At 39.1% G+C, this 115606-nt stretch overlaps 1 protein-coding gene across 1 annotated transcript; it reads right to left on the bottom strand.

Annotated features, from left to right (window-relative positions):
- Window positions 1-13485: 13485 nt before the first annotated feature.
- Window positions 13486-114859, bottom strand: thrb (thyroid hormone receptor beta). The gene is made up of 9 exons (XM_063010388.1): window positions 114725-114859; window positions 68681-68796; window positions 39479-39543; window positions 25054-25154; window positions 22051-22198; window positions 21690-21895; window positions 18209-18355; window positions 17027-17285; window positions 13486-15861 (listed from the first exon to the last, which is right to left on the bottom strand). The coding sequence occupies exons 3-9, from the start codon at window positions 39495-39497 to the stop codon at window positions 15620-15622; spliced, it is 1122 nt and encodes a 373-aa protein (XP_062866458.1). The 5' UTR covers window positions 39498-39543; window positions 68681-68796; window positions 114725-114859; the 3' UTR covers window positions 13486-15619.
- Between the last annotated feature and the right edge of the window lie 747 nt (window positions 114860-115606).

Raw genomic sequence — 115606 nt, 5'->3', positions numbered from 1 at the left:
CAGGTTTGGTTAATGCAGTGATAGCTCAGTGGTTAAGGTACTGGACTTGCAATAAAAGGGTTGCCAGTTTAAGCCCCACCACCACCAGGTTGCCACTGATGGGCTCCTGAGCAAGACCTTTAACCCTCAATTGATCAAAATCCTGTTCAGTCATAACTGTAAGTCGCTTTGGATAAAAGCCTCTGCTAAATGCCAAAAATGTAAATGTAAATGTAAATGAAGAACTCCAGTGGCCTGTACAGAGCCCTGACCCCATTAAACACCTTTGGAATGAATTAAAATGCCATCTGCAGGATAGGCCTTCTTGTCAAGCATTAGTGTCAGACCTTACAAATACTCTTTTGACCGAATAGGAAGAAACCTTCACAGACTCACTTTAAAATCTTGTGTAAAGCCTTCGCCAACTAAAAGAGGCTTTTAAAGCAAGTCCAGATAAATTGACATTTTCTTTGTGAAAACATACCTTCAGTGATTGTGGCCAAAGAGTTCAATTTTTACTTCATCGTTTGTAATGTCTGGTTTATTTAAATGTTGTTTTGCATACTTCAGACATTGACGTGGTAATCTGTGGCTTTCTTTGGTCAGGTCAGGTGAACGCTGTGGAGGTAATACAGTCAGGGGAATTGGAAACGACTAGATTGCAAGTAAAAAACGTGTTTAAATTATATTGTAGGATTTTCTACAAAACAACTTGCTGTTTTTTGACGTGGGGTAATTGCAGAAATGCACAGTGAAGTTATGAAGGGACTTTTGTGCATTTATAAAGAGAGATTTTTTTTTTATAAACAGCGAATTATGTTTTAAATATTAAGTGACAAATATACACTACAAAAACATTCAAATCCCCAAACTGTCATGTCATTTATAAACTTTATGAATGTTGTAACAGCAGCTTTTCTTTCTGTTGGGATTATAGACATTTACTGCAATTGCTATGTCTTACCAGACGATAGCAGTAGTGCCTTGTTTTTGACCCTGACCAGGCTAAAGCAGTAGTGGAAATAAACTGAAGAGAAAGTAATTAAGTTACCAGTGTCAGTTAGGGCCTTAAAAGTATTAATTTCTTACTTTTTTATAACACAGATGGTTGCCACAGCCTGGGGTTAATGTCAATTTGTAACTTATTTTCTTAGTAAAGACCAAAACAAAGACTTCTAGACTACTGTCTACTAAATATTTAGATGTTTATAAGTATCAAGAAATTTAAATACTTAAAAAGTACATCAGTATTTTGTTTCATGCTCTACCACTGATTTATCCTGGTCAAGGTTGCAGTGGATCCAGTTCCCCTGAATCACTAGACGCAGTGCAGTAACACTCCGTGCCCCTCAGACATAGCTAATCATGCCTGTATGTAGAAAGATCAGCTGGCTGACAGCACCACTTTGGATTTAAATCCTGAATACCAGCAGTAGTGGCCTAGCATAATTAGTACCGTTTTAACTCTCTGCTAAACAATAGCACATTTTAAGACTTTGGCACTTGACTGTACAGTTATAAGAGGACAGTGGTAAAGATATCAACTAAGGTATCACTTCTTTCTATTTTAGAGCACAAGTGACACACCTCATGTTACTGTCTGTGTGGTGTTTAGAATACTCTTCTCTGGTCTTTGAGTTTTCAGTAGGTGCATTGGCTGCACTAAATTCTACCAAATGTGTATAATACCCAATATATATGCTCAAATAATCAATTTAATTAATGCACTTCTTTCTGAGTGGGGTCGTGGTTAGTGAGGATCAACATCATGAGCCTGGAAACACTGGGTGCACATCCAAACATGGCATGGACACTTATCCCATCTCAGTAATGTATTATACAGCTGAAAATGTGTCTTAAAGTGTATGTTTAGCATGGATGAAAATTCTTATGCACTAGTAAACTCAAATTAGACATAATATAATTCCTAGTATGCTGGGTGCTGGGACATGAGTTCAAACTGGTTACTGTGTGATAAGTTTGGCATGTTCTCCTGATCTTCACGTCATTAAATTTTTTCTCACTTTGGTTTTCCTCCACCTTACCATAAGCATAAACACGTTCTTTCCATGTCTGCTTCATGGGTTTTGTTTGGGTATTTCAATTTCCTTGGAATGTGTTGGAATGTGAATCGGTTAGTCTAAATGACCCCTAGGTGTGAGGGAGTAAATGAGGGGAGCGAGTGTGTGAGTGATGATTTGTGGTAAATGGCTCTTTGTCCATTGTGTATTTCTGGCTTGTATCCAGTGACCCATCGCGTCCCCGACCACTATGGAGCGATTATGGAACATTAATAAGAGATGAATGAAGCACAACTTTGAGACGATTCCAAAAGGAATTTTGCAGTTCGCTGTTTGAGCATTGGGAGTCGACTCTGAAGTTCCGGTGTCGATTCAACACACTAATCTAGATTCGACTCACGTCTGTTACAAACGACTGGAGTAAGTCAAGTTTTATTGTTGCCTCCTTAAAAACTAGAAACAGTGGTAAACTCGACGTGTTTTACTTGTGTGGAAAGCAGAGAAAACAATATAAAGTGTTAAATTAAAACAAAACCTAGTTTACCGTAATTTAACAGCGACATTGCATTAATAATGTAACGGGTATCATCTGAAGGAGTTAACTGACAAGTTTAGCATGTTAGCACACCACAAAACGGCCTTACCTGGCTTTACCTTAATAAAGGCCTTACCTGGCTTTACCTTAATAAAGGCCTTACCTGGCTTTACCTTAATAAAGACCTTACCTGGCTTTACCTTAATAAAGACCTTACCTGGCTTTACCTTAATAAAGACCTTACCTGGCTTTACCTTAATAAAGACCTTACCTGGCTTTACCTTAATAAAAACCTTACCTGGCTTTACCTTAATAAAGACCTTACCTGGCTTTACCTTAATAAAGACCTTACCTGGCTTTACCTTAATAAAAACCTTACCTGGCTTTACCTTAATAAAGACCTTACCTGGCTTTACCTTAATAAAGACCTTACCTGGCTTTACCTTAATAAAGACCTTACCTGGCTTTACCTTAATAAAGACCTTACCTGGCTTTACCTTAATAAAGACCTTACCTGGCTTTACCTTAATAAAGACCTTACCTGGCTTTACCTTAATAAAGACCTTACCTGGCTTTACCTTAATAAAGACCTTACCTGGCTTTACATAAATACAGTTTTGCTACATATTTATTGATTAATGTCACTGAAAATTGCTTTGCTGTAATATCTTTTATTTATGTGGAAATTAATACATTTAAATGAAATTAGTGCAGCAAATTAATTAAACTAGTAAAAGTAATGCATGGATATTTTTGACCCAGGAAGTTTAAAGAAAACAGTAAAACTGAGTAAGAATTTTATCAAAATGTTTAGACAGTAGTACATAAATTATTAGTCAAACAAAATAAACTGTTTTGCCATGACAAATGTTCATTACAAGTGTATGTATTTTTTTTAACTTCAATTTATTATTATGGGGCGGCACAGTGGCTCGGTGGGTAGCACTGTCGCCTCACAGCAAGAAGGTCCTGGGTTCGATCCCCAGGCGGGGCGGTCCGGGTCCTTTCTGTGCGGAGTGTGCATGTTCTCCCCGTGTCTGCGTGGGTTTCCTCCGGGAGCTCCGGTTTTCTTCCACAGTTCAAAAACATGCAGTCAGGTTAATTGGAGATATCGAATTGCCCCATAGGTGAATGAGTGTGTGTGTATATGTGTGTGTGTGTGTGTGTGTGTGTCTGCCCTGCGATGGACTGGCACCCCGTCCAGGGTGTTACCGTGTGCCTTGCGCCCATTGAAAAGCTGGGATAGGCTCCAGCACCCCCGTGACCCTGATTGGATAAGTGGTTAAGTAAGTGAGAGTGAATTTATTATTATTTTTTTTTTTTTTACTTCTGTAGCTGTAGATATAACCCATGGCACTAGGTACGTGATTTGTTTTCTCTCTGTAGAATCACTGCAAGACAATAAAGATTTATAACCAGAACATCTTCCCACCATTACCATGGTGAGTCTTTTAAAGTCGTAAATTAAATGCATTATTCCCAACATTCCACGTGTTTGGGCACTTGGGTGGCGCAGGGTAAATTGCTTAGCCCACTGTCGCTGGGATTCAGGGTTTGAATCACCAGCTGTGCTGTCAGCTGCTCGGGTGTCAATATGCAACCACCATTCTTCACACGCACCATGATTTTCCACATTCTTTCTAGGCATGTTTTCCTCAAGGAGAAATAATGCCCAAACAAATGATGCTAGCTCTGAAAAATCTGACTTATCTGAGAGGATTATACATCTGCCACCCATGTCATGTTTATTGTTAATCCAGACACAGCTAGTGGACTAACAATGCTAGTGTTGATTTACAGCTACATGATATGATGCCATTTATGTAACTTTGGAATTGATTTACACTGATGAAGGATAACTTATCAGGATAACGTATATAAAGCTGTACATTGGAAAAAAAAAAACAGGCAACACACTTCATTTTTCAAAGCCATCTTTATTTCCAAAACCAGTTTAGTTTAAACGCACATCATTGCTGCCATTCTCATTATCTCTATGATTCTTTCTTCCTTTCTTTCTTTTTTAACATTCACCATCTCAAATATCAGATCCAGGATAATGTTCTTTATTGCAGCCTTTTAAGGGTATAAAAAATACAGCACACTTTAAATTTATTCCAGGCTTCACTCACTGTCTTACAGCAGCCTTATGCAACACAACAATTTTGTTTAAAACAAATCTTACCTTTTACATTGCACCCACAAAATCTCTTCTTGCACAGTCAAGCTCATCGGCTGTAACTAGATGGCATGTGTACCATAAACCTAAGAGTCTAAAGGTTTGTGAGGAAACAAACAATACATAATATAAGATTACATAAGATGTTACCCTGGCCACTGATTTACAAAAGAAAACACCTAAAATACTCATTTAGCTGAATCCCAACAGTGGAATTCAATCCTGCTTAAAGGTGACATTGTTTTTTTAATATGCACACATTTAGCCAAAAGTATGTGCATACTTACCCTGATTATTGAGGTCAGGTGTTTCACTCACTCCCATTGCTGATAGGTATATAAAGTTGGCTATTTCAGCTTAATTATATGCTTCTAACTTGACTGTGTCAGTGTGAACAAAGCAGGGTTCAAGATATGATTTGGTGAATTTGGTGCAAAGGAACACCAGTGACCTGCAGTCTTGAACTCTACTCCAGTGAATGACTTTGAGATGAACTGGAACGTTGATTGCAAGCCTAACCATCATGGTCAAAATCTGGCACCTGGCATTACATATGAATGGGAACGATGCAAAATTTATTTGGAAAGCTTTCCCACTAAAGGAGAGGATGTTACAGAAGCACATGATCTTATTAGTGGGTTTGAGATGGGATGTCTAACAATCTCATGCTCAGGTGTCCACATACTTTTGGCCATGTGATGTTTATGTATTAAACATGTATTAAACGTTTTTTAAATATGTAAATGATAACACCCATGTAAAGTTATCAAATACCTACAGTGTATCGCCACTCGTTCCTTAACTTACAAACTGGTTGTGGCATAGAATGAAAAAAACCCACAAAACAGTGATTTTGAAGAAATGCTTCATATCAGACAAGCAGGTGTTTTTAAGTAATGGGCTTTTCATTTCAGCACATCTATTGTGTTTAAATCAAAACTTTGACAAGAACATTTAACAGGCATTCAAATGTGAACTTGTTTTTGTATTGAACTGATGGATCATACTGGAATTTGAACAGTAATCATGTTCTAATCATGACTTGTTATTGATCATGATTATTTTTTACAGATAATATAGACTTTTATTATATAAATCCTTATCATTGTGTTCTTATATGTGTCTCTTGTGTTGGGGTAAAGGCCTAACTGGGTCATGAGCAAGACCAACGAAAATGTTATCCCATTTTCGCTCCTTACAGTTTTCTCCATTATAATACCCACTGTTTTATCTGGCTGTCCAGCTTTTTCTATGATTGACAAGACTTGACTTTGACTGCCTATTTCTACACCGGGATCATTGTCCTGCAGTATAACCCAATTACACCTTGGCTTCAGCTCACAGCCAGAAAATCTTACATGAGCACCCAGAATGTTCTTTCTAAACAGAAAGTGTTATTTCTTCAGTAAAGGCAGGTCGTTCAGGTCCTAACACAACAAATCACTAGATGTATTACACTACCACCATCGGGTTTGGCTTTTAATTTAATATTGTAGTTCAAAGCCAGACAGACGTTTGAATTTTGATTAATTTGCCCATCAAAATGATCCCAAAAGATCTGAGAATAATCCAGGTATTTTTGTAAACATGACACTTTTTTTATAAATACAAATTTGGCATCGTATCTGATCTTAGCTGAAGCTAGAAACATAAACAGTTTTAGATGTTTTTCTAGGAATCTTTGTAATTCCCTGTATTAATAGGCTTTTTTTATGTCAATAGAGGAGCTTATCATTTTGCTGTTCATTTTGGCAAAATGTGTCGCTCAACTCTACTAGACTCTGATAGCATCATGTATGCCAGAATCATATGAGACTTTTATGTATTACTGTAGGGTATTTAGTTTAACTGTTTTTTTTTTTTTACTCTTTTAACTATTTAAATATGAGCTCCTGTACTCCAGTCTCTAGTTCTGAAATGAGTTAATTTAATGTAATGTAATGTACTATATAAAAAATTCCCCTTTAATTTGGTTAATACTGATGTCATTGACAAGATCTGTGTAAGAAGTATCAACAGTTTAAAAACCTGTGATGGAAGTATACACCATTGATAAGTACACTGTAGATGATATGTTTTCTGTCTGATTTTGGAGTGCATAAGCTTAGAACAACATTAAAAAGAAATGTAATTTAGAGGACGTGATGTGTAAGGGTTCTCATCACTAGTAACAAAAAATGTGTAGTAATTCTAAAATTGTTTAGATATTAATATAGGGGAAAAAATCTAAAAGACAACCAATTTAAAGTTTGCATCTAGCAGAATCCTGAATCCAGAACATCTGGTCATTATTCCATGATTTAAAGCTCATGAATAATTGGACAAAACAATGAAAATCAGAAACAAGTCCTTCTCTGAAGGGCTAACAAAATCTAAAACAAAGGATTTGAAGTGGTCCTGACTTCAACCCTTTTGACATGTATTTGCTGCTAAAGGTGCCACAGCCTCATATAAAGTTTAGGGAGTCGAATACTTTTTACATGGGTGAAAATAAATGAACATTTCCCTTTTTCCATGGCCTTTTCTTCGTCCAGCATAGTGCCTCGGTGCACAAACTGAAGTTCGTTGAGGCATGATATGAACACAGAGCCCTGACAGAAACTTTTAAGATGGAATTCAAAGTCTTGTGGAAAGCCTGTTATGCTCATGGTCTCGGAACAGAAAACACACTCATGGTAGTGTGTCCACATACTTTTGTCTGTTTAATGTAGCAACAACAAAAACTATAAAGAAAAAATATAATTCTCTATTTAATATATAGATTTAAATCAGTTATTAATAGCAGATACTCTATTGTTTGGTTTTTGTGATTTTTATTTAGGGGTGCTTTAAATAAAGTGTTGGAAATGTACTAAATGACAATGTTTAGTAAGTTAGCTTATGAACCTGTTAACCTAGCTTCATTGCACACCCACACATCAAACACAATTTGTTAGCTAAGCAATAAGACACAGGACAAACAGAATTTATTTTGATATATTTAAGGCTGCATCTTAGGTTTGTTTAACAACCATATACGTAGGCAAGGCCTGTACACTTCTAGTAAGTGCTTAGCATTTTGCGGCATACATTAATCGTGTTAACCTTGTGTATTTACCACATACGTTGCTGTGACAAAAGTATTTGGCCTTCACCAGGTTTCCTCTGTTTTTGCTCATTTGTTACAAATGTAAATGGTAATAATGATTTCGGTGAAATTTTAGTAGGCCGACCACTCCTGGGAGGGCTCACCACTGTGAGGGTAGCACGTTGGCTTGGTGGGTAGCACTGTCGCCTCACAGTAAGAAGGTCCTGGGTTCGATCCCCAGGCAGGGCGGTCCGGATTCTCTCTGTGCGCAGTTTGCATGTCCTCCCCGTGTCTGCGTGTCCCGGTTTACTCCCACAGTCCAAAAACACGCAGACACTGAATTGCCCTATGGATGTGTGTGTGTGTGGGCCTTCCAATGGACTGGCGCCCCGTCCAGGGTGTTACTGTGTGCCTTGCGCCCATTGAAAAGCTGGGATAGGCTCCAGCACCCTCCCCGTGGCCCTAATTGGATAAGGGGTTAAGAAAGTAAGTGGTTAGATTGAGTCCCAGAGCCTTAGCAATGACTTGGATTTGTAATATTAAAAGTAGTTTAATGATTATATATATATACAGGGTGGGGCATAAAGATCTCCCACATTTGGAGTGGGCACCGTGTGGGCTGTAGTGGCAGTAGAGAGGCGGGACAGGTTTTATTCGGTAGGCTAGGCTCTACCATTTTGTTGAAATGTTGGAGAACTTTCTGCGCCCGAAACTGGATGACTTGGATACAGAACATGTATGGTTTCAGCAGGATGGGGCCACAGCTCACACAGCACGACGTTCGCTTGGAGTGTTGAGGGAAATGTTTCCTGGGCATTTGATCTCTTTAAGGGGAGACGTGGGGTGGCCGGCAAGGTCACCAGATTTAAGCCCTTGTGACTTTTTCCTTTGGGGATACCTAAAGGAAAAGGTTTTCCGACATCGTCCTCGAACTCTTGAGGATTTGAAGGAACGGATCCGAGAGGAAATCGACGCAATACCACCTGAGATGACACGGAGAGTCTTGGAGAACTTCCGGGAACGACTCCATCAATGTATTGCCAACAACGGCCGCCATTTGTCTGATATAATTTTTAAAACCCATTAAAACAAAAAGCATTTTTTTTCTAGATAGTTGGGTTCTTTTGGTAGATTCATTCAAAATGTGGGAGATCTTTATGCCCCACCCTGTATATACTGTATATATATATATACAGTGTATCACAAAAGTGAGTACACCCCTCACATTTCTGCAAATTTTTCATTATATCTTTTCATGGGACAACACTATAGACATGACACTTGGATATAACTTAGAGTAGTCAGTGTACAGCTTGTATAGCAGTGTAGATTTACTGTCTTCTGAAAATAACTCAACACACAGCCATTAATGTCTAAATAGCTGGCAACATAAGTGAGTACACCCCACAGTGAACATGTCCAAATTGTGCCAAAATGTGTCGTTGTCCCTCCCTGGTGTCATGTGTCAAGGTCCCAGGTGTAAATGGGGAGCAGGGCTGTTAAATTTGGTGTTTTGGGTACAATTCTCTCATACTGGCCACTGGATATTCAACATGGCACCTCATGGCAAAGAACTCTCTGAGGATGTGAGAAATAGAATTGTTGCTCTCCACAAAGATGGCCTGGGCTATAAGAAGATTGCTAACACCCTGAAACTGAGCTACAGCATGGTGGCCAAGGTCATACAGCGGTTTTCCAGGACAGGTTCCACTCGGAACAGGCTTCGCCAGGTTCGACCAAAGAAGTTGAGTCCACGTGTTCGGCGTCATATCCAGAGGTTGGCTTTAAAAAATAGACACATGAGTGCTGCCAGCATTGCTGCAGAGGTTGAAGACGTGGGAGGTCAGCCTGTCAGTGCTCAGACCATACGCCGCACACTGTTTGCTGAAGACAAGCAGTCCAAGAACATGGATTACTGGAATGCCCTGTGGTCTGACGAGACCAAGATAAACTTGTTTGGCTCAGATGGTGTCCAGCATGTGTGGCGGCACCCTGGTGAGAAGTACCAAGACAACTGTATCTTGCCTACAGTCAAGCATGGTGGTGGTAGCATCATGGTCTTGGGCTGCATGAGTGTTGCTGGCACTGGGGAGCTGCAGTTCATTGAGGGAAACATGAATTCCAACATGTACTGTGACATTCTGAAACAGAGCATGATCCCCTCCCTTCGAAAACTGGGCCTCATGGCAGTTTTCCAACAGGATAACGACCCCAAACACAACCTCCAAGATGACAACTGCCTTGCTGAGGAAGCTGAAGGTAAAGGTGATGGACTAAACCCAATTGAGCACCTGTGGCGCATCCTCAAGTGGAAGGTGGAGGAGTTCAAGGTGTCTAACATCCACCAGCTCCGTGATGTCATCATGGAGGAGTGGAAGAGGATTCCAGTAGCAACCTGTGCAGCTCTGGTGAATTCCATGCCCAGGAGGGTTAAGGCAGTGCTGGATAATAATGGTGGTCACACAAAATATTGACACTTTGGGCACAATTTGGACATGTTCACTGTGGGGTGTACTCACTTATGTTGCCAGCCATTTAGACATTAATGGCTGTGTGTTGAGTTATTTTCAGAAGACAGTAAATCTACACTGCTATACAAGTTGTACACTGACTACTCTAAGTTATATCCAAGTTTTATGTCTATAGTGTTGTCCCATGAAAAGATATAATAAAATATTTGCAGAGATGTGAGGGGTGTACTCACTTTTGTGATACACTGTATATATATATATATATATATATATATATATATATATATTAGGGCTGTCGAAGTTAACGCGATAATAACGCATTAACGCAATCTCAATTTAACGCGATTATAAAAATTAGTGCCGTTAACGCAAATTCTAGTTCATGTTGAGACTTGACTGGTAGAACAAACGTTTTAATGTCGGACTTGCCACCGTTTTTTATTTGCGGTTTGTTAACATAATGTTACCGAGCGTCGTAGTGTCGTAGTAATGCACTTGCATAATAAAGAAGCTGCCAGTCCTCCATTCACGTAACGCTAGGACGGACATTTAAAAATCCTCCTTTTGGAGTGAACTGGTTTCATTTTTGATCAATATTATTTACCATTGGCTCAGGTACATGTCGAAACAAATGCTTTGTATTTCATTGGTTTAACAGCCTCATTTGACTCCTTATAGAGCTACCACTGGCCAATCGGAGAAGGTCCGCCCTCTAAATGCTAGTCTGTGATTGGGTGGTTGAATTTCGCCCGCCCTCTCTGTTTTGTAAACACCGCGCTACCTGAGTCAATCACTCAGCTCTCATGATCAGGAACGCGGTGAAAATGCCAAAAAGTAAACTTTTGAGGCAGCGATGAACGGACCTAAATATGAAAAGACACAACATTTAGTGAGTAAAACAGTCATTTGTTATATAATTCTTGCTTAAATTGGTCAAAAACTGTTATATGGGTTCTGGATTCATTCTGTGTGTTGCAGTAGCATGTCCCCCTGTTCCTAATAAGATGTCCGGCTTTTTGGGGTGTAATGAATTTTTTTTGTTACTATGAATCTGGCCACCCTAGTCTAAACACACTCAGTTCGTGTAGAAACGTCCATTAAACCACTGGATAGTATTACTGCCTAGTATGTGAGTGAATAAAACTCCCTTACAGTTTTCTCTTGTCCCAGCAGTTTTTAACATAAGTACATTTAGCATAAAATGTGTTCACCATTGTAATTGTAACATTTCACTTAAAAATCCTTGTTTTCTATAACAGATTTTTTTAAATGCGATTAATCGCGATTAACTATATGAAATTCTGAGATTAATCGCGATGAAAAATTTTAATCGTTTGACAGCCCTAATATATATATATATATATATACAGTATATACAGTCCCTGACAGAAGTTCTGTCGCTTATCCATGTTGTGGAAACAAAAGCTTATAACCTGACTTTAAATTCATCCATTGGTTTTAGAAATGACTCATATGAAAGCTGAAACCCTCCCAAATGAGGTTTAATTTACGAAAATAAATTTGCTTCACTGCAGAAATATTGATCATTTAATGAACACAGAAAGGTCAGATTTTGGCAAGACAAAAGTTTTGTCGCCTTGTCATATAATGCACCCAATCCTAGTTTACAGCCTAACCTGTGCTCACTAATTGATCGGTTAATTAGTGAGTGTGTATAAAAAGAACCCCAGCACCCCAGACCTTCACTTGAACTGCAACTTCACCTCTGACAACATGCCAAAAATCCACCCTGCGACCAAAGCCTTGATTATCAAGAGGCTGAAGACCAGATCCACTGCAGAGGTGGCTGGCACCTTTAATGTGTCTCAGCGTCAAGTACAAAGAATTAAAAAAAGATTTGAAGAGACTGGAGATGTTTTTGACAAGCCCAGGTCCGGCAGACCCCGCAAGACAACTGCTAAGGAGGAACGTTTGTTGGTTAGAAAATACAAAGCCAGCCCCTCTTCCACTGCAGCAGAGCTCCACCAGGCCTGGTCACCTCAAGTCCCTGTGTCAACTAGAACAGTTTGTAGGATTCTGTCTCGAAATGGCCTCCATGGTCGAATCAGTGCCCAGAAGCCAGCACTAAACAAAAGGCAATTAAAAAACCGTGTGGCATTTGCCAAGGCCCACAGCCTGCTAAACGGATGGACGCTGGAAAAGTGGCAGAAGGTGGATTTCTCAGATGAATCTTCAGTTGAATTACACCACAGCCGCCGCAAATACTGCAGGAGACCTACTGGAGCCCGTATGGATCCAAGATTCACCCAGAAAACTGTTAAGTTTGGTGGTGGAAAGATCATGGTCTGGGGTTACATTCAGTATGGGGGTGTGCGAAACATTTGCAAGGTGGAAGGCAATATCAATAGCCTAAAATATCAAGAAGTATTAGCTACCTCTTACATTCCCAACCATAAAAGGGGTAAAATTTTGCAGCAGGATGGTGTTCCATCTCATACATCCATCTCTACATCAAAGTTCCTCAAGGCGAAGAAGATCAAGGTGCTCCAGGACTGGCCAGCCCAGTCACCAGACATGAACATCATTGAGCATGTTTGGGGTAGGATGAAAGAGGAAGCTTGGAAGACAAAACCAAAGAATCTTGATGAACTCTGGGAGGCATGTAAGACTGCATTCTTTGCTATTTCTGATGACTTCATCAATAAATTGTATGAATCATTGTCGAACCGCATGGATGCAGTCCTTAAAGCTCATGGAAGTCACACAAAATATTAAATATGGCTCTAATAGCACCACAACTTCATTCACCAATGTTATGAAACATATCTTTGTATTTGAAGTAAATTATTTGTTTGATTTTCACATTACTTTCTGTGGGCGACAAAACTTTTGTCTTGCCAAAATCTGACCTTTCTGTGTTCATTAAATGATCAATATTTCTGCAGTGAAGCAAATTTATTTTCGTAAATTAAACCTCATTTGGGAGGGTTTCAGCTTTCATATGAGTCATTTCTAAAACCAATGGATGAATTTAAAGTCAGGTTATAAGCTTTTGTTTCCACAACATGAATAAGCGACAGAACTTCTGTCAGGGACTGTATATATATATATATATATATATATATACAGTATATATACTGTATATGCCAGAATAGAAGAAATTTCACTTTTTTGGAATGGCAAAAAGTAACAGTGAGAAAAATACATGTGTGACTCTTTGAGGTATTTATATGTTGTAACAGAAATTACGTATTGACAGTACATGATTTTGTCAGTTTGAGTAAAGACCTTTATTTCACTGTTTGTAAAAATGGCAAATGTTCATTATCAGCAAACAAACATCTGTAAAAACACCTGCAGTCTGAAAATATACAACTTTTATACTGTAAAATAAACGTTCTCTTTCTGTAGTGTTTCTTTTAAAGCTTCTCACTGTAACTCAGTAAATGGATCACCTCCTTCTGCACATTCAACCGCGGACGTCTTTTGGGCTCTGCATTCAGACTGAAAGGCTGTCACATTCTGCATACGACCATGCTAATTAGTATGTCAAAATGGTCACTACCTGTGGTGTCATGCAGTTTTGACATACTATTTAGAACTAGGGATGGACGCAACCTGAGAGTTTAATACCTGACCTGAAAGGAACAGCTTGATCAGACATGGTAATGTAAATAACTCAATATCATGTGCTAACGAGCACACTTGTAATGTTAGAAACATTAGCATTTTCTGACGAAACTATTCCCTGAATGCACACCGTTTTTACTTTCTTTTTACACCCTGATTGTCTGTGCATTAACTCTGAGTCTGTGCTTTATGTACTGTGTGTGTATGTTGTCATAAATAAGCCAGATCACTGAGACAAACCCTATTGCTCATGAAAGGCATGACAATGTACAGAGAAAATTGAGATTGAGGCAAAGTGTTGCAGTTGTGGGTTTCTATACAAAATGACTAGCTATCATTATTTCTTAATGAACAGTAGAGGTATGTGATGTAAAAAAAACAAAAAACTTTGCATTCATAAAACATGATGACTGAGGATGAAGTCGGAGGGGAAAAAAACACAAACAAAAAAATTGAAAGTCTCTCGTTGACATATCCTGCATTTCAGAGATCACTCACTACTCCTGGTGTGTGTGTGTGTGTGTGTGTGTGTGTGTGTTTGTAAGTGTGAATTGATCACCGGAATTCTGAGGTCAACCGACAGAGGTAAAACAGGCAAACTCATAGCACCATCAAGCCCAAGCGGAGGCGTCACCTTTGTCTAACTTGCAAAACATTACACGTTACATGACAAGAGTTCCTATGAGGTAAGGGGGATAGTCACAGACGGTCCAGCAGACTAAATGATAAACATGACACGGAACATGACAGAGTTCCTATGAGGTACGAGGAATAGTCACAGATGGTTCAGCAGACTAAATGATACGAGGACAGATGGATAGAAAGAGACAACATCGGATTTGGCACCTATAAGCGGCAACGTTCAGGAAAAGCTGAAAGGAAGCTCCTGCCTGCTTTGACCATTTGAAGTTCTGCAATGTGGGAGAGAATACATACATATTTAATCAAATATATTATTTATTATAATATTACAGACTTTGTTTTATGTGCCACAGTGTTTAGGAACTCATAAGCCACAAATAAAAATTGGCAGATGAACTAGGCCAGATCCTTGGAACATTAAGCACTGCACATGTAGGTGCATTTGAAAGAAGAACACATGCTGCATCCCAAAGTAAATGCAAGCTTAATATACAGCTTGCAAAATTTGTACACGCCAGTGGAAGTAACCAACATAAAAACAAAAATATGCGGTTAGGGATGAAGCCAGTGTTTTTAGGCATGAAACTGATTTACTGTCACATTGTGGCACATGACTAAAAAAATAAACCTGAGACGATGTTTAAAATGCTAATAAATTTAGAACGATTTTTAGTTTCATTGTACGATAAGCTTAACGGTGTTGACCTTTCTTGTGAGTTCTTGTAACCATGTTAAAGACTGTATGTTTTTTAAAGTTCCCGTCAGTGTGGTGCAGGACTGTTCTGCTTTAAATCGAATGTTGCATGATTTAAATGCATTGATCTCACAACTGGACGAGTGATGGGCTAGCGCCAAGCAACTAGATATAATCAGCAGAAAACTGTACAACAAACACATCTAACTGAGAAAGAGTACAGGACGAGAAAGCGAAGCGGTGGAAAGAAGTAAAAATTACTATTCACATGTACCCGCATCGTAAGAGGAATGGTCTGTCTAGAAACGAGAGCTACTTCTAAATCCATGGAATGCAACAGCACTCAGTAGTGAGCAACAATGAAATTCATGTCCAAAGAGGTGTGGAGAAACGACAATGCCAAGAGGAAACGGGGTCAGGTGGTGATGTGTGGGTCTTTGTCAGTCCTCAAACACCTCGAGGAAGAGAGGGGGAAACAGCTCGTTGGGACATTCCACTTTCATGTGCAGAAACCGACTAGCGTGGCACGCGCCGATCATGCGCAGGTCCGTCACCTTCATTAGAAGCTTGGGCCAGAAGTGAGCCAATTTGTGCTTGCGGTAGTTGATGTAGTGCTCAAAGGCCAGCAGGAACTCCTCCTGATAGCGTTCGATTCTGTCTATGCTTGATAAACCTGGTCTGTCTGTAAAACATATAAGGAAAATATACATTTATACATTTACCAAGCAAGCTAACATGGCCTCAGATTAATGCACTTGCATGTTCGTTTTACCGTTTTGCTCTAAAGCATGGTTATTCATACACTATATGATCAAAAGTATGTGGACACCTAACCATAAGCTTGTTGGACATCCATTTTTGTGGGCAGTTGAACAATGTTGCCACCCCTTTTCTCAGATTTAGAGTGTGTCTGTGTGAATTTGTGCCTATTTAGTCAAATGAGATGAGACCGTGAGAAGATTTGACTCACATTTAACATTTCCATTTCCACATACTTTTGGATGTACGATGTATTAAACTACTATGTATTGGGCACAAGGGGTCAATAAATGGATGCAAATATATTTACTTCTACTTTTAAATCTGATAAAACCTGATTCATGACTTTAAAGTGCTTATCTGATCGTTTATTGAGTATTAAAAGTTGATTCTGTACCTTAACCCTTTGATGCACAACCTGGGTCAAAAGTGACCCAACTGAGTTTTTATTTTCTATATCTTTCGTCATTCAAGCTTCCATGAATTTTTCAATTAACTTGTTTTTGATCATCACAAATCCTTATTTCAGTTTTATATTTTTTGCTTTTTTAATAAAAATCATTTTTGTATCACTACCCTTCTAATGCACAACATGGGTCAAAAATGACCCTTATGTATTTACTACGGAATTTGACAGAAACTACTGACATTTGTAAGTGTTTGTAGTCAAAAACATATTTACTGATCTTTTGAAAGACAACCAAAGATTAGGCTCTTGAATCTTGAATATGTCCAATACTATTTGTTGGCTAGCTGTTTACATATTCTAGTATAGATAGCTTTTATTAGCTAAGACAGCAAATACATGAATAACTGACAAATGTGCATATGAAAATATTCTTGAATGGATGAATATGGGTCATTTTTGACCCATGTTGTGCATTAGAAGGGGTTTGCTTAGCTTGTGAATCAAAGGGTTAAAGCACTTTAAAATGAGCTTTCTCAGTTGATAATAGGTAATTGAGTGTAATAATTTCCATTGAAGCACATGATTAGATGTCTCTCAGCTGTTAGACTAGCTAGCTACATGTTTTAACTCCAGTAGGAACTCAGTGTTTCAGTGTTACTGTGCTTAAATTGGTCTTTACCTGAAGAGAGCAGAATGACCGCTTGTAGAAGTGCCACTTCCGAGTCGTCCAAGTTAAAAGAGGACAGTGAGACACCAAGGTCGAAGATGGCATCCGAAACCACACCTAAACCACCGTTTTTTAGCTGGCCACGCGTCACTGCCATTTCTCCGTTCAGTGTTAGCGTCTCACTCTCAGCATCGTAGCGCACGGCGGCACGTAAAGACATGATCTCCATACAGCAGCCCTTGAGCAGGATGATCTGATCCTCACATGGCAGCTGAAACACAAGATCAGCACATTGTAATTCCAAATACTTTGTAAGGGTTTGTTTGTCTACAAAAGCAGCTACAATTTAGCAGCTAAATTTTTTTTCTCCAACAATCAAAGAACTAATTTAACAAGTTAACCGCTTCTTTATTTTGTGCTTGCTTTGTCTTAATTAGGGTCATAGTATGTCTTAACTTTCCCTTGCAAACATCTCGGACAGGGCAGAACAGAACCCAGCTTGTTACGTCTGGGCATGTGAGAGCTCAGTTTGTGAAGCTTTTTCACCATTTACTACTGTTTAGAATTTGCTTTAAGTGGGCTTAGCTGCAGAACACTACGAAAGCAGTCTTCAAAAGAGTAACATAATTGGTCCAGAGTTTGATGTGACTTGCTATATTAAGTCTTACACTGGCGGGGATGAAGAAGCTGCGATCAGTGGACAGATAGATGATGGATGGAGTGAATGGACATCTAACACAAATAATGATAGATGATGTTTGATAAAACAGGATGACTTTTGAAGTATATGGATTCAAACGGGATCTGTGTCAATGGGCAGCGGTAGCTCAGTTGTTAAGGTACTAAACTAGTAATCAGAAGGTTGCTGGTTCAAGTCTCACATCTGCCAATTTGCCACTGTTGGACCTTTTACCCCCCATTGCTTGAGTTGTATAAGGTCGCAATTCTAAGTCACTTTGTAAAAAAGTAACTGCTAAATGTTGTCATTTGTTTGGGCATCTATCCTCTTTTCTTTTATTGTAGTTATTTCCAGTCCCCTTGTACAGTTATTCTGCCAGTCGTACCACCCACAGTGGTTTGTAAGGTCTGACACTAGTATTGAAGAAGGACTAATTTGCAGACAACATTTCATTTCATCCCACATATGTTTAATGAGGTTGAGTTCAGAAAAACCAAATGCTGTAGCTGACTTACCTCACAGAACATAGGCAGTTTTTTGGCAAAGTCCACCACTCTTGTAATGGCGGGGGTGATGATTTTTGTAAACTGACTGAAGGCTTCAATGTCCACTTTGCTCCCCTCTGGCGTGTTGACGATCGTGCCTTGACCAATGTCTTCAGCCTAAAAATGACAGTAAATGGGAGGAGCGCGGTGCTTAGCAGTGGCATGATTGGCACCTAACGCTCCTTTCCCTTTAAACATTTATCAAACGGAAGCTACGACACATCCAATCCTCACTCCCTTTTAAATAATGTAGAAAAAGGACAAGGAATCACGGCAAAAAAGGTGCAAAAATATTTACAAATAATTAAGAGTGCAGACGTTTAAGGTGCTGTTGTTATTCAGAGGAAAAGAGTGAGTAGAAGTGTGAAATGACAGAACGACTGAGGAAGCAGGAGAAGAGCCGTTTCCTTTAGATATTTTTTCTGCAAGCAATGTCTTTGACTAGGGTTATTCACTGAAATAGTGACTTTTTTTCTTCTGACCAGAAATAATGTGATGTGAAAGATGAAGAATGAAAGGGGCCGGTTTCAATAAAGAGCAGACTGGAGTGCTGAGTACAGTGCAAACACGCAGGCTTCGCCCTCTTTTTCAGGTTTAATTGCTCTATATAGCTATTTTTATTGTACACAACGTACGTCTAAAGACCAGGTCACACCAGAAACTTGCTGTGTTGCTTTGTTAGGTGGCGTGGTCAGCCTTAAATTGGGATATTTTAGCTGGAAATGGTCCACCAATGTGTTTCGTAAAACAGTAAAGTTTGTCCAACTTACAGTTAGCTAGCTAGACTAATGGCAATAATAAAAACAACCTTAAAATACATTTACACATTTTATCTTATCTAATTCAGACTCATGAATAATTGCAAACCTTGTTGTTACTTTTTTATTAAATAAACCGTTGTCAGGTTGGATAATTGCATTTTATCTCAAACAACACAATGCAATAGTAAGTGCACCCAGCATTTTGCATCAGTTGTGTAAAGCATTGTTCTATTCAGTTGTCTAAGTATTCATTTAAACACATTTCTGGATCAAATGTAACCACATTTGACAAATTTCTCCAATTTTCTTTGCACCGGAAGTTTTAGTTGCAAAGTCTAAACCTGGTGTGACCAGGGCCTTAATACAGCGTGCAGCACTAAACAAACATGTCAATCCATCCACAAAAAGTAGCTGACATTTCATAGCCTAGTTTTGGGGTAGAAAAATAAAAATAAAACAACTCGAATGAATTTGGTCTGCTGGTTCTTACCTTGGTTTTCTTTACCCCCACTGCACTCTGGTCAGAGGTATAGAATAAATTACAAGTTATTTCATTAAGGAGCATTGCTTCCTCGACCTGTTGGGCAATCAACAGGGATCGTGAAGTTTCAATGAAGAACCCGAGTCAAGCCAACTAAAAGAAAAACAAGTTGAAACTGAAGACAGATGAGAGTGCAGACAGAAACAGAGTGACATCAAGAGACTGTGTGGTGTTTCCATGCAGTCTGGGCAGCAAAATCAAATTTATTATGGCCGGATGATAATGACATACATGTTTCATACATTTGCTATTTATTTTAGCCTAATTTGTTCAAAAGGTGCAATATAGTGCACCACCACAGGCTTTGTGGGTCTCTGTGGTGCCACCAGCCTGACAAATGTCCATGTCTTGGAAAGGAAATCACCACCCTGCTGCTGCCACAATGGCTGCTGCTTTCTGGTTAAGGTTCCAGTACAAGTGGTGCAGAAATACAAAGAGAATAACTGGTTCTACCAGTATTATGTAGACAAAACAAAATAAGGCAACCAATCAAATTGAGCAAGACAGATCTCAAGATTGATACCATCTTAAGGGAACAGAACACATCTTGGAGCTCAGTTAATTTCCATCAAAAAGAAGTAGTGATGGGTAAAACCTCAGGCCAAACCCGGCTGACCTGACCTAACTGAATGATGCCTTTACTACTTAGACACTAGTTTTCGCAAAAAAAATACTACTTTTTAGTTGATCTAATAATGCTGAAATAAATGCCAGGTGACATCATTTCCATTTTCATGTTTCGTGGTAGCATCATTATCTTAAGCACTACAGGAAGATTCTTTAAAAAATCCTGTACATCTTCTGCCAAATGTCATTTTTCAGCCTGACAGTGACTCAAAGCACTTGGCCAAAGCAACAATAGAAGGAGAAGATGGAAAATTGATTTTCTTTAATGGCATTCCTAGATCTTTGTTCTATTGAACATCTGTGGTGAGACCAAAACATTGCTGTACACCAGCTTTTTAACTGAGATCGCAGAACTTAAATTTTGTATCCGGAAATAGATCAGCATGGTTCCGGTAAATTTTTAAATGACCAAAAAGAAGCTTAGTATTAATCGAGTACTGAAAAAAACAATACATACTATATGAATTACTGAGAGAATAAGTGTCTGACCAAAAAGTTTGGATGAATACGTTTTCAGGGTATTTTATGTAATTTTAATGGCCATGGTATTCATGAGTAAACCTGGCATGGAAACCCACAGCAAGTCCTGAGACAGACACCAGTTTGTTGTTAGATTTTTAAAGAAACAGCAAAAGCGGTTGGTTTTGCAGACGGAAAACATGAGGACAAAAGCACAGACACAATTTAAGACAAAAAGAAAAGAGCACTTTAGTAGACTGATTTGAGAGGAGGCATTAAGGAACAGACTGAATAAAAGGAATGAAAGAAGATAAAGATGCTTTTTTAAAGTTAGTGCTGCAGCCTTTAAGAAACGCTGGGTCTCAATCTCCAGCTAACACTTCCCCTTTTTCACATGATACAAAACACATGAACATGTTAACACGGTACTTCACTAAGTTGGCATGAGGAAAACAGGTGGGAATTGTATAGAAATATAGAAATAAAAACTGGGAACGTTCTAAGTAGTTAATAAGATCTGTAAAGCAGGGTAAGTGGGGACCTCGCAAGTAGGGCCTGGGAATGAGAGAGGTATGGGTTAGGGTTAGGCAAAATGAAACTTGAAATTATGGACTTGAGAATTGGGAACTGACATGTGGGAAGAAAGTTTTAGGTGAGGACTCACAAATGGAAGTACTTCACAATGTGAAGTAGGATTTGGGAACTGAGGAACTTGAAAGTAAAATAAGGAGGGTAACTGGAGACTGAACTTTAGGATTTCTGAATGAGAAAAAGTGGAACTGGCTAGGGGGACTATAAATATGTGATTAGCAAGTAATAAATGGGAAGGAATTATAAAAGGGAAATATAAGTAAAGAAATGGTGGGTAAAGTGGTAAACGGTAGAAAATGGGAACTGGATAACTGGACAGTAATGACTGAGAAGGGAAAACTTTCCCCAACTTTTTTCATTTTCCTAACCTTGAACTGGAGCTGAGAGATTGGGAATATACAAATGTGATACAACAACAACCACTTGTTTCTGTGACTATGTTTCTGCTTTTGGGAAGAGGTGACAATCTCACCAGGAATTTGCGTTTCTGTTTCCAGTGGTTGCCCTGGGCATTGGTGGCCATGTGGGCCTCAGTGACGATGCGGATCAGCTCCCATTCCTCCTGCGAGGGCTCGGGTCGTTCCCACACCATCTTCTGCAGATCTCCACGTTTCCGCCGCTCGCGGTTATCCTCTATCAGCTTTCGTTTGGCCATACGCTTGCTGTCGTCCAGCACCACTGCAAGAAAAGAAAGGTGAGTCCATTGACAAATGAGACAACGAAAAATTGTTAATAGCTAAGCAGGACAAAGGTGAACAAAAACAAAAACTCAAATGATCACTTCTGTGTTGAAAGAAACCATAATGTAATATCAAACACCCTCAATTACTCACAGTCGGTCGCCATTCCGACTGCAATGCATTTCTTGAAGCGACATTCCTGGCACTGGTTCCGCGTGACTTTGTCGATGACACATTTCCCCTCGTATTTACATGCATACGTTGGGTTCAGGTTCTTCTGGATTGTGCGTCTGAAAAAGCCCTGGTAAAAAAGTGAACAGGGAAAATATCTGACCTATTCTTCTGCATACTGATCTCTGATAATTAAGTGTCAGGATTAACAGTGTGATCAGAGAAAGGTTTCCAACCACCAGCCAGTTTAAAAGCATTATGTATGTCATCATAGTAAAACAGACCAGCAAACACCAGCATTATTTTACTATTGATAGATTAGCAACTATGTACATACCAACAAACACCTACATTATTGTACTATTAATATACAGGGTGGGCCATTTATATGGATACACCTAAATAAAATGGGAATGGTTGGTGATATTAACTTCCTGTTTGTGGCACATTAGTATATGGGAGGGGGAAAACTTTTCAAGATGGGTGGTGACCATGGCGGCCATTTTGAAGTCGGCCATTTTGGATCCAACTTTAGTTTTTTCAATGGGAAGAGGGTCATGTGGCACATCAAACTTATCGAGAATTTCACAAGAAAAACAATGGTGTGCTTGGTTTTAACGTAACTTTATTCTTTCATGAGTTTTTTAAAAGTTTCTGACCACTTATAAAATGTGTTCAAAGTGCTGCCCATTGTGTTGGATTGTCAATGCAACCCTCTTCTCCCACTCTTCACACACTGATAGCAACACCGCAGAAGAAATGCTAGCACAGGCTTCCAGTATCCGTAGTTTCAGGTGCTGCACATCTCGTATCTTCACAGGATAGACAATTGCCTTCAGATGACCCCAAAGATAAAAGTCTAAGGGGGTCAGATCGGGAGACCTTGGGGGCCATTCAACTGGCCCACGACGACCAATCCACTTTCCAGGAAACTGTTCATCTAGGAATGCTCGGACCTGACACCCATAATGTGGTGGTGCACCATGTTCGACTGATGCCACTCTCCAGTGACATGCGGCGAGTGCTACGCTGTGGGCTCTTGCTGAATGAAGCTAGGACAGCCACTGATGTTTCTTCATTAGTGACAGTTTTCATGCGTCCACATTTTGGCAAATCCAACACTGAACCAGTTTCACGAAACTTGGCAAGCAGTTTGCTAACTGTAGCATGGGAGATGGGTGGTCTCGTAGGGTGTCTTGCATTGAAATCTGCTGCAATGACCCGGGTACTGCGTTCACCAGACATCAACACAATTTCTATCCGCTCCTCACGTGTTAACCTCTGCGACATGTCAATGGCTGTAAACAAAGAGAAGCTTGTAAATAACTCATGAAAGAATAAAGTTACGTTAAAACCAAGTACACCATTGTTTTTCTTGTGAAATTCTCAATAAGTTTGATGTGTCACATGACCCTCTTCCCATTGAAAAAACTAAAGTTGGATCAAAAATGGCCGACTTCAAAATGGCCGCCATGGTCACCACCCATCTTGAAAAGTTTTCCCCCTCCCATATACTAATGTGCCACAAACAGGAAGTTAATATCACCAACCATTCCCATTTTATTTAGGTGTATCCATATAAATGGCCCACCCTGTATTACAATTCAATTTTTAACTAATGATTTATTAGCATATATGTCTATAGAAACACCTACATTATAGTATTATTAATATAATACCACTCATGTCAATAACAGCAAACACCTGAACTATTTTGTTATTCATTTATTAGCATAAATGTATACAGTAATCCCTCGCTATATCGTGCTTCGACTTTTGCGGCTTCACTCTATCGCGGATTTTATTTGCAAGCATTTTTTTTCTGTTAAAGCCGCACGTGATTGGTCAAGATGCGTAGTGGCGTGCACAGACAGCGTGCACACGAACAGGAGAGAGAACTCGATAAAGTTCTGCAGACAAGGGGGGGGGGGTGTTCGAAAAGCTAGCTCTCTCTCTACATAGACGCATTTTACGTCATCCTGTGCACGCTCCCGATAAGGAGGCTGTTCAAACATGGCAGACGGTGCGGACAAACGAATGGAGTTCTTTTCAAACGTAAATAAAATATTACTGATTTTTAACTTGTATAAACTTGTACCGAGTGTTTTTATTTGCAAGTTCGGGCTTGTCAGGAAATGTAACCTTTATCGTTACATGAAGGGAAATGTTATATTGACGTTAGCATGCTGTGCTACCTCAATCCATTGGTTTTAATGACAAGATGCTAAAGCCGATGGAATCGGGTTATAAAAATAACCCTATAAACACATGGTTTTTACTTCGCGGATTTTCACCTTTCCAGAGGGTTCTGGAACGCAACCCCCGCGATCGAGGAGGGATTACTGTATAACAAACACCTACAATATGGTATCATTAATATATTGTCATCCATGTCAATAACAGCAAACACTACTGATTTAAAAGCATCTATATCCATACCAACACACACCTACATTATTGTACTATTAATGTATTACCATTCATGAAAATAACAGCAAACACCTACATCTTTTTTACTAATGATTTAAAAGCAACTATGTCCATACAAACAAACAACTAGGTTATTATACTATTTATACATTTATGTCTAACAGCAAACACTTGCATTATTATACTGTTAATATATTACCATCCATGTCAACAACGGCAAACACCTACAGTATTTTACTATTGATATATTCTTAATTGTGTCTGTACCAGCAAACAAATTATTTTACTATTTCTATATTAGCATTTATGTCTACAACAACAAACACCCATTTCATTTCATTTAAATGATTGTTTAAGTAATTATATTACTAAGGAATGGTACACGAGAAGTATCAGCACAAATTACAGCAACATCCGCATTACAGCACAAATAGGATTTAGAAAGCACTGCATTTTGATTTTATTAGCATTTTTAATACTGTCTAAGACTGGAAAACCAATGTATATTATTTATACTTACAATGTATAACACATACATGCAGTACAGTGTCTTACCTTGCAGCCTTCACAGGTTATGCAGCGGTAATGATATCCTGTCGCTTTGTCTCCACATACTACACAAAGTTCGTCCTTGTCCAGGTAACTTGGTATGTACCCTGAAACACATGAGAAAGATACCGAATTCTAATTAGTAATACTTGTAAGAGGTTTTAACAAGCAGACAAATTAGGAAACATAAAAAAGTCAAGTGGTCACTGATAATACAAAAACATGTAACATAAAAATCAGGTTTTATTGGCAAGACGAGATCTTTAAAACTGCTTGCTGTGTTTTATTTCAATAAAAAAAGTCCAGCTGCAAGCTAAGTTAACTCCCCAAAGCTCATGCTGCTGTTAGACGTGAGACTCGGCTACAATATTGATCAAAATGGTTTGGAATCAATAGGAAGCCAGAAGGTCACTGTCCAGTAGGTTTAGGCCATCTGCTCCTGTGTCTGTACAATACATAAGAAAAAAATGAATAAAGTGTATTAAAAATTGTTTACTGGATTATCACTAATTTAGTAGCTAGATGACAAAAAGACCAAATACATGTATTCAGATATTTTGAATAATGTTTTTGTACCAGTCTAATAGCAGGTCTGACTTAAAAAAAAAAAAAAACCTAAGTGAGTGTATGTGTACTTATACATACATTACAGTTTTGAGATAGATAATATGTCTATTGTTAGTATGTTAGAATGAGCACTAAGCATTGCTTCTTCAAAACCGAAGATGTCCATGAATGTTTATTATTAGTTTGGGTGCATGTTAAGTTTGAGCTTAGTTGTATGATAATTGTCCTTAAAAGATTTTCATTTAAAAGATTTAAAACAATTTTATCACCGGTATACATTTATTTATCGACAGATTTTTCCATGTGTTCATTTTCCAACTTCAAATAAATGATTAGAAATGAGCTATACCAAAAATAAATACATTAATTAAAGGGAAAAGACAGTAAAAAGTGGAGGCAGACGATGTTAATTTGTATAAATAATAGCATCCAAGTTAGTGTCTTGAAAAGTGAGTTACCCTTCCAGGCTAAAGTGTAATTACAGAACCATTATACTAATATCATAAAATAAAAACCTCTGAAGATTTATAGGTTTATAAATGGATTTTAAGTATAATATAAAATGTAGCATATAGACCTTTTATGTCTAAAATGTTAAATTAAGCAAATAAATAAAAGCTGTGCACTACAGTTTAAGTTGGTAAACCGTTTAGAAGCCAACAAAGCATGAAATGAAATGTTTAATCTTTTGCATAAATCTGAACTGCATGATCCAACTAACTACATTTCATGCAAAACCAGAAAATTCTTCCCATTAAATGATTTGTCATTTAATTATAGTGATTTAAATATGCAAAATTACAAGCCGATACACAAATACAGCGATAAACATGAGAACGAAATGTGCACTTATTAGGTAAATGATCATTTTCAGTATTTAAATTTAATTGAAATGACTTAGGTAAGTGTAACAATGTGAACTGATAAATAAATCTATTTACTACTACTGCACTGTTAATAGTGTGCTAATGTTACACAATAATTGCATTGCAAGAATACCTTATATCCTTCTGTAAAAACTACAACTAGATGTCAGCATTGTTGACAAAAACAGTCCAGTTTTACTTCCATAAAACATATTACCAAATACTTAAATCAGGACATACTGTAACCACCTATCATTTCAATGTAGTGTTATGTCATGTAACATATAAGACATTAAATGTACACTTTTCAAACAGATACCTAAATCATTAAGTATCATTAAGTAATTCAGACATCACATTTAGAATTTTTTGACATCTCCAAACCCACTACTACACACTATCCTGTCTATCTAGCTGCACCATCTAGCATCCTCAGTACCTTTCTTATTTGGCACCTGCATCCACTGAATCTGAGAAAAGTCCGGCCTGCTGTCAGAGAAGTACTCGTTCTGGTTGTAGTGGCCCAGCGGCACCTCCATGCTGCAGAACTCACTCTTAAATGGCAAGTTGTTGCCTGTATAGGTGCCTGGGTAAGCACAAGGGTACGGCTGGCTGGGTGGCCAGGCCTGCTCCATGCACGGTGGGTGATGATGTAGTGGCTGAGGCTCGCAGTGACCGAAAGTGGGTCCATCATTACCATACATGCAGTACTCTCCTCCACCTTGCACAGTGTAAACTCCTGCCGTGCCATGCGGCATTTCGTACATGTCTTGCATGCAGTAATTCATCACTACACTCTATTAAGACACAACGACCATAAGAAAAAAAGACGAATGCGTTTAAACTTTTGTCACTTGTCTAATGAATGACCATGGTTTGCTATGAACGTCACAAGCAAACGTCACAGGCAATATTTTGATAGTGCATTGTTTACGTGCACTGTATCACAAGAAATTTAACAAAATCTTCAGCGATCATTAAAAAAGTTCAGGAATTAAAACAAAATACAGGAAATGCATTTAAATTTTACGATATCAGCAGAAACTAAGATGTGAGGTCAATGGTATGAAAGATTCCAAGAGGACACCGAGCTTTTTATATGGGGAAAGCCAAAATGGAACACCCACCCCACCTGCCCCTTGCCCTGCCATGTTGGTTGGAAGATTTATGACTATGCGTTCTTCTAAGCTGACTCCTCAAATCCTAAAGTAGATCTCCCTCAGATTAACATCAGACATGATGTTCCTGACCAGAATCTTCTAAACGTGTTCTGCTGCCGTACTTACCACATTCACGCACGCTCATGGTACTTCTTAATATGGCGATACAAAATCAATATCACAACTAAAACACAACTTTTGTGTCAATGATGATAACTGCAACTGACAAGCTCCTCAGAGGTTTAGAAGACTTACAGTCAAACCCATCACAAGCTGAAGCCATCACCAGCCAGAAGAGTATTGATTTCCATTACGAATCACTTCATGATCTCATGTGATGATAATGTGCTAAACCCTCTTGATATTACTCGAGATAATCCCAATGTAATGTACTACCGCACATTAATCCACCTACTTTACAAAAAGATGGTCATGTGGTCACTCAAAAAATTCCCCCAAAAAAATCCTAATCTGGTTACAGCTAATTCAATACTTTATTATTAGTGCATTAATATAAAGGAAGCCGAGTACAAACCACTAATCATTTTGTACCCAGTGACCAGATGCAGGATGTTTTAAATTTAAATCCATACACTTTATTTTATGGATTTGTTTCTAAGCATCACCACAATTTGATCACAGACACCCACAGACAATTCCTTGGACTTCATGGCTTGGTTTTTGTTCTAATGAAGTGTAAATGCTGGGTGTTATAGATCTAGTTGTGTTCCTTTCCAAACCATGTCCAGTCAATTCAAATTGCAGCAGGTGGAGTTTTAGACACAATTTAAGAATAATTCAAGCAAAGAGTATGAGCCAGACCACAATCTAGAGTGTTTGTTTGTTTGTTTATTAGGATTTTAACGTCATGTTTTACACTTTGGTTACATTCATGACAGAAACGGTAGTTACTCTTTACACAAGATTCATCAGTTCACAAGGTTATATCCAACACAGTCATGGACAATTTTGTATCTACAGTTCACCTCCCTTGCACGTCTTTGGACTGTGGGAGGAAACCGGGGCACCCGGAGGAAACCCACACAGATACGGTGAGAACATGCAAACTCCACACAGAAAGGACCCGGACCGCCCCACCTGGGGATTGAACCCAGAATCTTCTTGCTGTGAGGCGACAGTGCTACCCACTTAGCCACTGTGCCGCCCAATCTAGAGTGTCATAGTAAAGGGTCTGAATACTTTTTGAATAAGAGATTTGAGTTTTGATTTTTAATTTTGGAAAAACCCTAAAAATATGTTTTTACTTTGTCGTGGGTGATTAAGTGTAAATTATAGAGTAGGTAAAAATGACAATTATATCCTTTCAAAATCTAATCCACCACACAATAATCAAAAGTCTGAGTACTTTCTATACACCGGATTCTGAAATACTCAGAACCTTTGACATTTTACACACTTTATTGTGTTGTATTACAGTAATATAAGGTCTAATTTCAAGTTTTAAACTTAATCTATTTTTTATATTGGTTGAGAAAAAAAAATCAGCCACTAAAAGACCTTAAGGATATATTTGAGGAATATATTGTCAGGTCTTGTATCCCACATACATGCTTAACAAACATTATTTCAGTGAGCAGGATCTTAGTTAACAAAATACTAAACATATAAAGGCTTTAAAACAGCAACTGATTTGACAGTACTCAATAATATCTGACAAAATTGTATTATCGTAGCTCATGGCAAAAACAAATAAAATAAAATAGTAGAAGACATGACAGAAAATGGTACTCCGGGAGCAGACAGCGACAGATAAGACAATTAAGCGATCAGCATGGAACAGCTGTTAATAGCAGGGGCCTCTGAGGCAAATCTGCTCTCAACCGCAGGCTGATCACTGTTTAACTTTTTGATGAGGTGATGTCCTCACACGGCGGATTATTTTTCAGTGGTATTTGCTTAAGTCCTAAAGTAGCCAGACTGATAAACAACTCCAGACAGGCAGTGATACCACACAACAATCTTTATTCCCTCATCAGTCATTTATATCAAATAAACCTGGATTAACATATAAAAACAGATACATCACTGTCATTGCCAAGCATTTAATAAAATAGGTAGCAATTCTGCTGCTGTAACTAATAAACATTTAGCTAAAAGTATGTGGACACTCTTTTTAATTATTAAGTTTGGGTGTTTCACCCACACTGTTTTAGAATAACAGAATGACAGTGTTCTTGTGCACGGAGCTGGGTCAATAAACGAATGGTTTGATAAGTTTGATGTAAAGTGGTCTATATGGAGCCCTGACCTCAAACCCAATAAATTGGAACTTTGATTGTGAGCCTGGCCATCTTGTCAGATACAGTTGCCTGTCCTCACACATGCTTTTTAAAATAAAACAGATATCCACAAGCTCCCACAGACTAAATAAAAACTGATATAGACACAATCTATATCATAACATATTAATTATCATAGTTTTGAATAAAGATGTCCAACAAGCTCATAATCATGTGTCCAAATTATTAGGGATATATAGTGTAGCAGGTACAATTACTTTATCAGCTAAATTCCAAGGTAGGAAGTGGTTAAAATTATTAATTGCAGTGTACGTCGTATCATAGCATGATGACACTGCTGCACTGCATCATTAAAGAAGATGCATTTATTGTATATGTGTTGCCACAGCTTTTTGTTCTTGTTAAACTTTACAAATAAACAGTAACAGTGCATTAAATTATCTGTTCCTTGTAAAGGATGTTAACTAATTTTTACTCAGAAAATGAACAAAACATGAAATTAGACCATGTTGGCATATGACTCTAGTATAAATGTAGTATTTAAATCATAAACTACATTTGTTTAAACCTTGCGGAATAACACTGACATTACCTGACATGACCATCTGGTGAACAGATCATAACAGATAATGTCCTGTATGTCATAATGTACTATTTCTAACTCATATGTTGTGACAGTTATACCAACACACAATGGCATAAGCTTATCTCACATGTTAGAAATCAGTATCAGTGAGCCATAATGAAACTCTACTATATTCATTTATGATGCTGCCACAGGCTTGGCAGTGACATATTATAGAATGTATTATCTTCTATAAGAACTAAGTGAGATTTGTGATGCCAATGTTATGGCAGTTGTGTGTTGGTGGTTCAATAGCATCAAAAATTACAGCAGCTATCATGACTACTGGAAACTCACAACAAAATTATACCAATGCAATGCCATGTCAATGCCATATTTATTGGTTCCATACTAACAAATAATCTACTTACAGTAGAAGGTTTAAAATGGAACTGTAATTTTTCATTGTCATGTTGTTCCATTTTGCTGCCCTATGACATGAGGTTCAAGTACAGGGTTACCCAAAAAATCTAGAGCATGTACTAGAAATGACAAATAATGCACCAAAACATGCAGGAGGCTTACCTGTGTTTCACAATTAACATCAAAAATAAATAACTACAGTCCTTCTACTATATTAACAAAAGCTTCTATCACAATCATATTTCCTTCCAAATCTTTGTCCTCTTCATATTTCACTTCATATTTATTCATTCACTGATGTCTGTCAGTGTTCGATCCTTTTCTCCTACCATCTTTTAGCCATATTTCCCTAAAGCACTAAACTTATCTTCCTGTGATCAAGCAGTGAACATGAAAGATTCTCCCTCAGTTTAATAGTGGACCTACAAGTGAGCTTTCCCACCCATTTATTCCCTCTGTAATTGATCACTTAAGGTCTCAGGGGTTCATCGCTGGTCATGTACAGTTTTCAGATAGCGGGCCCTGGAGCAGCAGGGATAGGGCCTGGGCTGACATGGCTTTCTGAGCCAGATGTCCCCCAGCGACATGGCATTACCTGAAAAACACATGCTGCTCGGGCCACCTTCTGACTGAAGGCCTCGGGTGAGCAGACAAAACGCTTGCTTGTCCCTGAAAGTCCGTAAAAACCTCGTCCAGTCATAATCAGCACTAAGGTCAGGGCTTACACACAGACAACTGCACAAGTGTCGATTCTATCAATGCAGCAGAGCTGAAATAAGCTTTACATATTGATCTGGTCAGTGTAGCAGCAGGTGATGATCAATAGGATTTCACACTAATTTATGAAATAATATGTTCTAACAACATATAACAAACAAAATGACTTAGTTCTGTCTTAAATGGTCTACTAAGTCTTAATTTATGTCTTATCTTAACTTTTTGAAAAAGTATTTTAAGACAGTAAATATGTGGCAATTTATCATCATAACAATGTGTTCAACCAGTGTTAGATTTATTAATGAACAGTAAACAGTAAAAAGAATCATTAACAAGCGTTGAAATAGATTTACTGAGACAGGACCCGGTAGCTTTCGAATCACACCCTGAAAAACCCTTCACCAAGACAAACAGCGTCTTCCATCTTTACCACTGATGCCACATGTAAGATTCTGTAAGTTTACTTTTGGGCCCAGTGGGTTTACAAAAGCACTTCTATTCCCAAACATACTCCTGATAAAACCAGTACTAACAATGAACAGGGTTTATTTTGTTTTCTGCACTGGGGGTGAAACAGACCAGACTGTCGATGAATCAGAGCTTAATTTGGATTACACATCATTTACTGGTTACACACCAGTGATGCAATAACAGACTTGGGACGATGTAGAAACAACAAGTACAAGATTTGTTCTGGTGGGTTAAACTAGTGAAGGTGTATTTTGTACGGCAATACTGAATTGTTTAATTTGACTATATTTCATAAATATAAGCAAATTTTAAAATTAATGCCTGCAACATCCACAAAAAGTTGGGACAGGGGCAAAATAAGAGTGTAAAATGTATAGAATATCATTTTTAAACATTTCACAATTAACAGCTGAGTTGGTAACAGGTACCAGTATTATGATTGGATATAAAAGCACTAACAATTTTAGTTAAATATCTCCACAATTACTTTACAGCTTCTTACTATATGACATATATTGCTATTCCATATTATTTATTTATTTATTAGGATTTTAACGTCATGTTTTACACACTTTGGTTACAAAGTTTAATGTCAAACACAGTCATGGACAATTTTGTATCTCCAATTTACCTCACTTGCACGTCTTTGGACTGTGGGAGGAAACTGGAGCTCCCAGAGGAAACCCACACAGACACAGGGAGAACATGCCCAGGACCTTCTTGCTGTAAGGAGAATATGCCCAGGACCTTCTTGCTGTAAGGTGACAGTGCTACCCAGTGAGCCACCGTGCTGCCCTTTATTCCATATTAAGAACACTGTCATGACAGTAAAGTGTGCTCCTAATAAAACACTAATTAATAAGTGTTTTAAATCTGATTTATAGTTATAATCACTGAAATTAACTCCTATGACCATTGATCTGCCATGCCAGGTTTATGACATTCTTATGTCAGTGTTATGTCAGATAGTATCTACTGAAATTACACACATTTAGACACATTTATCAGACAATCAAATCAGAAGTGTAATATTTAAAATTTGGGAAGAATCTAAACAAACAAGCTGCTCAAGCATTAAAAGGCCCCAAGTTAAAGAGACATGTTTACACAAGCATACACTGAATCTTTGCCATCAGAAATAATATAAAATATTATATAATTACTCTATAATATAAATATAGTCTGAAAATCCATGTACAAATTCGGAGCTGTAATGTTTTTATCCTTTGGGGCATATCATCCTAATGCAAAAAGTAGAGATCATGCAGTCACCAGTTTATTTTTTATTAACACTGTTGACTACTCTCAAGGTCCATAAATGATTTATTGCTACTTTCAGGGGTTCATTATAAAATGTATTTATTATTATTATTATTATTTATGGTCTGATTAAGAAGTATTTAATCTTGTTTACGCAAGTTCCAGATTGAATAGATTGACAGTTTTCTTTTGGCGCCCTCCACAGGTGAAGTACTTCTCTACAGTAAAGCTTTAAAAGGAAAATCATTTTTCATCTATTAATATGCATAATGCTTTCCAGACCTGAGCATGGCTGTCCACAGACAACAATTTATAAATTACTTCTCTTTGCATGCTGATTACTTATTTGATTTTTTTTTTTGCAGTGCTCAGTTGCCTTGACAGTAAATCCTGCCCTCATGAAATAATTCATCTTATTTCCAGTAATGCTTGCACATCCAGTGAGTGAGTGAGAAACAATGTGAGTTCATCTTTTGTTCAGCTGTGTTACAGGAATATCTGTTAGAAATATCTTGAACTCATTTATTTAATCTCTTTCTCTCTCTCTCTTTGTTTGATCCAACACTGATTGTAAGACTTTCGAATAAAAACTACAAGCCCTTTCATATTGTTTATAAAAACACAATTACTAAAGGATGTTACTGCTGTAATAGAGCTTTTAAAGCAAATGCCTACAGTTGTGGTTTGAGGTTTGTGCGACCCTACAAGGATATGCATCCCCAGACCAACACAGACCTGTGTCCAAACTGGTCATGCTGGATGATATTACAGGCAGCATAACGTTCACCACGGCGTCTCGAGACTCTTTTACATCAGTGTTAACCTGCCAGTGCCAGAATGCAATAAAACTTCACGATGCTTCAGGACACTGAGCCCACATGCCACCCTCATGGAGTCTGTTTCTGACAGTTTGGTTAAAAATATGCACACCAGTAGCCCACTAGAGGTCATTCTGAAGGGCAGGGCTCTGTCAGTGCTCCTCCTGTTCCTGTTTGTACAAAGGGGCAGGCAAATACTGGCCCTGCTGCTGGGCCGATGGCCCTGTCCAGATATGTGTTCTGAAATTTCCTTTATGATCCTGAGACAGTGCTGGGAGAAACAGCAAACCTTTTTGTAATGGAACGTATAGATGTGCCATCCGGTTTGTGTGCTGAGATTGGGCTGTTCCTGTATTTGGCTACATTTGTCTGTCTCCTAATTTATACCACTCACCGTAGTATGATGCTGCCACCACTGAGGTTCCTCACCATACATAGTGCTTTCTGTTTTGTCTAATAAATTCAGATTCAACTATACCATAGAATCATTTACATGCTCTTTAACATACTACAAGTTGGCTGTCGTGGGCTGTTTACTCAACAGTGGCTTCCAACTTGTCACGCAGGCAATAAAGGCCTGATTTATGGAGTGTCTCAGAGATTGTTGTCCATCCTGCAGGTTTTTCCATCTTTGCACATCCCTTCTGGAGCTCTTACAGAGTAAACATTGGGTACTTCATCTCTCTCTTCATCTGTCATCTCTCTGTGCCAAGCTTCTTTCATTTCAGAATTATCAATTTGATCACAGAGAACCGTAGACAGGTCCTTAGACTTGTTTTTGTCTTGACAGTAAAGTGTAAATTGTCGGCCTTTATGGAGACAGGTATTCAGCAAACAGGATGTAGCTGAGCACAATTTGGAGTACCAGAGTAAACAGTCTAAATACTTTAGTAAATAATGTATTTTAGCTTTTTTGAATAACTTTAAATATGTGTTTTTAATTTGTCGTTATGGGTGATTAAGTGTAGACTGATTGGTAAAATGGCCATTGTATCCATTCAAAATCAAATCCACAGCAAATCTAGGGGGTTGAATACTTCCTGTATTTACTTCCTGTACTTGTACTTCCCTATTATCCACTGTATAATACGAGGGATCTTCAAAAAGTTTCCACACTTTTATATTGTGGTTGGAAGCAGTGAGGGTGGGAGGAGTAGTAATTGGTCGTGTCTGAGAGAGCTTATTGTCTGGATTTAGAGCCATCTGATTTCCACCTTTTTGGACGCGCAAAGAAGCTTTAAGGGAAAGAAGATTATTATGTGATGATGTGAAAGCAGCAGTGCATCAGTGGCTACACGCTCAACCAAAAACAGTTTTTGCTGATGGCATTAAAAAGTTGGTACAGCGCATCGAAAGGTGACTAGGTAGAAATGTGATGTCATTTGTTTTTGAAATTCTTAATAAAATAATAAATGAGTTTTTAAAAAAAGTGTGGAAACTTTTTGAAGATACCTCATATTAATGCCCATAATTTTGGAACTAAATGTCCAACAGCCTCATGGTCAGGTGTTGTACATATGTTTGGCAGTATGGTGTATATTAAGACCATCTAACTTAATTAATGTGCTAAGGGTATTGACATTAATAAATGCTTAATAAAGTCCCTGAATCAACAGCAATATAAAACTTTTATCCGATAAACCTTGCTGTAGCTTTTCGTCAAATAAATGTAACCACAACTTAAAGAAATGATAAACAATATATAATTTTAACAGAAGAATAAGATGCTTACACTTAAATTTGTTGTAGGACAAGCCGTCACCCTTATCTGAGATAAAAATACATGTTTCTGGCTCTTTCCGAAATGACACTTTATTTATCATTCTTAAACCATCAACTAGAAAACTATAGAAAACACAGTTGCTATAGAGAGAGAGAGAGAGCGAAGATGAAAAATCGATTTCCAAAAAGGTAGGAAAGAAAAAGAATGTATTCTGTATGATCTTGTGTTTTCAGTGATGTGTGCACCAGTCTGCTTGCTCTGAAGCTAATATAAAGATACTTTTACATTACATTGCAGAAACTGACAGCAGCCCGAGGGAGGAAAAGAACGTTGTTTGTACATCAAAGCGTTAGAAAAAAATGCAGGAAGGTCAAAGAAATGCCGGAAAGAACCAGCTGTAATTCCTGTGTTCATCACTGAGATCATCACTAAGTTCTTCTCCACTCTTTTGTAAATCATGTGCACAGAACCCACAGGTCCGTGTACCTTTGGTTATTCATTTTTCACTTCAAAAACCAAAACTGAAAAACAAGAAAACGAGCCGTTCAAGATCAAAAATCAAATAACAAACAAGCAGAAATTTAAAAATAGGTCGTATTTAAATTTTCCGAAATCTTTTTTTATCAGTTCAACCGGAAATAAACGTGCAAGTGCGCGCATGCACTGACGTGTATATTTGCTTCATTTAGACAGTGTAAATCAAGCCCAAGTGTTGAGAAGACAGAGAAAAACTGTCACGCCGCATCCCCTGTTCTGACTTTTGTGTCTGCCGTACGTTTTCCCTGTTTTTGTAATTCACACAAGAACTATTTTTCCTAAATAAAAGGGCTATTATAAGAAAAAGAATGCTCACCGTCATCACAAAATTTACATTATTATTTTTTTTACCATATAGAACTCAATTCTGTAATACAGGCATAACTAATCGTACATGTGACTGTGTAACTATTACAACATTTAATGCATTTTAATCATCGTTCTTCTTCATGCACTATTTAGACGCTCCCTTAGTTTATTATCGCAAATGAACCTCTCATTTAAGAAATAGCTTTAACTAAAACTTAACCAAATAACTTTTTGAAATATATGTGATTGTTGTTGCTCCTTATTTATTGCAAAGTTAGTTCGTGCAATTTTATTCATTTTTGGATGTTTATTGGCCGAGAACAAGAAATACTAAATATAAAAATAAATAAATGACGTCTCGGACGTCAGGCGATCATCAAGTATTAAACTAACATGACCACGGTGGTGTACAACGTCCAGTACAGAAATCGCTTCCCCATAATGTTTGTTTTTTGCAGATAGAGCAAAGATATGCACGTCAAATATATAAACACAAGTCAGAACAACAGGGGACACGTTGTCACTTTATTATTACTTTTTCAACACTTGTACTTGATTTACACTCTCTATACAGTGGGGCCAAAAAGTATTTAGTCAGCCACTGATTGTGCAAGTTCTCCTACTTAGAAAGATGAGAGAGGTCTGTAATTTTCATCATAGGTACACTTCAACTATGAGAGACAAAATGAGAAAAAATATTTGGTCAATAACAAAAGTTCATCTCAATACTTTGTAACATAACCTTTGTTGGCAATGACAGAGGTCAAACGTTTCCTGTAAGTCTTCACCAGGTTTGCACACACTGTAGCTGGTATTTTGGCCCATTCCTCCATGCAGATCTCCTCTGTTTTGGGGCTGTTGCTGGGCAACACGGACTGCACAAATTTTCTATGGGGTTGAGGTCTGGAGACTGGCTAGGCCACTCCAGGACCTTGAAATGCTTTTTACGGAGCCACTCCTTCGTTGCCCGAGCGGTGTGTTTGGGATCATTGTCATGCTGGAAGACCCAGCCATGTTCCATCTTCAATGCTCTCACTGATGGAAGCAGGTTTTGGCTTAAAATCTCACGATACATGGCCCTGTTCATTCTTCTCTTAACACGGATCAGTCGTCCTGTCCCCTTTGCAGAAAAACAGCCCCAAAGCATGATGTTTCCACCCCCATGCTTCACAGTAGGTATGGTGTTCTTGGGTTCTTCTTCTTCCTCCAAACACGATAAGTTGAGTTTTTACCAAAAAGTTCAATTTTGGTTTCATCTGACCACATGATATTCTCCCAATCCTCTTCTGGATCATTCATATGCTCTCTGACAAACTTCAGACGGGCCTGGACATGTACTGGCTTAAGCAGGGGGACACGCCTGGCACTGCAGGATTTGAGTCCCTCTCGGCGTAGTGTGTTACTGATGGTAGCCTTTGTTACTTTGGTCCCAGCTCTCTGCAGGTCATTCATCAGGGCCCTCTGTGTAGTTCTGGGATTTTTGCTCACCGTTCTCATGATCATTTTGACCCCACGGGATGAGATCTTGACCCCAAGGGAGATTATCAATGGTCTTGTAGGTCTTCCATTTTCTTACAATTGCTCCTACAGTTGATTTATTCACACCAACCTGCTTGCCTATTGTAGATTCACTCTTCCCAGCCTGGTGCAGGTCTACAATTTTCTTCCTGGTGTCCTTTGACAGCTCTTTGGTCTTGGCCATGGTTGAGTTTGGAGTCTGACTGTTTGAGGCTGTGGACAGGTGTCTTTTATACAGATAACAAGGTCAAACAGGTGCCATTAATACAGGTAACGAGTGGAGGACAGAAAAGCTTCTTAAAGAAGAAGTTAAAGGTCTGTGAGAGCCAGAAATCTTGCTTGTTTGTTATTGACCAAATACTTATTTTCCACCATAATTTATGAATAAATTCTTTAAAAATCCTACAATGTGATTTCCTGGATTTTTTTTTCTCATTTTGTCTCTCATAGTTGAAGTGTACCTATGATGAAATTACAGACCTCTCTCATCTTTCTAAGTAGGAGAACTTGCACAATCAGTGGCTGACTAAATACTTTTTGACCCCACTGTACGCATGAAATATACGCATGTCAGCGCATGCACACGCTTACGCGTTTATTTCCAGTTGAACTGATAGAAAATGTTGATTTTGGAAAATTAAAATACGAGCCGTTTTTCAATTTCTGCTTGTTTGTTATTTGATTTTTGATCTTGAAACAAAAAACGCCCCGTTTTCCGTTTTTCAATATTGTTTTCTGAAACGAAAAACGAATAATGGCCCGTTTTCTTGTTTTTCAACCTTGGGATTTGAAGTGAAAAACTAAAGACCAGAGGTACACGGATCTCCACACCACAATTCACACCACTATTACTTTATGAAAATACTTACTATCTTTTTGTTTCTTTAACTTTTGCAGTACTTCAGGAGAGGACACAGTAAACTAGGCTGTTGTTTTAGATGAGGGAAGGGTGCATTACAGGGCTGAGGTTGAGTCACAGTTCACTGCTGCTTTTGTGTATGAATATACAGTTTACAAATTTGCATCCCTACATTTGTTTGAGTGGAAAAGGGCAAATGTAAATTTGACAACTTATACTTTATGACCCAGTGTGTGAGCTAAGCCTTCGTGTCCAACATCACTATGACACCTCACAAATGCAAGTGCAAGTAAATTCTAACAGAAAATAAATGTTGTTTGTTCGCTGACAGGGCCATAAACATTAAAGCTGGGTCGTGAACTGATTAAAAGGCTCACCTGACATACTGCTGGGCATCAGGGCCTAAACATCATTCTCACGTTGTTCACAGTCTCTTCGATATCTGGGACACAAAAAACAAGGTATGATTACAAACAAACAGTAAACGAATGAAATGACTTACAGTTTGGGTCAAAAGTGTACATAAACTATACTTTTCTGTCCATCTGTTTCTCTACATACTTTGTTAGCCCCCTTTCATGCTGTTTTTAAATGGTCAGGACCCCCACAGAGCAGGTATTATTTAGGTGGTGGATCATTCTCAGCACTGCAGTGACACTGACATGATGGTGGTGTGTTAGTGTGTGTTGTGCTGGTATGAGTGGATAAGACAGCAGCGCTGCTGGAGTTTTTAAACACCTCACTGTCACTGCTGGACTGAGAATAGTCCACCAACCTAAAATATTCAGCCAACAGCGACCCGTGGGCAGTGTCCTTTGACCTCTGATGAAGGTCTAGAAGATGACCAACTCAAACAGCAGCAATAGATGAGCAATCGTCTCTGACTTTACATCTACAAGGTGGACCAACTAGGTAGGAGTGTCTAAAAAAGTGGACAGTGAGTGGACACAGTATTTAAAAACTCCAGCAGCACTGCTGTGTCTGATCCACTCATACCAGCACAACACACACTAACACACCACCACCATGTCAATGTCACTGTAGTGCTGAGAATGATCCACCACCCAAATAATACCTGCTCTGTGGGGGTCCTGACCATTGAAGAACAGCATGAAAGGGGGCTAACAAAGCATGCAGAGAAACAGATGGACTACAGTCAGTAATTGTAGAACTACAAAGTGCTTCTATATGGTAAGTGGAGCTGATAAAATGGACAGTGTGTGTAGAAACAAGGAGGTGGTTTTAATGTTATGGCTGATCAGTGTATAGGCCATCTATTACTGTGTGTTTTTTCAGTTCTCATGTCCAGTATACAATTTGTATGTATAGCTTACAATCTACGGCTGTGTCTCAATCCACACCATGATGTACCAAATACATGAACAATTAGTACAGATCCATTGGTGGCGGAACTATTTAAACTATTTACTATGTAGTATGTGGTTTGTAATAGGGGAAATAAACTGCCCTCAAACACTGCAGCAACACACATTTTGAATTTATGAAAGCCACAAATGCTCATAGAAATGCAGCCTGATCGTGAACATTTCAGATTAAGTTAAGCAATTTGTTATAAATTTTCATTGTAAAAGTGAAGCAGCATATTACAGTACAGCCATGGGGTTTGGAGGGTCGGTTGTAGGAGGGCGAGTGTCATTTTTGTCTGTCATGTTCAACTTGCCTGGGATGCTGGCCAGCAAGTGTATTTCAGTCAGGACATAAACGTGCACATACACACACAAAGTGAAATTGAGCAATGAGAATATAATTTTGTTTCTCCATAAACCATTACAAACCACATAAATATCCATTTTTCAGCCCAAACTAAACCAGACGGAGAATCTGGGTGGCTGCTGTACCCCTCATAAATCAAATTTCTACACCTAACCATTAAAAATGAACCACGTTTTTACTATTAAATTAAAGTGTACAGAATACTTTAATAGATTTATTTTCTCTTATACTCTTACAAAAACACCACTGAGGATAAAAAGAGCAGAGGAAGATGGAAAATACACAGTAAGAGACTGAACGCTGGCAAAATGAAGGACATGAGGGAATATAGTGAAATAGGAAAATTATTTTTCTTCCTTTTTCTTCCATATTCATCATTATTTATTCATCAGTAACTGCTTTATACATTTAGGATTGCCATGGGTCCTGTGCCAGCCCCGAAACACTAGGTGAAAAATTAACACACAGCCTTGACAAAGTTCCAGTCTATTACAGGAAACCAAACACTTGCTCACAAAGGCAATCTGAAGTAGCCGATTCACCTTCTGCATTTCTGAATGGGAGGAAACCCAGCTGGACATGCCTTAATGATCAAAGACAAGGTTTCCGAAACCCTTGTGCACCCTAATTACCTGCTATATTACTGAGAGAATAATAATAACAATTATTTAAATATCATACTCATTCATTTATCTTCGCAGTGCTGTCTAAGGGGTTAAAGGCCTCAGCATTTAATATTAGTTTTTGGCCTTGCACTTTACACACACAGATTTATCCTGGTTCTTAATCTTTTAATGATGCTATGGACTGGAGATGGTGAAATTTCTAAGTACTTTGCTGAACTGCTGAACTATTTGCGCTTGCAGATCAATTCTTGCTCTAAAATGATCTAGACGTTTGGTGATGTTCCTTTTAAACCCATTTTTCCCCTAATTTTCTCCCTAATCTTGTCGTATCCAATTACCCTGATTGCATTAAGTATCCTCTGTACCCATACAACCCTCCACTGCTGACTGAGAAGCGCCGCAACTGACACACGCCCCCTCCGACACGTGTGCTGTACCGACTGCATCTTTTCACCTGCATGAGACGAGTTCATATGCAGAGCAGTTTTGTGTACGGAGAGCCACACCCTGTCCACATTATTCATCGACTATAACGCTGCTTTATCTACTTCAGCTTCTTTCAGTACATATACGATAAACGTTATCTCAGTAATAACACACATCAGCTTTCATGTGACTCATTACGTTGTATAACTCATTCTGTGTTCATTCGTAGTATTTTCTCTGAGCTCTGAATACAATCTAATCCAATTCCAGTGTCAACAACACGCCTGTTTGAAAATGCCTACTGTCAGGAATGTAAGCTTGGAATGATATCATACAAAACCAAAACAGGGCCAAAGAAATGCAATATAGCATGTACAGTGGTGTTAAAAAAAATAGCAGTCCAACACCATTAACCTGATGAATCACTGTTTTTAGTAGAAGTGATATTTCTACATAGCAAATAATTTACTTGAAAGTATAGTAGAGTAATGAAAACAAAACAAACCCAACAATTAGGACATGCATGCCGCTCATTCTGAGTAATCGAAGCATTGATTGAAAGGGGCTTGTTCAAAATAATAGCAGTGAGGAGTTCAGATGGTGAAGTCATGCATTCTGCAGAAGAATTGGTGTCAATTTTGGCCCTTATTTAAGGTAGGAGGGGGGCAAATGTTGCACAGGTTGGTCATAGCACATTTCCTTCTGAAATACTGGGGAAAATGAGTTGTTCCAGACATTGTTCTGATGAACAGCGTACTTTGATTAAAAAGTTGACTGTAGATGGAAAAAACATACAGAGAAGTTCAGCAAATTATAAGCTGCTCAGCTAAAATGATCTCAAATGCCTTGAAGTGACAACCAAAACCTGAAAGACGCAGAAGGAAGCGTGGAACTACTGTTCAAAAGGATCAAAGAATAGCCAAAATGGCAAATACTCAGCCAATGATCATCTCCAGAAAGATCAAGGAACATCTGAAGTTACTAGTGAGTACAGAAGATGATTAAGTGAAGCCAATTTACCAGCAAGAACTCCTTGCAAAGTCCCGTTGTTAAGAAAAAGACGTGTCCTGAATGGGTTCAAATTTGCCAAGGAACACATTGACTGGTCCAAAGAGAAATGGCTCAACATTTTGTGCACTGGTGAAAGCAAAATTGTTCTTTTTGGGTCCAGTGGCCGTAGACAGTATGTCAGATGACCCCCGAGCACTGAATTCAAGCCAAAGTTCACTGTGAAGACAGTAAAGCATGGTGGTACAAAATGATGATATGGGGATGTTTCTCATACCATGGTGCCCTATGTCGAAGAAGAAATGTCCTTAAAATGGGTGTTTCAACATGACAGTGACCCAAAACATCTTGATTACAGACAAACAAGATTGAGGTAATAGAGTGGCCAGCCCAATCCCCTGACCTCAATCTCATAGAGAACTTGTGGGCTGATATCTGAAATGCGTTCTTTTGAGGCAAAACCCAAAATTGCAGAAGAACTGTGGAATGTCGTCTAATCATCCTGGACTGGAATACCTGTTCAGAGGTGCCAGAAGTTGGTCGACTCCATGCAACACAGATCTTGGAAACAATTGTTATGCCACTAAATATTAGTTCAGTAATTTAAAGTAAAGTGAAACCTCAAACATTTTTTTCAGTTTATAGATAAATTTTTTGAGTTTTTAAAGAAAAATGCTGGCACTGCTATTATTTTGAACAGCCTAATATTCACTTTTCTTAATTTTCTGTAAAGGATTAACACAAACTGGCTAAATTTTGTTAATGTTTTGATTTAGAATTGAAAGTGTAGTATTTTCAGTGCATTTGCATTTATGGAAATAAAAGTTATTATAATGATTTTGTGCTTTATTCTCTTTTTTAAAATCACTGCTATTTTTTTGAACACTACTGTACACACGCACCCAGACAAAATAAATAGGAATATCTGCACACACAGATATCAAACAGTTATTTTGTATCATTGTTCATTCAGACACTTATATATGTCATGACATTTATACTTAATAAATGCATCTTCTTGTCATACAGGAAAAAAATCATTGCAGTGCTTAGAATGATCCACCACCCAAATAATACCTGCTCTGAAGTGGTCCTGGGAGAGTCCTGACCATTGAAGAACAGCATATAAAACAGCATGTAGAAACAGATAGACTTCAGACAGTAATTGTAGAACTACAAAGTGCTTCTATATGGGAAGTGGAGCTGATAAAATGGATTTTAATGTTATGGCTGATCAGTGTATATACTATCTACTATACAGTAGAAGAATTTTACAAAATGAACAGCAATAGACCGGTATTCAAGTGAAAACAGTACAATGAAAATATATTTACAGTTTCAACAAATTACATTTACAGTTTTTTATAATGACATACTTGATCTAAATTTGATGGCTGAAACATGTTTCGAAAAAATTGGGACACTGGCATGATTACCGCTATGTGTGTCACCCTAGTTTTAGAATGTTCTGTAACCATTTGGGAACTGAAAACACCCCATACCAGGACAGACGCTGTCTTTTAAACTTTGTGTTGGTATTGGACAGGACGGTGTTTTTCCTCTTTGGCCTGAGGAACACAACGCCCATTGTTTTTCAAAAGCAATTTAAAAGATAAACTTGTCAGATTACAGCACGTTGCCAGTTTGTGTCAGTCTCAAATGAGCCTGAGGTGTTGGCACTTAACGTGCGCTTGTAGATGCAGAGCAAACTGTGTTCCTTATAACAAACGTTCTCTGAAGCAGTCCCAACCCTGTGTGGTTACATTCAGTTCAGAAGTAAAATGCTATCAGAAGGATTTAAGGTCATGGGCATTTAATGTTAATTTTCAGTTTTGAACCTTTACACACAATGATTTTACTGGTTCTCTAGATTTTTAATAATGTTATGGACTGTAGACATAAAAAAATCCTTAAATTGTGCATTAAAAAAGTGTGCATTAAAAAATTTTGTTCTTAAACTATGTGCTCACAAAATAACCCTCAACTCATCCTTGCTCATAAACAACTGAGCCTTTCATTTATTCTCCTTTATACACTGTATTATGATGGCATTACCTGTTATCTATTTAGGTGTGAACAGTACCTAATCAGGTGTTTTTGATCATTACACAAACCTTCCAGTGTTATTTTGCCCTGTCCCAACTTTTATGGAATGTGTTGCAGGCATCAAGTTATGAATTAGCTTACTTACTGCTTTCCTTCTCCGATTTCCAACTCCCACATCAACTTTTTTTTTTAATTTGCATTTGCATTTTACATACCGTCCCAACTGTTTTTGGAACTGGGGTGATAATTTTCAGGGCAAATTAATACAAAAAATTACATGGGCAAAAGTATGTGGACATGAGACCATGGACTTGTTAGACATTCTGTTCCAAAACCATGTTCATTAATAAGGAGTTAGATTTTTTTGTTTGAGCCGCTTTCGCTCTTCTGAATAGATGTTTTACAATATTTTGGAGTGTATATGTGGGAATTTGTGCCCATTCAGTCAAAAGAGCATTTGTAAGGCCTGGATTGTAATCGATGTTCTAGTTTATCCTAAATGGTTTAGTATGGGTAAAGTTGCTCCACACCAGACACCAGAGAAATGAAAACCATGTCTTTGCACCCAGGTGGCGCAGCGAGATATTCCGCTAGCACACCAGCACAGAGTTTCTGAACTCCTTGGTTCGAAACTCGGTGTTGACACCGGTCGGCTGGGCGCCATCTAGCGGGCATAATTGGCAGTGCCTGCAGCAGATACTAATTGGACACCGTATCTGCAGGGTGTAGTTTAAATCTGACCACTTATTTAACGTGTTTTGCTTTTCTATGCTTTTCTGTGTGTGTGTGTGTGTGTGTGTGTGTGTGTGTGAGTGTGTGTGTGTGTGTGTGTATGTGTGTTTATGTTCACTTGTGCACCCTGAGGCTTAAGCTTTGTGTCCTTGTGGAGCACACGGACATGTTGCTCTTTTTTCCCAGAAGAACCAGCAGGACCAACTTAAAATGATGCTGGACTAAATTTATTCATAAATAAACAAACAGCAGCGAGAGATCAGGGTTCAGTGCGTCAGCTGACGGCGTTATGAGACAGCTGCACGTACAGTCTATCTAACGGAACTGGAATGTTCTCAGCGGCAGAGAACCTGAGCTGAGATAGTCTGCATTCCAGGCTGCATGGGAGAAGTGAACCATCTATCTGCTGTAGCGGTCGTTACTGACATGTACTGTTTGGGGTGGCTCAACAAGGGAGCTGTGAGTGTAACAAAGAAAATAATCTATTCTCCAAAAGGCCAGACTTTCTTCCTCCCAATTTAAGGAGACCTCGGTGGTGTCCAAGAAGGGTGTATATTCGCCTGACACACACTCCCTCCAACACATCCACCAATCCTTTCTTATTTACCCATACTTTGGTGGATTTGCTTGTGAGGTCAGCTTCGCGTACAGAGAGCCCGCGTACTGCACCCCTCCACTTTCTGTACAGCCGCCCTGGACAACTAAGGTCAGCATTACACAGCGTTGATAACCCCATCCCTAAGTCCAGTTTTTCCCACCCAGCAGACTGGAAGCCAAAAATGTATGCAGCATTCTAAGAATAGCCCTTTTTTTTTAAGGAAAAATAGTTCTTGTGTGAATGGGCAGGGAAAAAGTATGGCAGACACAAAAGTCAGAACAAAGTCTTCTCAACATGCCTTGTGCTTAATTTACACTGAAGCAAATAATATACACATCAGAGCATGCACACGCTTGTATGTTTATTTTTGGGTTGAACTGATAAAAAATGTTGATTTCGGAAAACTAAAATACGAGCCGTTTTTCAATTTCTGCTTGTTTGTTATTTGATTTTTGATCTTAAAACGAAAAACAAACAACGCCCCATTTTCCCATTTTTCAATATTGTGTTTTGAACCGAATAATGCCCCGTTTTCTTGTTTTTCAACTTTGGGATTTGAAGTGAAAAACGAATGACCAAAGGTACACGGACCTGACAAGGTACCTAATTAATTGTGCTCACCACCCTGGTAAAAACAAATCCAAAACTATTCTATTAATTCCAAGGACTTCTGCTGGTATGCATGGAGCAGAGCTAAAAGCAAACAGTGTTTATCTATAGATAACAAACCACAACATTATTACCTCTGATAAAGAACCGTTCATTATGACAGCTAGACGTTGGCTGATAGCGTGTTGTAGATATAGTAAAGCCTCCTCTGGTTCTATTTACATTTAAATGAATCTTCATTCCTTACTATTTCCTCATTTAAACCATATGTAGTACAGGTCATTTCCCTGCTCTAACCTTCTATTCTGTCAGTATAGAAGGCAAAACAAAATGTTTGACCAATCACAGTTCTTTATGCCTGGCATTTGAAGCAGATTACACAGAACGGTCCACACACATGTCCAAATGTGCCAAATTTAGTCCAGAAAAAATGTGCAATGTAAAAACAACCTAATTGGGTTAAATTATTCTGTAATCCTACCATAAGATGTACCCACTGGCAAACCTAGAACTTAAGATATTAAAAGTGTGCTTATAATAAAAGTCATTTTGGGCTTATTTCCCATCCTAGCTGCACTAGCTTAAGACGTAAAACAAGTGTTACTGTGTACAACATGATTCTTCTATTATTCAGCAGTTTACCTTAGAGATGACCCAGAGCAAGCTACAGGCTAAAACACTACAGACCACGGAACACCACTACAGACCCCTCAGCTTCCATTATTCAGCTAGCAGACACAGGCAGGTCATGTATTATGAATTAACATGATCAGAAATGGTGAGAAAACACTTGAGGGCATTTCTTTCTTGTAGAACTGTAAGGGAAGGGTAGGAGGAATCAAACGAGCAGAGGAGTAAAGGAGTAAAGATGATAAGAGTGCCCGAGTCAGAACGTGGGAATCCCTGTGGGAGGCAGTTCAGATTGATGGCCTGTAAAAAGGATACAAGGCCAGGTGAGAAATCTAATCTGAGCCGAGACGGCGCAACACACACTCACACTTTGCTCTCATTCTCTTAAGTGCTGCTGGCTTGCCGTTTAGCCCTGTCCTCTTTTTTTTCAAAGCAAAAGCAAAAAGCATGACTGTGACCTTTTATTTTTGAATCACACTCATTTTCCCAGCAAAGACCAAAAGAGAACTTCTTAAATAAACCTTGTCTGATCACAGAGCTGAGAGGCTGCAGAGAAACAGTTGAAGTATAGTGCGTTCCTCCTTGTGTGTTAGAACTCCATGTAGGAGTCTGATACTGGCCAGTAAAAAGAAGACCCTGATGACTTTAGACCACATAGATAGTTAGATAGATAGATTTTGCCCATTCAGTCAAAAGTGCATTTGTATGGCTGGCCACTGATCAAGAAAGTCTCAACTGATGTTCCAATTCATTTCAACTACATTTCGTTGCCTTGTACCTGTACTGAGCAATGACAATAAAGTTGAATCCATCCATCCATCCATCCATCCAAAGGGCAGTTGTAGCCTAGCAGTTAAGGTACTCGCTTAGTAATCAGAAGGTTGCCAGTTCAAGCCCCACCACTGCCCGGTTGCCACTGTTAGGCCCTTGAGCAAGGCCCTTAACCCTCAATTGCTTAGAAAATATACTGTCACAGTACTGTAAGTCACTTTGGATAAAAGTGTCTAAAAATTCAATCATTAGAAAGGATGTCCCAATACTTTTGATCATATAGTCTACCTTAGAGCGCAACAAAAAACAACGATGAAGGTGCAAAAAAGCACAATGGCAGTAGAGAGTAAATAAAGTGAGCAAGACTACCAAAGCTACTGATAAACCAAAGTGAATGTTGGGTGTCACTTCCTATGAAATTGTGGAAGTGAAAGTATCTTGTGCATACAACACTGCACTGATGCACTGACAGCTGTGTGAGTTTTTCCGTTGTGTCTGTTCAATTAAGTAAATTAATCCATGTACATATTTAGTTCATTGCCAACCCACACATTTTATTTTATTTATGCATTTTCTCCCATTTTCTCCCAATTTAGCGTAGTCAGTTTGTCTTCTGCTGCTGGGGGATCCCTGATTGCAGTTGAGGTGGGTATATTGCTGCTCACTCCTGCTCCGACCTGCATGCAGCCCTTAGCGGAACATTTTTTCACCTATGCACTCTGCACAGGCGCCTCTCTGCCAATCAGGGTCCTTACACAGCGTCTTAAGACCCCACCCATATAGTCCAGTCATCCCGCCCTAGCAGAACCATGTCTGCCCACTAGATGGCGCCCAGCCGACCGGCGGCAAAGCCGAGTTCCGAACCGAGGAGTTCAGAATCTCGGCACTGGTGTGCTAGCGTAATATCCCACTGCGCCACCGAGCACCTTAACCCACACATTTTAAACACTGTAATGCCTTTGACCTATACTGACCAATCCTAGCCCATGAACCAAAAAATGCTTGTAGCATTATTATGATCAAATCCTAGAAAATTGGTTTTATTTATAATAAATAAATAAATAAATAAAACGGGCAATTGGAAAGGAGGACGAATACTTTTCTAAAGAATTGTAGAGTAAACAAGGACACAAGGACTGTTTAACATTCCTAATGTTCTCATGTGCAGAAACGTTCACCTCAGAAAATGAGTGAGTTGTCACGCAGGTCCATAAGGTGTTTTACATCCAAAAGAAATCAATATAGATGAGGAATAGATAAATAGATAGATGGATGGATGGATGGATGGATGGATAAACAGAATAGTGGATGGATGGATGGCTGACTGGCTAGATGGATGGATGGATGGATAAACAGATTAGTGGCTGGATGGCTGGATAGATGGATGAACAGAATAGTGGCTGGATGGATGGATACCTACAAAGATTCACATTATACAAACAAGTATCTGTGGGAAAAATTTGAGAATGTGGGAAAAAAAACAATTTTAAGAAACACCTGTCTGCATAAAGGCCACGTCTCTACCCAATTTGTCCTCCACACCGGAAGTCATCATGCCCTCCTGCGCATCCTCTGCATTATTAGATAATTCCTGTGCAGGGATTAGATCAGGTTCTTTAATATGGGAACACTTGCATAGCAACAGGGCGCAGGGAGCGAAGGATGGCAGATGGTGTTTTCATTATAAGAGTCAGTCTGACAAAAGAATAAACCAGCTGACTTGATGCGAGTGCCCTCGTTGCACTTATCGCATTACACTGTTTGCTCGTGCCACCGGGGACGAACATGCACAAACAACAGGGTGGACTATACCAGTCCCTTGTTTCACCCTCAACGAGGACATTAGGACGTGGACAGGTTTTTTAAAGACACTTCATATACAAAAGACCTGCAGCAATAAAGTCTAATTGGGTTGCTGGTTTGAAATATTGTTATGAGATTAAATTGATAGATTAGATATTGTACTCGCAGGGCAGCGATTACTAAGCAGACTTCCATCCCTGATGCAATCTCAGTGATTAATGGAGGCAGGACTTGCTAATGAATGTTTTATAATGCAGTCGCTGCCGTACTGGACTAGTAATAAGACTGTCAAAAGGTCACTGATTGAAGAACCAATACTGGAAGATTTTTTGAGCAAGTCCCTTAATTCCTAACAGGTTGTATTGTATTTAATCACAGCTGGGGCGGCACGGTGGCTAAGTGGGTAGCACAGTCGCCTCACAGCAATAAGGTCCTGGGTTTGATCCCCAGGTGGGGCGGTCCGGGTCCTTTCTGTGTGGAGTTTGCATGTTCTTCCTGTGCCTGCATGGGTTTCCTAAGGGTGCGCCGGTTTCTTCCCACAGTCCAAAGACATGCAAGTGAGGTGAATTGGAGATACTAAATTGTCCATGATTGTGATCGATATAACCTTGTGAACTGATGAATCTTGTGTAATGAGTAACTACCGTTCCTGTCATGAATGTAACCAAAGTGTAAAAGCCCACATACAGGATTAGGATTTTTTTATTCTAACGTAATGTTTTACACACTTTGGTTACATTAATGACAGGACAGGTAGTTAATAGTTACACAAGATTAATTAGTTCAAGTCCTTAATATCAAACACAGTCATGGACAATTTTGTATCCCCAATTCACCTCACTTGCACATCTTTGGACTGGGAATTGAACCCAGGACCTTCTTCCTGTTAGACAACAATGCTACCCACCAAGCCACTATAATATATAAATAAAGATTTTTTTATGCATTCTCTCCCCATTTTTCCTCCCAATTTAACAGTCGATTTGTCTTCCACTGCCGAGGGATACCTGATTGCATCGAAGGAGAGCACATTGCTGCACACGCCCTTTCCGACACGTGCACAGCCCTCCTCTTCTCGCCCATTCATTCTGCACAGGCGTCTCTTCCGCCAATCAGAATCCTTACACAGCGAACGAGGATCACACACACAGATGGCGCCCAGCCGACCAATGGCAATGAGGAGTTCAGAATCTTGGCACTGGTGTGCTAGCGGAATATCCTGCTGCGCCACCTGGGCGCCTAATAAAGATTTTACTGTCAACGATTTTAATATTTCACAGGTGAGCTAGAAATAAACCGTACAAACCAACAAAAAAACTCCAGCAACTGCACAGAGCCCTCAAAACAAGAGCCAATCATACAGCACAACAAGACATTCTAAAATGTTCCTGACCCTAAACTTTGACCTTCCAAATTCGTGGCAAAAGAAATGCTCTTTGTAGTTCTACAATTACTGACTGTAGTCCATCTGTTTTTCTGCATGCTTTGTTAGCCCCCTTTCATGTTGTTCTTCAATGGTCAGGACCCCCACAGGACCACCACAGAGCAGGTATTATTTAGGTGGTGGATCATTCTCAGCACTGCAGTGACACTGACATGGTGGTGGTGTGTTAGTGTGTGTTGTGCTAGTATGAGTGGATAAGACACAGCAGCGCTGCTGGAGTTTTTAAACACCTCACTGTCACTGCTGGACTGAGAATAGTCCACCAGCCAAATATATCCAGCCAACAGTGCCCTGTGGGCAGCGTCCTGTGACCACTGATGAAGGTCTAGAAGATGACCAACTCAAACAGCAGCAATAGATGAGCGATCGTCTCTGACTTTTAATCTACAAGGTGGACCAACTAGGTAGGAGTGTCTAATCGAGTGGACAGTTATTGGACATGGTATTTAAAAACTCCATCAGCGCTGCTGTGTCTGATCCACTCATACCAGCACAACACACACTAACACACCAGCACCATGTCAGTGTCACTGCAGTGCTGAGAATGATCCACCACCCAAGTAATACCTGCTCTGTGGTGGTCCTGTGTAGGTCCTGACCATTGAAGAACAGGGTGAAAGCAGGCTAAAAAAGTATGTAGAGAAACAGATGGACTACAGTCAGTAATTGTAGAACTACAAAGTGCTTCTATATGGTAAGTGGAGCTGATAAAATGGACAGTGAGTGTAGAAACAAGGAGGTGGTTTTAATGTTATGGCTGATCAGTGTACTGTATATTCAAATTTGGTCTGATTCTATACTGCCAGTTCTACCTTTTGCATGTTTTTGGAAGGTGGAAGAAAGTAGTGAGACGAGGAGAACATCTGAATCTCCTCACAGACAGCGAAAGTAAGCATCAAATCCAAGTCGCCATGACGCATGTTGCTGTGCAGCCACCATTCAGGCAGCTGTGCCAACATGCCATCTCATGCACTTCTTATTGAGTCATAAAGTTTTCACCACATTATAATAAGCAAAGTCATAAAGTTGCATCATCGCGGAATGAAAATCTCAGCCTTGTACACTGATGTCATATTTTTACTGGCAGTTTTAGTTTAAAAGCTGGCAGCCCGGTTCGAGCAGTGCATGGCACCGCATTGCCTCCGGGCAATGACTCATGCTGAATAATTCCAACAGAATAAAGCGAGCAGCAGAGAGCCTATTAGCCTGCATCATTCACTTCTCTGTAATGACTCAGGGTCACTCTGGCTTTTATGAGTCGAACCATTTGTAGCAAACAGAACCGAGGTCAGTCCATTAAGATCCGACTCATTTTAATGATGACCCATTATATACGAGAGGAAAGGTGTTTGTGTACATTCTGAATGTTGCATAATGAATGAAGGATGAAATGTGACATGAACAGTGCTGAATGAGTCACATGGACTTGGATGTGAGTCAAACTGGTCTTGCCAGACAGAGCTTGGAATCCTCAGTCCTGCCAGGATAAGTGAGCAGTGATTGTTGTGCACATGAAAATCTACAAAAGAAAAAAATCTAAAGATCACATCTCACAATCATCCTGTCTGATAATAATGTTAAGAGCCATATTTGGCTGCTCAGGTGGCGCAGCGGTAAAAACACACACTAGCGCACCAGAGCTGGGATCTCGAATACATCGTATCAAATCTCAGCTCTGCCATCCGGCTGGGCTGAGCGGCCACATAAACACAGATTGTCTGTTGTTCATATAGGTGTGGGGTATTAAGCCGGATAGGGACTCCTCGTAACTGATGCACTACGACCTCTGTTGGCTGATTGATGGCGTCTGCACAGAGATGGAAAAAGAGTGCTGTCAGGGTGTGTCTCTCCGTACACAAGGCTGATCTGCATATATGCACTCGCCTAGTGTGGGTGACAAAATGCATACGGCTGAGAACAATCTCCTAAAGAAAAGTCTGGTGTGATCTTAAGCTTAGTCCTGTTTAGAGTCAGGTGACAACATCTGTGTCTATAAAAATAGAGCTAGATTGGCTGCACCTATTAGAATGAGCCACATTGCAATGAACCACAAGCATAGGAATAAACAGGCTATAAAACTCTGTACACATGGCTGTCCACATTTGCTGCATTCTTTCATTCTTACAGCTCCAAACATAATAACCTCACCTTTGGCTGTTACCAACCCACCTCCTTACTGTGAAATGCTTCAAAATAATGTAACCTCATTCACTTTTACTTTAATTTCCTCCTTTACCAGATTTCTGCAGGGTGTTGCAGACATCAGATTCAAAACTGGCACTTTTTCAGTTAAATAAAGATTCAAGAGAAACAACTAATCACAGATTCACTGCATGAATCACTCCATATGCACACAAATAGAAACTGCATTAATATCTGTTGCGGCTTGTCATGCAGCACAACCACTTTTAATAACAGGCACTGAGTTCATGAGAGTTCATCTTCCAACATTTTAATCATTCATAACCACAGAGTGGGTTTCAGCTGCTGACTTCATCACAAGGACGCCTGTGTTACCGCAGGAAACAGCTGAGGGAATAACACAGCTGTACAGCTGGCAGAACCTCTGATATTTGCTATCTACACTGAAGAGGAGAAAACAGGTCATGATTCACATAAAGCAGCAATGATAATGATAAAGAATAAAAAACCTATTATAAAACTGCGTCTGTGAACAAATCCATGTCTAAAAAGACATGCTTTAACAAGTTTATTGTGGGGAAACTTCAGTGGTCTGTACAGAGCCAGGACCTCAACCCTACTGATCAACTTTGAGATAAATCAAAATATTGATTGTCGGGATAATCTGCTAGCACACCAGCACCAAGATCCTGAGCTCCCGGGTTCGAATCTCAGCTCTGCTACCGGTTGGCTGAGCACCTTCTAGCAGGCACAATTGGCTAATGCCTGCAGCAGACAAAATTGGCTTCCAGTCTGCTGGGTGGGAAAGACCGGACTAAGGGGTGGGGTTATCAATGCTGTGTAAGGACCTTGGATGTCCAGGGTGCCCGTACAGAAAGTGTAGGAGAGATCGGGGCAAGGCTCTCCGTACGCAAAGCCAACCTCACACGCAAATCCACTGAAGTATGGGAGAATAAGAAGGGATTGGTGGACCGCGCACACATTGGAGGGAGTGAATGTCAGGCATATATACACCCTCCTTGGACGTTGGCTGAGCAGCCACATGAACAACGATTGGCCTGTTGTTCATATAGGGGTGGGATATTAAGCCGGATAGGGACTCCTCGTAACTGCACTACGACCTCTGCTGGCTGATTGATCGTGCCTGCACAGAGGCGGGGAAAGTGTGCGGATCAGGGTGTGTCTCTCCGTACACAGTGCTGATTCGCATGTATGCACTCGCCTAGTGTGGGTGACAAAATGCATACGTGTCGCAGGGGGCGTGGGTTAGCTTTGTTCTCCTCAAATCAGAGCGGGGGTCGGCATTAGTGGAGAGGAAGCGTGACGCAAACGGGCAATTGGACGAGCTAAAAAGTCGGGAGAAAACAAAAACAAAAAAAAACAAAAAAAACATTTGCATTTCTAAAGTTACATTCCTATTAATTTATACCACTAAAAATTCATTACAACCTCTGAAGATCCCATGACCAAAGCTCCAACTCAATCCTCATTAAACAGTGTTGCTCATGGGCAGTGCCAGTCTCTGAGCCTCTGCTTTTGTTGTTGGGGCGCCCGCTCTTTGGATAGGGGTCTGTGGGTGCCTCTGCACCACTTTGCCAGGCTTTTTCCTCGCCTCTTTTACAGTTTCCATGGTGATGAGGTTATATCTGGAATGCTGAACACAATATTTGGTGGCACTTTGCTCATTAGCGCTTTGAGCTGGTTAACCTGGCGTGTGAAGAAATATGTATGTAGCGTATGTAGTTGCTTTTGGAAATCTCGAGGGTTATGAGCGTATTAAAACAACTCTTGGGAAGCAAGGGCTCGTAATCTGGTGTTAGTTCTATAATCTGTGTGTGCAGACTGTAATGGAGGATTCATGCATCTTTAAAATTGTACTCAGGAAATGTTGGTATATTAATGAAGACAATATTTAAGGGTGGGAAAATACACAGATCAGGCAAAACATTATGACCACCTTCCTCATATTGTGTTGGTCCCCCTTTTGCTGCCAAAACAGCCCTGCAACTGTGATCCACTGTGTATTCTGACACCTTTCTATCAGAAACAGCATTAACTTTTTCAGTAATTTGAGCTACAGTAGCTCGTCTGTTGGATAGGACCACACAGACCAGCCTTCGCTCCCCACGTGCATCAATGAGCCTTGGCCGCCCATGACCCTGTCGCCGGTTTACCACTGTTCCTTCCTTGGACCACTTTTCATAGATACTGACCACTGCAGACCGGGAACACCCCACAAGAGCTGCAGTTTTGGAGATGCTCTGACCCAGTCGTCTAGCCATCACAATTTGGCCCTTGTCAAACTCGCTCAAATCCTCACACTCGCCCATTTTTCATGCTTCTAACATCAACTTTGAGGATAAAACGTTCACTTGCTGCCTAATATATCCCACCCACTGACAGGTGCCGTGATGAAGAGATAATCAGTGTTATTCACTTCACCTGTCAGTGGTCCAAATGTTATGCCTTGTGTACTCTTTGGAGGTATTTCCCTTCAATGATGTTCTTGTATTCGTCTGCATTATTCTGTTCCTCAGTTCTTACCAGTCTCCATGCCACTGAGAAGCAGCCTGATGGCATGATGTTGCCATGACATGTTTCACCAGAAGGATGGTTTTAGCCAGATGATGTGCATTAAAGAGAGAGACATTCCTTCCTTCCTCTAATGATGAGAATTTAAGAGTCCTTTACATGCAGTTTAGCAAATTCCTCTGCCAAAAAGGCCAAATTATGGAGTGCTGCATAGAAGGATGTTCAGCCAGCAGTTTCTCCATGTTCACAGAACTTTTATAGTGTGACAGTTTTTTTTCCACTTCAGGCCTCATGATTGAGCCCACTTTGGTCCTGGGAAACATTCAAAGCTTTAGATATTGTTTTATATTCTTGCCCTGATCTATGCCTTGCCACAATTTATTCATAGAATCTAGTGACAGTAGTTTGGACCTCAGGACTTGGTTTGTGGGCCCTTACAGACTTTTTAAACTATGTTCAGTCACTTCGCATTGCAACAGGTTGGCTCCAGTTGAGTTCTAGACACATCTCAAAAGTACATAATGTAAACAGGGTGCACCAGACCTACAATTTAAAGAGCCACATCAACTGCTACAGGACACAGAATAGAAAAATTGGCAACATATGTTCTGCATCTCTGTAATAATCCAGTGAACCAATCGTGCCTCTATACATGTTGGTTCCACATGGGCTGGTTTGAGTTCGTCACTAAATCCACAAAAACCATGAATCAAATGTAAACTGTTTTTTATTCACTTTTATTTAACAATAGGCTTTTATGGAAGATTTCTTTGTCAGCTCAGCACTAAGAAAATCACTTCAAACTTGCATAAGAGTTCATGTTGCAACACATCAGTCATCAGTATAATAAAAGTTGTTGTAAGTGCAGCACATGTTTAAAGACTGAAAGGATTCTGTAACATTAAGCCCGAACAAAATACATAAAAAACACAAAAAATGTGGGTTTTTTTTCATTGGCCTGCATGTCAAAGTCCCCGATGAACGACCAAAAACTAGTGATTAAGCACAATGTGCAAGAAAGAAACTGCATACACTATATGGCCAGAAGTATGTGAAGTATGTGAACAATCTCCTTAGTATAAGGTTTAGATGTTTACCCACGTTTACTACTAACAATTTTTAATTAATAATTAAAATAAATGATGCACTTGCAACTGTGTGGCAACAAATTGAGAAAGACCATGTACAGTTCTATAAGCCAGGTCTATAAACACGTTATACAGTATATACAGTGTATCACAAAAGTGAGTACACCCCTCACATTTCTGCAGATATTTAAGTATATCTTTTCATGGGACAACACTGACAAAATGACACTTTGACACAATGAAAAGTAGTCTGTGTGCAGCTTATATAACAGTGTAAATTTATTCTTCCCTCAAAATAACTCAATATACAGCCATTAATGTCTAAACCACCGGCAACAAAAGTGAGTACACCCCTTAGTGAAAGTTCCTGAAGTGTCAATATTTTGTGTGGCCACCATTATTTCCCAGAACTGCCTTAACTCTCCTGGGCATGGAGTTTACCAGAGCTTCACAGGTTGCCACTGGAATGCTTTTCCACTCCTCCATGACGACATCACGGAGCTGGCGGATATTCGAGACTTTGCGCTCCTCCACCTTCCGCTTGAGGATGCCCCAAAGATGTTCTATTGGGTTTAGGTCTGGAGACATGCTTGGCCAGTCCATCACCTTTACCCTCAGCCTCTTCAATAAAGCAGTGGTCGTCTTAGAGGTGTGTTTGGGGTCATTATCATGCTGGAACACTGCCCTGCGACCCAGTTTCCGGAGGGAGGGGATCATGCTCTGCTTCAGTATTTCACAGTACATATTGGAGTTCATGTGTCCCTCAATGAAATGTAACTCCCCAACACCTGCTGCACTCATGCAGCCCCAGACCATGGCATTCCCACCACCATGCTTGACTGTAGGCATGACACACTTATCTTTGTACTCCTCACCTGATTGCCACCACACATGCTTGAGACCATCTGAACCAAACAAATTAATCTTGGTCTCATCAGACCATAGGACATGGTTCCAGTAATCCATGTCCTTTGTTGACATGTCTTCAGCAAACTGTTTGTGGGCTTTCTTGTGTAGAGACTTCAGAAGAGGCTTCCTTCTGGGGTGACAGCCATGCAGACCAATTTAATGTAGTGTGCGGCGTATGGTCTGAGCACTGACAGGCTGACCCCCCACCTTTTCAATCTCTGCAGCAATGCTGACAGCACTCCTGCGCCTATCTTTCAAAGACAGCAGTTGGATGTGACGCTGAGCACATGCACTCAGCTTCTTTGGACGACCAACGCGAGGTCTGTTCTGAGTGGACCCGGCTCTTTTAAAACGCTGGATGATCTTGGCCACTGTGCTGCAGCTCAGTTTCAGGGTGTTGGCAATCTTCTTGTAGCCTTGGCCATCTTCATGTAGCGCAACAATTCGTCTTTTAATATCCTCAGAGAGTTCTTTGCCATGAGGTGCCATGTTGGAACTTTCAGTGACCAGTATGAGAGAGTGTGAGAGCTGTACTACTAAATTGAACACACCTGCTCCCTATGCACACCTGAGACCTAGTAACACTAACAAATCACATGACATTTTGGAGGGAAAATGACAAGCAGTGCTCAATTTGGACATTTAGGGGTGTAGTCTCTTAGGGGTGTACTCACTTTTGTTGCCGGTGGTTTAGACATTAATAGCTGTATATTGAGTTATTTTGAGGGAAGAATAAATGTACACTGTTATATAAGCTGCACACAGACTACTTTTCATTGTGTCAAAGTGTCATTTTGCCAGTGTTGTCCCATGAAAAGATATACTTCAATATCTGCAGAAATGTGAGGGGTGTACTCACTTTTGTGATACACTGTACATATACAGTATATTTTGTTTATGCATTTTCTCCCCTTTTTCTCCCGACTTTTCAGCATGTCCAATTGCCCGATTGCGTCACGCTTCCTCTCCACTAATGCCGACCCCCGCTCTGATTTGAGGAGAACTAAGCCAACCCATGCCCCCTCCGACACGTGGGCAGCAGCCGTATGCATTTTGTCACGAGTGCATATATGCGAGTGCGAATTAGCCTTGTGTACGAAGAGACACACCCTGACTCGCACGCTTTCCCCGCCTCTGTGCAGGCGCCATCAATTAGCCAGCAGAGGTCGTATTGCATCAGTTACGAGGAGTCACTATCCGCTCTAATACCCCACCCTTATATGAACACCAGGCCAATCATTGTTCATGTGGCTGCTCAGCCCAGACGGATGGCAGAGCTGAGATTCGATACGATGTGTACGAGATCCCAGCTCTGGTGTGCTAGCATGTGTTTTTACCGCTGTGCCACCTGAGCAGCTTATAAACACATGGTTTGACTAGTTTAATGTAAAGGAAACTCCAGTGGCCTGCATAGAGCCCGGACCTCAATGCTATTGAACACTGAGGCAACTCCATAGGAAGGTCAGTGGCTTTAAAATTAGGTAACCAACAAGCTGATGATCAGGGGTTCACATATATTTTAAAATATTTCCAGTATAGACATTACTATTAAATAATCTGCTGTATATTAGGTTTCTAGCAATCTAATTTTAAACCTTGAGTCCAGTTAATGTCTGTAGGGAGTAGGTGCTCTAGGTGTGTGAGTAAATAATGTCCTGAGATGGACTGGTGCTATCCTACCTGGCAGGGGATTTCAGACTCACTGCAACCCTGATCAGAATTAAGTGTAATGTATATTCACTATGTACCACATTATTATTCTTCAGCCAGCTGACGAAAACCTCTTTTTTGCATGGGAGCCTCTAAACACATATTTATGTAAAGCACCCTCATCTATGAACACCCATGTATCACTGGCTTTAAGTGAATCAAAAACAGTTGATCTGGGATTTTATAAACAATAGTCTTAAATGTTTACACAGAAGGATGCAAACATTTTAAGAACATCCAGTGATTGGCAGTTCTGCAGGCAGCCTTGTTGATTTGAGAGGTTATAGATGAGAAAACATTGCTTGATCTGATTGCCTGGTCACACTCAGGCTCAGAAATTGCTTGCACACATCTAAATATGTCAAACCTGAGCTCTACACCGACATGCATCTATAATAAAGTCACAAATGAACATCTAAGATGTGTAGAAAACCGGAGTATAAAGTGGAGATCCATGCACAGCAGTCTTGCAGGATTACAGTCTGGAGAATCTGGTATTGTATAAGTGAAGGTCAAGGTCAAACTTAAGACTGCATTAACACCGTGGTTCAAACCACACACAACTGTAGAGTAGAGTAAAATGTCTAATTAGTGCACTTCTAGGTTTAGTTAAATACTATGTGCAATGTAAGTTGCAATTAAGGATGCAGTCAGGAAACTACTAGTAAACAATGTCTGCATAAGAAAAAAAAAAATCAAGTAGGGAGAAATACACTGATTAGGCAAAACATCATGACCACCATTGTTTCTACACTCACTGTCCATTTTATCGGCTCAACTTACCATATAGAAGCACTTTGTAGTTCTACAGTTACTGACTCTAGTCCATCTATTTCTCTACATACCTTTTTAGCCTGCTTTCACCCTGTTCTTCAAAGGTCAGGACCACTACAGAGCAGGTATTGTTTAGGTGGTGGATCATTCGCAGCACTGCAGTGACACTGACATGGTGGTGGTGTGTTAGTGTGTGTTGTGCTGGTATGAGTGGATCAGACACAGCAGCGCTGCTGAAGTTTTCAAATACCGTGTCCACTCACTGTCTATTAGACACTCCTACCTAGTCGGTCCTATTGGGAAAGTCTGTGTCTGAAAATCTATTTTAATCTGTGGCTTGTTTACCAAAGTTTGAGGAGTGTTCTGTGTTTTCAGGCGGCATTTAGAAAAAGTTTAGGAGTGGCCGCACTTGATTTTAGTTCTGATCAAATCCTAATCTAACCACAACATTTTACAGACACAATCCTAATTATGGGAGTAGTCGGACAGTAACCGGAAACAGTGACCAAACCTTCCTTAATGGAGCTGGCTGTTACAAACACCACCCGCTCTGGCACCATGCTGCCCAAAGCAGCAAAAATTATTCAAATAATTTACAAACATAATATGGACAGCACATGGTCCCCACCCACCGTATTTATTTTTGTTTTGGCGCCATGTATCTGAGGATGAAATTAGGATGATGTAAGTAAGCTCAACCCCAAAATAGTCATGAAAGGTAATAAAACAATATTTAGCAGAAACAGGATGCAGAGCTTTCAGCAAACAGACGTAATTATCCTGGCTGTCGTGAAGCCTGTCAGTAAAACATACATCAAGCAACGACGTTTTATAGGAAAAATCATTGTTTTAAAGACAGAACTGTACAGAACAAGATTATCTTTGTCTAATAATAGGCAATATGAGGAAAAAACTCTTAAAGCGTTTTGAGAGAAGCTCAGAAACTCAATTCACGACAATATTATGACATAATTTGGTTTACTTACATCATCCTAATTTCATTTTAAATAGATTATCTGTACTGTTCTCATATGTACTAATCTTTTACTTTTTCATGTCCGATACCGATACTGCAAATTGAGTATCTGCTGATACCGATACCAATCCGATACCGTCATTTCTCCTCTCAAACAACTAAGCAGTAATAATACATGTCTCAATGCACCATGGTTAAACTAGATATCTAGATAACAATGCTCAGACTGTGAAACCAAAATTCTAAAGGAATAAATACAGAACCTACAACAAGATGTGGATGTCAATCAAACATGATGGACCAATTAAAACTGGCACTGGCACTGGCAGTGATGTGAAAATGTGAAACTGCACAGGCAAGCGTGGGCTCGGTCTCATAATTACTGTGTCTGATGTCCTATAGCTATTGGCCAAATAACACAATCCCCTTTATTCAAATGAGTGTGTGTGTGTGTGTGTGTGTGTGTTTATGTGAGCGTGTGTGTGCATGCTTGAGGCTGAAAATAGCACACAGTACAGTTATCACACCCATTACTGTGTTTCAGATTGCACAGACTGAAAGCCTAGAGCGTGAGCTAGCAATAAACTGGAAGTGGTCAAAGATTTACATGTCGGTCTTCAGGTTTTTAATTATTAGGAAAATATGTAACATATTAAGCCCCGCCTAATTCCTGTCCTTGTAAATGTATGTAAACTTTTTTTCCAACTGTTAATGCAAAGATAGATATATAGATAAACAGACAGAATATATATATATATATATATATATATATATATATATATATATATATATATATATATAGATAGATAGATAGATAGATAGATAGATAGATAGATAGATAGATAGATAGATAGATAGATAGATAGATAGATAGACCTCCACTCTGATTGAGAAGAGCCGTGACTTTATGACTTTATATGTGGATCAGCTTTGTGTATGGAGAGTCATACCCTGATCACATTATTACTCGTCTCTGTGCAAACGCCATCAATCAGCCAGCAGAGGTCGTAGCTCCATCAGTTATGAGGAATTCTCATCCGGCACCCCCCTTAAACAAAAATCCAAACATTTTTCGTCTAGGCGCTCATCCTGCTGGTAGCAGAGATGAGATTCGAACCAACGAGTTTGAGATGTCAGCTCTGGTGTGTTAGAGGATTTCTAAAAACAGGTATAAATGTTCTGCCACACCAAACCCATGTCTTCATTGACCTTAATTTGTGCACAGGAACACAGTCATGCTGGACCAGGAAAAAGCCTTCTCTAAACTGTTGCTATTAAGTTGAAAGCTTGGAATTTGTTTTATATAATTGATTGTATATATCAATAGATGCTGCTAAAACACCTAAACTAAGAGATGGGGTGTACAAATATGCTTTGGTTTAAATAATCAATTATTTATACACAAACTTTATTGTTCCTTATTTTAGTACAGCTTTTACACTCCCATATACAGTACTGAACTGTTCATAATACTTTGTGCATAATTCACATTAATAATTCAGTTGTAACATTATTGTTAGCCTTGTATATGAAAGCTGAGGAGGAAAACAATAATGCATTTTACTGAAGAACTATAAACATACTTTTGCCATAATCACCACTGAGCTGGGGTGGGACATTTAGGGATGTACACTAATGAGCCCATTATGCTGTCAAAAATGCTCTGACTTACCAAGACTTGGATTTCACACAACATCCTGTATAAATCCTGTAGTATCTGGTACCAGCACATCTGTACATTACAAGGTGGATTGCCCTACAGCGCATCCAGGTGCCATTACTTCCAACAGCTACATAATGCTCATGTTTCCAGTGCCTGCTGTTATATACTAGTTCCGGGGGTAGTTGCAGGTGTTCTAACAACACAAAGTTCTACATGACTTCACTTAAATGGCGCTTGCTTGGGCTTTATACCAGTTGGAACTGTGTGGCTGATTGTAGCGAATATTCAAAAATTATGTAGATGAGGTCAGTGCTTCTAAACAGCTTGTAAATAAGGAACGATTTGTTGTTCAAATCATATCCCTTATACTTGTCCTGTAAGGTCAGATACGAGGGTGACATTGTGCTTCTCTTCCTCTGCTTTATAAATGCTAAGCTGGTTTCATCAATATTTTTTCAAATTTTACAGAGTGTCAACATTAGATCATGGAAATAATGAAAGACCAGTGAAACTGCTGTAGGAGCCTTCAACGCTTCAAAAATCTGTCTAAAACAATCATATATAAAAATTACTACATAATACTACATCTTTGTGATTTGTTGCTGCTTAGTCTTGCTGCTATAATTTTTGCTATTACGCACTTTAGATCAACATAAGCTGCTGCAGTTCTTTGTACAATACTTTAAAATATAAATACTTTTTACTCTTACTTTTTCTTTGTTTTGTTTTTTTAGTTTATTCTATTTTTATACTTATCTTAGTTTATTATTATTTCATTCATGTTGCACACACTTCCCTCTTTTCCCCCTTTTTTTGGCTTGTCACACTTGTTTCAGATCTTTTTTTAGTAAAGTAAGTCTGTTGTTCATTATTAGAATTTCATTAATTAAAGGAAAATAAATATCCAACATTAACTGTCCCTGTGTGAAAAACTAATTACCACTTAGAACCAAAACATACATCTAAGGAAGTGCAAACTTTCCTGCCTCAGGATTCATAATTTAATTCATTCAAATTTTAATCTAATTTTATTTAATAAACTTTTAATTACATTATTTTAATTTCTGTAGGTTGTACTTATAAGACATTTTGTTTATGCCTTTTTTCCCTGATTGAGGAGAACAAAGCTAACCCACGCCCCCTCCGACACTTGGGCAGCAGCCATATGCATTTTGTCACATACACTTTGATGAGTGCAATGCGGATCAGCACTGTGTACAGAGAGACACACCCTGACAGCACTCTTTGTGCAGGCGCCATCAGTCAGCCAGCAGAAGTCATAATTGCATTAGTTATCAGAGAGTCCCTATCTGGCTTTTTAATATCCCACCTCTATCTGAACAACAGGCCAATCGTTGTTCATGTGGATTCTCAGCCCAGCCGGCAGGCAGAGTTAAGACTCGATACGATGTATTCAAGATCCCAGCTCTGGTGTTCCAGCATGTGTTGTTTTTTTTTTACCGCTGCGCCACCTATTATTATTTATTATTTTTATTTTATGTTCCTTCATTTAGCAGACGCTTTTATCCAAAGCAACTTACTTATGCAGTCTAAGCAATTGATGGTTAAGGGCCTTGGCTCAGGGGCCCAACAGTGCCAACCTGGCAGTGGTGAGGTTTGAACCAGCGATCTTTTGATTACTAGTCCAGTACCTTAACAACTTAAGAACAACTGTAGGAACAAAACATTTTCTACACCACCAAATTAATAATCAAAAAAGTATATATTTGACCCAGCTGTTTTGCCATGTTTCCAGGAAACAAACCCACAATCAGCCTATAAAAGAACCTAAATTTGGGGACTAAAAATTTTCCTGTAATTTAGACACTCATTAAGAACTGCTTCAGAAAAAAAACTGAATCCCAAGACTGCCTTGATGTTCACGTCTCTCAAAGTGTATGAAGAGTTTGCAGCTGTAAGATTTAGTTTTATGGTTTTATTAGAAAGCAATGTAGAGAAGCTATTTTGAGATTTAAAGTAGTCACTCCACCTTTTGGCAAATTTTAAAAAGAAACTAAAAGTGGAAACTGGAAAAATGAGTTAAACCCCACACAGAATTTAACCTTAGCTAAGCATAAAACACGGTTCACCCGAACACTGTGCAATACCTAGCAATTCCAAAATAAATACATGATGGATTGGTGCCCGTCCAGTGTGTATTTCTGCCTTGTGCCCAGAATTTTTAGGGTGGTTTCAGGGTGGTGCTGAATGTACTCCATAGTAAAAAAAACCAAATAAGACAATTATACATTCTACTGAGCTTAACTAGAATTTATAATAACTATTTCACGTCCAAACTTGTGCAGCTTGTGGAAAACTGGTAGCACGACCCTGTAATCTGATACCTAGCGGTGGTGCGCGATACCAGAGCAGCGAATAGAAGGCATGCTGTTTTAGAGAATATGATCCATATGTGGCCCATATGCTCTGTCTGCTTCTTCAAACTGCCTGACTCTGTGTCAGTAACTGATTTACGTCTGCCAGACACAAAAAAAAAAAAAAAAAGTCTACGTTTGCAACTGCACAGTCGGTCCTGTGTGCTGTAACAGATCTTTGTTCCTGATGAAATCCTCACTGCACACGTGTCACAGTTCTACATATCATGTGCACTCTATTAGCCGAAATATCACTCAAACACCTTCTTGTCACCTTCACTGTAACTGAGTGCGACATGAATCTGGAGTGAGAACCCAGCGAAATGTCTCGGATATAACGGCGGGCATCTATAATCCCCCACTCATAAAGACGCTGACAGTTTCAGTCAGTTTCCTGATTCTGACACAGCTGGGCTTTAATAAGCAGTTTTGCTGATGTGATGGTGATCTTGTTATACAATGTTATGTTTAGCTTTGGCAGGGAAGTTTGTTGAAATGTTATTGCAGCTGGCAGTGCTTCTGGCTTGTTCGGATACCAGCAGGTAAATAAATCAATAGTAGCTGGTAAATAATCCACTGTAACACGTTTTTCATAATCGCTTACTTTTAAATATTTATCTTACATTAACGTTCCAACAGAATGTACAGAAGATGCAGAAAACGCTCAGTACATTCATAATTAATTACAGTATGGTCCGTGTGAAGGTTTAAGGGGTTTTGTGTTGCAAAATAATAAAAGTAAAGCTTTAAATGGTAATGTGTATCAACTGCATTAACCCCTTAATGGTCTCTCCAAGAAAATAATGTTTAAAAATTATTTCTTTGCATTTCTTAGGTTTTTGGGACTCTACCAACAACAAAAATTATTATTTTTTACTAGTGCACACAGTATTTTTTTTATTATTATTTTTTTATTATTATTTTATTTTATTTTGTATTTTTTTAATGCATTTTCTCCCCTTTTTCTCCCGACTTAGCGTATACAATTACCCAATTGCATTATGCTTCCTCTCTACTGATGCTGATCTCCACTCCTGATTGAGGAGATAGATTGGTCGATTGGTTGACCTAGTCGATGATGTCGACGCATTTTCAATATTATAAGTCGATGCATCATATTTAAAACTATGTTTATAAATGCTTTCAAAAAAAAGCAAAAAGTTTTCCAGGACCCAAATCATCAAAAGTTTGGGAATAACTAAAACTGGCACAAAAAAAATGTGGTTTGTACACTACTTTGATGGTACCACAGCAGCACTAGTGCCATGTTGCATGTCTTGTTTCTTTAAACTTCTTAATCATGGAGATCCTACCATACCGTATTTCTTAGCGAGTTCAGTTAGGGTGCATTTTTACTTCTATATTGTTTTATTAAGCTTCTTAATTGCGAAGATCCTAGAATACTTTATTCCTTGGCGAGTTCAGTTAGGGCGCATTTTTACACCTATACCGGTGATCAAAGCACAAAAACAGCCCCGGTTCTGGACTGCTTTGCTTGGGGGGGCAGTAAAACCTAATGAGGGGGCATGTTGATAGTCATGTTTTTGAAGCCAGAAATATATTCAAGGCTTGATTTGTGCATGAATGATGACAGCCAAGCTATTGATACGGGCTTAAAGTGATGTATGAGGTAAAGAAATAAAAATGCATGTTTTCGAACTTAAACTTAAAACCCAATGATTAAAAAATACATGTTGATTATGTAAATGGAGAAAAAAGATTATCTAATTGTATTTCATTTTAATACGCCCACCTTAATTAAATTGCCATTTGTTCATTAGCCTAACCGCTAACGGCTAATAAAATAATTTAAGCAACACCTATGTAAGAGGTAAGTAACATTAAAGCAATGAAAAACCACAGTTAAGCAAATATTACCATGTGGAAGTCAGTTTAAACTCAGAAGAGTGTTTACCAGTATACCTGCCTCTCGCTCACACTAACAGAACATATACTGCCGAACTGAACTGTTTGGAGCAGTCTGCCGATTTTTATATGACTCAAAGAGCCAATCAGGAATAAGCAAGGAAATATCTTCACACTGTAAAACAAAATGCATTTTTGTGATTGGTTCAGAGATAATTTTAAAAATAGCCGTTGCTTGCATTGTGCTTGGGGGGGCAAAGACACAATTTGGGGGGGCAATGCCCCCCTCAGCCCCCCCCTAGCGCCGGCCCTGCACAAAAAGCTTCTCACATGAATGCGCCTTAACGCATACCACTGTGTTTACATGGCTTACAATCTGAAGTAAGTTTTGAGTGAATGTGTGGGTTAGAATCTGGGTTCATCCTGTTGTTACTGTATGTTGGACTTAATAAGACGTGTTCACCTCTCACTATTTAATTTCTGCTATAAGTTTAAGCACTTTGCTTTGTGTACAGAATGCCATAAACACATGCTGCACTTTGTTTAATATGGAGCACTTGAGAATGTGATAATATGGACATAAATCCTGTTTACATTTAGTTTTGTGCCATATTATTATGCCGTACAGTTTGTTGTTAAGATAAAAGAAGAGTAAATGAGATTCTGAATTAAATTTTTTGAAGGAAAATTAATCGTTAGATTAATCGACTAATCAATAAATTAGTCTATAGATTAATCGATAGAAAAATAGTCGTTAGTGGCAGCCCTACACCACACCTTAAAACACAATTTTTGTAGACTGTCTCTTTCAAATGATTCTGATTAACTTTGTTGTACAGGTCCACGGAAAAACAATCATATTCACTGAGAGGTTAAGGACTGATATAACCAGTGAGTCAGCTTCTCTGAGCCATTTGCAAGTACAATCACATTGTTTTGGTTCTGCCAGGTCAACAAGACTGTGAAACACCTGCCACTGACAAACAAAACATCAAATCCATCAAAGAAAGCAATGAATCCCTCACTGTCACTGTCAGACGTACTATTACATAAAGCATTGTGGGGTTTGCCTGTAAGGTTGAAGCTTTATTCACATCCCATTCACACATTTACTCACCTGTCACTGCAGAGGCAGGTGGAGATTTCAGCTTCTGGTTCAGAGAGAAACTATTTAAGCTGCTTCAATCGTCCTCATACACAGTGTCCATCCAAACATCTGGAGGCAATGGACGTCTGTAAGCATAGGGAGAGTAAAACAGCCTTTAAGGATTAGCTATGCAATTATTACAAGGAGTAACACTTTGTCCAACATGTAACTGATATATAACAATCAGAGATCTAGCTTGTCAGATGTCATATGCTGTCATTAGTGGTTATAGATTTTGATGTCAGATAATATAACAGTGTTATGTTACAAGTACAGTTCAGTGTTGTTGTTAGAACTATACATTGGTGTCATTAGCAATTTCTGCATGCATAAACTTCCAGTCTCGTTCTTGTAAATCAATCCAACAACACTAGATAAAGCATAACAGCTCATTCTTATGATGTGAACATATTTGATGCTGACCTCAACCCATCTTGGCCTTGATTATTATCCTGGCACCAGAGCAACGATTGCTCCAGCATTCACCTTACAGCCAAGTTGTGACTGCCAAACAATGGCTTACTTTGGATTGGCAGTGTTCTTGTGGCAAACTTGCCCAATATCATCTGTGTAGTACTGTGATTATGGGTTACTAAATAAATCAGGATGGGTTGTGAAGCCCTCATACCTGCAAGGCCATTATACGTATATGAACCCAAGTGCAGGGTAATTAAACAAGGTTGAACAATTGTGTGGGTAAAACCACAAACAGAAGAAGATAACTAAAAACAAATGGCCAAAATAATGGAAAAAAGAAAGAAAACCAAAGCAAACTCAGCATCCCAAAGCAGAGAGAAAAAAGAACAGATAGACAAGAGCATTAGTTGAAGATTACTTCATGCAGTTCTCCAGGCAACAAAAGCAAGGTCCTAAGTGGAAAACCTAAGTGGCTACATGTGCTTGTTTGCAATACTCATGACCACAGAAAAAAGCAGGAAAATTTTGACAAAACAGAAAAAGTGAAAACTCAGTTACCACAACTCTAGCTACTCAGTCCACCTGTGTGCCATAACCCGTGTTCTCAGAAAAGAAAGCATAAACAGAGAGGAACTGAGTAAAAACCAGAGGCGGCTATAAAAGGAGCTGAGCAACCACTTCACCATCTAACATAGCCCACATCCAGTGTGAGCCAGACGCATTTACATTTTTGGCTTTTAGCAGATGCTCTTATCCAGAGCGACTTACAGAAGTGCTTCCACTGTAAACATTTTCCTACTCTATTTAAGTAGTCAAGAGTCCAAGAACACAAATCTGCTGAAACCCTGTTAGAACAAAGTTTTATTAAATTTTTTTAGGAAATGAATAAGAGCTGTAGTAAGTACATGTTAGTTCTCAGTGTTTAGTAAAGAGGTGGGTCTTTAATTGTCTTTTGAAGACAGTGAGAGACTCAGGGAAGTTCGGTTGCAAGTACAGAAAAGAGCCTTGATGTGTGTCTTCCCTGAGTTCTGGGTGGAGGATCAAGGCAAGTGAGACTAGTGGCTTGGAGGTTGCATGGTACAGAGCGGTGTGTGATGAGGATTCTAAGGTAGTTTGGGGCTGGTACATTTCTGGCTTTGTAGGCGAGCATCATTATTTTAAACTGAATATGTGCAGCTACAGGAAGCCAGTTGACACCATTGGACGTCCATTCTGTAAACTGTACATCGCCATGATGGAAAATAAGGGGTCATTTCTAAACTGTTGCCACACATTCTTTATATAATTCATTTTGTACTCCTGTTAACAATGCGTGTGTGTGGCTAAAACATTGTACTCAAAACATTTTGTTGTCCAAGTGAATGTTCATAGACTGGGTTTCATCACTCATCCAAGTGACTTCTTCAGTATGAGCTGGTGGTGAATACCCCAACCTTATATCCAGCTGATTTGTATAACAACCTAATATGGCCCATTGCATAACAATGGAACTGGTGATCAGGTCCATATGCAAATCACAATGACCATTAATTACATTGGCCATCGTTCCCTCTTCACATAGATGGCCTCTTTGACTCCCAGATGAACTGATTCAACTTTGTGGATTTGTGTACCTAGATTATTGATCGTGCATCAAGAGACTCGTAGACTGCATTTATTCTTTCTCTGCTTTTCATGTTTCAACACATTCTTAAGCCTTTCATTATATTTTGCTTAGTTTCTGCTGAGACTAAAATATCTGTCATGGCTAATTATTCTCTAAAATACCTTTCTGAAACACTAACTGTGGGTATTCCTTATGGGTGCTTGTTTAAAAAGGTTTCCCTTTGGACACCAGCTGTCCCAGAACCAACAAACATGTCAGTTATTCATCACATGCTTGTACTATTTTCTCTCTCTCTGTAGTTCAAAGCTTGACAGGCAGCCAGCTTGCGAGCAGCATGGATCGAACTTTTCTGGCTCTAATGTTCTCTTTTTCTTCACTCTGTGTTCACATTTTACCACCTTGGCTTGTTCTGATTTTAACTCAAACCCATACAAATAAACAAAGCCAAGAAAGCGCTGGGTGGGTGTGTGTGTGTGTGGGGGGGGGGGGGGGGGTTGAGTGAGGGTCTCTGTGGGCAAACTTTCTTACAATGTTTAATCCATAACTAGTTGTGACAACTTGCCGTTGCAACACATTAAGCCCAGGCGAGGCGAATCCACAGGCGAGGCGAAGGAGATACGTCCTACAGAACACAGAGAGAAAGAAAAGCACTTCAGAGCGAACACTGTGAGAAACAATGCTACTTCTGAATTTTAATGCCTTTATAAAACCTATAACTTTAGAACTGCGTACCTAAATTGCCAGATACAGTCTATTTATTTTTCACCACAGGGCTAAAAGGGCACCAGATTTGAATCGTTTTATCCAGCTATTCAGGTCAAAATACATTTTCAGCGCCTGTCCTTTGACCTTCTGAGTTTTAGGCCTGAAGGCTCCAGACCACAGAACATACACCGTCTTAAACCACACATCGTTAATGCTGAAAACATGTGGGACCACCACTGCCCACACAAAGATAAAAAACAAATACACACATAACCAGAGGTCTGTTTTACAGAGCGAGCTCAAAAAATCTGGCTTAGTTCAACTGTGATTTAAAATTTTTAACACCAGCATACAAAAGAAAACAGCCATAGTGTGATAAGTGCTTCCATCACTTATATAGTCAATTATTTAACAACACAGTAATTTAAGCTGTGGGTCATAACACACTGATCTCCACAAAAACGTCTGCCTCAGCTAAGAAACCTTCTCATTTATAAAACTGTAAATGTTTCCGATATGTCTTATAAAGAAAGTTTTTTATTTAGAATTTATTTTAGTCAATTTTGGTTCACCGATGGCTCTGAGTGGACACATTTCTCCCAAAACACACTGGAGACATCCTCAAACCAAACACAGCACTCTTTTTTGGACGGTCTCACTGCACCGAAATAGAAATCATTTAGAAACTCACCCACAATGGTGCATATTGTACTCAGTATTTTTAGACAGAATGTTGTCCAGCAGCTGATGGTTGCTGTACACATGTGCACCCATTTCTCTGAGCCCCTGCACACTTAAATGTGTGCATTTAACACTATGCCATTAAAGGCGGCACAGTGGCTAAGTGGGTAGCACTGTCACCTCACAGTAAGAAGGTCCTGGGTTCGATCCCCAGGCGGGACGGTCCGGGTCCTTCTGTGTGGAGTTTGCATGTTATCCCCATGGCCGTGTGGGTTTCTGTGTGGGTTACCAGTAATTATCTGTCCTGTCATGCGTGTAATTAAAGTGTTAAACACGACGTTAAAATCCTAATAAATAAATAAATACCTCTAAAGCAGTGTTAATGGTATTTTTAGTTCTTGGAAGGTTTTATGACAAGTATAAAGCAACTGACCAGACCAGTTTTAGGTCTCCACAGTGAATGACGAACATCCACACCTCACAATTACATTCAAGCATTTAATATAATACCAACATTACAACTATTATCATCCTCATTGTACTTAAGATACCAGCACTGGCTTTTGACAAACCTCTACCTGTCATCCGCTGCTTAAAAATCTAAACTGACGAAGACATCCTGCACCAACAGAACACAGCCACAAAAGCACACGCGGTACCCGTACGATTAGGACCTGATTCAAACAGAGCTGCTGTGCAAACACTAAATCACCCAAAATGCCAGTACTGTAGCACTGTAGCATCTCACATCTGCTCTCAAGACCTTCCATCAAAGTCAGTTTTAACTTTCTTTGGAATTACTGAATGGTGGGTCAAACCACAAAAAGGGAATCCTATTACCACGCCTAACGCTGAGCGTACAGGCCCGTGGGCAATGTCTCACGCCTGGTTCTGGATTGAAAAGTGGGGAAAATAGCACACAGCACAAAAGCTAATCTGTTCCTTACTGTAGTCAGCTTTCAAGACACCACAAGATTTATTTCTGCAACATTCTTCGACTGTGAGGCCCTCCTGCGAAGTGACTGTGGGCTGTGATGGTAGAAAACTAAATTGCTGTTGACAGGCAGCTTGTGTGATATTATGGGGTTTGGTTTGTTTTGCAAATGTGTTAGTACTTTGCTGCTTTGTGCTTATTATGTTCACTTCCATCATGAAAGATGTTGCGTCTGTGTTACATTGTTCTAACTGTGGATTCAGTGTTTTTTTCAGGTCCAGTTTGAGACTCTTTTTCTGCTTTTTCTCTTTTACAAAATACTATACCGGGGTCATTCCTAAAATACTGGGGTAAAAAAAAGTTACTCATATTTCCCCCCATTTTTTTTCTTTAAACAAATATACTAACATAATAACAAGTTAATAAAAAGCTTCCTACAAAAAGTAATTTGTGGCAGGGTTTGAGCCAAGACATTTGGAGCTCTGCAGCATACTGTACATCTTAAAGACGTTAAAATTAATGAGGATTTTAACGTCATGTTTTACACACTTTGGTTACATTCATGACAGTATCGGTAGTTACTGGTTACACAAGATTCATCAGTTCACAAGTTTAACGTCAAACACAGTCATGGAAAATTTAGTATCTCCAATTCACCTCACTTGCACGTCTTTGGACTGTAGGAGGAAACCGGAGCTCCCGGAGGAAACCCACACGGACATGGAGAGAACATGCAAACTCCACACAGAAAGGACTCAGACCGCCCCACCTGGGAATTGAACCCAGGACCTTCTTACTGTGAGGTGACAGTGCTACCCACTGAGCCACCGTGCTGCTCTAAAGACGTCAAACAGTCTTACTGGGCTGTATAGCCAAAAGTATGTGGACATCCCACCCCTTCTTAAGAAAGGGGTTTGGTATTTCAGCCACACCAATAACTAACAGGTGTATAAAATTAATTACATTAAAGAAAGAATATGTTTCCGTTACGTTGCCATTACTGTGCCCATGTGCCAAAAACCAAATAGTTCATTAGGTTTGGTGTGGAGAAACTTCAGTTTCTTGCTCAACCTAAAGCTACTGTACAGCATTAGGATAAACTGGAATGTCAACCAGTAATTATTAGTCCAATATTTGTCCCTGTCCTTAATTTTTTTAAATGGGGGTCAAGTTTATATAAACAGCTATAGTGGATGCAATGTCCAACAAGGTCAGATGTCCACATACTTTTGGCCATACAGTGTAAATTTCTTTGTGCTGGACAAGTAAAGTTGTACACAGTGGTATATTTTTATATCGCGATTACTGAAAGTCTGTTATTTTCAGTTAATTCTACTTAAAAATATGTTTCTAAAATGATAAATATGGTTGTTTGGGTTTGGCAGAGTGATGGGAAAGGGTGGATGTTTGGGAAGTTTTATGCACTTTTTTGTGGAGCATGTTTTACTCTGTGACCCGACTCAGTCAGCATGGGTCTTGTACAGCCAGAGGTCCCCAGTGTGGCCAGGAGAATTATGCATGTCCAAAACTGAGACATGAAAATAAATATTAGATTGAATTATGAACAAAATAAGCTTTACGTATGAGCTAACAGTCCTTGCTGAGAATCAACAATCCTATTTGTGTTAGCATATCCAAGAAGATTGACACACACATCATCAGCATGAGCCATAAAGTGTGAACTTAATGCCGAGCGCCTTTACTAAAATCCATCCTTCATGTGTTTCAAATACAAAGCTTAAAAACAGTGGCCTAAAAAGCCTTAAACAAATATGAACACTTAAAGCAAAGAGGCGCAAAGCTTGTATGTTTGTCAAAGGAAGAGACGTCAAAGCTCAAAAGTCTAAACGTAATTTATTTAATGGCGTATAATAAATGCAGTTTTTACAGAAATTGATATTTAACATCTTTTATTTATTACAGGGGCGACACGGTGGCTCGGTGGGTAGCACTGTCACCTCACAGCAAGAAGGTCCTGGGTTCGATCCCCTGGTGGGGCGGTCTGGGTCCATTCTGTGTGGAGTTTGCATGTTCTCCCCATGTCTGCGTGGGTTCCCTCCGTGAGCTCCGGTTTCCTCCCACAGTCCAAAAAACATGCAGTCAGGTTAATTGGAGACACTGAATTGCCCTATAGGTGAATGGATGTGTGTATGTGTGAGTGTGTGTATGTGTGTCTGCCCTGCGATGGACTGGCGCCCCGTCCAGGGTGTTACTGTGTGCCTTGCGTCCATTGAAAATCTGGGATAGGCTCCAGCACTCCCCCAACCCCCCACAACCCTAATTGGATAAGCGGTTAAGAAAGTGAGTGAGTAAGTATTTATTACAGTTATTAACAAAATATGTTAATCCGGGCATTGTGCAGTATGCACAGGAGTTCCTCTACGGTTACGAGCGTTAGGTGGGTCGCAAGCCAAAAAAATGGGTTGCAGAGAAAAATAATAATGATTAAATAAACTTTTTAAGAGGCTCACAAACTTGTACGCAATTGCCCCCTTGTGGAGGCTTTATGTTACATCTGTAAACCACAGTGGGACCAGATTTTAGAGCATAACAAAGAGAGTAAGATGCGTTGTTGGTGTTGCCTGGGTTGCGTAAAAAATAATGAACAAAATGTGGGTCGCTTAGAAAAAGTTTAAAAAAGCCTTGCTCTACACCAAACTTGAAGTGGTCAGGTGTCCAAATACTTTTGGCCATATAGTGTATTATTGCTGGGTATGAAAAGCACATTATTAAAAGGCTCGGTCACTTTTAAGAATGTGTTGAGGATGTGCAATTACTTAGTCATGCAGCACAATTGCAAAGAATTGTGCGATTTCACCATCTACAGTCCATAAAATTATTAAAATCTAAAACATTCAGTGTGCTTAAAAGGCAAAACCAAAAACCAATATTAAATGCAAGTGATTTGATACATCAGTCAGGACTGCATAATGAAAACAGCCATATGGGTTTAGAAATGGCATGAATTGCATTGATTTATCTGGGCTCAAGCTCATCTGAGGTGACAACATCCCTTCATTCTGCATGTCTTATAACATTGTAGCTTCGTAGTAAGAGGGTGCAGGTGCTAGACCTGCTTGTTTGCAGTCCAGACCTGTCTATCCTTAAAAAATAAATACATAATAAAGTGGAATATATGACAGCTGAGACCCTGACCTGTTTAGCAGATGAAGTGTTATAAACACAGTCATATGGATGTTGATTCATCACATTAATTATCTTTTGTGTTTGCCCTGTTTTCAATTGCATATCATGAGTCTATTTTATTCAGATTTCTCATACTGTCCCAACTGTCCCAAGGTTTGGATTTATTAAGCCATTTGCATTCAATCTGAGATTCTCTATTTTTTTGTTAACCCTGGTTATTGTTGGTGTATCACGGCAGCATGTTTGGCAGGTACGTGTTGACGGTTTGATTGATCTCAGGCCTGTGTGAGGAGCTCAGAATCTCCTCCAGAGACAGAATAACACAACACAGCTTCAATAAACATGTCAGTGTGAGGTCAGTGCTTCTCAGAGGACCTACACTTGACCCTGTCACCTCTATTCCAATAGCTTTGATATTCACTGTGGAAATAGTAGTGGCTTTAGAGACAGAGAACATGACCAAAAGTATGTGAACACCACTCCGGATTTATGAGTTCCATAAAAAGACGGTTTTCCAACTGTATAACTTGATTGGGTTTAGTAAATATGAATACATTTTGGGATTGATGCCTAAAACACACACAAAAAGTTGGGACGGAGGCAAAATAAGAGTAAAGGTAACATCTTTTACCAGAAAGTCCATGGTTATTTCAGCAGCACGGTGGCTCAGTGGGTAGCACTGTCGCCTCACAGCAAGAAGGTCCTTTAAATATGAATAAAATAGACTCTGGTGGAGCGGTCTGGGTCCTTTCTGTGTGGAGTTTGCATGTTCTCCCCGTGTCTGTGTGGGTTTCCTCCCGGAGCTCCGGTTTCCTCCCACAGTCCAAAAATATGCAAGTGAGGTGAACTGGAAATACAAAATTGTCCATGACTGTGTTTGACATTCAAAACGTGAACTGATAAATCTTGTCTAACCAGCAAGACAATGCCTCTTTCTGCATGCGCTTTAACAGTGTAGCTTTGTAGACACAGAGCGTGTGCTAGACTGCCTTGTCTGCAGTTCATATCTGTCTCCTGTAACAAATGTATGGCACATCACGAAGAGTAGGATAAGACCACAGTGACATTGGACTGTTGAGCAGGTGAATATTGTATCAAGCAAGGATGAGCAAAAATTTCATTACAATTAAGATGTGTAAATAATATGAAAGGTGATGTAATATAGTTGTGAACATGCCTGTGTCCCAACTTTTTTGATTGATTGTGTTGCAGGCATTAATTCTGAATTTTGTTTAATATTTACACAGTACTATTAAACTGGTCTGTGAATTTTTTTGTACTTTTGTCAGTTAAATAACGAGTTTAATCAAGAGAAATAACGAATCACATGCTTGTTTTTACTTGCATTTACATTGCATTTGCATTACATACTTGCATTTGCATTTTACCAAACGTCCAAACTTTTCCATGAATGGAGTTAATACGAGGGATCTTCAAAAAGTTTCCACACTTTTATATTTTGGTTGGAAATGGTGAGGGTGGGAGGAGTAGTAATCGGTTGTGTCTGAGAGACTGAGAGATGCACCATCTAATTTCCACCTTTTTGGACTCTCAAAGAAGCTTTAAGGGGAAGAAGATTTTCATGTGATGATGATGTGAGAGCAGCGGTGCATCAGTGGCTACACGCTCAACCAAAAACATTTTACTGATGGTATTAAAAAGTTGGTACGACGCTGGGAAAAATGCATCGAAAGGTGACGATGTAGAAAAGTGATGTCATTTGTTTCTAAAATTTTTAATAAATTGTTTAGAAAAAGTGCGGAAACTTTTTGAAGAACCCTCGTACATTTATGTATCAAAGAGAGCAGAATATTAGTTCTGTTCAGCATGTGTTTTTAAATGAAATAGGCATATTTTCAAGTAACACAAGTATAGGAGAAGTACTGTCTTCAAATGTAGCCAACAAATTGTACTCTAACATTTCAGTCGCCTTTCAAAGGATCTAAGCTTCACTGTGGAATGCATGAATGCTACTAAAGAATGTTTCCTACCTCCTCAATGGAAAACCAGCAGGACTAAAGTTCCAACGCAAGAGCAACATTAAATAACGTACGTCTCAATTTGAATAGACTTCATTTCCATGTGCACTCTGGCGACTTTAAGCGCTTACACAACACCCATGCTGATTCTTACAAAAAGCCTGAGCTTTTATCATCTTGACTGGTCACGATTACAGTGTCAGGAAGGTAGTTACAGTCCTTTAGAGATGGACGATTTTATCTGTTAAGCACACAGACAGGAATTATATATTCATTGAAACTGTGACACATTACATCGTTTCTTCTTAGAAAGAAAAATAATACAGTAAAACAAAATGTTACCTTTGTTATAAAAATGTAAATTTAGACTGGGCTGTAGCTTATACTTATTATGACTGCACTATTGTTTCTAAAGTGTGCAATATATTCTGTGCAATTTCTTCTTAGCTACTCAGGGCATGTGCAATACCACACTGCTACCTCACTGCAGCTTTCAATCATTGTCTATTGTCTTTTTTATAATTATAGTTTTAGTCTTTATTCTTTATATTTAAGATTTTTTAGGCACACGTACATGTGTGTGTATTGTGTATATGTATATACTGCTTATTCTTATGTTTACTTATTGTGTAAGCGCCGTTAAATAATAATGCATAAGAGCTAAATGTTGTTCTGTTACCCATAAGGAAGGAGGCAAAATAGCCCACCAGTGCATCAAAATACCTCCAAGAGAAATGGATACAATGGTAAAATGGTAAGAAAGTTAAAAAAATAAAACATTCACTACTAAGATTTAGCTTATTGAATTTGAAGCCTTCATTAGTTGAAACCTTTCCAGAGTTGGGGTTTTTAAAAAAAATAGTCTGAGACCAGGCTCGAGTCGAATGCCATTTAAGCAAAATCTTCCAGTGACGTTATCCAGATGCAAATCTTGTTAGGAAAATGACGACTGGCTTAGTGAGAATACATCAAATTAAATGTTCAGGCTTTTTGTATATACATACTGTATAGTATAGTTGTTATAATGAGCAAAAAATTACACAGTTAATTAAAAATGAAGATTTTACACTAGACTGGAAAATAGCAAAAATTCACACATTCATCTGATAATGCGACAGAACTCTATTCCTAATTACAGTGGTACCTTGTAACTCAACCTCCCTTAAACTCAAAATCTTTGAAACTCTACGTCCTTTGTCGAGAAATTTGTACCCTTAAACTCAACACTTCCCTTAAACTCAACGTGTTCAGTTTGTTTTTTAAAAATGTATTTATTTAATTTCAAATTAACAGTGAACAGTCGCTTTGTTCAGCGCTCGGCTTGAGCGGTGCGGTAAAACATCATCAAAGTGTGAATATGAGACGAATCTGCATTTGTGTGGAATAAGCGTCCACATGTATCTGTGTTTAGCTGGATTTTCCTCACTGTTTCACTTTTAAACTTGTGTTACAGCTTGAGGTTCTAAGAAATTGTAAGAATCATCTTTTTATTTCAGTGTTGTTTATATTATATTTGTGTAATTTTCAGTGTAGAATCACTTACAATGTATATGGTCTCAATTGTAAGTGGCATTGGATGAAGGTGTATGCTTAATGCTGAAAATGTAAATGTTTGCCACTATAAGCTTGTTTCAAGCTGATCTAGCTTGCATTGGTAGCCCCCTTCCTCCTCCTATGCCATAAATCTTCATGTTGTGTTTGTCAAAAGCTGATGACTGGCTGTTGGTTAGAAGAATTTGACAAAATCTGCATCCTTGTTTTGTTAAATTGTTACTTTAATTCCATCTGACAGCATGCTAAGCTGTTTTAAAAGTTTTTTTAAAAGCTCAGCACTATAAAGTCATCCCTGCAGTTTAGTGCTTTGCATTGTGCCAGATCTGACCAGTACGGTAGACAAGCAGTGTTGCGATTATTACTATGTAATAATCGGTAATAAGCTCTCTCTGAAGGCTCAGTTATCTGCAATTTAGTCACTTTGTTTATTCCTTTTTTGGGCTTCCTTCCTATTGTTATTGTGACCATTCTTTTATTTTATGGGTGCTTTTACTTTCTCCACTCTTAATCAGACCATGACTGATAATCTTGGGTGTTTATCAATGTGACCAAAGTCTATGTTAAATAATAAGTAATGCCTGTTACATGAGGGCATTTTCACCCCAATTTTTTATTTCACCACTGCTGCTGCAGACCACTTCTGACCTAAGAGGGCCATAAATAACACACCCAACCCCTCTGACCTCTGACGTGTGTGCAGTAGCTGTTTGCTTCTTTTCACATGCACCAGGAGTGTTTATATGGAGATCCGTATCGGGCACGGAGAGTCATGATCTAATCTCCATTATCCCCCGTATTTGTCAGGCTCCATCGACCAGCCAACAGAGGTCGTAATTGCAGCAGTTATGAGGAATCCCTCAGGAGTTAAAAATGTCAACACTGGTGTGTTACACTGTTTTACCACTGTGTGACCCGAGCTCCATTTGGAATGGTTCTATGGAAATGTGTGCCCATTCAGTGAAAAAAATATGTAACCTTAGCCACTGATGGTGAACCAGAAGCCCTGTCTCACAGTTTAGTTGAGGTATTGGCTCTGCAGGCCATGACCATAACAATATAAAAATAGTTAATAATAATTCCTATTCACATTTAATTCAAATATGTATTAACAATATCCCACGCCCATAATGAGGAATTCTCTTTATTTATCATTGTCTCTGTCATGCTCTTACTTCCCTCTTCAGTTCCCTACTTTGTCTGATTGGGGTACAATCCCTTGCCCGTGTTGATCAGGGAAGGAAAAACCCAGTAAACACTCAAAAAGAACGAGGCTTATATAACCAGTCATGGGGTTTCACTGACACATATCCTGTACATGAAGGGTGTGGTCGCCTTGTAATATAATTTACAAGGACCCATAATGCAGACAAACTTTGCCATCAGCCCTGCACACACACACACACACACACACACACACACCAGTAACCCGAGCACGAGCACTGTACTTACATCTCTATCTTACTTTGGTAATGCTGCACTGGAGCTGGTGCTGTAACTGTTTCTCATTCCTGTTGTGACAAGCCTGTGCAACTAATGGAGTACGAGGCTTATTAAAGGATTATTAAACTCCACTTACACTTCAGGCGTCTAAATCAGTGTTGAGAAGAGAGCAAGAAAAGACGGCCTTTTTTAACAGAAGGCCCCAGACTGATTACATAACCATGCTGCTGTTTCTTAGTGTGTGTGTGTGTGTGTGTGTGTGTAAAATATATTGACAGTGTGATCCTGAATAACCTTTATCAAATCATGTTCAGAACCACCAGTGGGCTTTTCGTGTTGTCATGGTTTCATAATATTAATGCTCAACTGCACAGAAGTGACCAACAAATCTTTTCTTAATAATCCGCTGGCACACCAGCACTGGGATTCTGAACTCCCGAGTTCGAATCTCAGCTCTGCTACCAGTCGGCTGGGCGCCCTCTAGCAGGCATAACTGGCAGTGCCTGCAGCAAACAAAATTGGCCAATAAAGTCTGCCGGGTGGGAAAAAGACCGGACTGAAAAGTGGGTGGGGTCTTCGATGCCGTGTAAGGACCCTGGTTAGTAGCCTGAGGTGCCTGTACAGAAAGTGGAGGAGCCCTGGAGATCAGGGCTGGCTCTCTGCACACGAATACTGGTTTCATGTGCAAATTCACCGAATGTGTGTGCGAATAAGAAGGAGTTGGTGGACTGCGCATGCATCAGAGGGAGCGTGAGCCAGGCAAAAATACTTTTCTCTGACATGACCAGAGTCTCCAGCAGTGGAAGACGAATTGACTACGCTAAATATGAGAAAAGAAAAACAAGTTTACTTGCTATTTGGTTTAAATAGTTCCATTCAAACCAAATATTTCAAGATGCACTGCTAGTGCAAATCATATTATAGCTATTAATATTGCCCAATGTCAAAGCCTATTCATACTTTTCATAGGATTGCTCAAAAATGTCAACAATTTACTGAAATACAATAAAGAATGGTAAGACTAGCTTTAATCTTATGCAACAAACTACCCTGCCAACTATTTTGTTTTACATTCAACACCTGGGTAACAAATTTGAAGATCAGCTGTTTTCAATCATACACTCAAAAAACTAAACTCATGCTGTTGTTGCTTTTACTCGGGTTTCTTTCATTGAAGTAACTTAACAAATTTGTGTTGGTGAGTGAAACTTGAGTCAGTTGTGTTGTTTCTATTAAATACAGTTGGGTTGTCAGATTGACTTAATATGTGCATGTTTGGTCAATGCAACACTGTGAAGTAAACTCAACAGGCTTCGTTACTCTCTACATCCGGGGCATTCGTGGCTGTCTGTGAGCTCTCTTCAGCGAGGCAATTTTCTTTTGGAGGGAAGCTGTGCAAGTGCGGTGAGTATTTGTCATATTTATGTATAATTCTGAGCTGTAGTAGCTGTTTTATTAACAGCGTTTTGTATGATATGGGTCATTTTGAAAAGCGAAACCTCCCTGTGTAAACAGATACCAGACTAGTTAGCCTATTAGCAAAGTTAGCATTAGCGGTTTTCAAACGCTCAGTTTGCACTTGGAATTCGCATTTAAAGTATTTTAAACCATTTCGGTCACATCCCAGTGCATGTTGTAACCTCATGTAATGTATATTTAATTTTTATATCCAGTTACTTATATTTTTCGTGCATTGTGTGAATCGCCAACAAAGCTAGCGCTACTAGCTAGCAGCATTAAACAGGTCAGTCTTTTCTCAATTTTGAGAAACGTTAATGTTGTTAACGGCAACGTTGTGCATTTTATTGATAATGCAGTTGAATTAAGTGTCTTCAAAAGCATCCAAGATGCAAATGGTTTATGTAGCTTAATGAACTGTGTTAGCCGTTTAAGCCGAGTCCACTTTGGCAGTTTTATTGTAATCTGAAGTTATACAAAAGTCGCTTATTTTGAGGCAACGCAACAGTTCTGAGTGAATTGGACGATTTCCCGCAGGACAGACACTACGCATGCTCAGAAGCTCTTCTAATGAATGTGGGATGGCGAGGGATGAGAGCTTGGTAAAAAGCAGTGAGATTGAGAATCGAGCTACATCCGAATACTTATCTTAGTAAGTATGTCTTTCTAACATAGTTTGTTAAGTGAATATGTGGTTAGACTTTGATATTGATAGTTTTAGAGTACATTACCCGCATAATTTTAGACTCGGCACACATTAGCTAGCCTATGTTAACTAGCTTGTGAAAACACTATTGAGCTTTTCAATTACAGCTTCCAAATATACATTATATGGACAAAAGTATATTCACATTATACTTCTCTATTATAACTCTCATCCTGGCCTTAATCCTTATAAATTGTTACCTTGTCAGGTATTAATGTAATACAGAGTGTAAAATTGTGCTTGTTTTGTATGTTTTCTAGTTTCAGCTCTTTTCTAACCACAAGTTTTGTGAAGGTGTTTTGTGGCTCTTTAGTTATGGTAAGTATAATGCCATCTTGCAAATTATTGATTAGAAGTATTTAGCATAACTTATAGACCATTGAAGTTGTCATTCTGTAATTTATGACTATTTTCTCTATGAGGATTTTTAAATGGGGTTTTAGTAAATCACCTCTATCCCTCCCTGTTTAGGACAAAAATGTTCCAAACCTGTGCTTTCATAGTAAAATCCCATCTTACTTACTAAAATTTTTTTGCATTTTTTGAAGATATAATTTATAAATTTTACAGTTAAGTTTCTCAAATGTAACTTTTTGTAATAGTTTCATATCCATGGTTGACAACAGATTTTTTTGTTTTGTGGTGTGCATCTTTTAGCTAAAGGTATATTTGTTCTGTTTTTGAGGATGTTGAGGAAAACCAGGAGATGGAGCAGACAATCCTAGGAATATTTGCCATAAAGCAGGAAGGTGCAGAACCCACAGATGAGGTGGAGGATGTTAGAATTATCATTGAAGGTGTGGAGGTGCTTCGTGACCTTGGTAACATTGCAAATGCAGTCGCCATTTTATTTGGCCTCATGTACTCCCTGGACTTGAGCTACCCAACAAAAAGTACACATTTGAGGTTCTACAAAAAGTTGTGATGGAACTGGATGGCAGACATCTCTCAAGAAAGGCTCAAAAACAAACTGTTTGAAGGGACAGTGTAAACATCACATTGCAAGTTGCAATGAAGGCTTGGAGCTAAAAAAAAAAAAAAAAAAAAATGTTGGATCCATATGTTGAACTGTTATGTGTTGTAGGGAGTGGCATGGTCTTAGTTTCTAATGATTGATGTCTGAATGTTTTAACAGACTTTAGAATGTTCATAAAAGAGAGCGAGGATAAGCGTAGCAATTAAAAACTACTTGAGAGTTTGCATTTTTATGTCTGTTGGAGAAAGGGGAAAAAAAACTTTAAAGTAGAGATTACCAGAGAATGGCATGAAAATTTTTTTGAGGATGTTGAGGAAAACCAGGAGATGGAGCAGACAATCCTAGGAATATTTGCCATAAAGCAGGAAGGTGCAGAACCCACAGATGAGCTGAAAGATGTTAGAATTATCATTAAAGGTGTGGAGGTGACCTTGGTAACATTACAAATGCAGTCACCATTTTATTTGGCCTCATGTACTCCCTGGACTTGAGCTACCCAACAAACCTCAAGTACACTTGATGATCTCCGAATGTTGTGATGGAACTGAATGGCAGACATCTCAAGTGCAAATGCAGTCGCCATTTTATTTGGCCTGAGAGGGCAATAAGGTATTTCTTGAAAATGTAGCAGGAATACAAGGGTAAGAAAAACCTTATGGTTGACATACGGCGATATAGAGTGAGCCTGGAGTGAAAGTCACGAGCACCAAATTAACATTCAAATTTTACATTGCTGTTTGTGATCTGTTTAGCATGACATGTTGGTTTAAACATGTGCTGTTTTGATGAAGTTCTGGCTGTTCATCAATCATCAGTAATGTACAATTTAATTTGGTGCTCATGACTTTCACTCCAGGCTCACTCTATATCGCCGTATGTCAACCATAAGGTTTCTCTTACCCTTGTATTCCTGCTACATTTTCAAGAAATACCTTATTGCCCTCTTATTCATGCCATTCTCTGGTAATCTCCACTTCAGTTTTTTTCCCCTTTCCAACAGACATAAAAATGCAACCTCTCAAGTAGTTTTTAATTGTTACTCTTATCCTCTCTCCTCTCTCTCTCTCTCTCTCTCTCTCTCTCTCTCTCTCTCTCTCGTGAACATTCTAAAGTCCGTTAAAACATTCAGATGTCAATCTTTTGAAATTTTTCAGGGTTTCTTTTTTTTTACACCACTGAAGGTGAGGAAAGAAAAAAAGAGGAATTTGTTTACTTTATTATTATTATTTATTTTATTTTGAAGTACACTATATTGCCAAAAGTATTCGCTTGCCTGCCTTCACACGCATATGAACTTGAGTTCATCCTGAAAAACTTACCATATAGAAGCACTTTGTAGTTTTGCAATTACTGACTGTAGTCCATCTGTTTCTCTACATACTTTGTTAGCCCCCTTTCATGCTGTTCTTCATTGGTCAGGACCCCCACAGGACCACCACAGAGCAGGTATTATTTAGGTGGTGGATCATTCTCAGCACTGCAGTGACACTGACATGGTGCTGGTGTGTTAGTGTGTGTTGTGCTGGTATTAGTGGATCAGACACAGCAGTGCTGCTGGAGTTTTTTTAAACACCTCACTGTCACTGCTGGACTGAGAATCATCCACCAACCAAAAATATCCAGCCAACAGCGCCCTGTGGGCAGCGTCCTGTAACCACTGATGAAGGTCTAGAAGATGAGTGACTCAAACAGCAGCAATAGATGAGCGATCGTCTCTGACTTTACATCTACAAGGTGGACCAACTAGGTAGGAGTGTCTCATAGAGTGGACAGTGAGTGGACATGTTATTTAAAAACTCCAGCAGTGCTGCTGTGTCTTATCCACTCATACCAGCATAACACACCACCACCAAGGCAGTGTCACTGCAGTGCTGAGAATCATCCACCACCTAAATAATACCTGCTCTGTGGTGGTCCTGTCCCCCCACATCCTGACCATTGAAGAAACATATGGGCTACATTCAGTAATTGTAAAGTACAAAATGCTTCTATGGTAAGTTTTTCAGGATTAACTCAAGTTCAAATGGGTGTGAAGGCAGACAAGTGAATACTTTTGGCAATATAGTGTATTTTCTATGTGGCAAATTACATTGGTTTATCATTCATATGAATATTGTTTTTTGTTTACTCTAATTTAAAATTGTTCCAATAAAGTGTTTTTTTTGTTTTTTGTTTTTTTTTACAAACTAAAACTGTTTGATTTTACAGTTTCCTGAAATTAAAAGTTTTTCAAAAGTTGGAAAGCTTAAGTTTTTGGTTTGTGCAAGTGATATGTGTGTGCCATTAAAAGTCAAACAAGTTTAAGGTTTGTTTAAAACATTTGTGACAGTTCTGCTAATGGTTGTTAGACTGAAAGGCTGACCATTTTGTATATTTCTTTCATTGTTGCCAAATCCCCCAGAATTAGTAAGTCCACTTAAAATTACTACCATTGTTGGAATGAAAACCATTTAAGTAAAACAAAGTTTAGTAGTTTCCCCACTTGTTTAAACCAGTTAATTAACCAGTTGGAAATACAAAGTACAGTTAGTTTTACTAAATTCAGTTGAGTATCGGAGGTCCAACAGTTATGTTACGTTTACATAAGTGAGTTAAGTTAGTACAATGAAATATATTTCTGTTGTCATTAATCAACACAATCAAGTAAAGCAAAAGAAAAATAATTTTGTTGAGTTTATGTTTGTCAGTTTAGTTAGCTAGACACAGACCTATTAATTAAAACTGAGCTAACCATATTAGAGTTATGTTGGTTTTACTTAATACAGTCACATCGGTTTTACTTAATATAGTTATGTTGGTTTTACTTAATAAAGTAATGTTGGTTTTACAAAAGTTAGGTATTTGAAGCTTATTAATATGATTTAATTATATCTAACACAACTCAGTTAGGTGGAAATTGTTGACATAACTGGATTAAGTAAATCCAACGAATTATTTTTTTGAGTGTATCACAAGGATAAAACAGCCAAAGAACATACAAGAAGGTTACAAGAGCTTCACAAAGCAACTGAATACACAATATTGCCAAAAGTATGTTTACACCTGACCATAAGCTTGTTAAATTTTAATAATTTTTGAGTCTTTCAGTGGAAATTTGTGTTCATTTAGATCCAAAGAGCAGTGGTAAGGTCAGACACTGGTGATGAGTGATGAGTTCTGACTCACTGTGTTTCAGTTAGGGATGCAAATTTTGCCAATTTCTTTTAACTTTTTACATCAAACTTGGCATGTTTGCTTTGCATTTTGAACTCAACATCAAATAAATTAATGATTTAAACCAGACCTCCCAACTGTAATATGACAGACACTGTTAATAATGCAAGAACCACAAGTGAATCACTTCTTCTTACATGTGGAATGAGTGTCATTATCCTACAAAAACACTATATGAGCAAAGTATTAGAGTTAGAGCATACACATACACTTTCAGCTTTGTAAAAACTTGGCAAAAGCTTTTTCTGTTCCAGCATTACTCTGAAGCTGTGCAGAATGTCCATAAAGATATGATTTGTTTAGTTTGGTGTGGCCTACACAGAGCCCTGACCTCAATCCTATTGAACACTTCCATTTTACATCAGTTAAGACTGTAAAAGCTACAAATTAACAGCCAAATTCATATTAATGTCCATGTGTTGACATACTTTCAGCCATGTAAAGCAGTACCTTGAAACTCAACGTCACTTGGTTCTAGGAGTGGAATTGAGTTTAAAAGACGTTGAGTTTTAAGGTATTTCTTTTTCATAAGGATAAGATAAGATAAGGTAAGATAGCCTTTTATTATCCCACGGGGGAAATTTGCAAATGTATGGGATGTATGGGAAGCCTGTTAATGCGTTCCATGGTTCTGTTGAATTGCATATATTTTAGGCTAATGTAAAATAATGGGGTTGTTTTTGACACCGAAAATAACTCAAATATAATATAAACACACTAAAATACAATTAAAAACAGTTACAAATCAATACAGAGATAAAATAAAATCTGCACTTTTTCTTTACTTCTTTATTGTTTTCTTATGCTTCTTAATTAGTGGAGAAAACAAATAAGCAGTAATAATTAAGAAAGGTTTAGTGTTTATGTTTTTTTTTTAATGATAAGCGTTTTAGACTTGCTCGGAAAAGCTGATTCTTCTGATTCTCAGCACCTCGAGCTATAACACAAGTTTAAAAGTGAAACAGGAGGAAAATCCAGCTAAACACAGATACATGTGGAGCTTTCAGGGTAATTTGACAGTTATTCCACACAAATGCAGATTCGTCTCATGTTCGCATGACGTTTTACCACACCGCTCAAGCTGAGCGCTGAGCAAAGCAGCAGTAGCACACACGTTGAGTTTAAGAGAAACATTGAGTTTAAAGGTACAAATTTCTTGACAAAGGGTGTTCATTTACAAAGATTTTGAGTTTAGAGGACGTTGAGTTACAAGGTACCACTGTAATTTATTTTGTAATTGCATCTGTGCATTATTGTAGTGTAATGCTGAAAATAACAACATCGTACAGCGAATAGAAAATACTGTTCAATCTTTATTCACAAGATCTCTACTATGTCTTCAGGAAACGCCATGGAATCTCACTCCTACACGCTCCAGCTGTGAGCGCCTGGAATCCACCATACTCTAAAACCTCAACTTTAAACTGCTGTAATTAACATCTGTCTTATCCCCTAAATCTTGGTCGAAAACACCATAACTCGAACTCATAAAAGCAAACATAGATTCTGTAGCAGCAGCATGAAGACTGAGCAGTATGCACCATGCTTTTAGAAAGCTACAAATCAGATAAAGCTGACTGAATTAAAGTTATGTAATCTCTGCCTACTCAAATGAGTTCTAAAACCAAAATTCTTTCATTCCCAGACTCGTTCAGGAAGACAGATGTGTTGTTCAGGTTTCTCCACTCATCTGATTTCTCATCACTCAGAACTAATGGACCTGCTCGGATGAGTGGAGAAGTGTCGAGATTATACGCAGTCGTACAAAACACATTTAAGAATCGATCCTGCTACAGTATAGAAATAAGAAGACAGTTTAGAGCAATAGTGGCACCACAAGTAGTCAACACTTATGTGGCAACAATTTGGGAAAGGGCCTTTCATGTTCCAAGCAAGGCTTTAACAAGTCCAGCGGTTTGCACAGAACCCTGACTTAACAGAAGCCTACTGAACCTGAATGAATTGGAAAGGTGACTGCAAATCAGGCCCTCATGCCCATCAGCCTGACTTTGAAAATGCTCTTTTGACAAAATAGACTCAAATCCACATAGACACTCTAAAATCCTGAAGAAAGCCTCAACAGAAAAGTAGAGGCTGCCATGGCAGCGTACTAGCAATTCATTCCAACTGACCTACCAGTTTATCTCAGTGGTGTTCTGTTTGGTTTGAGGTATTAACTGATGAAAAGTTACAGCCAAAACATAAAAAGGAGCGAGTACCCACACCTAAATTACATATACACCGATCAGGCATAACATTATGACCACCTTCCTAATATTGTGTTGGTCCCCCGTTTACTGCCCCATAAGCAACAAACTGATGCACTGTGTATTCTGACACCTTTCTATCAGAACCAGCATTAACTTCTTCAGCTATGTCCATTTTTCCTGCTCCTAACATCAACTTTGAGGATAAAATGTTCACTTCGCTGCCTAATATATCCCACCCACTAACAGGTGCCGTGATAAAGAGATAATCAGTGTTATTCACTTTACCTGTCAGTGGTCATAATGTTATGCCTTGTCGATGTGTATTATATAATTACAAAAGTAATTTATGATTTTTAAAAACGTTTTCTATATTTTTTTAATTAAACATTTATTTATTAGGATTTTAAGCTCCAGGAGGAATTCCTCCTGGAGCTTAAAATCCTAATAAATAAATGAGACAGACACGGGGAGAACATGCAAACTCCACACAGAAAGGACCCAGACCGCTCCACCTGGGAATCAAACTCCAGACCTACTTGCTGTGAGGTGACAGTGCTAACCACTGAGCCACCTGCATTTGCATTAAATAAGACTAAATAAGACTAAAACCCAAACCCAGACTAAAGCCCCTCGTATAATTTGCAGTCACAACCTGATTTACTTTTAATTATTACTTTTATTAATACTTAATAGTTACAGCTGCTTCTTTACACCAGCCAGCGGTGGATTCTCACAAAAAGCCGAACCGCATTTGAAGTCACATGACGCGCTACGTTCCTCTACTGCACACGCTATCACATCAACCAGTTTGTGGAGGTCGCTGTTGCATCTACTAAACCTGAAAGCCTTAAACTTCATTTCTCAGCAGTGGTGGGCTGGCTGTGTCGGTTATAAACATTTTTACTCTGCTGTAGCAGCAAACAAGTGCTGTTATTTATTTGAGTTTAGATTTGGCTCGGTACCCGCTGCTCATGCGGAGGAAGGTGAAGTTTCAACCATCTGAGCCAGACTCACTTCAGAGTAAATGAATTCAATTTGATCAGATGGGAGACAGAGAGGCGCAAGGAGCCAGTGAGATTAAAAATGATCTTTAAATAGCCTAGGGCTTTGCGAAACACAAACCAAGCTCTTTCCTTTATCCTTCTATCAAACAATCGAATTTATTTGGTATTGGACTTTAACTGTGCGTCACATACAAGGAGACGTGCTGGTATTCAACTCGTCAGCCAACACGGGTGTGGCGCCTTCGAATGAAAATCAGAAAATGACTGAATTGGGAGAAGGGTGGTGGGAGAAAAAGCTAAAGTTGGCAGGTTGTTTTTTGTTTGAAATAAGTCTGATTGACATGAAACACAGTGGTTTGGTGTTTTAATGTGGGACTACAGGGTTGCCAGTTTATGAACTGCATGCTAAAGTAGTTAATAGATTATTGATTTGAATGAATTACAGAAATGTGGATTAGCTCTTCTCAAGTCAGTTGTAGCATAGCAGGTAAGATACGGGACTAGTGCCACACTACAGTAAGTCACTTTGGATGAAAGCGTCTGCTAAATGCTGAAAAAAAAAGGTAAAAATTACAAATAAATGATTTCTGATCAGCCATAACACTAAAACCACCTCCTTGTTTCTACACTCACTTTCCATTTTATCAGCTGCACTTACCATATAGAAGCACTTTATAGTTCTACAATTACTGACTGTAGTCCATCTGTTTCTCTATATACTTTATTAGCCTGCTTTCACCCTGTTCTTCAATGGTCAGGACCCCTACAGGACCACCACAGAGCAGGTATTATTTAGGTGGTGGATCATTCTTAGCACTGCAGTGACTGCCATGGTGGTGGTGTGTTAGTGTGTGATGTGCTGGTATGAGTGGATCAGACATAGCAGCGCTGCTGGAGTTTTTAAATACCGTGTCCACTCACTGTCCACTCTATTAGACACTCCTACCTAGTTGGTCCACCTTGTAGATTTAAAGTCAGAGATGATTGCTCATCTATTGCTGCTGTTTGAGTTGGTCATCTCCTAAAGCTTCATCAGTCACAGGACGCTGCCAATGGGGCACTGTTGGCTGGATATTTTTGTTTGGTGTACGTCCCAACTTTGTGCCACCAGTTTAGCACCACTGTGCACAGGTTAGGCTTTTACATTCAACATTGGTCTTTCACTTCACAAATTTGAATAAATAGCCACAGTGTTAACAAACACAGTCCAAAATCTTGTGAAAAGTCTTCCCAAAAGACTGGAGGCTGTTATGGCCACAAGAGGGTGGGTGACTTACATTTCCAGGAACTGTTTGGTTCTGATGTCCCACACTAGTGGAACTACTTGACGTGTCGGCTCCTGCTCTGCTGACGGAGTGTTATTGTAGAAGGATGTATGATTAGCAATTAGATGTTTAATCTAGGAAACCAGTGCAGGAAAAACCAGCCAAAACACACACACACACACACACCTCATGTGCTGTGCCAAACTCACAACTCAAACCTTATCTTTATTGCACAGGGTATTCAGACCTTTTTCTGTGGTACTAAAATTGTGATCATGTGCGTCCTCTTTGCTTTAATCATCCTTGAGCTGCAGTTTAAATCAACTGAAGTTAAACTGTTGCAGTTTGAGGGGATTAGACATTGTTATTTGTCTTCTATAAGGGCCCCAAATGTACACTGCATTGAGTACAAAAACCAAGCCATGAAGTCCAAGGAACTGTCGGTGGATCAGTGTAATTACAATATAACAAGGCATAGATCAGGGTACGGATATATAACAAACATCTACAGGTTTAAGTGTTTCCCAGGACCACAGTGGACTCAATTATTTTGAAATGGAAGAAGCTTCTAGCAAATCTAGAGTTGGCCACTCGGCCAAAATGGGCATCTGGGCAAATAGGTCAGGGTGGTAAGAAAGAAAGAGCTTCAGATGTCCTGTGTAGACATAGGAGAACCTGTTGGACAGACAACCAGCTGCAACGCACCATAAATCAGGCCTTGATGGCAGAGTTTCAAGACGGAAGTAAATTGGTAAAAGGCACATGACAGCCCGCATGGAGTTTGCTAAACGGCATGTTAAGGCAATGTGCGGAAAACGATTTCTGGTCTGAAGTGAGGAAAATTAAACTCTTAAGACAAAACACCATGTCTAGCCAAAAAAAAACCCAAAAACAGGTACTGGCTCTTGCTGGACATACCATTAAACAAAACATAGTATAAGTTAAATAATGCAAAACAACTTTGAAGCTGTTAGGTGGAAAGGAGGAGGACTCAAAAATGCAGATTTAAAAAGATAAAAGTTTATTTATTTAAATCAAAAGAACTAAAAGGTAAAAACGGGAACAAAAAACAATCAGGCGAACCCCGATAGACGCCGCCGATCACCGCTGGCAAGAGGAACTGAAAAAGAGAAAAAACACAAAAAAACAGAAGTCGAGACACGAACCCCGGTCGCTTGATTGCGAGGCGGTCGCTCACCATGCACCACACAGGCGCGCTTATAAAGCGCAGACTAGGAGAAAAAGTGAAACTAAAAACTAAAAAAATAGTTTCAGTGATAATGAACCCAGACGCCGAAAGCGCAAGCGGGTCTAGCTCGGTCGTCTCGTCCCACCACAAGACACTTTGGTATCAGGGAGAGACGACCTATAACAGACAGAAAGAAAATTTAATTAAGTAAACCTCAGAGGGCAGATTGGAACCAGGGAAGCCGGCATCAGAGGCAAGCAAAGCCCAACTGCGCCACCCGGGGATTAGCCAACTGCAAAGCCCTGAGTAAATACAAAGACCGGCAAAACCGGCAAAATGGCCGCCGCTAGCCTCCTGTGGTTGCTACAGGAGAACGCTAGCAGGTTTGCGTCAAACAAACTCAGCTCGAGGGCTGAACGGAATCGCACCGCACTTTCCCTGCCAGAAGTAAAAGAAACACCTATGTTTACCTCGGCCTTTCAGCCTACACACCCAACCAACCTACAAGTCACCTGGGGTAACCGGCTTGCCCTGGAAAGTGAGAGGAGACCGCTAACATACCACAAACAAAAGCCAAAGGTGCGACGCCCGCTGCTGCACTGCGCAGGCTTAAATAAGCCAGCTGCAGCTGCGGGTCGTCAGCCCTAATTACAAGGCCTCTTATTTAAGGCCTTTTGTTTGGTTGGTCTGTAACGCCTGCTTCGCTGGGAACCCGGGGTAAGTTCACCAGCTACCGCAGGCACCCTAATAGAAGCATGTCTGAGGGAATTTGTGCCAATTCAGTCAAATGGGTGTTTGTATGGCTGGGTACTGATGTTGGTCAAGAAAACCTCAATTGATTTTCCAGTACATTCCAAAGCTGTTCAGTGGGGCTGATGTCAGGGTTCTGTGCAGGACACTGGAATTTGTTTAAACCAGGATTTTCCCCATGCCATTATAGCACTTGATTTGTGTACAGGGGAACAGAATAGGGCCTTTCCTAAAGTGTTTATGCAAAGTTGGGATTGTATAATTTCCTGTATATAATTGACTTATATCATTGTGGCTGAAACACACTAACTCCTAAGCAGTGCGAGCATCTACATAGAGACATGATTGGCCATGTCGTGTGGTGGGTAGCTGAGACCCCACAATGGATGTGATGGATTTGTGTCCTGTCCAGGGTGTTTTAATGCATCGTGTCTAGTGATTACAGAAAAACAAGCCCCACTGCAACCCTGAACAAGATAAATTGGTGGTAAAACATGAAAATAAAAGTCATCCTTCCTGCCCATGTCTGGTAGATTCAATCGTTGTTGTTTACTAAACTGAATATAAATTTTGTTTAATACGCCTACAGATTATTATGTGTCAAAGATGCAAACTGGGGCATCACACTGTTCAGACAGCACTGGTACAGAGTCCTAGAGCTCCTGGCATGTGTTAATGAACATGTTTTTTTAGGACACAGCTGATTCTTCACTATAAACGTTTTATGTTTCTCATCTGTAAGCAGGTGGCTTTTTAAAGTTTTCACTTTCTGAGAAACTTGAGAAAGCATGAGAGGACAACAAAGACAGTAAGAATAGGACAGGACACCTGCGTCCCAAAACTGCTCTGAAAAGCCTCTCGAAACTAGAGTTATATATAGTTTTGTCCACCAACTTTTCACTGTTTTGAAAAGGAAATTCCATAAGATTCCATGCCTGCTGGGAAAGTTCTGCTGGCTTGATGCCTCTGCCCACCACAAGGCCGTCCGACAAAGTCCACTTAAGTGTACAGAGAACTGGAGTGATTTAGGATGGAAGTGGGGAATCCCCACAGGAGGAAATATTGACGTGGTGGCTTTTTTTCTTGTCCAGTTGTTGCTGAGCTTAGCTTTGTTAACTGAGCAAGAAGTAGTGGTAGCTTAGTGGGTAGAGCTTTGGGCTATTAATTGAAAGGTTGAGAGTTCGAATCCTGGCTCTGCCATGCAGCCACTGTGGGCCATGGATCAAAGCCCTTAACCCTCTCTGCTCCAGGGGCGCCGTACAATAACTGACCCTGCACTCTGACTTCAGCTTCCAAACAAGCTGGGATACGCAGAGAAGAGAATTTCGTTGTACTGCAAGTCTGTATATGTATATATGACAAATGAAGGCATTCTATACTACAATAGTTTTGTATTCCTTGCAATAGCAAGTACTTTTAAATCGGATCTCATTTCTGATTTCACAAATGTACCCAGGATGCAGTGGGACTGAATGACAGCCAAATCACTCAAAGCACTTGGCTAGGTTGTTCGGCCATTCCTCAGATACAGCCAGTCATGTCTGTGTAGACACCTGATTGGCCAATAGCACCACCTAGATTCGAACCCCGGATCTCAGCATTAGTGGGCTAGCCACCAGCACAGAGATTCTGAACTCCTCGGTTCGAAGCTTGGCGTTGCCACTGGTCGGCTGGGTGCCATCTAGCGGGCATAATTGGCAGTGCCTGCAGCAGACACATTTCTGCTAGGGCGGGATGACCGGACTATGCTGGTGGGTTCTTCAAACGCTGTGTAAAGACCTTGATTGGTAGATAGAGAGGCGCCTGTGCAGAGTGCATGGGTGAAAAAGGGTTCTGCTAAGGGCTGTGTGCGGGTCGGAGGAAGCGTAAGCAGCAATATATACACCTTGACTGCAATCAGGGATCCCCCAGCAGCGGAAGACAAACTGACTACGCTAAATTGGAAGAAAATGGAAGAAAAACGAATAAATAAATCAAAATTAGTGGGCTAGCATAATTCATTGCTGCACCACCCGAGCGCCAACTACTAAGTGTATAATGCCACAAATGTGTAATATTAGTTTGGTTTGTTTGTTGTACTGTGTTGTAAATCAAATCCACTCCTTTAATGTGTTCAGTGTAGAGACTGTAGCCACCACAGTGAGTTTAAAACATAAAACAGATCTCACAATGTGAGTCTCTAACCATTTAAATCAGTGTATAACCACTTGTTTACTACATGCTTACACCATTTCTCTCTTCGCTATGTTACCAAAGTGTGCCTTTGCGGTGTTAATTGGCCTAAATTAAAACACAGCCTCTGTCTCAGCCTCTGACATGACATCCAGCGTGCAGTGGTGTTAGGTGTGTAGGATTTTGAAAAAACTGCACTAACCTCAGGAGATCTGCCGTTCTGACATACTCAAACCAACCCGCCTGGCACCAATCCCAATGCCACGATTAAAATGATTAAGATCTCATATAATCTTTATTTCTATGTTTGATGTGAACATTAACTCCTGACCTGTGTCTGCATGAGTCTATATGACTACAGTACAAGCCAAATTAAAAAAGAATGTTTTTTAATTCCATAATCACCTATTACTGCATGTAATCCCTCCAGTCTGACAATTAGTTTTACTTCATTTGAAAATGACTTCATTTATTAAAAAATGTGGGTCTTTGTTACTTATTTCATCTTTAGTGCCAAGCTTTTTTACAACTTTATGAATATATACTCTGATCAGCCATAACATTAAAACCACTTTCTACAATTACTGACTGTTGTCCATCTGTTTCTCTGCATGCTTTGTTAGCCCCCTTTCATGCTGTTCTTCAATGGTCAGGACCCCCACAGGACCACTACAGAGCAGGTATTATTTAGGTGGTGGATCATTCTCAGCACTGCAGTGACACTGACATGGTGGTGGGGTGTCCCTGCTGCACTGAGAATAGTCCACCAACCAAAAATATCCAGCCAACAGCGCCCAGTGGGAAGCGTCCTGTGACCACTGATGAAGATCTAGAAGATGACCGACTCAAACAGCAGCAATAGATGAGCGATCGTCTCTGACTTTACATCTACAAGGTGGACCAACTAGGTAGGAGTGTCTAATAGAGTGGACAGTGAGTGGACACAGTATTTAAAAACTCCAGCAGCACTGCTGTGTCTGATAAACTCATACCAGCACAACACACACTATCACACCACCACCATGTCAGTGTCACTGCAGTACTGAAGATGATCCACCACCTAAATAATACCTGCTCTGTGGTGGTCCTGTGGGGGTCCTGACCATTGAAGAACAGGGTGAAAAGGGGGCTAACGAAGCATGCAGAGAAACAGATGGACTACAGTCAGTAATTGTAGAACTACAAAGTGCTTCTATATGGTAAGTGGAGCTGATAAAATGGACAGTGAGTGCAGAAACAAGGAGGTGGTTTTAATGTTATGGCTGATCAGTGAATTTCCACTGTTCTGAAGTATCCACAAATTTGCAAATACAGTGGTACCTAACTCAACGTCCCCTTAACTCAAAATCTTTAAAACTCGACATTTACCTTAAACCAAACTCAACTAACGCTTATTGTTAAAAACAAAGCTTAACGTGGTTTCATGTCCTAAAAGAACAACATAGAAACACTAAACCTCTCTTAATTATTACTGCTCATAGGTTCTGTCCAATAATGAAATTCCTCAATAAGTCACGTTAAGTTTTGTGCACCGTCACACCCCATAGGAAATAACAGGAAGTTTGCTGCTTCTCATGTGAATGCGCCTTTACTAAACAGAATATGGTATTCCAAGATCAAGTATCTCTATGATTAAAAAGCATAAAGAAACAATAAAGTAAAGTGTTGTGTTATTTTCAGTGTATAAATGTCAAAAACAACCCCATTATTTTACATTAGCCTAAAATATATGCAGTTCCACGGGACCATGGAATGCATAAACAGGTTTTCCATACATCCTTATGGGAAAAATACCTTTAAACTCAACGTCTTTTTAACTCAAAGCCACTTCCAGAACCAATTGATGTTGAGTTTCAAGGTACCACTGTACTAAACAGTTCCAGAAGCAGTTTGCATAATTAGTTAAGGTTTTACAGTCTTAAAATTAACATTCATTCCAGACAGAATTCAAGCACATACTGTAGTGTGGACTAATAAAAGTGTTCTGTGTGTTGGGTTGGCTGGACAGCTGTGACCCATCATCTAAGATGGCCAGCTAGTAGTTATGAAGCATCTTGTGTTTGCTGCCAACATTTTAACTTTTGGCATCTGTTCTATTCAGCTGTTGGGTAGATACGTATCAGTTAAAGATTCTGGTTCTAGGAGGCTGGGGCCAGGAATGAGGAGAATGAGCTACAAGGGTTGTAGTGTTTAAAGTGTATTGTGGGACACAGTTATTACAGAACAAATCACAGAGATGAAGATAAGGTAAAACTACAATGAGAACGATGACAGTACTTGACACCAGTGCATGACCGCAGCACCACCGTGGTGACAGAACACTGACAGTGTTAGACTGCTTTAAAATACTATGAAGCAACACAGCTTTACACTGGTTATGCTATTGTTTTTCCTGCATCTATTGGTTCCTGGTGTGCACAGCCTAGGGCAAACCTGACCGGAATAAAGTGGTTTGTCATAATTAAGGCCCTACCTAAACTCACATCGCGGACCATGAAATGAGCCCGTGTAATATGCACTTTGCTGTGAAATTTAAATTATAAGGTTTGTGTTTCACGATTTAAAATTTTTCATTCATGTAGCGTTCAAGTGCCTCATGCTTACAGGTTAATTTGCACTATGAGGCGGTCCTAAATTAACTGAGCATCTTTATAGTTTGCTGAATTTATAAAGTAAGAAATAAACAGTACATACACTAAACTATAAACTCTCGGGCTCATAATACTTTACCGGCTTGTTCTTTTGAGGCACAGCACAGACTACACAGAGATGATCACATGTGTAAAGAAGCACACTTTTCCGTTGATTATGGATGCACTCAATACGTAAACACAAACATCAAACATTGTCAGCACATTATAGCACAGAAAAGAAAATGTTACACTAATGTTACACTAACATTTCTATGGCAATTCAGTTAGCAATCGATTAGTCAAAATGTTTAAGATGTCGAATTGTAAAGCAGCTAAAAACATGACCGTATTTTCATATTTGAGACCATTGAGTATTAATGTAAACTGTGCAATGTATTGTAGCTTCCTTTTATTCTATCGTTCAATTTATGAGTATAATTTAATGACCAATGAATTTAGTAAGGCCCTAGTCATAATAAATATACACATTATAAAGCATTCAGTATTTAAATGCATTTACACAATGGCGTGATCAGGCATCAGGGCTACAATACTAGAATCATCCTTTTGGTTCTACAGTGCCATAATCAGGCAATGAGAACACAATGGCATAATCAGGTACTACTATAAAAGCTCCAAAATGTCGACACCCTCATCAGGATGTAGGAAGATTAACCACATCCAGTTATCCATACACCAGTTAGGTTGGTAAAATTTCCTCCTTCTTCACCTTTTGTGTGGGGAAACTGACTGCAAATGAACTTAACAGCTAAATATCCAGCAGTTCTGTGGTTCAAAAGTAAAGCAGCTTATACCGTTTATGTACAGAGAAAAAAACATAAGCTGTTGTTAAAAAGCAATTTGTGAGCGTAAGCGTGTCATATTTCTGCCCGGCTATGTTTGTGCAGCTACGGTTAAATGCAAAATGTTTGGGCACCGACCACACTGCAACAAACCACAACAGTGGACTAAAACTAGTTTTGGCCGGATGGCACCAGTGTCCTAAAGCTGCAAGGTTTTCAGCCACCCCACTACAACCTTCCATCCAGCCCAATCAGTCTTGTCAGTATATGACCATAAAGATTGGTATTATTTCACAGAATGTAAGTAATAATTTTATTAGAACTTTAATTATTTAAAAATTATTTAATAGCACAACTTTTTATTGTGCTATGGAGTAGTTTGGAATGCATTTTATTCACTGATGTTTCCCTGAGCTCCACCTTCAATGTGGTAAATTCTTAGAAATTAGTCTGCTGCTTGCAGCCAGATATTTGTAAACCCTTTTGGGGTCATGTTGGCATTACGAGGGGTGACTTTAACTGATAGAAATGTCACTTTTGTGACCTTATATGTAAAAAAAATATATAAAAAACATATGCTTACCATGAACAGCCTGCTCAAATTTAAGTACAGTGGTGTGTTACTGGCTACAATCCATCTCATGTGTTTTATCCAATAAACAACGGTTCCCGATGACTGACGAGCCTTTAGTGTTTTATTAAAATATGAAACACATCAGTTTCACATTAAACGGTCTTATCAGTATTTGCCCCCTTCCGAAATTCTTCTGTTTTTGTATGTCACACTTACTATTAGACAAAGATAAACCAAGTCAACACAAAAATGATATTTAAATTACGATTTCATTTATTGAAGTTAGTATTAAATATAACTGTCCCCTAAGTGATAAATCTACCAAATTCAATTGATAATTTGGTTCAGTTTCACTAGACACACCCAGGCTGGATTACTGCCAAACCTTTTGAATCTAAACATCACTTAAATAGAACCTGTCTGGCAATGTGATACAGGCTAGAATGTCTCAACAAGCAGCACATGATACCACGTTCTAAAGAGATTCAAATACTGGAAATGATTACAACACCACTGCCTAGGCTCTGGGACTCCAGAAAACCAGTCAGAGCCACTATCCACAAATGGACAAAACTTCGAACAGGGGTGTACCCTCCCAAGTGAGGCCGGCCTACCAAGATTTCACCAATAATGCACTGACGATTCATCCTGGAGGTCACAAAAGAACTGCAGGTCACACTTGCTTCAGTTAAGGTCAGTGAACATGTTTCCACAATAAGGAAGACACTGGGCCAAAATAGCATCCATGGAAGAGTTACAAGGTACAAATTACTACAGACCAATAAGAACACAAAGGTTCAAACTGGATTTGCCAAGAAACATCTAGATGAACCCTCAGGACTTTTTGAAATAATATTCTGTAGACTGAGTCAAAGTGGAACTTTCTGGAAGATGTGTCCAGTTTTATCTGGTGTAATGCTAACACTGCGTTCAATAGGAACATCATACCAATGGCCAAACATGGTCGTGATATTGTGACCGTCTGGGGTTGCTTTGCTTCTGAAGATCCTAGAAGTCTTGTCATAACTGATGGAACAATGAATTCTGCTCTTTATCAGAAAATGAAAAAGGTGTTGTGTGCTTCTTAATGCAGCGTGCTGTGTGCACATTATTAAAAGGAATGAAACCATTTTAACCTAGTGGCACAGATTCTCCCTAAGCAACACCCCACACAGCAAATGTGCAGTTCACACAAATGCAGCACAAGTTGTGTTACAGTGAAAATAAATAGGACCCACATACCATCCTTCTATCCTCTCAAAAGCTCCTGACAGCTGTGCGGAAACTGCGTTTTTGTCTGGACTGGGATTAAATGATTTCTAGCGGGGTTTTTTTTCTAATAGCCAACAAGCTCACATGGACCCATCATAATCTTTTGCTGCCTGGCTGATCTCATGTCTGGTTCTCCTTACATCACCCTGTACAACCCTCACATATTACAAATATGCAACAATATAATGCAATACAATATAGAAATGCAAATAAACAAAAAACAGAAACAAGTCTCCTACATTTGAAGTCATTATAGAACATCAGTGAAAGTTTATTATATGATAATACTTTACTTTTCTGATGGGTAAAACAGCACCTACCCACATATAATATGATTCACAATACACACAGTATACAATTCAGTATTCATGTGATTTATTTTAGCAAATTTATGACAAAAAAAATTATTCTTTTTATTTGTGAATCGTAAACAAGGCCAAGCAATAAGAATGTACTTGTCTGTATAAAATTGTAAATTGCAGAATTTGTAAATTTGGTTAAAATTGAGAATTCTTGGGCGCTTCCGCTAGCACACCAGCACCGAGATTCTGAACTCCTCGGTTCGAAACTCGGCGCTACACCATCTGGCAGGCATAATTGGCAGTGCCTGCAGCAGATACTAATTGGCCACCATATCTACAGGGGGGTGACCAGACTATGTGTGGGGTGGGTAAGGACCCTGATTGGCGGAAGAGACATCTGTGCAGAATGCAGGGGCGAGAAGAGGAGGGCTGTGCACGTGTCGGAAGAGGCATGTACAGTATAGCGACGTGCTCTCCGTCCCAATTGAGAATCTTTATCAAGAAAACCTAAACTTTGTAAAAATGATGTTTTATGTTAAAATTATTTACTTGAGTACTGATAGAAAAACTTTTTACTCAAGTACAAGTACTGATACATAAAAATATTAAAAAAATTAAGGGTACTGTTATGAAACAAAATGACTTATGTAAAATTATTTACTAATACAATATTTAAACTGTTACAAAAATTGTACTTAAGTTTTTAGTTTTCATTTACATTTTTAGGTTCGGGCTACCCACCACTGTTAATTCCATACTTAATAACTTAATACTAGATTATGTAAATAAATACACACAATTACGTCTACCTGAGTGCAAAGTCATGGAAACCACTCAAATACAAATCCAACGTTTGCGTCACATGACGTTTTCCAATCTTACTATTTAAAAAAATGCTTTCTGATGCAAATCCCTCCCTTTAGATTTGCACACATTTCCTTTGTACTATCCTACTATCCATGCCAAAAGCCAACAGCAGAGTGTAAATGCCACGTTTTACAAGGTGTGATACAAACATCTGGCACAAAAAGTAGTACTGTACCCAGGACTGCTGGGAAATTGCAGACAGAAAGAATGACCTGGCTGCTTTACAAACAATGAAGATTATAAGAACCAGAGAGGCTGGATAGCATTAGCCCATACTATGCAACTCTTGCCAATTTCTTTTAACCAATAACCGACCATCATTACTCAATAGTTAACCAAAAACTGAACGCTTATAGCATCCCATAATAATATAAAACACATCACAGAGTTGTAAATTAATTCAGATCCCACATGCTTTATTGATTAAAGAACAGCTTAACAGATTACACTTGATGTAAATAGCAGATTTAGTTGTTATATTAAAGCTTTTTTTCTATTTATTTATGCATTTTCTCTCTTGTTCTTCCGATTTAGCAAAGCCAATTAGTCTTCCGCTGCTGGGGATCCCGATTGTGTTTGAGGAGGGTATATTTGCCTGCTCCACGCCCCTGCCAACGTGTGTGCAGTCCCTCACCCCCTTCTTTTACGCCCATGCTTCGGTGGATTCGCACATGTGGCTCATCCACTTCTGCACATCGGCATTGGTCTGCTAACCAGGGTCCTTACACAGCGTTTGAAGAACCCACCCACTTAGTCTGGCCTTTTGCCACCCAGCAGACCCGGTGGCCAATTGTGTCTGCGGCAGGCACTGCCAACTGTGCCCGCTAGATGCCGCCCAGTCCGGTGAGTTCAGGATCTCAGTGCTGGTGTGCTAGCGGAATATCCTGCTGCGCCACTTGGGTGCCATATTAAAGCTTTTTTAACACAATTAGTACATTTATTACATGATGAACAGATTTCTCTCTTTGTACTGGGGCACAATGCAAAATATTTACGTAATTACATAGAGATTCACATGTGTAGAGATCAATGTGCAGTCAGACTCCGTACTGACACAAACCAGCTTCTGTTTGTGAGTGTAATGCGTTATTGTTTATTATGCTTAATAATGATGAATGCATAAAAACTGTTCCTGTAAAGATTACTCCATATGTGGCTGTACATAAAGCTGACGTATGCACACTGAGGATGGGTGAGAATGCGATTTAAATCTGCACTTTCTCTGTAGAGATCTTTATCTCCTTTCTCAATTTGAATCAGCAGTGTCAGTGGTTGAAAATGACTTGAAATGACATTACCTACTAGTCAGTTATTTGTTTAACGATTAATTGCTGACATCCCTTGCTCATAACCTTAATTTGCTCTGATGTACTTCAGGACACAATCACATTAAAGTTTGAGGTCTCTACTGATTCCCAGCTCTAGTAAAAACACATAAAATATACAAATACAAAGGACGGAAAAATCTGAGAAGATTTATATTCTCATTTTAAATGGGTGTTATGTAACAGTGCTCCTAAACACAATGTGATACAGACTAGAAAGAGCAAAGAGACGTAACTTTGTTTGAAGCAGAAGATTTGAGAATGACAGACAAATCAATAAGCTCATAGCGAGACAGAGGAAGGGATTTAAAGTACAATTTGAGTATCCTATCTGATATGGAAGAAGCGCCCGGAAACTGTGTGGGGTTATAAGAACTTAATTATCCAGGTGTGTGTGTGTGTGTGTGTGTGCGTGCGTGCGTGCGTGCGTGCGTGCGTGCGTGCGTGCGTGCGTGCGTGCGTGCGTGCGTGCGTGAGAGAGAGAGAGAGAGAGAGAGAGAGAGAGAGATTTTTAAATCAGAAAACTCAACCTATCAGAAGTAAAAAAGACTGATGTAAGATGAGACCATCTATTAAACAGAGGGTTCCTTCAGGCCACACGTAGCTCCACTGCTGGCACGATTAGTGCATATTAATGACTGATACGGAACAGGAAAGGTCAGAAACTTGAGATAAGCTCTGCAATAATAGAGAAAGTTTCATAAGCAATTGTATTCAACCTCTGCCTCGTGTATGTAAACGAGACGCCAACTAGCACATGCGCTCTTTATCATGTGTGAAGCCAGACATGGTCTTGTTTAAAGAGCTGTAACACGCACAGAGGGACACGCTTATAGTTGTACTTCTGGTATTCCTTACCATGTTTGTTAGCATATAGTCTGGGATGTATTGAATGTTGGGCTGATGGTATTTATTTATAGTAGAAGTGTTGAATGCTGCAGATATGCTGCAGTTGAATGTGCACTTTACTGTTTTGTAAATATTTCAGATGCTGCTAAATTACATATCTGTATATTGTGTGTATATAATCTTATAGTTTGGATAATTTTGTGATTTTGTGTTTAATGTTTAATGTATACGTTGCTTGTACACTGTATCGTACCATTACTAGAGAGATACCATCAGCCGGAAACAAATTCCTTGTGTGTATCCACATACCTGGCCAATAAATCTGATTCTGATTCTGATTCTGATTCTGATTCTGATTCTGATATGATCAGCAAAAAGACCTGACTCGGGGCCAAATTATTATGGCCAGACGACTGGAATAAATATTTTAATATATTATAATAAAAACAGTGCTCAAAGACAGACGTGGTCAAAAGAAGGACAAGCCATGAACTGCTGACAGGTTGTTGGACAGCCAAGACTAGCCAAGTCTAGTATGAATCAACAGAAGAACTAGTCCAGTCTTTTTCCACTCAGCAGACTCGGTGACCGGTAGCAGAGCCTCGATTCGAACCGGGATGTTCAGAATCTCAGAGCTGGTGTGCTAGCAGATTATCCCGCTGCGCCACCTGGGCACAGACATCTGACGTGCACCATTTATGAGAAGACACTAAGATGCATTAAAGCTGATCATACAACATACCACAGGACTCATTCAGATGTCTTGTGGAGTCCATGTCCCGGCAGGTCAGAGCTGTCCTGGTAGCGTATTAGATGAGTGGTCCTAATGTTTTGGCTAATCAGTGTACAGTACATGCTTATTTAAAGCTGCATAGATTACCGATTGTTAAGTAGCATAATGAAGTCAGTAAAGTATCTAAATACTCCACACAGGTCTTTCACTGCTAGTTTCCACTCTGGAAAAGCATACATTTAGCAATCAGAGCTACAGTGAGACACTAGTAGCTCAGCGGTTAAAGGTACTGGACTAGTAATCATGAGGTTGTCAGTTCAAGGACCACCATCACCAAGTTGTCACTGTTGGGCGCCTGAGCAAGGCCTCTAACCTTCAATTGCTTGAATTGTATTCAGAGTTAATTGTAAGTCGATTTGAATAAAATGTAAATACTTGTAGATTATTTATCAAAACCCTATGACATCCTAGTAAATTGTGTATTGCACAGTGTTTAGTTACAGTGTTTTATCACTTGCACTCCTTTAACATTTCTTTTAAGCTCCATTCCTTCCTTTTTCCTTTTTATGCTTTATTCTTTAGTTCTGCACTTTGTTGAGGCCAACCACTTCCTGAAAATATTCATGATGCAGGGTGATATGGGAGAAGGCCTCAGGAAAAATTCCTAATCAGTTTCATGGAACACCATCAAGGGGGATGTAAAAGAGAAGAATTAATACTGTGGCTAACAATCAATGGACTATTCAAAAAGTGAAAATCTGGTATCGCCAATGAGTTCCACTTTCATGTTTCTCTGCTTTGAAGAATTATTCTTCAACATCTTGTTTTACTTTGATACAGTGCATGTTTCAGTGGAAATGCCTGTCTTTCATAAAACATGTCTTTGTGGAGTATCACGCCTGATTAAAATTCAAAAACACTGAGAACATGATGGCTTTAAGATCAAAGTTAAAAATCTGTCCAGGGCTTTAAAGACAAAACTACTGAGGAACCTGCAGTACAATCACTTCTGTATAAACTCTAATGCATAAAAACTGTTAAAGAAATATAGAACTTTATATAAAGTTCCTTAATGGTCAGGACTCTCCCAGGACCACTACAGAGCAGGTATTATTTGGGTGGTGGATCATTCTCAGCACTGCAGTGACACTGACATGGTGGTGGTGTGTTAGTGTGTGTTGTGCTGGTATGAGTGGATCAGACACAGCAATGCTAATGGAGTTTTTAAACACCTCACTGTTACTGCTGGACTGAGAATAGTCCACCAATCAAATATATCCAGCCAACAGCGCCCCGTGGGCAGCGTCCTGTGACCACTGATGAAGGTCTAGAAGATGACCAACTCAAACAGCAGCAATAGATGAGCGATCGTCTCTGACTTTACATCTACAAGGTAGGAGTGTCTAATAGAGTGGACAGTGAGTGGACACGGTATTTAAAAACTCCAGCAGCGCTGCTGTGTCTGATCCACTCATACCAGCACAACACACACTAACACACCACCACCATGTCAGTGTCACTGCAGTGCTGAGAATGATCCACCACCCAAATAATACCTGCTCTGTGGTGGTCCTGTGGGGGTCCTGACTATTGAAGAACAGGGTGAAAGTAGGTTAAAAAAAGTATGTAGAGAAATAGATGGACTACAGTCAGTAATTGTAGAACTACAAAGTGCTTCTATATGGTAAGTGGAGCTGATAAAATGGACAGTGAGTGTAGAAACAAGGGGGTGGTTTTAATGTTATGGGTAATAGGTGTATATATTTATATATATTTTCGTCTGATATAGTACATAATTTCCCAGTAGAAAACAGCCAAGTAACAGTTACATTTTTATATATACTATAAAAAAATAAATACTTTCTAATATAAATATTTTATAGATATTAAACCTAATTAATATTACTATAATTGCATTTGATGGTACACTTTAGCACCGTGATTATTGTCAAACTATTGTGATTGACGTAATTTGATTAAGTTACTATAATTATGTTTTAGATTGTGTTAGATGTGGTCATCACTCCAATAAGGCCCAATAACATCTTCCAAGAGAAGGTCTGCAGACCAGATGATGACTATGAATAGATGGCATTACTCACAGCTTCAAAATATATTCCGACTTCAAAATATATTCCTTGATTTATTAAAGACAAGCACTTAATCATGTTTATTTTATTATAATAGTCGTCATTCATGCATATTGTCTGCCGATTATGTAAATATAATATGTTCGTTATGACGACTGAGTGAAAGAAGATGACTGAGAGTAAAGACATGGAGAGAGATTAAACATAATATTGCAAACATGCAACTTAAAAACAACAGATAGCTTAGGAAGCCACGCCAGAGAACTTGAGTAAACACAGACAAATACAGGCTAAAAGAACAGAGCTTTCCATTATTTTCATAGTTTTCCATACATCGTCTGTCTCACTCCAACAACCATCCCTCAGAAAATGCAGCTAAAAGTCGATCTATATGCTGTACAGTTATTTATGACAGGGTATTAACTTCTGACTGAAATACATTCATGCAGGATTATATAACATGGCTCAGGATTTCCAAACAAACTACAGATGTTTTCAAATGACACAAGTTATCTGGCTCGTTCAGAATTCGCACCGAGAGGAACGAAAGTGGATTTTAACCCAATGACTAATAACATCTGCCACAATGTTGTGAGTAATGTGAAAGTCGACTGCATTTTCTTTCTCAGCCCTGCTGTGCTGCATAGTTTTACAAATGTTATATAGTTATAATAACTATACAAATACAAAATTAAGACTGATTATTACCCTAGGCCTATAAGGGTAGTTAATCTGAACCAAAATACAATTAAAATAATGATTATGCACAGTTTACGGTACCGTCCTTTTCCTTCACTGACATTTTGATGTTTAAAAATCCCAACAACACTACTGCACCACTGCTGATATACCAGAACAATAAACTCTTCCATGTTATAACCATGTTACCAGCAATGCAGTGCATAGAATGGTCCACCACCGAAACATAATTTGGTCAGTGGGAGTCCCACAGGATTTATTTTCAATGACAGATAAAAGGGATTAAGGGATATGATAAAAGCATATGATATGAAGCAACAGATGGGCTGCATTCAGTAATTGTATACCCACAAAATGCATTTGGTAGGTGTATGTAATAAAATGGGAATTAAAAGTACATAAAAGTTGTCAGTGAGTGTGCATTTATCCAACAAGTGTATTTAAACTTTTCATATTTGTCATATCAAGTGCACGATCAAGACCTCTTAAGATTAAATACTTGATTTAACAACTGCTACTTAAACAATACTACTGAGATAATCCAAGAAGCTGGGATATTAATACATGAAAGTCAGCCTGCTTACACAATGTTCACTCTTGCCCAACTGGGTTAAAATACACTTGGCTGGGATCCTCATTTGTTTGAAGGTGAGCTTTGCATACTTTATGTCATCACATGCCAGAGCAGATTTCACCACACCACAACCAGCAACTTATCACAGGAACCACACAGCTCTGGCAGAGCGCACTAGTGAATAAATAAGACGAGCGAGTATAAATGTACCATTATCCACTTATTAAATAAATGCTTTGCTTTATTACTTTATTATTTGTAACACTAAAGCTTTAGATAGAAATGGCCGTGTAACACTTTTCGTTATTGGAACTGAAAATATAAATACACAGTGGGGTGGTAAACAAGTATTTAACCACTTTTGGTTTTTTTTACATTAATCTGAACGTTTCAGCAAGACATCCATCCCAGACATAAAACCAACACAATCGAGACATTAAGGGTATTAATAAGCATTTTTTCTATTAATTCTATGTTTAATGTCGTAGAAAATGAAAATAATCTTGTTCCAGCACACAACAATGTAATACAGCAAGTAATCCTAGTATATGGCAAAAAGGTAGACCATGAGCTTGCCAAAATCTTAGGTATTATTTATTTGTTCATTAGGATTTTAACGTCATGTTTTACACTCTTTGGTTACATTCATGACAGAAACGGTAGTTACTCATCACACAAGATTCATCAGTTCACAAGTTTAATGTCAAACACAGTCATGGACAATTTTGTATCTCCGATTCACCTCACTTGCATGTCTTAGGACTGTGGGAGGAAACCGGAGCACCCGGAGGAAACTCAGACATGGGGAGAACATGCAAACTCAACACAGAAAGGACCCAGACCGCCCCACCTGGGGATCGAACCCAGGACCTTCTTGCTGTGAGGCGACAATGCTACCCACTGAGACACCGTGCCACCCCATAGGTATTAGAAAAGCCTGGTTTGCAACTGACATTCCATTTCATCCCAAGACTGTTCAACCAGGTTTGACCTTACTGTGTGCATACAGTGCACTCTAAAAAATAATATACTGGATCTACTTAAAAAAATTATGGTAACAATTTGCATGCATTTTTCTATGTAATCTCAACTAGAATGTTTTAAGTAAATGCAACAAGCCTTTCGCTGTTAAACTAACTTAACTAAATTAGGTCATATCAACATGAAAATCTTTAACACCATCACGCTAAATTAATCTGAACCTACTTAATTTTAATTTCATTGTTTTGTTCCACAAACCCAAATAAATTAGGTTCCGCTAATATGAATATGCTGAATATTATTGTAATGTCGGCGAGAGAAATCAGCTCTTTTATTGAACCATTGGACAGACACTTATTCATTCACATATACATTCATACCACAAATACACATGCTGATCCAATTTCTCAGAATATCAACAAAGTTGAATCAGTTCATCTGGATACAAGTTTCTTGTAGAGAACAACAAACTCTACAACAAATGTGTGTCCAGATGAACTGACTCAACTTTGTGAATTTGTGTACCCGGATTATCCAGCATGCATCAACACATATTTCAGCATAGCCACACTGTTCCCAATGCTGGGCTGCACGGTCACGGTAGGTCTGGATACCACTGCCGCAAGTCCTTCTGGGTAAAGCTCCGCCCCTTTCCAGTATTTAAACATAATACATTCAAGCAACTCAGATATTTTAGTTGGCTCAACTCAAAATTGGTATGATGTTGTACTAAAGCAAAATAATGCGTTGAAAAAGGTTAAAATTTTGAGTTTGTCTAAAATAATGTCTTTTTAAGTTGCCCGAACTTAAAATTTTTAACAAATGTAACAAACTTAATTTTTTATGTTGAGCTGACTTGTTATATTACGTTTAATTTACTAATGTGCTGAATCATTTTTTAGAGTGGGTATACTGTAAATACTGTGTATACAGCACTTAGAAATGGGTGTGGCTGAAACACCCGAAGTGCTGTCGCCTGACGGCAAGAAGGGCCTGGGTTTGGTTCTGTGTGAAGTTTGCATGTTCTCCCTGTGTCTGTATGGGATTCCCCCACAAGTCCAAAGACATGCAGTCAGGTTAACTGGAGCTACTTAAAAATGCCCTGTGTATGTGTGTGTGTGTTTGAGCTTTGTTGGACTAGTGACCTGACAGGTGTTTCCTGTCTTTTTCCAAATGAATATGATCCACCACAATCCTGACCAGGATAACACAAGGGTAAAATACATGCAGTGAACGAATGAATGAAATACCCAAACTTAATAATTAGAAGTGGTGTCCACATACTTTTGGCCATGTAGTGTATATTGGCCAAACACTTCTTATGTTCTACTGTAGTATTTAAGTATTTAACCACTTTTTTTCTGAATGTTTCAACAAGACAACAATCCTAAATAAACCAAAACGGTCAAGAAAAAGGTTATTATTAGCCATTTTTTAGGTAATTCTAAGGTAATTTTGTGTAAATGTATGTGTGTGTGGGTGTGTGTGTGTCTTTACTTTTGGCCATGTAGTGTATATTATATAGTATTAACTGTACAGCATGGTATTACATATACAGCTGCTCTAATGAGCGTTTGACCCAGATATTCAGCCACTGAACTGACCTTCGAAACAGCCGACAGTGTTTTCTGTGGCATGAAACCAAAAGCCTCCACACTCCCTTCACTAAAGCACTCTGAAGGACATAAGATAAACATGGATTCACCCTACATAGTGCACTACATATTTCAGTCGTGAGGTTGTTTAGGACTGTCTTGAGTTCTGATACACAATACTCATTGCGTAATCCTTATCTACGGCAGCATAAAAGGGACAGTAAGTGTTTTTGAATTCCCTTGCTGCAAAGCTCTACGTTCTCAAGTTTCACCATTTCTGTCACACCCATGTCTGAGGATAGTATTGTTTATCTTTATGCAAGACAGAACAAAACTGGGTGGTCCTCGTTTTGCCGTAGGCTGTCTAATGCAACCCAAATTAAATGCGTTGCTCAGTTTGTTACTACATGATATGATCAAAGTGACATGGACAGCTGAAAATAAGCTTGCTGGGTGAAACACACAATTACAAATTGCAAACTTGAAAATGGCCGGTCACATACAAAACATTGTAAAGATGTTTAGAAATAATTTGTAATCTTGGGGTCTCACCACCTGACAGGGTTACCAACAGGGTTTTACTTCAGAGTTTAATGTGTCTTTCATGTATCTTCTCTGATCAGATAGTTGCACCACCAGACATGTTTGGACTTGTTTGACAAAGCTGCCTAATTATATGTTAATGCATAAAAAATGTGCTACATAAATGAGGTGGTATAAGGTCGTTATAATATACGCATTGATCCAGTTACAGTGAAAAAAGTCAAATTGGAGTAGAATTGGACCCAAGAAAGGGTCACATTTACTTACAGTTGAGGTCAAAGGTTTACATGTGCTTGTTAAGGACATGTATGGCACTGTAGGTTTGGGATTTTACAACTGTTCTTTGTAACTAAACGTTTAAAACACACTTCATAAAACTTTTACAAAGCTGTGTACAGATCTCAGATCTCAGAAAGTGAATCATAGATTTTTACAAGCTACAAGTTGAGCCATTTTAAGCAGCTTTAGTTCAGAGTGCATGGAGCAGTGGTTTCTTTGTCAATGTCAGAAAGGAAAAAAATCACAAACCGTCTTCTCATACCAAAAATGTAGGTATTTGGCAGCAATGACAAAAAGTATATTTAGAGGAGGCATTTAACCTCCAGAACACTATATTTACATATGTCAAGCATGGTGGTGGAAGTATTGCGCCCTGGGCTGCTTTGGTGTTTATTTATATTATGTAGACTGAACTGAAAAGTCTAGGCCTTGCAAGAAAAAACACCAAATCTGGTTAAACTGCATTATACCAGAATTGTACCAGATGCTTTTTGCTGGCTTGCAAACCTGGTGAAGGAGGAAATAGTAATTGTAGAAATTACATGACAAAGCTTTGCAGTGTGTAAATGACTCAGCAGTTTTAACCCATAATAAACTTATTATGGAACTTGCATTTGTATGATTATTTTTTGGATGAAAAGTGTGTTTCAATCATTCAGTAAGAGAAGATTCCCAAAACTGCTATGACCATACATGTCCATTACAAGTCTGTGTAAACGTTTAACTTCTACTGTACACTATATTTTACATAATTAAAATATAAAGTTGATGTTATCTATTTTAAATGTACTTTGATTTCAGTAATAAGCATGTGTTTATATTAATGAATACTGCAAAAAAACAAGAAAAGTTTTGAACTTTTTTGTTCTAATATTTTAAGTGATTTTAACTTTTTGAGTTTTGCAAATTTGAGGGGTTTTACTTTACTCAAATTCTCTAGGTAAAGCAACACATACTCATACAAACACTTTGCTAAAGGTTGAACTATTATTCATTTTAATAAAGAAAAGCTACATTCTTGTACTAGCACATCTTTTTTTGTTGTTAGTTTTCAAAACATAGCTTTTAAGCATTTGTTAGACCATGACAGTTGGATTTTTCACTGTACACCATCAGTCTGTTTAAGAGTTTGAGTCAAGTTGACCTTGTGTGAAATCAACTCAAGTTTTAATGCACTAAATAGGAGAATGGACTCCCAATTCTTCCCCATTTCTTCTAAACTGAATTGAGAATGGTTAACCTTAAAATGGTTAAAATGGAGAATGGTTAAAATCTGACGCTTTGACCATGATGTGCCATTAGAAGAGCTGTCTGTTAAAAATGGAGCATGTTTTAAACAATAAGTGAGTAAAAATAAGCTATACTTTACTGCATCATAAGCTATAATAAGCTGTACTATAAGCATAGCTATACTATACTGTAAACCAAACTTTGTAATGTAATAAATAAAATTAAACAGTAGAAAATCTACAGTGGGTCCAGTCGTAGGTATACATTTAAAGATAACATTTATGAAGTTGTTACCAGATAAATCCAGTACTATAAAACATGTTCACAGTGCTGCTATACATTTAGAGTCAGTGGTATTAGTAGCTCAGAGTTACTAGACTAGTAATCAGAAGGTTGCCAGTTTAAGCCCCACCGCTGTCAAATTGCCACTGTTGGGCCCCTGAGCAAAACCCTTAACCCCTAAAATGCTCAAATTGTATTCAGTCATTATTATCAGTTGCTTTGGATAAAAGTGTCGGTTTAATACCCCAAATGTAATGTAAATGTGCTGTCTAGTCAAAGTTGTCATTTTATTGATTCAATATCCAATGTTCTTACATTTATAACCATAATAATAATAATTCACACCACAAATAATGTGGCACAAATTGCTTGTTGGTACACAACTCGTTTCTATTATAGATTAGAGGTCTGACATTCTCTCAAAGTTCCATACAGCAGCTTTAATGCAGTCTGCAGTTTGTTTGCAGACTTTAATAACTAAGTAAGTCTTGTTTATTAAGTTTTGAACTTGAACAAGAGCGGCTATTTGTAGAAAAGGTTGCTCCCTGTCAGTTAATGACACAACAAACAGTCAACAAACAGGGTTACAGATGGTAGCGAGTTATTCCTGGTTCTGCCACCAGAGCCTCTCATGTATTCTGCACAACAAACTATAGAAAACAAAGAGTAGTGCATAGCTACAGCGTTGTACCCAAAATGTGGTTAATATTTCATCTCAATCTGTTGCCAAAAGGCTTTTTAAGCATATCAAACAAATTCGCAGCTGACATGAAGCGCCACACAACCACATCCGCTGCCAAGACAGGCTGAAATCGTACTGTTTCGAGACTGTGAATTAAACATGTACATGAAGTAATCGACGAAACAAGCCATTGAAGGCACCCTAAATAAACAGCCGGACATACATGAATAGCGATGCAGGCGGACTCCACACCAAACGGAAACCCGACAGTTCTGACAACCACAGAACGACTCACCTCAAAGCGCGAAAAAAGGAAATATATCCAGAATGAGTCGCCTTGTGACACTATAGGAGAATCCAGGTCGGACAGACCGAGTGTCCCGGTGCGACCCCGCCACGGTAAAAGGAATGAGGGCCGGGCAGCGTTCAACACACACTGTACACGCAGTAAAACAGCGAGCAGCCGTGAATTCGAGTGCAGCTCTCTGTTTTCATCGCTATGAGGTATCAGAGAGCAAATTCTGCCCTGCCAACGTGCAAGTACAGGGAGGGGGTGGATCAAATCTGAGCAACCTAAAAGCTTTATTTAAAGAACAATTCGCTTTTACGTACACATCTGCGTAGGTGAGTTCTATTGTGGGTCGATTGTGAATGAACAGCATATACACATGAAGTTAAAACTTTATATATATACTTGTAAAGTCCTGAACTGTCCACAGTCAAGTAGTCTTTTCATTACCAAGGGCTTAATGGCTTATAAAACTTCCAACCAAACAACAGACTGCATTAAAGCTGCTGTGTGTAACTTTTAGAGAACGTAAAAGTGGGAGTCCATTCTTCCCTTGTCCATTGTTCCCTGACAGCAAGGTCCTGGATTTGATCCCCAGATGTGGCGGTCTGGGTCCTTTCTGTATGGAGTTTGCATGTTCTCCTCGTCTGCGTGGGTTTCCTCCGGGAGCTCCGGTTTCCTCCCACAGTCCAAAGACGTGCAAGTGAGGTGAATTGGAGATACAAAATTGTCCATGACTGTGTGTTGTGTTTGACATTAAACTTGTGAACTGATGAATCTTGTGTAACGAGAATGAATGTAGTGTGTAAAACATGATGTTAAAATCCTAATAAATAAATAACAGTTTCAGCAACTTATATCTTATTGCAGACATGTTCCTGAAAAAAG

This window comes from Trichomycterus rosablanca, chromosome 2, assembly GCF_030014385.1.
Source record: "Trichomycterus rosablanca isolate fTriRos1 chromosome 2, fTriRos1.hap1, whole genome shotgun sequence".
NCBI classification, from domain to species: Eukaryota; Metazoa; Chordata; class Actinopteri; order Siluriformes; family Trichomycteridae; genus Trichomycterus; species Trichomycterus rosablanca.
The sequence above is the reverse complement of the archived record's forward strand: the minus strand, read 5'-3'. Positions and strand labels throughout refer to the sequence as shown.

What these genes read in the sequence shown, in the direction of transcription:
- thrb (XM_063010388.1), bottom strand. An exon ending in AACAGAAACGCAAATTCCTG is followed by an intron (nt 18,356 to 21,689) that starts GTGAGATTGTCA and finishes TGTCATTTTTAG; the next exon opens with GCTGAAGACATTGGTCAAGG. An exon ending in AACTGCCTATGTTCTGTGAG is followed by an intron (nt 17,286 to 18,208) that starts GTAAGTCAGCTA and finishes CTTGTGTTTCAG; the next exon opens with CTGCCATGTGAGGATCAGAT.